Source organism: Leiobunum rupestre, chromosome 10 (genome assembly GCF_980474605.1).
Source record: "Leiobunum rupestre chromosome 10, qqLeiRupe1.1.hap1, whole genome shotgun sequence".
Classification (NCBI taxonomy): Eukaryota; Metazoa; Arthropoda; class Arachnida; order Opiliones; family Sclerosomatidae; genus Leiobunum; species Leiobunum rupestre.
Window position 1 is genome coordinate 6,469,750 of NC_143393.1, and position 133,535 is coordinate 6,603,284.

The window sequence follows — 133,535 nt, forward strand, 5'->3', positions numbered from 1 at the left end:
GCGATACGATTCACTGAAGCTCGCGATCAATTAATTTATGTAAGATCCATTTATGTTGTTATATTTTCTTACCGACTCTAAAATTGGACCAAAAACGCTTGATTTCTTTATGTATATTAAAATGTAATTTTTTTCCAATGAACTTAAAATTAAAATATCCACTTACTCATTTCCAGATCTGAGTTCCAATACCAAGTACAAAATTAAATTTGAAATATTGAAGTGTTACCATTTAAATAGAATTAAAAACGATAATTTTTATTCTACATTGGAACTATTTGGCTTACTTTGGGATAACTGTCGCAGTTTCACTCCGAAATTTTATAAATGTTCAACATAGTTACTGATCAAGATGTAGACGTGGAGATTTAAATTTGGTATCAATCGGTTAATTTGCAGTGAAGATATGCGCTAATTGATGGTTATTGTAGCAATAACTGAGTAGTTTGACCATGAATATTCAACTGGAATACCCTAGGTCACCTCCGGCGACGCGTGGGGCGGAGCCAATTTATAGGGGCGTAGTCGAAGTAGAACTCCCCTGTTATTTATAAGCAGTTAAAGCGTTAGTTCTTAAAATAACGAGTTATGGTTATAGTTTTCCTTTTTAATCTATTTAATTAAATAAATAAATTTTATTTTATTAAATATTATTATTAGAATAGTTATTGTTATAATAAATTATTATAACAGTTAATTTATTATAATAAAATTATAACAGCTACTTTATTATTATAATAAAATTAAAACCGTTACTTTATTATTATAATAAAATTATAACAGTTACTTTATTATTATAATAAAATTATAACAGTTACTTTATTATTATAATAAAATTATAACAGTTACTTTATTATTATAATAAAATTATAACAGTTACTTTATTATTATAATAAAATTTTAAAAGTTACTTTATTATTATAATAAAATTATAACAGAACATTTATTATTTAATAATAATATGGCAAACACTGCCTCAAGTTTTCTTCGAAACTATCACCGAGCTTTTCAGAGATAGTATGAAATAGTTTGTATGTTTAAATTGTTGAAAACCTCACAGGCACTCGATAGAATCGCTTTCCTAAGATCGAAGTTACATTCCTTCATTTTTTTAATTTTATTCTTCAAACTTTATTTTGAACAAAATAACGCGAACCGTCTGTGAGAAGTCATTTAGCGGTTATTTTACTTTCGTGAACTATCAAGAGCTAAAATGACATAATTTCCGAATTCGTTCTTATTGGCTAAAATAGGCTCCGCCCCACGTTCTCTGGTAGTATACCGTCGCTAATGCTAGAGGTGAATATTCGTGGGTTAAATAAATTCATGGTTTTACACAGAAGTAGAGGTCGGGGATGGTTAACTTTTATTCAATAGATAAAGCTCTCAAAATTATTCGAAAAATGTTTTGATCAAGTAATTTCTATTTCTGTATTATCCGATTAATTTTTTGATAAATTTGTCAAATTAATCGGATAAAAATTTTCCGAAAAATACATGTTTTTTCATCTATTTTCCGAAATATTAACCGGCAAATTTCTTTGTTTACATTTTTTTTCCGAAAAAAATCAATTTAAACATGGATAATGATTAACCGTCCCCGACCTCTACACAGAAGCCTTGAAATTTGCAACATAGGTTCTGAACAAAACGTACACGAGACGCTCACAACTAGTTATCAATAGCGGCAGTTCTGATGAATTTTTGGTTATTGTAGCGGTAGTTTTCATTTAAATATCCCCAATGACCTCGCGCGGCGTTATAATGGAATCGTTGAAACGTTCTTTAGAAAAACGCAAAATCGATTTATTTGATTTTCGAACTAAGGTATACAAATGTTAGTTTGTTTTCATTAGCATAAGTGCTTCATTTTATATTATATTTATTCTTATTGAATTAGAGAAGAAAAAAATGTTTCTTTGTGTTGAGTTTCTGGCGTTTTTTTATATTAAGCTAAAATATGTCTCAAACTAATTTAAATATACTTAAATAGCTCATCTATTTTCAGGTTAAAAAAACCTCTAAACTAACACGTTTTCAACACGTTCTCCGAGCCTAATAACAATTTCAAAAAAAGGAAATTATAATTGGCAATTTATATCGAGGGGCAGGTCACTTCCATTTGGGGTGCGTCTTAATCATAGTAAAATGATTAAATCAGGGTAATCGTGATTAAATCAGGGTAATCAAGATTAAAAAATCTAATCACGATTTAAACGAGATTTAATCATTATAATCATGATCTAATCTTTTTAATCAGGATTTAATCATTTAAACGAGATTTAATCATTTTAATCACAATTTAATCAATATAATCGGTCGAATCGATAATTTATCATTAAAATCAAAACTAAAGTACGATTTAATCATACTAATCACGATATAATTTTTTTAATCATGATTTAATCATTTTAAACAGATTTAATCATTTTAATCAGATTTAATCATTTAATCATGATTAAATCAGATTTAAACATTCTAATCATGATTTAACGTGATTTAATCAACTTAATCGTGATTAACTTGAATTTAATCAAAATAATCACGAATAAATCAAATTTAATCTTTTGAGGGGTGCGTCGTTAATCAAGGAAGTGACCTGCCCCTCGATTTATATGATATGTACATCTAATTTATATCCGGCAAACGCTGGTTTTGGTCAAAGTTGATAATCCAGGAAGACAACTCGAAAGAAGATTCACCGCGATTCCAAAATCGTGTGATAATTCCCAATAACATTCCGTTTTAAATTAAAAACGGGAACAAAATCAATAAAAAAAACGAAATAAAAGCGCAAAAATATTATGCAAATTAAAAAAAAGCTCAAGTCAAATAAAAATATTTTAAAATGGGTTTGTGTGAATATAATAGTCACGTTAAAATCGACCTAAAAACGAGTAAGGAAAACGGTTTGTACCCAACAGGACTACGTCTACTTTCCTACACGTTATCTCTATTCGATTTCTAGCTCGGGCTTAAACTCTAAAACGACACCTAACCAAAGTTCAATAACAATAAAATTAACCTAAAAAAAGGTAAATCTGACAAAAAGCTATTCCGGTTATTTAAGAAAATAAATTTTCTACAAAACATAAATTGTCTCATGATTTATACCCAAAAACAAAGTATAGAAAAATATGAGCAAAAAAGGGGGAGGAAGTTGTGTTGGAAATGTCGGAGAGTTTTTCTTCGAAAGTAACTAGAGCAAATCTTTGACATTGAGCGTAGTTTTGAAGATTCTCACAAATTATCTTCGAAAATTCAATCGAGATGTCGCGTAGATATATATTAGAAAAATAAAATACACGTGTAATTTATAATAATATTATTCCAAATACAAAAATACTCAAAAAAACACACACACAACTACGTATAGGAATCAAAAGTGAAATCCAATTTAAACATGTTTTGAAAATTTATTTTCAATTTCATTTTCTTGTTGATTTGGGTCACAGAGAAAATACATTATTATTATATATATTATATTATATAGTTTTAATTATATTTTCTTTTTATTATAATTTATATCACTGTACATAAATAGTAAATTTTACATACACGGTTTTCCCTTTTTTCTATAACAATATACCAAGGTATTGATAATATTAGCTTAGATATTTCTTTTGGTATTTTTCATTTTTTTTAAAAGGAGGGGTCCAAATTTTATTCGTAATTTTCGGTTTTGGATTTTTGTTGTTGGGATGGAGGAATCGTTTCGAAGAGAGGCAATGTTTGGTTGATTTCACACTTGGTGGCAGGGGCGGACCGTTAACTTTGGGGGCCCTGGACTAGCACTGTTTGGGGCCTACCCAACTTTGGGCAAGCTGTGGCGATTCATTCGACATGGTAAAAATTATTTTTATACCCCTTTTTAATTTTTTTTAATTTAAAAGACTTTTATTTAATATCTGATCACGAAGGGGGCCCTTTGATTGAACGGGGCCCTGGGCTGCAGCCCTTAAAGACCATGCCTAAGTCCGCCCCTGCTTGGTGGCTACAAATTCGGCTTCGTTCACACAATTAGAAGAATATATATTAAGTATTATGTTAATAAAGTATCGAATTTCAAAACGGGATTGTATCAGGCTTGATTTGGGATAATATTATCTCTTTTTTTGAGCAGGGTTCATTCATAGCGTTGCGATAATTTCGTCAAAGGTATTTAAAACGCGAGCTCAATTTGGGTTCAACAAGGTTTTCGAGAATAGGCAAAACATTTGGTATTAAATAAAGCTTATCGTAGTTTATTTCCTTATCAATTATTATTTTGGACAATTGAATTAATTAAAGGTAATCTCGGGATTAATTACTTATAACTAATCTTAATTAGAACGTGATTTGTAATGCCGCGTGAATCTGCCGTATCCTATGCGTGATATTTTAAACTACTAATCCCGAGATTACTAATTAACTAATTATTTCAAAAAAATAAGTATTATAGGGCTTACACAATAAATATTTCGGCCAAGGGCTATCTTTATAATCGATAATTTGGTTAATAATGGTTTTCAATTATCTACAGACAGTGTGGTTCTTTGGGTATTAACTTAGCTTCTGCCTTCTCATATCAACAATAGGGTATGTCCACCAGCGTCTCCCGTCAACTAATAGGTCTAACCAGACTCAGTTTGGCGTAGCCAGCAAATGTACGATTGTACGCACCTAATTTACTTTAATTTACTTAAAATTATAAAATTTATTTTGCGTGTTGTGTGCAACTTTTGAACCAAAATCTTAACTACCCCATTCCCTTGTCTGGCCTACTACCAAACAACGTGTCCACTGCCCAAATACCATCACATCCATCATACTCGATAAACATAACAAGACGTGCCTAGAATATCAACTGTCCCCTTTCAACTTTGCATATTTTAAGTAAATACAACGTATATAATACGACATTAAAGCTTTGGTACGATTGGGACTAAGCCCTTGTTTCGCCTCCCCAATTTTACAAGTTTGTCGACTTGTGTGTTGTCCGTAGACACGGATTCAAGGTCTATTCGCCAGAGCCAACATTTTTGCCAAACCAAGTTTATACGTTAGATGAAGATAGCATTCCACGGCCAAGTTTTGTGACCAAGGCTTAGTTTCAAATAATTAAAGCTAATAATTTTCGTATCCATATAAAATACTAATGAAAATTGAAATATTTGGTAGTACCCTCTAAAAAATAAGGTGTATTTCAACACCTTTTTAAGAAAATTTTTGGGTCCAAATTTGTTCTGTTTAATGGTGTTAACTCACCCCATTAACGGTGTTAAATTAGTTAATTTTTACACTATTACCCAAAAATTCAAGAAAAAAGGTTTCATTGAAAGTAATCTTTAATACCTTTTTTACACCTTTTTGGTATATTTATCCTTCTTAAGTAGCACCTTTTACTCCATTAAAGGTGTAAATAACAGTATTGTTTTCTTTCTTAAAGGGGTAAGTTTCACAAATTAATTTTGGCATAATATAATTTAAACAAATTGTTTTACTGTTAGACGCCATATTAACACCCTTATGAGAAAACGTTAAATTCAAAATGGTGTTTTTACATCAAATGTTTTTTCTGGAGTTAAAAAGGTGTAAGTAAGGTGCGATTGACACCTTTACAACTCCTTATTTACACCCGCGGTTACAACCCTATTTTTAAGAGTGTATAGGTAAGTTGTTTTTTAAGAACTACTAGTAATTTTCTTCGCTGATTAATTGGTGAAATCTTGATAGCCTTTAGTGGAGCGCGTGAACAAAACTGTTGGCTCCCGCGAATAATCTTTTAGGAGGGGGCATAATACTTAATTAATTCGAAAGGCCAATTAGGGAATAATTAAATGATAAACTCTCCCACTTTCGATTTCAACGCACGCGACGGTTCGTGAAAGCGAAATAGCGGCTGACTCTTACAGCTTACAAATTCGTCTGATTTTTGCATAATGTCCCCAATTAAACAGGTTCGTTGAAGCTTAAGCCTGTTGGGCTACGCTGAAATCCATTAAGAGGCAGTACTGTTTTATCTTCTATTTTAAGTGTATCGTACGTGACATCCATTTCAAGTAAACCTGCCCCTCTTGGCTTGGGTGTCGTGTATTCGCTTTAAGAGCAACGTAAGGCGGGGGAAATGATTCTAAAAACAAATAAGTGTTCTTTCAAGATTTCTCTTTGCGAAGTAACATGGGAAAATCACTTACAAAGTGATAATCAACGATTTTGTTCAAACTCGGGTATAGTGTACACCTCCATGTACCGAAAACGTTTTTGACAACATGTTTTGGAATTTTTCCATTGAAAATAACATGGGAATCTGAAGGATTTTAAGGGTCCCCCCGGGGGCCCTGTGAAACCTTTTAAAAAATGAAACATTTTGAAAATTTCAAAAACATTTAAATGGATTTTAAAATTGAAATTTAATCAAGTTTAAATGAAATTTGATCAATTGGGGGACCCTTAAAATCCTTCAGATTCTCATGTTATTTTCAACGGAAATAATTCCATGTAGTCAAAAACGTTTTCGGTTGCCATGGCAAAACGAATGCCCATCGCAAATTTCCCCTTGCAGATTTTTTAAGGTACATGGAGGTGTACACTATACCCGAGTTTGAACAAAATCGGTGATTATCACCTCGGGTCGTCTCCTTGTTAGTTCATGGTGCCTCCCGTAAAACGTCTCTCAAAATATAAAAAAGTTCATTAAAAAAAATTAAAACTGAACTCGAATTTACCTAAAATACCCTACTCGTGACTGTTATAATTGTTAAGTTTTAGAAATAATTTTCGCAGTGGGAAACCTTAAAGGGAATAAAACCTCGAAATTTTTCTTCACCATCAATTTCAGGGATTGCCTCAGCAACAAAACACTTAGCAGCGCAAAAATGTCTACAGTGATAGGAGGGAGCCGTCAATATTGGAACCTTTCGAAGGAGACATACTAGAGATTAAATTCCCTTTAAAATCATCTCAGAATAAGTTAGAATCTTTTACCACGCTTTTATCTGGTCTTTTAACACGGTAAGGAAAACTTAACAAAATAAGGGTGAGCTACAAGCTGATCGGTGTATACATCAAAACATTACTATTAGTTGAATAAATTTCAAATGAATTATCTTAATACGAAACGAATCAACTGACACGATACAATCTTAAGAATGTTCCGAAGCATAAGACATGGCAGATAGTATATCATCTTTACTCGCGCGTGTTTCTCATTGTTCACGTTCAAACAATCGCGATAGAATTTAATAGGCCTAAAATAGGTTCTCAAATTTGTAACAGTCAATAGAATACTTTCAAAAACCAACCGTCATGATAGAATTACTTTGGTTAATTCGCGTAAACACCTTCTTGGAACAATTTGTTGGGCTAAAGTTCTCTTTTGACTTTCGTCAGAAGCAACGTGGCAATTCTTGGAGTTAAAAGAGTTGAAAAGACGCGTTTTCGCAGTCTTCTTTGTGACTTTGTCTCCCAAAGGTCGTCTGTCGTGGTTTCGGTTTGGTGTACGTTGGTTTGTGTCGGGTCCTTGAAATCCACGTTGACGAACTCAAACTTGGTCTCCCTGGGACGTGGTCAGTATCGTGTCGTCATCGTCTTCGTCATCACGCCTTTGCGCCACCTATTTCGCGATTCAAGGTTCAAGGGTCGCCCTTACGTTACTGCGCAAGTTCAGCATGCGACTGTGCCAAAATCGACAACTTCCAGGGTGCAAAAATGGTGCAAGCGAGAACAACGAAATGAAATCAAAGCAAACGCAATCTGACCCCGACATTGTTCCATCATCCCAATAACCACTTTCACTCTTTTTGAAGAATTTAACATTATCATATACATACCGTATGGGTAGCTAAGAAATAATAAATATAGAAGAGAAATAGCAACTCGAACTTTGACAAAGCTTGAAACTGTATCTCGAGGTTTTAAGGATATAGATAGATACATTATACACCCCTTAAAAATAGGTAAATTTACACTCTGCATAGTGCATAATCACCACTACAAAACCGGTAGAGGTGTGCAAATACCATTTTTTGGGGATCGAATCGAATATCAAATATTTTTTTCAAGGCACGTCAAATACCAAATCGAATATTTATAACGTCAAATAATTTGGTCGAATATTTTTAGAGCAAAATTTTAAGCCAGTTAACTGATCAAATACCAAATAGTATTTCGCGAACTTTCCCAAGTGCTATTCGATTCGACGAATCGAATATTCGATTTGGTATTCGATCGAATTATTTGGTCTAACCAAATATTTTGCACACCCCTAAAAACCGGTTAATTTGATCTATAGTATTTAACACCTGTAAACTTGTAAAGATATATTGTCTATGCAAAAATCGTGTAATTGCTGAACTCAACAGGTGTATTTTAATGACCCAAATGTTGTAGTTTAAGGACGGACACAAATGCGGTTGTTCAAGGACACAAATGCGGTATTTTAGGGACACACACGTGGTAGTTTAAGGACACAAATGATGTAGTTTAAGGAAACAAATGGTGTAGATTAAGAACACAAATGGTGTAGATTAAGAACACAAATGGTGTAGTTTAAGAACACAAATAGTGTAGTTTAAGAACACAAATGGTGTAGTTTAAGAACACAAATGGTGTAGTTTCAGAACACAAATGGTGTAGTTTCAGAACACAAATGGTGTAGTTTCAGAACACAAATGGTGTAGTTTCAGAACACAAATGGTGTAGTTTCAGAACACAAATGGTGTAGTTTAAGAGCACAAATGGTGTAGTTTAAGAGCACAAATGTTGTAATTTAAGCGTCTAAAATATTTGTGGATAAGAAAGTGTTATGAAACATCTTTTCTTTAAGAATGTAAGCCTAACCTCGAGGCGGTAAATCGTCTTAGTTGCTATATCTCTTCTACATTTTTACGGATAAACCAATCTATTTTTTATAAACCTACGAGATGCAAAAAAAACGGTTGACTATAAACTAGCACATCCCCGACATTTTAACCTGACCTTGCCCCATTTAAGATAATAATTAGACAGGTTAATAAATTAAAACGTCAAGTGCAAGCCACTCAAACACGCGATAGAGGAAGAAAGTTAAAAAACAATCACATTACACTAACTATTATAAGACAAAAGATTTTTTACCTTCATGATGGTATCGGAATCAGCCAGAGCTTGTTTGGCCAAGTACCTCTCCCTCTTGATTTTGAGTTCCAGCGTCTTGGGAATGTCAGGTACAAGGACATCGATGAAACGACAGACCGAAAACACAACGTGCTGCGGAGAGACGGCGAGAGGCAAAAGGTCGAGCCATTAATAATGACCTTAATCCCTACCGAGTCTTAACGTAGGCCTTGACTTTTTTTAAAACATTTTCTGGAAGTAAAAAAAGATGAATCAAGTCTTACCTCGAAGAGAATGACGAAGCCCAGACGAACCGCCAAAAGCCTCCAGTAAAACAGGGTGTGGTTGCCTTCTCGGTCTCGGAAATCACGATATCTACACGACGGAAAATGCCATTACGTTAACTCTATGTTTAAACTTAGACCTTGTTTTCCAGCTGATAAATAATTGGACTAGGTTGGTTGTAGCGGAAAGGGGAATGAACTAAATTAAACACTAAACACGGTAAACAGGGGTTGATGCACGAGGTAACTAACGAATAATCCAGGTAATAACTATTCAATAAGTATAATTTAAGCTAGACAGGGGTAATGGCGTTGGAATTAATAATGGATAAACCTGGTAATCACTTGATTCACCAACCGGGTTGATAATGTAATATCATAAGTAACGTAATCGTTATAGGTATGACACGTCCTATTGTTCCAATTTTTGTAATGTTAGTCTGTTGCGCCAATGACCATCTATATCTGCACGTGGCTAAGGATTGATAGATCTGCGATTTTTTACCAGTGTTTGAAATTGTCAAGTCAGGATGTTTGAGAAAACTCAGCTAGCTGGCTTTTTCGCCTATGACGCAATATTTTTGTAACAGACTATCATTAACATAACACGCAACATTTTACTTAATGGTAAAAGATCCGCTATAGTATCTCACCTGCATTCTTCGGATAAGGTGCCATTCGGTGCGTAAGACAAGGTAAAATTGACGTATCCCTTCAAATCCCAATCGTACTCGTACTGATAGAGTAATTTGGGTAGAAAATCTGACGTGAAAGCAATCAGAAAAGCCTGCAACCGGAACGACCACAAAATACACAAAGCTACTTTAGTAGCTGCCTTTAAAAATGTACGGGTCTAAGATAAAAAAAGCAATAGATTGGCGGGACAACGCTCGACAGCTGACAAAACAAGGTATATAGGTCTCGCTTCTCGGTCTAACACTTTCAACGTTGAAAAGTGAACAAAACGGGACGCGGTAAGGTGTTGACATTGGGTGGAAATCTTCTCTACTATATACGAAGAACGCGTGGGCGTAAACTATTGATCATAATCCCAAATAGAAGCTTGAAGCTGGAGAATTTCTGGGAGAGCTTATATATATATTTTCGACCATAAAGAGAACCGAATTTTCTTTACTATATATTTTATCCTCGATAAGGAAGATTATTTCTGGCAAATCCTCTTAGGAAACACTGATGTGTCAATCCCAGGATCTAGGACGGATTCGGCAGGGCAGCCAAGGAAGCGCCTTTTTATTGTGTGGCTCTCTTCGGAGTTCCCTTTTGGGCAAGGACTTAAGCAGGACCCCTTTAAAGTTCACCCTTAATCTTTCCATTCTGTATGGCCTCGTATCCATCATCGCACCCGAATCCCGGAGCTTAAGGTTCTCCCACAACCGACTCAAATCTACTGGATTAGGCCATAAATACTTGGCGAGAACAGACTAACAAGGAGAGTACCCGAGGTGTTTATTGCCGATATTGTTCAAAGTCGGGCGTAATGTAGACCTACATGAGATATTAAATTTCCCGAAAGGAGACGTTGCACTACCCATTCGTTTTGCCATGGCAACCGAAAGTGTTTTTGACCACTTCCAATTTACTCCAAAAATGTTCCAATTTACTCAAACTTGACGAAATTTACCTAAATGTGGTCCAAATTACATATTTCGTGATTTTAATTTTTTTTCACAATTTTCGTAGGTTGGATCCTGTAAAACCGTGAAAATCCCATGCTTTTTTAAATGGAAAGTTTTTTGGTTTTAAGTGGTTCAAAACATTTTCGTTTTCCATGGCAAATCGAATGGGTAGTGCAACGTCTCCTTTTGTGAAATTTAATATCTCATGTAGGTCTACATTACGCCCGACTTTGAACAAAATCGGCAATAAACACCTCGGGTACTCTCCTTGTAAGTCTTGCGAAAAAGAAACATTAGTTTTACGAAGGATAAAATTCAAGGAAATAATTTACTCATAATGGAGACACTTAATTTAAAGGGTTAGTTACGGGATCAGTTGATGCCATGTCTTCTGGAATTTATATTTTCAAATAATTTTGCTTCACCCTACCTCTATATCGAGCAACTAAGACCCAAATAATCCAGCAACTAAGACCCAAATAATCAAGCAACTAAGACCCAAATAATCCAGCAACTAAGACCCAAATAATCCAGCAACTAAGACCCAAATAATCAAGCAACTAAGACCCAAATAATCAAGCAACTGAGACCTAAATAATCCAGCAACTAAGACCCAAATAATCCAGCAACTGAGACCCAAATAATCCAGCAACTAAGACCCAAATAATCCAGCAACTAAGACCCAAATAATCCAGCAACTAAGACCCAAATAATCAAGCAACTAAGACCCAAATAATCAAGCAACTGAGACCTAAATAATCCAGCAACTAAGACCCAAATAATCCAGCAACTGAGACCCAAATAATCCAGCAACTAAGACCCAAATAATCCAGCAACTAAGACCCAAATAATCCAGCAACTAAGACCCAAATAATCCAGCAACTAAGACCCAAATAATCCAGCAACTAAGACCCAAATAATCCAGCAACTGAGACCCAAATAATCCAGCAACTGAGACCCAAATAATCCAGCAACTGAGACCCAAATAATCCAGCAACTAAGACCCAAATAATCCAGCAACTGAGACCCAAATAATCCAGCAACTAAGACCCAAATAATCCAGCAACTAAGACCCAAATAATCCAGCAACTAAGACCCAAATAATCCAGCAACTAAGAGCCAAATAATCCAGCAACTAAGACCCAAATAATCCAGCAACTAAGACCCAAATAATCCAGCAACTAAGACCCAAATAATCCAGCAACTAAGACCATAAAACACCAGCGGTTAGCCTCATGGTACTCGCACTAGCGTCCACACCCAGGATGGTTGATCAGCGTAGAAAGAGGTACCAGATAGAAAGACACTTACATTGCTGACGACAGCCAGATGGGCCATGAGGTCCAGAATGCGAAACCAGACTCCGATGTTCTGGGCGCGTTCAGCCACGACCCTTCGCGTCTCGCAGATGAACTTTTGGGCGTCGAGTCGGATTTCGACCCAGTTGTTGAGCAGGGCCAGGATGGGGGCCAAGGGGAAGGCCGCCACGAAGATGGTGATGAAGCCGAATTGCAGGACCATCTCCAAGTATTCTTGGAAAAGGCCTTCATCCTCCACCAACTGGTAGTCTTCCACCCATCGCGGCTGGTTCACCGAGCGTTGCATCTTCGTGCGACGCTTGTGCCACCACGATTTTATTTTTCTAAGAGCAAAAACCCCGTCTCATTCAATATCCTCTAAATGGAGATCTAAGAAGAAATTTCACCGCTAGTGGCGTGACTGAGCTACGAGTACTAAAAGCAGGTTTAACAACCTTATAATTCGTGTCCGATTATGTATCAGAAAAACCGTAACAGTTAATCAACGATTTTTGCTTCTTCCAGTTGTGATGTCGCGATAGGTATCGGAAGGGTATCAAATGAATCTGTTCTGATACGTTTAATAAACTTATGGTTGTTTCACAGATTTTTGTCAGTCACCATTTCGATTGATTCATTTTAAACGGATTTTGAAAGTTTTGGCGTTCAACAACCAGGGCCGTCTTTACTTAATTGGAGGCCCCTGGGCAAAGTTATGGGCGATCCCCTGTAGCTTCACCTAAGTTTCTAACCTCCCGTGCGAAGTCCATCGTCACTCTAATCTACAACTATCGGTTCAAATAGTTTCACTCGTCCTACTAAAGGTTACTAAAGAAGAAGCTTATTCTGAATTTAAAAATACTAACAACCAAAAGTCTTTATTCGTTTTAGATTTACCCTGTCTATAGACGCGACTAAATACGAAGTTAGGACTTTCGAGCAATGTTAAAAACATTTTATTTATTAAAATTTCTTTTGCATTTCACAATTTGAAAAATGGGGCCCTCCAGAATCTTGGGGCCGTAGGGCAGTGCCCTTTTTGCCCAATGGGAAAGACGGCACTGTCAACAACCATTTACATAATAATCGGGATGAAGTATCGAACGAAGCACTTGACACCATTTTTTTTTATTAAATAGGTAGTTTTTAAAACGGAAAACACACGCCGTCTGCTTAGACGACCTTTAGCTCGGTCACGCCACTAGTGGCGAGATTTTCTTCTTAGATCCCTATTAGCTTTCCTTCATTAATTTATGATCCGTAATTATTGATGAAATATCGTAACTCACGGCCAAAGAATTTCTTTAATGTTATTCATGATCTGGATTCCTATCATGATAACCGCTAATTGTTGCGTTAACTCCGTCAAACAACCGCTACTGGTACATTCTTCGTTCCTAAGTCCTAATAAATGTTGATAATGTCCGGGGTATCCCGCGAACCTGAGGATTATCGCAATGCACTCTTATGAACGAATAGGACCTATTTACCTCGGGTATAGTAAACCGACTCACAATTTGCTTACAAGGAAACAAGCATTTGGAGTGAAGCCATTAGAGGTTCGATTTTAATGCTTTAATTTTAAATAGATGGCGCTAATTTCAATCTTACGGAGGTAGGTAATAAATACCGACTTATTAAATTAAACACAGTGCAACACTATATTCTAAACTATATTTTAGGTAACAACTATAAACAAAAGTCTGACTGTTGGCGCCATCTGGTAAGACTTCGGATATTTAAAAATGGACCTCTAATGGCGTTACCCCTGTTAAAGGATCTTTTCCTTTAACAATTGCGTATCGGTCTATCATGGAACAAGAATCTAGATGGTTTCGCGACTCTGGCGTTAGTAAAAGTGTTAACACATATAATTAAATTTAAGGACGGTACCGAATTTAACACGTGGTAGCAGATACGACCAATCCTATTCTGGAAACTAGCGCGTGAAACAGGTCAAATTCAAACGCCGGTGTGGCCCTTTAATCGAGGCCTATTTTAAGTTATTTCCGACAAACACGGTGTCACTGTAGTCGATTTCTAACTACCTTATTAAGCAATGGTTGAAGGGAATTCTGAGAACGCTTCGAACCGTCTAATGTACTGTTAGTACTGTACAATCTATAGCCAAGTCTTTCTAGATTCTTGGTACATGGTAAAATGCAATGATAATACAATATATTATAAATATATAAATGTAGATGGTGCGCTCACCTGCCTTTGAAGAAAGCAACGTATATAATACTGGCATAGAGGTTCAAAAACTAAACGGTACAAAGAACGTAAGACGCGCTTTAAATTAACCGTGAAATATTTTTGTACCTGAAAGACAAACACTTTAAACGTAAAGTGCGTGTCGTAATCCGTTTGCGTTCGATGCATCTCTGAAACGGAACAAAATACACTTTCCTTGTAAATATTATAAACGTCGACCGAAGTTGGAACGGACGTACAGACAATTACCACTACCGAACGTGACGCAATAAGTACCTCGACTTATTCGGACATTGTTAATTCTCTGTAGCACCGTTCCTTCTCCCCCACTGTGACGTCATTGGTAGACCAATTTAGCCTTTAACGCGTACTTGACCCGCTTTGAAACCATAGTAACGTGCCAGTTAATTTAGTGGTGGGGCGTAGTTTTGTTTACATTCTTCGTATACGCCTTAATCCGAGTAAGGTTTAATTCTCATAAATTTCGTACGTGCCACAAACAGAGCCCCCCGTCGTCATTAACTGGAAGTTCCGAAGCAACTCGCTCACCGTACTCCATCAATCCATACTGGACGGTACGGGAGTTCCCCAAACTATCCCGACAGTCGTCCACCCACCAGGGGTACGCGGAAAAGCTCAATTTATCATCCCTTACACGCGTCTTTAGGATCATCCGGGCAGACCGTTCGATAGAGTAGGTAGAAACTCGGCTTACCCCATTGCGTCAGTCGCAGAGCCAACTTCTCGTAGACTTTTCCGAGGATGAGGATGAAGATAAGATTGACGACGGCACCGGAAGTACTGGCGATGAAGGAGGCACTTCCGCGGAGGGTCTCGCTTTGGAACAAAGGGATCGAGATCAGGATGCGGTAGATGATCACCGCCAAAATAAAGATGAACACTAAAGAGATCTATACGGACGAGAGAGCGAAAGGGACTTTATGAAAATAAAGTCAAACCTCTGCCGGCGGCGCGAAAGGATAAAGAACAAGAGCCTCTTATCAACTTTACCATAAGCGCTATGGAACAAGCCCCGACGGCTATTCTCTGCACGCGGACCCTGGCTGGAAATGAAGGCTCTTTGATGCCAGTAATAGGATTCCGCTCCACGTTCGGGGCCTTGGCGGCGAAATCGGGCCTAGGAGTTTCCTGAAGAATTGGCCACAAACGAAGAAGAATATATTGATCTTTCGACGTCGTTGGTTACGGAATACCCGACTCGCTGTAGAAATAGACTTACCTCTTCTTCCTCGTAATCCATGCAATCCCAATGATGGGCTAAGCTAATGCTTTTTCTCTTCCAATATTCCAGAAATGTTACGGCTTCAATGGAATGATACTTTGTTAGACCAAGAATACATTCGGGTAACTAAGAATATGGGATTTCTTCGTAACTAACTAACTAGGAGCAACAAACACAAGGATAACGCAGCTAGCCTTTAAACACGCTAACGCAGTGTTGTGTACAAATTACGCTAAACGTTTTACGGGCGGGGTTAAGACAATTTCGGAATTTTCCCCTTCCAACGGCAGTAGGCGCTAAAGCGTCTAACCAATGAAATATGTACGCAAGAAAATGCGAGACTTTTGACGGGCTGCGTTCTCCTTGTATGGGGGTGCTGTGTTTGTTGCTCCTAGGTGGTGGCCATTGAGTTGGGAATAAATAGAGGTACAACTAAATCTGGCTGGCGCGGGACCAATTTCGTTCAATAAAGGAAACTTTATCAACTTTATCGTTCTACCGTGGCGGCATCTGTCTCTAGTGGTGGCAACTATATTGCAATTGAATTTTTTCGCGAATCTGATGCGAAAATGAAATGTATGATTACTCGTAACAAACAAACCTTTGAAGTTGTTTAAAAATAATTTTATTCTGTCATCACGATCCTTTTATTTTTTTTTTTAGAAGCTCGTTATGAGCGATTGTAACGGGTGGGACAATTCAGTCCGCTCGTCCATTTGATTAATCAGGTGCGAGATATGTGTTACGGCCACGAAAACGGGGGGATACTAAGGGATAGGGTTGGGACACCCGTGGCGGAAGTATGACAACCACCCGCTGGGGGATTAGTGGTCGTCCTCACACAAACTCTGCCTCCCGGACGCCTGGGATTACAGGAGTGAGCCAACGATCCTTTTTAACTCAAGTTACGGTGAGTTAGCTAATAATTATTTATTTTTAGCCATATAACTTTACAAAATATAGATGGCGCTACCGCCTAATTTTAAAGATGAATTTCGTACAGTCTAATCAGAACAGGTCCCGCGTAACCATGGCAACCGAAATCGTAATTGTAATTCTAGCAGTATTATTCCCAATTCAATGGTGGTGGCAACTAGAAGCAACAAACACAAGGATAACGCAGCTAGCCTTTAAACACGCTAACGCAGTGTTGTGTACGGATTTTCTTGGGGGGGGGAAGACAATTTCCGAATTTTCCCCTTCCGACGGCAGCAGGCGCTAAAGCGTCTAGCCAATGAAAACTGTAAACAAGAAAATCCACGACTTTTGACGGGTTGCGTTCTCCTTGTGTGGGGAGCTGCGTTTGTTGCTCCTAGCTAATTAAATACTCCCGTATTCTTGGGAACCCCAATGCATTCTGGGTAAGATACTTACCCCAAAAGGAAATGAAAACCGCGTAGAAAACGGTCCCGGGATGATCGACCAGGTGGGTTAGTTTGGTAAAGGCGCACATGTCGCTCAGGTACCAGTACCGACAACCGTCTTTTTCCTCGCACGAAGGACACATTCGGTATAATTTACCACTGTTGCAAATTTCTTCTCTATTGTATGGGACGCGGCACTTCAATACTCGTGATTTAATGACGGGGAAAAAAGGGATTGTACTTACGAGATGGGGTCGTGGGCCATGGTCAGGACTCCGTACAGGAAGACAACGAGTCCGACGACGGCGGCGGGGAGCAGCCATCCGGTGTAGAAGCCCAGCCAGGCAAAGTAGATGCCAATTTTCTCTCCAAAGTACTCTCGTATGTGGTCGAGCGGCTGATACTTGTACCATTTCCCCCATCGGGCCCAGTGACGATACAACGCCTGTCTTTTGTTCAGATTGTCGGGCGCTACGAAGTAGTTGGGAATTTGATACGGTCCCTAGATGACGTGGAACGTAATTGCGTTTTATTCTTCGGCATATCCATCCCAGCTCTTATTTCCAATTATACTAGTTTTTCGTTCAATCACAAAAACCCGAGGAACTAGGCTCGTTATTGAAGCGACGTTTTTCTCTTTTTTATAATAGGGTGCGGTCAACTATTAAATTGAAAACTCTACAACTATAGGCGTCTATGTCGTTTCATTTTAAACGCCAACCTCGCGTTTTCCCGCATGCGACTATGACAGGGTTGCCACATATTTTCAACTTTCATATTCCTTGACTTTTAAAGGCTTATCCCTGACCATGTAACATATTTTTTCCCATACCATGTAACATATCATTTTACCTGACCATGTAACATCATTTTCCCATACCATGTAACATATCATTTTACCTGACCATGTAACATCATTTTACCTGACCTTGTAACATCATTTTACCTGACCTTGTAACATCATTTCCCCATACCAAGTAACATCATTTTCCCATACCATGTAACATCATTTTCCCATACCATGTAACATCATTTTCCCATACCATATAACATCATTTTCCCATACCATGTAACATCATTTTCCCATACCATGTAACATCATTTTCCCTGACCATGTAATATCATTTTCCCTGACCATGTAACATCATTTTCCCTGACCATGTAACATCATTTCCCCATACCATGTAACATCATTTTCCCATACCATATAACATCATTTTCCCATACCATATAACATCATTTTCCCATACCATATAACATCATTTTCCCTGACCATGTAACATCATTTCCCCTGACCATGTAATATCATTTTCCCAGACCAATTTATTCACTTATATTAGTAAGAATATAAAAATATTTCGATTAAAAATGACTTTTATACTACTTTGAACAAGAATGTATTTATTTGAACCAATAATATGTCTTGTTCTCCTCGTCATTCCCGAACGAAACCCCACGCCTACCCACCTTTCCTTGTGTAATTCATTATCGTAAAAATATGCCTAATGAGGTAAGTCGCGGAATTTAGTTGGCGTTATGAGCAACACACAACTCCAACAGCCCAAACACCAACTAATCAGTACTCCGACAGTTGGAGTAATGAGCAGTTGGTGTTTTGGGCAGTTGGTGTAATGAGTTTAGTTGGTGAAATGAGCAGTTGGGCTTATGGAAAGTTGCCTAGGAGGCTTAGGATATTTCCACCAATGGGAAAGCGGGTGAATTGTCCTTTGCCCTTATTTTCTATTGGGCAATAAAAAATCGTGATCATTCATCTGCTTTCTCATTGGTGGAATTAGCTTAACTTCCCTAATACTTAGTGGCGCCATCTAATCGGTGGCTGTTCTTAAACCTTTCCCTTATTCATTATCAGATAATAGGGACTTGGCAGCATGACGTCACGCCGTACCTTTGGCCGTGGCCGCCATTCTGGTATACTTTTTCTCCCCAGGTTAAAAACTATTGAAAAAACTGTGACGTAGCACTTCCAAGTCCCTATTTCCAAACCAATAACCAAGTGTTATAAAGAAAATTAACTTAAATCCACTGCATTTTTTACTAGTTCTTTAAATACCCCGGCTTTTCCAGGTTTCACAGGTAATGTGGCAACCCTGTTCGATAAATCTTTTGGGAGTAGTCAAGTTCGCACTTACGTCGTGTAAGGGGAATGCCGCGTCGTACACCTTCTCTTCCAGCAATCGGGCGATTCCAATCTCCGCCCTCCTTCTCTTTCCGAACGCGGCCCTCTCCAGGATCTCGTAGACGATGCGGATTCTTTGCGTCGTCGTGAAGTACTCGTCCTGGTTGTCACTTCCCAGGAATTTGTCCAATTTACTCTTGCGGAAGGGACAAGTATAGAAATCTACGTAAAAAGTTTGATCAAAATCCCCTTGGGTGAGCAACAATTGTACGATGTCTCGTATAATTACCCAAAGGTCGATTGGGTACGTCTTCCCGCATGATGTTGGGTACTCTCATGGCTCTCAGGATCCGGTCGGACCAGTTTGTGCTGGGATTAGGGTGCGCCTGTAAGGGGGCTCGTAGCGAAAGTTCCTCCGCGTAATGGACCAAAACAGGCCATGGCGCCGAGATCTTGATAAAGTGAATGTTTTGCCTTTCGCCTTCTAATAATTCCTATAATAAAAGTAATGGGGTTTTATCGGTTACTACTGTCACTAGAAACCTAACTTAATTTTTGTTCTTTATTTTCGCTAGCACCACCTTAGGTCTAAGTCATCAAGCGACTTTTAAAGCCATTAATTCAGGTGGCCGGGTTACAACGCGTAGGAGAGTGGTGGCAAGCCCTGCATGCCACGCGAGACAACAGATCCCTACTCTAACTTTTACCGTTAACATCAAAAAGTTTTTTAGTATTAAGTCATTATATTGATGTACCTAAAGAAATCACCATCTACACTGGTATCCTGAACTACATATAAAAAATTATATAAAATAAATGATATCATGGTTTTAATTTTTTTGAATTTTTAATTATTTGTCATAATTATTTGTCAGGGGTCGGTCCGCTGTCTCCAATAAAAAAATTCGAAGAAATGTAAGTAGGTATCACTTGATTCGCGTTAAAATATTTTCCGTTGATCCACGACAGCAAAATTTTACATGTTTCTAGCATAGACATAGGAAACGTATATAAAGGTCTAGATAAAATATTTCAACGGGAGTGAATACGGAGGTGACAGCTTTCAGAAACTCGTAATTTCTGCAGGCTATCCTTATAAGGCGCTATCTATCGGTAAGAAAGCTCGTGCTAACATCGCGAGCGCCATTGTCTCCTGCTTAAAAATGATACTAAAAGTCACCAACAGATGGTGTCTAAAGACTACGGCCTGCGGAAAGGTCAAGCACTTAGTACTAAAATGCTAAGAGACCTCGCGCTCCTGGTCACGTGCCTTCCTCGGTGTCTGCTAGGTGTCAATTCCGTATTTTATGTTAGGCTTAGACGCCCCGAAGGGACAAAATGAACTCCTACTATATGATTATGATATTAATATCGAGAGTCGCTTTTACAACTTTTCACTATGCAATATTTATTCCTCATACTGTTTACTGAAATCACTGTACTAAATTACTAAATCACAATAACAAGAGCTTGTTTATAAAGCATCAAATAACCGGGGCCCGAACTGCGCAGTTGAAAAGTCGTAAATACAGACGCTCCCTTTCACAGCAGCGTCAAAATAAAACATCGAAAAGTCTTAGTAGATGGCGCTACCTATTATGCTCCAGTAAAAGCCCCGATTTTTTTCCCCTTTAACCGTCCAGTTGCTTCAAAGTTGGTTCTACACTCTACAGGGAAAAGCTAGAACTAAGCTATAGGAGAGCCGTCCCGTATTTATTCATATATGAATTATTCGTCTAAGGTCGAACTTTAAGTGTTATTAAAATTTTGATTTCACAAGATTAACGTCAGTATTTCGCACAAAATTCAAATTTACCACCATTTTTCAGGCGTACGATAATATTTTTCGGAAATCGATATTTGTTTGGCTCTGGTACGATAATTTAATTTTTAGAAACTGGCAACACTGCATTATCCCTGAGTAGAAATAAATATATTCTTGATAGAGCCAAGAATTAAACGCCAGATTAAGCATTGACCAAGAATGTAAGGGGACTCACGGCTCCCGATATTTTGACACGGTAGGCGTGGTCTAAATCAGATGGCTTATTGAGGTATATGCCATCTAGGAGCAACAAACACAAGGAGATCGCAGCTAGCCTTTAAACACGCTAACACAGAGTTGTGTACAAATTTCATTGGACGAACCTTTACACTAAACGTTTTACGGGCGGGGGGAAGACAATTTCCGAATTTTCCCCTTCCGACGGCAGTAGGCGCTAAAGCGTCTAACCAATGAAAACTGTACGCAAGAAAATTCCTGACTTTTGACGGGTTGCGTTCTCCTTGTATGGGGTTCTGTGTTTGTTGCTCCTAGATGCCAGCCACTTTGAAGCAGCACAAGATTCAATAATTCTGTTCAATACGAGAGGCTTAGTCCTGGCTTAGGCGACAGTGCGTGCGAGAATGTTAGGTTAAGCTTAGTTCATTAAATTTTATAAGTTTAGAAATGAAATGGATTCCAGTGAATTTGAATAAAAACTCTAAGCCATACGCGGCTTACTGGTTATGTTTACTTAACAGAATGGGTTAATTACTATTGCTTAAACTTTTGAAGAAACAATTGGAAAACTAAAATGTCTACAACTTACTAAGCCTAATCATTTAACCGACAACAACAGCGCCATTTTGTCAAAATTGAACCTGAACGCCCCAACTTCTCTAAGAAACTACGCCGGAAATCGACTTCAGCGACGCCAAGTTTGTCCACATTGAACTAAAATTATTTTCCTATTCCCAGTCGTGCTTTTTAAAGCCTGAAAACTGAGTCCCCTTAGATTTTTGGTCCAAGAGTTAACCATAATTTCCGCTCTAAACATTATATTAGTTCCAATGGCGGTCATTAGGTGGCGCGACTAAGAACTTGTGATATTTTTCCCTCTTATGTACTGTCTTTTCCCTCACCAGGAGCAGACAACGCTTACTAAAAGATAGATAGATCCCATTACCTGTTTTATGAGCACGCGGTACATCTCCGAATTAAGAGACATTTGAAATTTACAAGCGGTATAAAATCTCACCTCTTCCAAGTCCAATCCCGCTTTGGTCAAGCTAGCCATGAATTTCTGCCTCCAGAGTTCGTGCCTCTGTGACCTTTTCTCGCTTTTGGTCGAATGTAGGCCGTGTTGGTATTTGGCGTGTTGTTCGGCTGTCTGTTCTTCGAAGACCAGCATGAAGTCTGAAAGACTATCACGTCAAGGGACGTCAGACATCGATAAATGGGGAAAGAGTACTGACCAATCTTCTTTTTGCCATCCCGGAAATAGCAGCCCCGGTCATCCCCCGGCGTCGGTGCCATCATCAAGCCTTGGTCATTCAACGATTGGGTATCGTCGGTCTTTCAACAAAAATAAAGATCAAATCTAAATCATACTAGCTGAACCCGGCAGACGTTGTCCTCAGCACCGTAACCAGGATTGGATTTCAGGGTGGGCACGCAATGGAAACAAATAAAAAAAAATAAAAAATTGTACATACAACCATACGGTTCAGGGTGGGCACGGCCCGACCGCCCCCCCCCCCTGGTTACGGCCCTGGTTGTCCTGCCAGTGTATATTTGTGTGTTAATGTGCAAAAATGATATAAAACTCCTACTGATAAGGTTTCATTATTTTTATATGAACTATATAAATTTTTTTATAATAATTCACGTGAATTATCTATATTTTTGACTATTCTATTCGCTATGTAATTGGTATATCAAGCATACCAATTTTCATGGTGATGGAAACGGTATAGAAAATGATGCGCTGCAGCACCATCTAGTGGCGAGTTATAGCAAAATGGATGGCGCGAAAATATTATCCGTGATCAAATGTCTATGTACACCAATTTCCATCGCGATCGGCTGTACGATATAGAAGTTGATGTGCTGCAGCGCCATCTAGTGGCGAGTTAGAGTGAAATGGATAATATAAAAACCTCCTCCATGGAAAAACACTAACTTTCATGGTGATCAGTCAAACATTGTAGGAGTTTATCAATCTTATACATATAGTCGAAGAGCCCATGACAAAATAAGCATGTGATAAGGTACACGATGGGTCAAGGTATTTTTTAATTAGGTTAGTGATTTGTAACAAAGAACTGTTTGTCTTATGGGTCAAAGTGGGGGCTTTCCGGTAATACGAACCACGTGACGTCACTTCCGGTGACCTTGAAAATTGATATGACCTGATATTGGTATCATTCGATTGGTCTCAACCTGGTCTTACCAAATATCAAATCAAATCTGAACCAAACGGCGTATAAGACTAAAAAAGTAATTTTGTCTTATACATGTAAATTTGGGAGGGGCTCGAAATTAGTTTTTTAATCTTATACGCCTCTTGGTTCAGATTTGAAGGTTAATTTAGCGATATTTGGTAAGAGCACGTTGAGACCAATCGAATGATACCAATATCAGGTCATATCAATTTTTAAGGTCACCGGAAGTGACGTCACGTGGTTCGTATTACCGGAAAGCCCCCACTTTGGCCCGTAAGACCACCATCCATTTTTATATATATATAGATAAGACCTCAATTGTTTTCAAAATGGACATAGCGAAAGGTACCAGAAATTAGATGTGGGAATAATTAGATGAAACTAAAAAGGATTTAGATTTGTGGTTGTCATCAACTTGTTTTTGTCGCATTCGGTTGTAGGTAAAATTTGAAGGTCACTGATAAAATGTTAAAGCTCTGATTTATTTATTTTTCCCCCAAGCTCATTTTGTCCGTTAGAGAGCCTCGAAGTAAAGGGTAGATTTTTAATTAAGTTTTAGTTTGACAGTAATTGCAACAGATGGCGCTTCAGACATAACAATTTACACGCGATCGTCGACTAGTCTACGACGAAATGGAAATTTGATGAACTTTGCTGTATATTAAAATAACGGCCTTGGCCTGTGTATAATAGACAAAGTTACAATCTCAACGCTATGGGATTAAATTAAAAATGGCCGGTGCGCGATGTATGGGAAATTAACATTGCCTTCTAGCTACACGAAAACGACCGTGACGTCACTGTCAACGTTTATCTTGGAAACGGTTCGTTTAGTAATCTTGAAATTTTACAGGGACTTACTTTAACGAATTATCTTGATACATAATAAATTATATGCATTTCAAATAAAATTAAGGGTTAGAAAAGGAATTTTAAAGATAACTATTTCATCAAAGAAACGGCAGATGGCGACACCGCCACCGCTGAATAAATTTTAGATTGGAGAGTTAGTCTCAGAGTTGCCAGATGTACGATCAGGATCGTATTTGTACGATAATTGAACCCGCGGTACGATATACGATCCGAAGGCAAGAATACGATCTTACGAGAAAATACGATCCGTGTAAAAAATGTTTCCTTTAGAGCGGAAACCTTTAAATATCTTTAAATATTGCATCTTTAGCAAAGGTTATCTCCCCGATTCCATACTCGCACTTCCAAACACGCTCTGGCGGTTTGGTGGGGGCGTAATAATTGTCACCACGAATCGGAAACATTATCAAAATATTTTCTCACGTGTTTTTTCGAACATAAATGTGAGCTTAATTATACGACATAATAGGTTTAACAAACAGTTTTTTAATCTTTAAAGATCTTTTAGGCTTAAGTGACTTGTTTTCAGCCCTACGTTCCTACTTAAGCTAGTACCATAGAAATCTCATAGGTAACTAGAATGCTGTCGTGTAACTGGCAAATGGGCCAAACGCCGTGGCAGACGATAGCCAGATCTCAGCCAATCAGAGCTCAAAGAGTGGTTCTGCCAAGAATTTAATGTCACCAGAGAGAATGACGTCACCTATCTCCCGCTATAGTAGCGGATCCAATGAGGATTATTATCCTCTTTGGCGGAACCACTCTACGGCCTCTCATTGGCTGAAGGTTCAAGGCGAACTGGCGTCAAGCTCGGCCGTAGGCGGCAGCATTCTAGTTACCTATGAGATTTCTATGGCTAGTACGATCCAAATCGAAACTCGGTACGATAATCCAGCGCTTGGAATCTGGCAACCCTGGTTAATCTGTATATTTGCCAAGGGTACGTCAAGTTATTAAGATTTCTTGCGATCTTGCTAACTTGACAGTTTTCAAAACCGGAAACAAGAACTTCTGATCTCACAAATCTTGCGAGATTCCCAAGATCGCTTTCGAGGTAGTTTTTAACAAGATTCAAGATGGCGTCGAATGCCAATGAATTATTTGGCGTAGCTCTAAAAGATGATATGACGGGAATAAATTATAATTTTGAGGTTTCCGCCGAAGAATTCCAACGACTTGTAAATGGTAAATATATTGGTAATTGTTTTTGTCGTTTTTTTAAAAATTAAAGCAACGTTTCGAACTATTATTTCCAAAAAGGCTTAAAGTTCTATTACTTATTTTACAAATCCAGCTTATCGAAGAAAATTGATAGACAACTTGACACTTGTTTTAAATTATTTTAACTAAGAAATTGTCTTGCAAGAACAAAATCTTACGGTAAGATTTAGATCTCGATAACTTGACGCGACCCTTGGTTGCGTCCATTAGCAATAAGAAAATGGATTTGGTCGTGTCCCTAAGCCTTGGACAATCGCCAAATTATTTCATTTGAAAGTATGAGCTAAAGGCTGAGTAGCCTGTGGATTCAGTCTTTGGACCTGTGGAGGACCTGAGTTCGAGAAATAGTGACAGACTATAAAACAAATTTCATTTAGGAGACCATTATTTGTCTAAAAGGTCGTTAGAATATATTAATTACGTATGTATGAAAGTTACAAATCTTTTTAAAAATTAATATATATTCTAGACAACTAATTGGCGAATTTATTAAATTTATATGCTTATATTCTTATATGGCAGATTTTTAGCTTAAACAGAATTTCACCGTGGAATTATTTTACTGTGGCGGACGAATACAGCAATCTTGCGCGATGTATTTACGTAAATAGTCTTCGTGCGTACAGTTTAAATCGATCGAGTTTTGAATTGAATGTGTCATAGCTGTCCAGCTCATCATGTAGGTGGGGACCGTGGGGCACACTTTTTAACTACATATTTATCAAAGGTAAACTGGTGTTTCAGTTTCGTGTAAAAGTAAAATTAGATGACATTTAAAAAAAATTTAAACTGTCATAAAATGAAATACTTTTAATATTTAAAACATTATTTTTTGTGTCAAAATTTGATCACGATTACAATTCTGTACGTTAAAACGTGTTTTCAAGTTTCGATTTTCAGATTCTCAAGTTACAGATTTAGCTTTCGATAAAAATATTTCAGTCCAACCTGAGCTACTTCGGTCACTTGAATTAACACCGACTTGGTTGAAATTTATATTTTTAGTTATTGCCGATCATTTCCGAACTACGTTTAGGGTAGCATTAAAAAATTTTAAATTTAAGTGAGATTTCTGGCCAATTCGTGGGATCCTACAACCCACGTTTGCGCTATTGTGATATTTGAATTTAGTGCCCATTTAACAGGGGCGTAGGAACCGGGAGGGGCAGGGGGGGCAATGCCCCTCCCTATAATTTTGCTGGGAGGGGCAACTAATGTTATTGCCCCCTCCAACCTTTTGGTCAGTTGAAATCTTCAAAAGGCTCAAATTCTCATTTTGAAAGCATATAAAGCTTATAGAACCTCAACTGTGTTTAAATTTCAGTCTTTTCAGTCCAATTTACGTAGTGGTAAAAAGTACACATGCATTCGGAGAAGCTACACTCCATTAAAAATTTAAAACCATTCTCCAGACCCGTTTCCGTTTCTCTTTGCCCCCTCCAACTTCTAGAACATTCCTACGCCCCTGCCATTTAAAATTCAGAATACAAGTACCATCTATCTATAAATACTTGATCTTCGACCTTGTTAACCTTCTACACGAACTGTGTTCATTGTGTTCTACACGAACTGTGTTCATTGTGTTCTACACGAACTGTGTTCATTGTGTTCTACACGAGCTGTGTTCATTGCGTTCTACACGAGCTGTGTTCATTGCGTTCTACACGAACTGTGTTCATTGTGTTCTACACGGTGCTGGATACTTTCGGCGTGCTTTTTAGGGCACCGAACGTTTGTTATAAAGGGTGTTGTAATTAATTTTTTTTGGTAAAGTTACTCTTCGGTAGTTAAGAATGACTGCCCTAATTTTGTTATAGTACGTTTATTATGTTAATGTAAAAGATTTAATATTCAAAATATATTTAACACATCAGTGGGATTGTGTATTCTTAAATGTCCGCGACATCTTGTTTCTTATTAAAATTAACGGTCCCATTTACGTGGTTTTACTTTATTCGATATTCATCAAACATCTTTTTCATCGCCTGAAAACCAAATCCACGTATCTTTTTAAGATTTGTGTCAAAAGTTACAGCTTTTATTTAAAATATATCATGTATTAAAATTGTTATACACAATTTGTCAGTTTTGTAAATTTAATTAACTCACATTTAGCTTTTTTAACATTTTCCTCAAAGGCTCAATGCTTTAATTTTTCTTCATTCTATATTTTGTTTAAAAATGCTCTTGACTTGCTTTAGCGAAGGGTCGACATTCTTGAATTGGAATCCTAAGGGTTTTCGAGTAGCCTTTAAGGGTTTCCATTAGACAAATAAACCCTTTTAAAACCTTTCAATTTCTCTATAACCAACCTTAAGGGTTTTAATTTGTTGTCTTAACCGTTTTTAAAACTATAAAAACTGTCAGTGAACCTTTTTTTTAAAACTGTGAGTACTAGAAGCCCCAGAGACAAATCCAGAATGGGATTCTAAGAGACTGCGTATATCAATGACCAGAAATAAATTTCCTTGGAATAGCTAATAGGTGACCCAACCACTACTATAAATTGATAAGGTCAATAATAGATCCGAAAGTATCTGCTAGAGTGACCAAATGAAGATCCAGTTAAGTCTAGCACGTAGGGCTGTGCGAGTACTCAAACATCATCGAGTACTCGGCCTTTTTTGAGGTCGAGTACTCGAACTCGACCTCGAATAAGTAATTGGAAAATATTCGTCGATTACCGAGTACCAAAAAATTGCATATTCGGGTACCCGATTACTCGAATAAGCTGCTCTCTAAACTCGTCGAGTATTTGTTTTTTCTATCCTCGTTGCTTCAAAGTTCAAAGAGGGGTTTTTACAACTTTTGGAGGTTCATTTAAATTAAATTAATATTTTTCAGCATTGAAAGATACTTTATGCTCCTTTTAAATTTAATTTAATAATTACTTGAATAAAACCAGCACCTAATCAAGTACTCGATAACCCGACTCATTAAAAATATTACTCAGAGTTTTTTTTAAGTTACTCGACTCGAATTAGAGAAAGTTCCACTTTAATCAAGTACTCGATTACTCGACTCGACTTCAATATTACTCGACTCAAATACTCGATGAAAAAAATTTATACTCGATAATCGACTCGATTGCCTAAAACCACTAATCGCACAGCCCTACTAGCGAGTCTTTAATCCTGATAAAGGGATGCAAATGGAACGATTTGCAATAGCATTCACTGTCATCTAAAACCCTTAAGAAAGGACTCAGGCAAAAACAGCGACAATAACTCAGTCATAAAGGTCCGTTTGCTATTTGGAAGAATTATGCACAGAAAACACAAAATCGTCCCATGGATATTTCAAAGAGATTTGAATCTCTTTAGGATATTTGAGGGAGATTTGTGTTTGCTGGGTAGGATCCAAGTTAAACAAAATGAATTTTAAGCCTAAATGGCTGTTATAAGTGGACATATTAAGAACGCTGGCATTAGCTTTAAGCCCGAGGATTTGCAAAAACAATTTATTAAAAGCGCTGACAAAGTAGACCTCATTAAGAAAATTGTCATTCCATTTCTTATAAAAGTTGAGCGAGAGATGGAGAAAGGGAAATACGAATTTCTTTGTTTGGTGCACTCGAAATGGCTAAAAGCCTTAGCGTGCCATTTCCATGGCAACGGTAGTTGTCTTTTCTAACCCCCCCCCCCGTCTCCGTGATGGAGGGTGACCCCTTTTTCCACCCCCATTCACTGACATGGTTCTTGACAAGCACCAGACATAAACCGATTATTAAAAACCAAACAAATTAACGGGAATTTACATATTGCAGAAATATTCCTGTCACGTGAGATCCCACTCAAAAAGGGACGTCTGCTTCAAACTCCACGTATTTGATTTCACAATACACCCCCAAACTATTTTCCTAGTTTTAATTCCAAACATTCTTTTGATACTTAAAAATAGTTTTGGTGATTTGTAGTGAATTAAGGAGTTATCTAATGCCGTGGCTCTATACGTAATTTAAAGGGAATTTCACATTTCTGCCACCAGGTGTAACGGAAGCTTTTGATGATTAGCGCTAGTAACGTTTATAGCAGACGATTTTTAGATTTAGTTCAGACTGGAAATGTTTAGTTGATTTAAAATTTATTTATTTCGCGTGCATATTTAATAAGTTACCGTCAAGAATGTATTGAAGTTACTAAGAATATTTGAGCATAGCATTAACCCCTGGTACCATCCTCACAGCTTTTGTGGAGAAAGTTCGTCTGCATTTTAGGCGCATTCAAGGTCATACCATATAGCAAACTTGAATGGGAAAGCAGACGAATTTAAGCTGCGAGGATAAGAATCAGAATCCTGTAGTCCAATATTCTTAGTCACTTCAATACATTCTTGTTACCGTTAAGTTTCGTTTAAATTTAATTTTGTTTCGACATGTATCCTGCTTTACACAAATTTCGAAGACATTTTAATTAAGGTTAAGTTTTAATAGGGCTACTTCAGTACTACCAAAAGTGACATAATTACCAAAAGTGTGTCAATCGGACCTATTTCTTAATGAATGTTACGAGCGAAATACAAGTTGGGAGGCGAGAAGGGACAGTATGCCTTGGGGAGGAAAGGAAGTTAAAACCAACAAATAACGCCTACTAGTGAGGAACGGAGGAACTAAGTAGCGCTGGTCAAAGTTAGTGTATTTTTTGATTTTTCGTCGTTCTGTGGAGATGCTATCGCCATCTACCCGCGGTATAATACCATAGACTGAAAAAAGAGCCAGAAAGGGTGACAATAAATAGTCTTTTATGTGGTCGATCTCGAGTAGAGCATTCATTAAACCTTTAGCATACGATAGTACAAGGATTGTCACACTTTTGGTAATTATGTCACTTTTGGTACTGCCCTACACCGAAATGTAGATAAAATAACACGAAGTAGAAACTTTCGTATTCTTTGGACAATGTAGTGAAACATAAGTAAATGCCTTTGCTGTAATCTGGTTCAAACAATAAAGAACCTTCTTTATTTATCCAAATAGTAGAGCTATGTCTACGCAATAATGAAGTTTCTTCGTGTGTTTTACTTTATATCCATGACTATGGGGCGCTATATCCGTTTGTTTGAGTTACTATTTCTTTGTACATAAATTAATACTTCTCCATAGAAAACTATTTTACTTTAGTATTTGGCAGTGGCGGACTCAGAAATTAATTTAAGGGGGATTGTGGAAGGTGCAGATGAAAGGAAATAAGTAAAAAAAATATATGGTATTTGGAAAAACATCTTTTTCTCAAATATAATATAGGTTTCCAGTCTATTTTAAAAGTGTATAGTAATTAGTCAATTGATGAAAAGTAAACTATATTATATTATAAGTTATTTCGCTTATTTTTATTACACTTAAGAGGGCGTAAAATAAAATAATCGAACTGTACTCCGCTTAATCGAAAACGTAAAGCTCATATAACCGGAATTTAGATATACGACGTCAAAAAATGTTTTCGGTTGAATGGTTAAATAGTAGTGTTGTAAGTCGAAATAATTTCGGCGGAAAATGACCGAGGCCTTTTTTTCCGGATTTTTCCGAAAAAAAATAAAAAAAATATTTCATTCCATGATTATAGTCTAGTATTGTTAAATTAATGTTTTGTAGTATGTTTACTGTTATTCGACATTTTATATCGATAAAAGTTTAAAAAATTAATTACCCTTAAAAAGCAATTTATGTTTCAAGTTTTTATTCTTCCGAAAATTAACAACACTAAAACTAATCTTGGACCCCTCCACAAGGAAGATTAATTTGAATTAATTTAAATTATTCTTGGAACCCTCCACAAGGAAGATTAATTTTAATTAATTTAAATTATTCTTGGAACCCTCCACAAGGAAGATTAATTTGAATTAATTTAAATTAATCTTGGACCCCTCCCCAAGGAAGATTAATTTGAATTAATTTAAATTATTCTTGGAACCCTCCACAAGGAAGATTAATTTTAATTAATTTAAATTATTCTTGGAACCCTCCACAAGGAAGATTAATTTGAATTAATTTAAATTAATCTTGGACCCCTCCCCAAGGAAGATTAATTTGAATTAATTTAAATTATTCTTGGAACCCTCCACAAGGAAGATTAATTTTAATTAATTTAAATTATTCTTGGAACCCTCCACAAGGAAGATTAATTTTAATTAATTTAAATTAATCATGGACCCCTCCATAAGGAAGATTATTTGAATTAATTTAAATTAATCATGGACCCCTCCACAAGGAAGATTAAATTTAATGAATTTAAATTAATCATGGACCCCTCCATAAGGAAGATTAATTTTAATGAATTTAAATTAATCATGGACCTCTCCCCAAGGAAGATTAATTTTAATTAATTTAAATTAATCTTGGACCCCTCCCCAAGGAAGATTAATTTTAATTAATTTAAATTATTCTTGGAACCCTCCACAAGGAAGATTAATTTTAATTAATTTAAATTATTCTTGGAACCCTCCACAAGGAAGATTAATTTTAATTAATTTAAATTAATCATGGACCCCTCCATAAGGAAGATTATTTGAATTAATTTAAATTAATCATGGACCCCTCCACAAGGAAGATTAAATTTAATGAATTTAAATTAATCATGGACCCCTCCATAAGGAAGATTAATTTTAATGAATTTAAATTAATCATGGACCTCTCCCCAAGGAAGATTAATTTTAATTAATTTAAATTAATCATGGACCCCTCCACAAGGAAGATTAATTTTAATTAATTTAAATTAATCTTGGACCCCTCCCCAAGGAAGATTAATTTTAATTAATTTAAATTATTCTTGGAACCCTCCACAAGGAAGATTAATTTTAATTAATTTAAATTATTCTTGGAACCCTCCACAAGGAAGATTAATTTTAATTAATTTAAATTATTCTTGGAACCCTCCACAAGGAAGATTAATTTTAATTAATTTAAATTAATCATGGACCCCTCCATAAGGAAGATTATTTGAATTAATTTAAATTAATCATGGACCCCTCCACAAGGAAGATTAAATTTAATGAATTTAAATTAATCATGGACCCCTCCATAAGGAAGATTAATTTTAATGAATTTAAATTAATCATGGACCTCTCCCCAAGGAAGATTAATTTTAATTAATTTAAATTAATCATGGACCCCTCCACAAGGAAGATTAATTTTAATTAATTTAAATTAATCTTGGACCCCTCCCCAAGGAAGATTAATTTTAATTAATTTAAATTATTCTTGGAACCCTCCACAAGGAAGATTAATTTTAATTAATTTAAATTATTCTTGGAACCCTCCACAAGGAAGATTAATTTTAATTAATTTAAATTATTCTTGGAACCCTCCACAAGGAAGATTAATTTTAATTAATTTAAATTAATCATGGACCCCTCCATAAGGAAGATTATTTGAATTAATTTAAATTAATCATGGACCCCTCCACAAGGAAGATTAATTTTAATTAATTTAAATTAATCTTGGACCCCTCCCCAAGGAAGATTAATTTGAATTAATTTAAATTAATCTTGGACCCCTCCCCAAGGAAGATTAATTTTAATTAATTTAAATTATTCTTGGAACCCTCCACAAGGAAGATTAATTTTAATTAATTTAAATTAATCATGGACCCCTCCATAAGGAAGATTATTTGAATTAATTTAAATTAATCATGGACCCCTCCACAAGGAAGATTAAATTTAATGAATTTAAATTAATCATGGACCCCTCCATAAGGAAGATTAATTTTAATGAATTTAAATTAATCATGGACCTCTCCCCAAGGAAGATTAATTTTAATTAATTTAAATTAATCATGGACCCCTCCACAAGGAAGATTAATTTTAATTAATTTAAATTAATCTTGGACCCCTCCACAAGGAAGATTAATTTTAATTAATTTAAATTAATCTTGGACCCCTCCACAAGGAAGATTATTTGAATTAATTTAAATTATTCTTGGAACCCTCCACAAGGAAGATTAATTTTAATTAATTTAAATTAATCATGGACCCCTCCATAAGGAAGATTATTTGAATTAATTTAAATTAATCATGGACCCCTCCACAAGGAAGATTAATTTTAATTAATTTAAATTAATCTTGGACCCCTCCACAAGGAAGATTAATTTTAATTAATTTAAATTATTCTTGGAACCCTCCACAAGGAAGATTAATTTTAATTAATTTAAATTATTCTTGGAACCCTCCACAAGGAAGATTAATTTTAATTAATTTAAATTAATCATGGACCCCTCCATAAGGAAGATTATTTGAATTAATTTAAATTAATCATGGACCCCTCCACAAGGAAGATTAAATTTAATGAATTTAAATTAATCATGGACCCCTCCATAAGGAAGATTAATTTTAATGAATTTAAATTAATCATGGACCCCTCCCCAAGGAAGATTAATTTGAATTAATTTAAATTAATCTTGGACCCCTCCCCAAGGAAGATTAATTTTAATTAATTTAAATTATTCTTGGAACCCTCCACAAGGAAGATTAATTTTAATTAATTTAAATTAATCATGGACCCCTCCATAAGGAAGATTATTTGAATTAATTTAAATTAATCATGGACCCCTCCACAAGGAAGATTAAATTTAATGAATTTAAATTAATCATGGACCCCTCCATAAGGAAGATTAATTTTAATGAATTTAAATTAATCATGGACCTCTCCCCAAGGAAGATTAATTTTAATTAATTTAAATTAATCATGGACCCCTCCACAAGGAAGATTAATTTTAATTAATTTAAATTAATCTTGGACCCCTCCACAAGGAAGATTAATTTTAATTAATTTAAATTAATCTTGGACCCCTCCACAAGGAAGATTATTTGAATTAATTTAAATTATTCTTGGAACCCTCCACAAGGAAGATTAATTTTAATTAATTTAAATTAATCATGGACCCCTCCATAAGGAAGATTATTTGAATTAATTTAAATTAATCATGGACCCCTCCACAAGGAAGATTAATTTTAATTAATTTAAATTAATCTTGGACCCCTCCACAAGGAAGATTAATTTTAATTAATTTAAATTATTCTTGGAACCCTCCACAAGGAAGATTAATTTTAATTAATTTAAATTATTCTTGGAACCCTCCACAAGGAAGATTAATTTTAATTAATTTAAATTAATCATGGACCCCTCCATAAGGAAGATTATTTGAATTAATTTAAATTAATCATGGACCCCTCCACAAGGAAGATTAAATTTAATGAATTTAAATTAATCATGGACCCCTCCATAAGGAAGATTAATTTTAATGAATTTAAATTAATCATGGACCCCTCCCCAAGGAAGATTAATTTGAATTAATTTAAATTAATCTTGGACCCCTCCCCAAGGAAGATTAATTTTAATTAATTTAAATTATTCTTGGAACCCTCCACAAGGAAGATTAATTTTAATTAATTTAAATTAATCATGGACCCCTCCATAAGGAAGATTATTTGAATTAATTTAAATTAATCATGGACCCCTCCACAAGGAAGATTAAATTTAATGAATTTAAATTAATCATGGACCCCTCCATAAGGAAGATTAATTTTAATGAATTTAAATTAATCATGGACCCCTCCACAAGGAAGATTAAATTTAATGAATTTAAATTAATCTTGGACCCCTCCCCAAGGAAGATTAATTTGAATTAATTTAAATTAATCTTGGACCCCTCCCCAAGGAAGATTAATTTGAATTAATTTAAATTATTCTTGGAACCCTCCACAAGGAAGATTAATTTTAATTAATTTAAATTAATCATGGACCCCTCCACAAGGAAGATTAAATTTAATGAATTTAAATTAATCATGGACCCCTCCATAAGGAAGATTAATTTTAATGAATTTAAATTAATCATGGACCTCTCCCCAAGGAAGATTAATTTTAATTAATTTAAATTAATCATGGACCCCTCCACAAGGAAGATTAATTTTAATTAATTTAAATTAATCTTGGACCCCTCCACAAGGAAGATTAATTTTAATTAATTTAAATTATTCTTGGAACCCTCCACAAGGAAGATTAATTTTAATTAATTTAAATTATTCTTGGAACCCTCCACAAGGAAGATTAATTTTAATTAATTTAAATTAATCATGGACCCCTCCATAAGGAAGATTATTTGAATTAATTTAAATTAATCATGGACCCCTCCACAAGGAAGATTAAATTTAATGAATTTAAATTAATCATGGACCCCTCCATAAGGAAGATTAATTTTAATGAATTTAAATTAATCATGGACCTCTCCCCAAGGAAGATTAATTTTAATTAATTTAAATTAATCATGGACCCCTCCACAAGGAAGATTAATTTTAATTAATTTAAATTAATCTTGGACCCCTCCCCAAGGAAGATTAATTTTAATTAATTTAAATTATTCTTGGAACCCTCCACAAGGAAGATTAATTTTAATTAATTTAAATTATTCTTGGAACCCTCCACAAGGAAGATTAATTTTAATTAATTTAAATTATTCTTGGAACCCTCCACAAGGAAGATTAATTTTAATTAATTTAAATTAATCATGGACCCCTCCATAAGGAAGATTATTTGAATTAATTTAAATTAATCATGGACCCCTCCACAAGGAAGATTAAATTTAATGAATTTAAATTAATCATGGACCCCTCCATAAGGAAGATTAATTTTAATGAATTTAAATTAATCATGGACCTCTCCCCAAGGAAGATTAATTTTAATTAATTTAAATTAATCATGGACCCCTCCACAAGGAAGATTAATTTTAATTAATTTAAATTAATCTTGGACCCCTCCCCAAGGAAGATTAATTTGAATTAATTTAAATTAATCTTGGACCCCTCCCCAAGGAAGATTAATTTTAATTAATTTAAATTATTCTTGGAACCCTCCACAAGGAAGATTAATTTTAATTAATTTAAATTAATCATGGACCCCTCCATAAGGAAGATTATTTGAATTAATTTAAATTAATCATGGACCCCTCCACAAGGAAGATTAAATTTAATGAATTTAAATTAATCATGGACCCCTCCATAAGGAAGATTAATTTTAATGAATTTAAATTAATCATGGACCTCTCCCCAAGGAAGATTAATTTTAATTAATTTAAATTAATCATGGACCCCTCCACAAGGAAGATTAATTTTAATTAATTTAAATTAATCTTGGACCCCTCCACAAGGAAGATTAATTTTAATTAATTTAAATTAATCTTGGACCCCTCCACAAGGAAGATTATTTGAATTAATTTAAATTATTCTTGGAACCCTCCACAAGGAAGATTAATTTTAATTAATTTAAATTAATCATGGACCCCTCCATAAGGAAGATTATTTGAATTAATTTAAATTAATCATGGACCCCTCCACAAGGAAGATTAATTTTAATTAATTTAAATTAATCTTGGACCCCTCCACAAGGAAGATTAATTTTAATTAATTTAAATTATTCTTGGAACCCTCCACAAGGAAGATTAATTTTAATTAATTTAAATTATTCTTGGAACCCTCCACAAGGAAGATTAATTTTAATTAATTTAAATTAATCATGGACCCCTCCATAAGGAAGATTATTTGAATTAATTTAAATTAATCATGGACCCCTCCACAAGGAAGATTAAATTTAATGAATTTAAATTAATCATGGACCCCTCCATAAGGAAGATTAATTTTAATGAATTTAAATTAATCATGGACCCCTCCCCAAGGAAGATTAATTTGAATTAATTTAAATTAATCTTGGACCCCTCCCCAAGGAAGATTAATTTTAATTAATTTAAATTATTCTTGGAACCCTCCACAAGGAAGATTAATTTTAATTAATTTAAATTAATCATGGACCCCTCCATAAGGAAGATTATTTGAATTAATTTAAATTAATCATGGACCCCTCCACAAGGAAGATTAAATTTAATGAATTTAAATTAATCATGGACCCCTCCACAAGGAAGATTAAATTTAATGAATTTAAATTAATCATGGACCCCTCCATAAGGAAGATTAATTTTAATGAATTTAAATTAATCATGGACCTCTCCCCAAGGAAGATTAATTTTAATTAATTTAAATTAATCATGGACCCCTCCACAAGGAAGATTAATTTTAATTAATTTAAATTAATCTTGGACCCCTCCACAAGGAAGATTAATTTTAATTAATTTAAATTAATCATGGACCCCTCCATAAGGAAGATTATTTGAATTAATTTAAATTAATCATGGACCCCTCCACAAGGAAGATTAAATTTAATGAATTTAAATTAATCATGGACCCCTCCATAAGGAAGATTAATTTTAATGAATTTAAATTAATCTTGGACCCCTCCCCAAGGAAGATTAATTTGAATTAATTTAAATTAATCTTGGACCCCTCCCCAAGGAAGATTAATTTGAATTAATTTAAATTATTCTTGGAACCCTCCACAAGGAAGATTAATTTTAATTAATTTAAATTAATCATGGACCCCTCCACAAGGAAGATTAAATTTAATGAATTTAAATTAATCATGGACCCCTCCATAAGGAAGATTAATTTTAATGAATTTAAATTAATCATGGACCTCTCCCCAAGGAAGATTAATTTTAATTAATTTAAATTAATCATGGACCCCTCCACAAGGAAGATTAATTTTAATTAATTTAAATTAATCTTGGACCCCTCCACAAGGAAGATTAATTTTAATTAATTTAAATTATTCTTGGAACCCTCCACAAGGAAGATTAATTTTAATTAATTTAAATTATTCTTGGAACCCTCCACAAGGAAGATTAATTTTAATTAATTTAAATTAATCATGGACCCCTCCATAAGGAAGATTATTTGAATTAATTTAAATTAATCATGGACCCCTCCACAAGGAAGATTAAATTTAATGAATTTAAATTAATCATGGACCCCTCCATAAGGAAGATTAATTTTAATGAATTTAAATTAATCATGGACCTCTCCCCAAGGAAGATTAATTTTAATTAATTTAAATTAATCATGGACCCCTCCACAAGGAAGATTAATTTTAATTAATTTAAATTAATCTTGGACCCCTCCCCAAGGAAGATTAATTTTAATTAATTTAAATTATTCTTGGAACCCTCCACAAGGAAGATTAATTTTAATTAATTTAAATTATTCTTGGAACCCTCCACAAGGAAGATTAATTTTAATTAATTTAAATTATTCTTGGAACCCTCCACAAGGAAGATTAATTTTAATTAATTTAAATTAATCATGGACCCCTCCATAAGGAAGATTATTTGAATTAATTTAAATTAATCATGGACCCCTCCACAAGGAAGATTAAATTTAATGAATTTAAATTAATCATGGACCCCTCCATAAGGAAGATTAATTTTAATGAATTTAAATTAATCATGGACCTCTCCCCAAGGAAGATTAATTTTAATTAATTTAAATTAATCATGGACCCCTCCACAAGGAAGATTAATTTTAATTAATTTAAATTAATCTTGGACCCCTCCCCAAGGAAGATTAATTTGAATTAATTTAAATTAATCTTGGACCCCTCCCCAAGGAAGATTAATTTTAATTAATTTAAATTATTCTTGGAACCCTCCACAAGGAAGATTAATTTTAATTAATTTAAATTAATCATGGACCCCTCCATAAGGAAGATTATTTGAATTAATTTAAATTAATCATGGACCCCTCCACAAGGAAGATTAAATTTAATGAATTTAAATTAATCATGGACCCCTCCATAAGGAAGATTAATTTTAATGAATTTAAATTAATCATGGACCTCTCCCCAAGGAAGATTAATTTTAATTAATTTAAATTAATCATGGACCCCTCCACAAGGAAGATTAATTTTAATTAATTTAAATTAATCTTGGACCCCTCCACAAGGAAGATTAATTTTAATTAATTTAAATTAATCTTGGACCCCTCCACAAGGAAGATTATTTGAATTAATTTAAATTATTCTTGGAACCCTCCACAAGGAAGATTAATTTTAATTAATTTAAATTAATCATGGACCCCTCCATAAGGAAGATTATTTGAATTAATTTAAATTAATCATGGACCCCTCCACAAGGAAGATTAATTTTAATTAATTTAAATTAATCTTGGACCCCTCCACAAGGAAGATTAATTTTAATTAATTTAAATTATTCTTGGAACCCTCCACAAGGAAGATTAATTTTAATTAATTTAAATTATTCTTGGAACCCTCCACAAGGAAGATTAATTTTAATTAATTTAAATTAATCATGGACCCCTCCATAAGGAAGATTATTTGAATTAATTTAAATTAATCATGGACCCCTCCACAAGGAAGATTAAATTTAATGAATTTAAATTAATCATGGACCCCTCCATAAGGAAGATTAATTTTAATGAATTTAAATTAATCATGGACCCCTCCCCAAGGAAGATTAATTTGAATTAATTTAAATTAATCTTGGACCCCTCCCCAAGGAAGATTAATTTTAATTAATTTAAATTATTCTTGGAACCCTCCACAAGGAAGATTAATTTTAATTAATTTAAATTAATCATGGACCCCTCCATAAGGAAGATTATTTGAATTAATTTAAATTAATCATGGACCCCTCCACAAGGAAGATTAAATTTAATGAATTTAAATTAATCATGGACCCCTCCACAAGGAAGATTAAATTTAATGAATTTAAATTAATCATGGACCCCTCCATAAGGAAGATTAATTTTAATGAATTTAAATTAATCATGGACCTCTCCCCAAGGAAGATTAATTTTAATTAATTTAAATTAATCATGGACCCCTCCACAAGGAAGATTAATTTTAATTAATTTAAATTAATCTTGGACCCCTCCACAAGGAAGATTAATTTTAATTAATTTAAATTAATCTTGGACCCCTCCACAAGGAAGATTATTTGAATTAATTTAAATTATTCTTGGAACCCTCCACAAGGAAGATTAATTTTAATTAATTTAAATTAATCATGGACCCCTCCATAAGGAAGATTATTTGAATTAATTTAAATTAATCATGGACCCCTCCACAAGGAAGATTAATTTTAATTAATTTAAATTAATCTTGGACCCCTCCACAAGGAAGATTAATTTTAATTAATTTAAATTATTCTTGGAACCCTCCACAAGGAAGATTAATTTTAATTAATTTAAATTATTCTTGGAACCCTCCACAAGGAAGATTAATTTTAATTAATTTAAATTAATCATGGACCCCTCCATAAGGAAGATTATTTGAATTAATTTAAATTAATCATGGACCCCTCCACAAGGAAGATTAAATTTAATGAATTTAAATTAATCATGGACCCCTCCATAAGGAAGATTAATTTTAATGAATTTAAATTAATCATGGACCCCTCCCCAAGGAAGATTAATTTGAATTAATTTAAATTAATCTTGGACCCCTCCCCAAGGAAGATTAATTTTAATTAATTTAAATTATTCTTGGAACCCTCCACAAGGAAGATTAATTTTAATTAATTTAAATTAATCATGGACCCCTCCATAAGGAAGATTATTTGAATTAATTTAAATTAATCATGGACCCCTCCACAAGGAAGATTAAATTTAATGAATTTAAATTAATCATGGACCCCTCCATAAGGAAGATTAATTTTAATGAATTTAAATTAATCATGGACCTCTCCCCAAGGAAGATTAATTTTAATTAATTTAAATTAATCATGGACCCCTCCACAAGGAAGATTAATTTTAATTAATTTAAATTAATCTTGGACCCCTCCACAAGGAAGATTAATTTTAATTAATTTAAATTAATCTTGGACCCCTCCACAAGGAAGATTATTTGAATTAATTTAAATTATTCTTGGAACCCTCCACAAGGAAGATTAATTTTAATTAATTTAAATTAATCATGGACCCCTCCATAAGGAAGATTATTTGAATTAATTTAAATTAATCATGGACCCCTCCACAAGGAAGATTAATTTTAATTAATTTAAATTAATCTTGGACCCCTCCCCAAGGAAGATTATTTGAATTAATTTAAATTAATCATGGACCCCTCCCCAAGGAAGATTAATTTTAATTAATTTAAATTAATCTTGGACCCCTCCACAAGGAAGATTATTTGAATTAATTTAAATTATTCTTGGAACCCTCCACAAGGAAGATTAATTTTAATTAATTTAAATTAATCATGGACCCCTCCATAAGGAAGATTATTTGAATTAATTTAAATTAATCATGGACCCCTCCACAAGGAAGATTAATTTTAATTAATTTAAATTAATCTTGGACCCCTCCACAAGGAAGATTAATTTTAATTAATTTAAATTATTCTTGGAACCCTCCACAAGGAAGATTAATTTTAATTAATTTAAATTATTCTTGGAACCCTCCACAAGGAAGATTAATTTTAATTAATTTAAATTAATCATGGACCCCTCCATAAGGAAGATTATTTGAATTAATTTAAATTAATCATGGACCCCTCCACAAGGAAGATTAAATTTAATGAATTTAAATTAATCATGGACCCCTCCATAAGGAAGATTAATTTTAATGAATTTAAATTAATCATGGACCCCTCCCCAAGGAAGATTAATTTGAATTAATTTAAATTAATCTTGGACCCCTCCCCAAGGAAGATTAATTTTAATTAATTTAAATTATTCTTGGAACCCTCCACAAGGAAGATTAATTTTAATTAATTTAAATTAATCATGGACCCCTCCATAAGGAAGATTATTTGAATTAATTTAAATTAATCATGGACCCCTCCACAAGGAAGATTAAATTTAATGAATTTAAATTAATCATGGACCCCTCCACAAGGAAGATTAAATTTAATGAATTTAAATTAATCATGGACCCCTCCATAAGGAAGATTAATTTTAATGAATTTAAATTAATCATGGACCTCTCCCCAAGGAAGATTAATTTTAATTAATTTAAATTAATCATGGACCCCTCCACAAGGAAGATTAATTTTAATTAATTTAAATTAATCTTGGACCCCTCCACAAGGAAGATTAATTTTAATTAATTTAAATTAATCTTGGACCCCTCCACAAGGAAGATTATTTGAATTAATTTAAATTATTCTTGGAACCCTCCACAAGGAAGATTAATTTTAATTAATTTAAATTAATCATGGACCCCTCCATAAGGAAGATTATTTGAATTAATTTAAATTAATCATGGACCCCTCCACAAGGAAGATTAATTTTAATTAATTTAAATTAATCTTGGACCCCTCCACAAGGAAGATTAATTTTAATTAATTTAAATTATTCTTGGAACCCTCCACAAGGAAGATTAATTTTAATTAATTTAAATTATTCTTGGAACCCTCCACAAGGAAGATTAATTTTAATTAATTTAAATTAATCATGGACCCCTCCATAAGGAAGATTATTTGAATTAATTTAAATTAATCATGGACCCCTCCACAAGGAAGATTAAATTTAATGAATTTAAATTAATCATGGACCCCTCCATAAGGAAGATTAATTTTAATGAATTTAAATTAATCATGGACCCCTCCCCAAGGAAGATTAATTTGAATTAATTTAAATTAATCTTGGACCCCTCCCCAAGGAAGATTAATTTTAATTAATTTAAATTATTCTTGGAACCCTCCACAAGGAAGATTAATTTTAATTAATTTAAATTAATCATGGACCCCTCCATAAGGAAGATTATTTGAATTAATTTAAATTAATCATGGACCCCTCCACAAGGAAGATTAAATTTAATGAATTTAAATTAATCATGGACCCCTCCATAAGGAAGATTAATTTTAATGAATTTAAATTAATCATGGACCTCTCCCCAAGGAAGATTAATTTTAATTAATTTAAATTAATCATGGACCCCTCCACAAGGAAGATTAATTTTAATTAATTTAAATTAATCTTGGACCCCTCCACAAGGAAGATTAATTTTAATTAATTTAAATTAATCTTGGACCCCTCCACAAGGAAGATTATTTGAATTAATTTAAATTATTCTTGGAACCCTCCACAAGGAAGATTAATTTTAATTAATTTAAATTAATCATGGACCCCTCCATAAGGAAGATTATTTGAATTAATTTAAATTAATCATGGACCCCTCCACAAGGAAGATTAATTTTAATTAATTTAAATTAATCTTGGACCCCTCCCCAAGGAAGATTATTTGAATTAATTTAAATTAATCATGGACCCCTCCACAAGGAAGATTAATTTTAATTAATTTAAATTAATAATAATCAGCTAGGCTAATACCCAAGGCACCACCTTAGGCCTAAGTCATCATGCGACTTTTGAAGCCCTTAATTCAGGTGGCCGGGTTACAATGCGTAGGAGGGTGGTGGCAAGCCCTGCATGCCACGAGATCGAGCCAACAGCTCCCTACACTAACTATTACCGTTAACCTAGACAAGTTTTTATGGAAGGGGAAACTGAAGAACTCGGGGGAAAACCCCTTAAACCAGTGGGGAGAGATTTTGCAAACTCAACGCAGAAGGAGTTGTTCCGAGTTTTCACCCAGTGCCACAAGCTGAGATCGAACCCGGCTCCTCTTGCTGCGAGGCGAAAGTGCTAACCACTCCGCCACCCCACATTGGAAGATTATTTGAATTAATTTAAATTATTCTTGGAACCCTCCACAAGGAAGATTAATTTTAATTAATTTAAATTAATCATGGACCCCTCCATAAGGAAGATTATTTGAATTAATTTAAATTAATCATGGACCCCTCCACAAGGAAGATTAATTTTAATTAATTTAAATTAATCTTGGACCCCTCCACAAGGAAGATTAATTTTAATTAATTTAAATTATTCTTGGAACCCTCCACAAGGAAGATTAATTTTAATTAATTTAAATTATTCTTGGAACCCTCCACAAGGAAGATTAATTTTAATTAATTTAAATTAATCATGGACCCCTCCATAAGGAAGATTATTTGAATTAATTTAAATTAATCATGGACCCCTCCACAAGGAAGATTAAATTTAATGAATTTAAATTAATCATGGACCCCTCCATAAGGAAGATTAATTTTAATGAATTTAAATTAATCATGGACCCCTCCCCAAGGAAGATTAATTTGAATTAATTTAAATTAATCTTGGACCCCTCCCCAAGGAAGATTAATTTTAATTAATTTAAATTATTCTTGGAACCCTCCACAAGGAAGATTAATTTTAATTAATTTAAATTAATCATGGACCCCTCCATAAGGAAGATTATTTGAATTAATTTAAATTAATCATGGACCCCTCCACAAGGAAGATTAAATTTAATGAATTTAAATTAATCATGGACCCCTCCATAAGGAAGATTAATTTTAATGAATTTAAATTAATCATGGACCTCTCCCCAAGGAAGATTAATTTTAATAAATTTAAATTAATCATGGACCCCTCCACAAGGAAGATTAATTTTAATTAATTTAAATTAATCTTGGACCCCTCCACAAGGAAGATTAATTTTAATTAATTTAAATTAATCTTGGACCCCTCCACAAGGAAGATTATTTGAATTAATTTAAATTATTCTTGGAACCCTCCACAAGGAAGATTAATTTTAATTAATTTAAATTAATCATGGACCCCTCCATAAGGAAGATTATTTGAATTAATTTAAATTAATCATGGACCCCTCCACAAGGAAGATTAATTTTAATTAATTTAAATTAATCTTGGACCCCTCCACAAGGAAGATTAATTTTAATTAATTTAAATTATTCTTGGAACCCTCCACAAGGAAGATTAATTTTAATTAATTTAAATTATTCTTGGAACCCTCCACAAGGAAGATTAATTTTAATTAATTTAAATTAATCATGGACCCCTCCATAAGGAAGATTATTTGAATTAATTTAAATTAATCATGGACCCCTCCACAAGGAAGATTAAATTTAATGAATTTAAATTAATCATGGACCCCTCCATAAGGAAGATTAATTTTAATGAATTTAAATTAATCATGGACCCCTCCCCAAGGAAGATTAATTTGAATTAATTTAAATTAATCTTGGACCCCTCCCCAAGGAAGATTAATTTTAATTAATTTAAATTATTCTTGGAACCCTCCACAAGGAAGATTAATTTTAATTAATTTAAATTAATCATGGACCCCTCCATAAGGAAGATTATTTGAATTAATTTAAATTAATCATGGACCCCTCCACAAGGAAGATTAAATTTAATGAATTTAAATTAATCATGGACCCCTCCATAAGGAAGATTAATTTTAATGAATTTAAATTAATCATGGACCTCTCCCCAAGGAAGATTAATTTTAATTAATTTAAATTAATCATGGACCCCTCCACAAGGAAGATTAATTTTAATTAATTTAAATTAATCTTGGACCCCTCCACAAGGAAGATTAATTTTAATTAATTTAAATTAATCTTGGACCCCTCCACAAGGAAGATTATTTGAATTAATTTAAATTATTCTTGGAACCCTCCACAAGGAAGATTAATTTTAATTAATTTAAATTAATCATGGACCCCTCCCCAAGGAAGATTAATTTTAATTAATTTAAATTATTCTTGGAACCCTCCACAAGGAAGATTAATTTTAATTAATTTAAATTAATCATGGACCCCTCCATAAGGAAGATTAATTTTAATGAATTTAAATTAATCATGGACCCCTCCCCAAGGAAGATTAATTTGAATTAATTTAAATTAATCTTGGACCCCTCCCCAAGGAAGATTAATTTTAATTAATTTAAATTATTCTTGGAACCCTCCACAAGGAAGATTAATTTTAATTAATTTAAATTAATCATGGACCCCTCCATAAGGAAGATTATTTGAATTAATTTAAATTCATCATGGACCCCTCCACAAGGAAGATTAAATTTAATGAATTTAAATTAATCATGGACCCCTCCATAAGGAAGATTAATTTTAATGAATTTAAATTAATCATGGACCTCTCCCCAAGGAAGATTAATTTTAATAAATTTAAATTAATCATGGACCCCTCCACAAGGAAGATTAATTTTAATTAATTTAAATTAATCTTGGACCCCTCCACAAGGAAGATTAATTTTAATTAATTTAAATTAATCTTGGACCCCTCCACAAGGAAGATTATTTGAATTAATTTAAATTATTCTTGGAACCCTCCACAAGGAAGATTAATTTTAATTAATTTAAATTAATCATGGACCCCTCCATAAGGAAGATTATTTGAATTAATTTAAATTAATCATGGACCCCTCCACAAGGAAGATTAATTTTAATTAATTTAAATTAATCTTGGACCCCTCCACAAGGAAGATTAATTTTAATTAATTTAAATTATTCTTGGAACCCTCCACAAGGAAGATTAATTTTAATTAATTTAAATTATTCTTGGAACCCTCCACAAGGAAGATTAATTTTAATTAATTTAAATTAATCATGGACCCCTCCATAAGGAAGATTATTTGAATTAATTTAAATTAATCATGGACCCCTCCACAAGGAAGATTAATTTTAATTAATTTAAATTAATCTTGGACCCCTCCATAAGGAAGATTAATTTTAATGAATTTTAATTAATCTTCAACAACTCTATAAGGAAGATAAAATTTTCTGGAAATTTTTCCGCATTTTATTTTTCCGGAAAATTAACAACACTATTAAATAGTATATAACCAGATAAAAGTTCCCTGAACTATATTAATTAGTAGACAAGATGAGATCTCTCATTATCCTAGATGAGCCAACATCTCACCTCGGGAAAGATGACCATAATAAGTTTCCGATTGCTGGAGAAGCTGCCATAAGTAGAAAACATCATCGATTATTTCTCCACGCGAGACCCGTGTACAACTTCAGTTACAATTTTGGCTGCAAAATTTGAAGAAGGAACTGTTGGGATTGGGAAATCTGACGAGGTTGGTTACGGCGGCTGTACAATGTGAAGAAGGAAATCCAGTCACGTTTTCACAATGCATTGGAAAGCTGAGCTCGTAGGCCTGCTATAGTGGCCATATTTGACGCGCTCTCCCGCGATCGATATATGGATTCGAAGAGAAGACCTCCCCCAAAAGAGAAAACGTACAATCTGCTTTTTCCCCGGGAACCAGAGCCCTCTGCCGTTTTCCCCTGAATTCGTAACGACCGCGTAATATTTTCTTAAAGAAAGGTTTATTAAAGTTTCAACAGTTTCGTTGAATTTAATTTGCGAATCTTTTGTATAAACTCTGCTAAGATCCTGGGTATAAAATAATTTTCAAAAGTTAAAGGCCTAGGTTTTTTCTGCCTGTCCCCCTTTAAATTAACTTAGTGGAGCGCAAATACCCTGGTGGTAGGCCAACCGCTGAACATGTTGGCCTAATTTAAAGGGGGACAGGCGGAAGAAAACCTAGGCCTTTAAGTTAAAACGTATTTTAGTTTCCCGCTTTAACCTTTGACTTTTATCGCGTTCATTTTGCTTTTAGCAATCATTCTTTTGTTTGTCTTTTTTTATCCAACTTTACTTCGATTTATGAAAATAAATGTATTCTGAGCAAGTGAGCAATATAATTTCATAGTAGGTGAGTTTTTTTCGCCTGTTCGGGGTTTTTTGAGCAGGTTGAAAAGTGTAGAAATAAGACGTCATTTTACTTCAATTCTGTCTTGACGAAAAAAACGAGTTGGAGTAAGAAGGGAGTAGTTAAAGGTTAAAGGTTATTTACAAAAAGCTTGCCTCGTGTGAAGAGGTCTAAACCCGTCATGTTTTCGTTTAAGCAGACGACAAAGCTAGATTTCTCCCTCTACACCTCCTTTCGAGGAGGAGTAAAAAGTGTAACCTTCGAGCTCTGGAACAAGCGAACAAAATTCGGGACAGGGTAAATATTACCCCGAGAACAGGCGAATAAAACGTTTATGGTAAAAAATTTACACTTTTTGTCCTCGGACAAGCGAAAAAAACCACCTATTATATTCTATGCTAATGTTATTCGGGCAAAATTTGGGCATATAATTATTTCGTAAAATGATTACGATGGCAAAATGAAGTTACAAAAAATAAATATCTAAGCAGCGTGAAGGAACGTACAAGTAAATATCACCTCATCAGTCTAAGGATATGGATACTTAACTCGGAAAGATATGTTATATACTTCTGGTTCTACAGTCATAAGTGTACTTTAAATTTGGGAAGAAGATAGTACAGATATACAGGGTGTTTCAAAAGGTTACGCAAAAATTTGAAGGAGTTGTAGAGGGTGAGTTGAGAATTATGCCTGTTTTTACCCATTTTCCTACGATGAGTTAAAAGAGCGCCAGAGAGCTTCAAAGTGTGGCCTACTAGCTCCTGGAAGTAGGCTGCAACAAGCGAAAAACCAAGCAGCAGGGAAACGCGAACATTAAGGTTTGGGTAAAAAAGGACTTAGTAAACAAATCAAGGTAACCAGCGTAATAACTAAACTTAAACAGTATTTAAAGACCCTGCTGCTTGGTTTTGCGCTTGTTGCAGCCTACTTCCAGGGGCTAGTAGGCCACACTTTGAAGCTCCCTGGCGCTCTTTTAACTCATCGTAGGAAAATGGGAAAAACAACTTCTTAAATTTTGTGCATAACCATTTGAAACAACCTGTAAAAGATCGAAAATGAACCGTGATTCCCGGTAGACCCGTCTTCGGGTAATTGTTGATAATATTAATTTTTAAGTTATTATTTAAAATTTAATTTGCGGAAATATTTAAACAAATATTTATTTTGGCCGATATAACCGTTTTAAAAGCTAGTTCGCACTAGCGTAAAGCCCCATTTTCATGCTCGCTGGTAGCGGGTAGAAATCGACAAAATCCGCTTCAGCTATACACTTTTTCACTTTCCGCGTCGATCTGTTTCAAACAGATATTTTAGCTTTATTTTCACGCTTGCGAGTGGCGGAAGCGAATTTTGACGATTTTTATCCGCTACCAGCGAGCATGAAAATGGGGCTTAAGTCTTGATTTATGACTGTTTGTGTTTCGCAGCGAGAGACCTGGTAAATATGTCCACGCCGTAAGCGGAGACGATAGACGAATCTTCGCAATAATTTTGAAATACGCAAAGTAGGGGTCTTTAATATGGTCATCGCGGTGAAGCCTTCTAGTTAAATTAGAAGCTTTAGTTTCGGGCAGAATGTAGTGGCGGCCTAGTTAGCGGTCGGATTGCAATTCTCTTTCGGCGCGTCCCTCATCCCCGCTATCTCAATTAAGCGAAACTCCGAGGCGTCCAAATTGAAACTGGGCCCTTTCATTCCCCTCTCGACGCGCGATTGAAATTTGGAGGCGCTGCGGAGAGGATCCGGAAGAGACCAATATGCGCGGAAGGAAATTAGGGACTCTCATCTACTTCCCGCTTCCGAAGCGGGCCACAGCCTGGGCCAGCTGCGATGAAAAGGTGCCTCCCTGAAGACCCTGAGGGTCTCTCTCTATCTCTTTCAATCCCTTACAAAATTACCGATTGCATACAGCGAGTAACGCCAAGAAATTCACTTCCTTCTTTAGAGGTTTGTAACCAAAACAGATTGAAACGCGCGTTTCCATGAAAACTTGTGGAGGTTAACGGTAATAGTGAGTGTAGGAAAGTGTTGGCTCGCGTGGCTTGAAGGGCTTGCCACCACCTAGGAGAAAGAAACACAACACCCCACATAAGGAGAACGCAGCCCCTTCAAAAGTTGTGCATTTTCTCGCGTACAGTTTTCATTGGCTAGACGCTTTAGCGCCTGCTGCCGTCGGAAGGGGAAAATTTGGAAATTGTCTTCCCCCCCCGCCCGTAAAACGTTCAGCGTAAAGGCCAGTCCAATGAAATTTGTACACAACACTGCCTTAGCGTTTTTATAGGCTAGCTGCGTTCTTCTTGTGTTTGTTGCTCCTAGGCTCCTAGCCACCACCCTCCTACGCAATGTAACCCGGCCACCTGTTTAAAGGCATCCAAAGTCGCTAGATGACTTGGGCTTAAGGTTGTGTCTTAGGTATTAGCCTAGCTGATTATCTAATTTAGAACGAACCACTTAAGAAAAATCATTTATTAAACATTTATTTCAATCAAAGTCCTATTTTTCAAAATTGGCGAAAAATATATAATATTTAGAAAATATAGTCGTAAAATATAGAGGTTGTTAATTTTCCGGACAAATAAAATGCGGAAACATTTCCAAAAAATTTCCAGAAAATTTTCCGCAAATCGCAAAAATTAAAAATTGAAACATAAATTACTTTTTAAGTGTTTTTAATGTTTTTACCTTTTTATCGATATAAAATGTCTAATAACGGTAAACATACTACAAAACATTAATAGTGTTACATTGTTAATCAGTTTAAAGCTAGTCTAGAGGTTTAGTTTTACTTTTAGATTCGAAAAAATTATGCGAAAATGCCGCTTTATTTAAATTTGAAATTAATAAATTAGACTAATCATGGAATGAAAAATTGTTTTTATTTTTTTCGGGAAAATACGAAAACATTTTCGAGAAAAAATGCCTCGATCATTTTCCGGAAAATTTTCCGGCTTACAACACTAGTAAAATATAATTAAACGAATTTTGAAAATATAATATTTTTAAAAAACGCTCTTAAAAGTACCTTATTTATTACGAAACCGCTATTAAAAGTACCATATTTATTAAGAAACCGCTCTTAAAATTACCATATTTATTAAAAAAAACGCTCTTAAAATTACCATATTCATTTGAAAAATATCTAAAAATAGGATCTTGATTATAGTTAGTATCATTAAATTTAATTTTCCATATTTATCCTTCTCCTAATTTAATTTTTTGAAGAGGAAAGAAGCAATCTTAACAGCCCGCGCTTATAAAATAGCAACCTTATTTGAAATACCCCTGAATGGTCTCTGTACATATTAGCCGCGGCGCGTTGCAAGTGCGTCTGCCTCTCTAAAAAGAACCAATCGACCCAGAAAGCTTCCGCTACTGCTAAAAGGGGGGTGTTCAGGTGAAAAGGGGGGGGGCGGACTGTAAGTAATAGCTCTGTAGAGAAGAAAGGCTAGATTCCCTTTTGCTAGACGCGTTTTCCGGAGGCGAAACGAGCAAAACGCAACCCCAAATTGGAAGATTTTTTCGCGTATTCAAAAGCCCCGTTTTAGCGTTAAAGCGAAATAGAACGCTTTTTAATGGAAAAGGTCTTAAGCGCCATTTTCATGCTCGCTGGTAGCGGGTAAAAATCGAAAAAATCCGCTTCATCTATACACTTTTTCACTTTCCGCGTCGATCTGTTTCAAACAGATATATTAGCTTTATTTTCACGCTTGCGAGTGGCGGATACGAATTTTGATGATTTTTATCCGCTACCAGCGAGCATGAAAATGGGGCTTTAACGTTGGAATTTTCCAGACATCGAAATGGGAAGAAATTTAAGATAACATCAAAGAGCGAGATGAAGGAAAAATAGCGGTTAATTTCTAAAAAGGTTACCGTGTAGTTTATGCAAAGGCGGGGAAAATATGAGTACTCGCAGTAAACGATTACACGCGCTATCAGATTAGCGTAGCCTTTTAGAAAATACAGATTAAGCGCGCGATAGAAAACGCGTAGACATATTGCGCTCCTACTGTTTTCTCTACACGTTTGACCCGGACATTTTTATCCACGAACTTAATCTGTCTATTAAGGAGCGAAGGGCAAAATTGTAAAGCGGGCTTTTCTATGTACACCGGAGTGCCGCGGTTGGAACACTTCTACAGGCGTTTTTAGGCCCAAAATAGACCAGATCATTTCGCATCCGTAGCTAATAACGGGGAGTTTAAACATACCAAAACTATAAAAAAAAACATTCAGATTAATTGCAACGTGTTTAAACAATACAAATCCCGCAACCCATTGACGTAGAGGTAGATTTTCCAGGTATATAATCACAATAAAAGAACGCGATAAAGTAAAAACTTACAATATCTCCCTTGATGATGAGTTCGGCGTCATCGTCGTCATCGTCGTCGGCATTTATCCCGGAAGTACTGGTACCAGCGGCGGTGGCTCCTTGCAGCCGAGATCCCGCTTTCCCGAAAGAGCCGTAAGTGTCTCTGTTTTGGTCCGAGGGCCCGTTCAACTCGTACTTCTCGGTGTAGCGGCCGAGCCTCGGCATATTCGATCGCTTGTTGGGCGGCGCGCCGAGGGCCAGATTGGAAGTGGCCGGGTGGCCTTTGCCGCGGACGGGCGAAGAGGCGGCGGACGGCGCGGCGGAAGACGAGTCGTCGTCTGTGCTCGAGATCGGAGGAGAGCCGCTCTCCAGCAAAGTCGGCGCGCTCCGCCGGGGAGACGACCTATCGAGAAAAGAGGAAAAAGGAAACTCAAATAGAAGGCGCACTTGGCGCGCAACTGGTCGTTCGAATCGAAACCGGACTATCTCGGAACCGGACTCTTCCTGGCCAGCTTAGATTAAACGCGGGAAATGTACATTGAGGTTTTTTTTTTACTTTCACTAGGTTGTTAATAGAGTTGTAAGTCGGAAAAAATTATCCGGAAAATACCGAGGCCTTTTGTTCGGGAAATTTTTCGGAAAATAAACGAGGCATTTTTTTTAATTATCCGTAAAATTAATTTGGCCTTTTTTCGGAAAATGTTCCGGAAAATTACTAAGGCCTTTTTTCGGGAAATTATCCGGAAAATTACCGAGACCTTTTTTCGGGAAATGTTCCGGAAAATTACCGAGACCTTTTTTCGGGAAATGTTCCGGAAAATTACCGATGCCTTTTTTTTCAGAACTTTATCCGTAAACTTATTCAGGCCTTTTTTTGGAATATTTTCCGTAAAATTACCGAGGCCTTTTTTCGGAACAACATCCGTAAAATTACCCAGGCCTTTTTGGTCGGAACATTATTCGTAAAATTACCGAGGCCATTTTTCCGGAACATTTTCCGTAAAATTACCGATGCCTTTTTTTTCGGAAAATTATCCGGAAAATTACCCAGGCCTTTTTTGTCGGAATATTTGCCGTAAAATTACCGATGCCTTTTTTTTCGGAAAATTATCCGGAAAATTACCCAGGCCTTTTTTGTCGGAATATTTGCCGTAAAATTACCGATGCCTTTTTTTTCGGAAAATTATCCGGAAAATTCCCCAGGCCTTTTTTGTCGGAATATTTGCCGTAAAATTACCGAGGCCTTTTTTTTCGGAAAATTATCCGGAAAATTACCCAGGCCTTTTTTGTCGGAATATTTGCCGTAAAATTACCGAGGCCTTTTTTTTCGGAAAATTACCCAGGCCTTTTTTGTCGGAATATTTGCCGTAAAATTACCGAGGCCTTCTTTTTCGGAAAATTATCCGGAAAATTACCCAGGCCTTTTTTGTCGGAATATTTGCCGTAAAATTACCGATGCCTTTTTTTTCGGAAAATTATCCGGAAAATTACCCAGGCCTTTTTTGTCGGAATATTTGCCGTAAAATTACCGATGCCTTTTTTTTCGGAAAATTATCCGGAAAATTACCCAGGCCTTTTTTGTCGGAATATTTGCCGTAAAATTACCGAGGCCTTTTTTCGGAAAAAAAAATAAAAAAGTTTTAATTCCATGATTAGCCTAATATTATTCGCAAATTTAAATTCCGCGGCATTTTCGCCTCATTTTGTCGAATCCAAAAGTAAAACTAAATCTCTAGACTAGGCTAGAATAAAAACCCTTCAAAAGTAATATGTTTCAATTTTTTATTTTTCCGATTAGCTAAAAATTTCCCGGAAACTTTCCGCATTTAGTTTTTCCGGAAAATTAACAACTCTTGTGGTAAATAATGCGAAATATAGTTATCGATCCATGGATGTTGTGGGAACTACGGTTTGTATTGTCTAGGTTTGTGGGTCGGACCATCAAACAGGCGCAGTTTCTAAAGATACTCGTAAACCCCGTCAACATAGAATAGCTAAAAGATAACGATGGACTTATTTTACCGGTGTTTCATTTTTTGTCTGCAGCTGGTCAGTTCTACCAAATAGAAAGGTTAAGAACAGCTCTCTCTGTTTTAACGGATGATGCTTAACCACACTACTATAGCTTAAAGATTTGTACAGGGCTTTTGTTGGTTATATCATAAGTAACATAATACCCCTAAGTATGACATTGGGAAAATATTTTACTACATCCTTTCTTCACAGTGACGCAAAAAAATTTCGACGCCTTGAACTTATCTAACCCAACTTCCGGTAACGTGATATTCTAAGAATTTGTCACGCGATTTTGAAAACCGCGATTTTTAGGTTTAATACGTATTTAGCAAAATGAGTTGGGAATACTATATTTCCAACTGGAGTACTATATGATTGTCTGAATTTGAACTCTGACTCGAGGGGCTAACCACTTCCTCCAATTCTGTACGCAGATTACAGCGAATACAGCCTTTGATAAAATCTGTAATCGATTAAGTAATCACTTTAGTACAGTCAAAGCTACAGGCTTGTACACCGATTACGGATAGTGGTCAGCCCCTCGCTCTGACTTTCTTTGGATGACCAATAGAAAAATTCAAATCACAAAAAGGGTTAAACTTCCGGGTAACCGAGTTGCTAGTCGTTTTACTAAGCCTAGCTGATTATTATTTATCTTTGGTCATACTTTGTGGTATTTTGTTACTTATGGTTATATAAAAAAATATTTAATAATAATAATAATAATTGTGTGAATTAATATGTTGAGACCAAGATAGTCGAATTTTTGTTGAAGATAAACCAAGAAAATATTTCTTTAACACAGCGGGAAAGAAAAACTACTGAGAGATGTTTTATAATTTAATCTCTCCACTATATTTGTATATTTCTTTTTTATGATTATTCCGCTGGGGTTTTACTATAAATACCTTTTACATGGCGTATCAGTATGTTAATAAATAATCAGTTTTCAATCATGTAACTTAATTGCTATTTAATAAATTAAACCAGTTTATCGTTTTTACGAGTTCTTGTTCATCTCTGATGCTATAAAACTTCAACAATTTTCCCCTAGCTCGATGTGGCTGACGGTTTTTTAGACGTCACTATGTGAACTTAACAAACAACAATGTTAGAAGGGAGCGCGCGCAGAGGGGATATTTTCTCTAGTAGGCGGGGCTAAAGCCGTCAGAGTGATCTTACCATACGCGATACGCCAGGATAAGCAATCCAAGTAGAGGTATGGATTCTTATCTCAACACATATTTCTACTTCGAAAAAATAAATGCAGTCTTAATCATGAGATTTTAATATCTTAAGATGAAACATGTCACTTCGCAGGCTATTCGCCAGCGATAACTATCGCTACGCCCTCTTTGGTTCGCCATTGAAACGTTTATTAGGTAGCGGCTAAAACAGACTAGAGGTCGGGGATGGTTAACTTTTATTCAATAGATAAAGCTCTCAAAATTTTTCGTAAGACGTTTTGATCAAGTAATTTATATTTCTGTATTATCCGATTAATTTTTTTATAAATTTGAAAAATTATTCAGAAAAACGACGTTTTTTCGATAAAAAGCCCAAATTTTACGAATAATATGTTTTTTAATCATTTTCCGAAATTTTAACCGGTAAATTTCTTTGTTTACATTTTTTCCCGAAAAAAATCAATTTAAACATGGATAATGATTAACCGTTACCCACCTCTAAAACAGACGTTATTATTTTTTCTTCCTCGTTACTCGTAAATTTGACTTTATAAATAATGATATAATGATATAATATTTAAATATAATTTTTCCATCGTTTGCTTATTCGTGGCCTATTTTCGTTGCCATGGTAACGAGTTTTGGTTGTTCATGGTAGTCACGTGATTATTTTATCGCGGTTAATATGGTCACGTGGTGTTTGTCTCGTGATTTGTGACGTAGTGAAATGTCATGGCGAAGCTTAGCTATGACGTACGCCAATGACGCGACGAGCAAGGAGCTAATATTTTGTTAAGTTTATTTAAGGAAAAACATTCTTATGACTTTTAATTTGTCTGTAGCAGACGCTAGATCATAAGCGCCACATCGGAGAAGTTAGCGCCGTTACGCCATCTTGACTCGTTTCGGTCGCGAATACACCGAAATAGCGCTCAAAAGTTACCATCTATATTACACCATTATTTAATTACACTGAATAGGGATATTTAGTTATATAAAAATCATAATATTCTGATGTAATATATTATAAAAGAAACTATAATTATATAAATATTTCTTCACGCGAAACAGTATTTTGTAAAATCCAGCGAGTAACATTAGTAGTGTAGGAAATCGATACTTCTCTAGTGAGAGGTATACTTTATACTGTTCTCGAGGCCACTGCCAGATTTAATTTTCAACGTTTCATAAGTAATATAATCAGTGTAAGTATGCAAAGCGACTGCGTAATTGTGAGTTTCATAAAACTCATCACTCTTCGTTGGCAAGAATACTGCCAAGTTAGTTTCATCACAGACTATCTATTACAAAGAAGGACTAGCATCAACCTCGAAAAAAAGTGTCTCAAAAGTGATGCTGTTTTTTTTTTCACAGCAAACCCAAAATAGCGCGTGAAAATTCTTTATTTTACGAAATTAAAAATTCGAGAGTGAGCGAGCTTCTACAATACATGTTTTTATTGTCGTGCTTGCTCATCTTTGTACCTTCAAAACTGCACTGCCGTGCAAAGCACAAAAGCGTTAACGCCCAAATTTTCGATTTACAGCTTTTGGTTTTATTTATCCTTATGTTATACGTTAAATTCAATTTTGAACTAATTTTCGAATTTAAAATTTTTGTTCTTAGAGAAATGACTTGTTTCAAAACGCATTATTTTAGGTTTTTGCATTATTTTCAAACCAAAAACGCATTAATGTATTTATTTTCTTTAAAAGTCAAATCAAAACGGTTTTTTCCGCGTTTTAAGATCATGGATTTAATCCATGTTAACTTGTTAAGATATGGTTTTAATGAGATTTCTGAAATATCGTTTGGACTGTAAATTGTTTAGTACCAGAATGTAATTTGAGTTGAAAAATCCAAGTCTACTATATAAACTTGAAAGAAGTAAGTTGGGGTATCTTAAGGCAAAGAAAGTTTGAATTTCGCGGGTTTTCTCCATATTTTGGTTTTGGTCGTTAATGCTTTTGTTTTTTGCACGGCAGTGCATTCGACACTTAAAACAATTCATTTTTTATCTCAGGATTGAAAATAACTATCTTTTCAAACGAAGCTAGTGTTAATAATAGGCAATTTTCCAATAATTCTTCATTCTTTTTACTTTTGAAAGCATTTTAAATTTCACTAAGCCTTGGTCAATCTGTTCCAACGGTCTGGCGTCGCAAACCCAAGACTAATAACAAATAGCAAAGAATTGTCAGTTCTTAGATAGGTTATGATTTAAGCTGTCACTGACCGAAGCTGATTATCAATTAAAAATGAGAGTTGGGAGAATAGGAATTGCCATACTTATGACAATTACCTTACTTACGCTGCTATATTTATGGAGTCAACGGAATAGAGCGCTTTCGTCCGCCGTAAAAAGGAAATAGTTCGATTTAAACAGGCGCAGAATGACAAAGTGTGGTTTTCTTCGCTTTGTATACTAGAATACTAATGGATCCTTACAGCGACACGAACCTGCCATTTCTAGGAGGGAAAGGGTTTGAGCAGCGCTGCGGGGAAGAAGACGGTCGCTGTCTAGTACACGCAATCTTGAACGCGTCCCGGATGCGCCAAAGCGAATCCTTCGAACGACTCGCGTCCCTTTTACGAGCCTGCGTTGCTGCGGACCCACACTGAAATGTTTCTGGCTTACAATCGTAATACGGACTCGCTTAAAGGCTTTGATATATCACTAACAAGTTGACCGAAGGCAATATATAGTCCGGCGATTCAGTCGCCATCTACATCCGTTGAACCGAACACTGGTGAAAAAGCCCGGTAATCATATTTTATTACATTAATTTAATTACTTTACTATATTAATTTAATTACTTTACTATATTAATTTAATTACATTACTATATTAATTTAATTACTTTACTATATTAATTTAATTACTTTACTATATTAATTTAATTACTTTACTATATTAATTTAATTACTTTACTATATTAATTTAATTACTTTACTATATTAATTTAATTACTTTACTAAGTTAATTTAATTATTTTACTAAGTTAATTTAATTATTTTACTAAGTTAATTTAATTACTTTACTATATTAATTTAATTACTTTACTCAGTTAATTTAATTACTTGATATATTAATTTAATTACTTTACTAAGTTAATTTAATTATTTTACTAAGTTAATTTAATTACTTTACTATATTAATTTAATTACTTTACTCAGTTAATTTAATTACTTGATATATTAATTTAATTACTTTACTAAGTTAATTTAATTACTTTAATAAGTTAATTTAATTACTTTACTAAGTTAATTTAATTACTTGATATATTAATTTAATTATTTTACTATATTAATTTAATTACTTTACTAAGTTAATTTAATTACTTTACTAAGTTAATTTAATTACTTTACTAAGTTAATTTAATTACTTTACTAAGTTAATTTAATTACTTTACTATATTAATTTAATTACTTTACTATATTAATTTTATTACTTTACTATATTAATTTCATTACTTTACTATATTAATTTCATTACTTTAATCTATTAATTTCATTACTTTAATCTATTAATTTCATTACTTTAATCTATTAATTTCATTACTTTAATCTATTAATTTCATTACTTTAATCTATTAATTTCATTACTTTAATCTATTAATTTCATTACTTTAATCTATTAATTTCATTACTTTACTATATTAATTTAATTATCTAAATGTATTAATTTTATTACTTTACAATATTAATTGTATTATTTAAATGTATTAATTTTATTACTTAAATGTATTTATTTCATTACTTAAATGTATTTATTTCATTACTTAAATGTATTTATTTCATTACTTTAATCTATTAATTTCAGTACTTTAATCTATTAATTTCATTACTTTAATCTATTAATTTCATTGCTTAAATCTATTAATTTCATTGCGGTAATCTATTAATTTCATTGCTTTAATATATTAATTTATATATATTAATTTCTTCTTATTATACGGTCAGACTTGTAAAAATCCCTGAAGAAGGAGGAACAACAGTTCCTCCAAAACGTTGGATTTTTTAAATAAATAAATTGTGAATTTTAAAACCGTTTTAAGTCTCTTTTCATTTATTAATTTCTTTACTTTAATCTATTAATTTTATATATATGTAATCTCCATCTATAGTTCAGGGACCCTCTTAATTTTAATTTAGTAATAATTTAATTCTTAATATTAATTCATTACTTATGACATTAAAAAATTACGCTTTAAAGGTTAACCTCCAGCCCTACAAGAGAGACATATTCCTAGAACAGACAGCGACGAAGTGAAGCGAAAAGCCCTGTATGTATTATCCCTCTATGGCTTTGGAGCCAGATAACGGATATCCACTTTTAATGTCAACCAAAGTGAAATGAATAAAATTTGCCTCTTTATCAGGGTATAATTCCGGCGCCATCTTTGAGGCGCCGGACTAAACGGAGACCCAAATATTAAAATCTTTACCGCTTCCTCTGGCAGCCCCTAATGAAACGAATGGACGAATTTGAGAGATTGAAAGAACTTAATTTAGTTAAAGTTTATTTTATTTTTCCTGAAAAAATTAGTTTAGATGACGGCTATTGGAATGGTCCTAGTCTATCACTATAGAGACGATGACGTCACGCGATAGCTACCTTTACATTACCAGTGGATTATTTTACTAGAAATTTCACCTGAAATTAAAAATTTGGACAGGTGCGGCCGTTAGTCCAAGCAGTGGCGTAGCTAAAAATTCGCCATACTATCGTAAAAGTTTAGAGAGGGTCGAACAGGGGTGAAAATTAGTACAGTCAAAGCAGTAAAGAGTTAAAATTATTTCTAGTACTAGTACTATTTCTAGTACTATAGTATTATAGTATTTCAAGTTAATCATAGCGTTATGGAAATGACGTACAGACATTGCAATAAATTCATAAGACCGACTTCGCTTTTCATCTTCGTTACTACGAAGAGAAAATAGTGAAGTTAAAGCGGAATTCCGAGAAGCTGCCGCCATCTATCTTTATTATAATACACTTACGAATGATATAGATTATTCGCTTTATTACGTACTAAGAAACTCTCGTCTTTGGGGAAATCATATATTTGATAGTTTAAAAATAAGTGACGATTATTGATGGAACTTTAACTAATTCAGTTAGCGTATTTGATTTTTAAAACGGGGATAAAATTGACGTGCCGTAATAAATAAACAATATCTTTGCCAATCTGAATTTCTATTTTCCTCGCAATGTTGTCTATATTTTAGTTGGTACGAAGCAAAACGAATATAAAGTCGTTCTCAGGGGAAATTTCAAATTCGAAATAATTCATTCTAAAGAGTAAAATAGGCTGGGCCTCAAAGTTTCTCCCGAAAAAGTCTATACGTAAATGAAAGTAAAAAGTTTTCTTTAAGAACAGAAGAGATTATTAAACTTTAAAACTATTAACTCAATCTTTAATTTAAAATCCGTGCCGTAGTGTTTAAATCAAGTCCAACGATTTCGGTTGCACTAGGAATCAAAACGGCCTTTGCCCTAGAGAGTCGCCCAACAATTATCGCAATAAACGTTTGGAATGTAGTTTATTTATCAAATTGAACGAAAAACACGAGTGATATTAGAGAAGGCGAATTTTGATTGTTAGCCCTAAAAACAGCGTACCGCACCAAGGATAAATTTTTAAGTGACGTCAATATGAATTATTTTAACTTGACCGTGTTAAAAATACTGGCAACAGAAAAGAAATAAATAATAATCAGCTAGGCTAATACCCAAGGCACAACCTTAGGCCTAAGTCATCAAGCGACTTTTGAAGCCATTAATTCAGATGGCCGGGTTACAATGCGTAGGAGGGTGGTGGCAAGCCCTTCATGCCACCTGAGTCAACAGCTCCCTACACTCACTATTTCCGTTAACCTCAACAAGGTAAGCCCGCTTAATTCCGTCTAATCCAATTGCAAATCCACGTCGACTTTTTCTATGGCGACAAAAGGTACCTTGTAAACTTACAAGGAGACATCCCGAGGTGTTTCTCGCCGATTTTTAAATAGACCTTCGTGTACCTTGAAAACTCCTAAAAGGAAAAAGTTTCAATGGCCATTTGTTTTGCGATGGTGACCAAAAATGTTTTTAAAACTTTGCCATTTCAAAAAATTAAAAAATTAAAATTTTGGCAAAACCATTGGGTAAAATTGATAAAATTTGGATAAAATCGATAAAAATGGGTAAAATCAATGAAATTTCAGTACAATAGTAAGGGTTTACAATCCGTGATTTTCCCATGCTATTTTAAGTAGCATAAGTTTAAACTTGAGTTGTGAAAAACATTTTTGGTTGCCATGGAAAAACGAATGGCCATTGAAACAAATTAGCGCCATTGTTGTCGGTTAAATGATTAGGCTTAGTAAGTTTTAGTCATTTTAGTTTTGAATTTGGTTCTTTAAAAGTTTAAGTAATGGTAATTAAAAAATTGTAGAGGTTAACGGTAATCGTTAGTTTAGGGAGCTGTTGGCTTAAAAGGCTTGCCACCACCCTCCTACGCTTTGTAACCCGGCCACCTGAATAAATGGCTTTAAAAGTCGCTGGATGACTCGATGCCAAGGGTATTAGCCTAGCTGATTATTATTATTATAATTAACCATAGGGTTAAGTAAAAATAACAAGTAAGCCGCATATGGCTGAGGTTTTTTTTATCAAATGCACTTTCTGAATTAAAGGCTTCAAAAGTCGTTTGATGACTTAGGCCTTAGGTGGTGCCTTGGGTATTAGCCTAGCCTAGCTGATTATTAAAAAAAATTCATGAACTAAGCCTAACCTAACTTTCTCACACGTACTAAGCACCGACTAAACCTCTCGTAGTGATAGTTGAACAGAATTTTTGAGGCGCTTCAAAACGGCTGCCAATCTCAGTAAGTCTTCTGATTTAGGCCCCGCCTACCGTGTCAAAATATCGGGACCAGTGAGTCCCTTAGATTCTTGGTTCATGGTCGTAGCTAAGCCCCGCCTTGAAACGGCCGCCATGACATAATTTGACGTCACAAATCACGAATATTAAAAGAATAATCGGGAAAAAATAGTCGATATTTTGCATTTGCTTTAGAAATTAATAAAAATCAACCACACGTGGGGTGGCGGAGTGGTTAACACTTTTGCCTCGCAGCCAGAGGAGCAGGAATCGATCCCAGCTTGTGGCACTTGGTGAAAACTCGGAACAACTCCTTCTGCGTTGAGTTTGCAAGTTTTCTCCCCACTGGTGAAAGGGAATTTCCATAAAAACTTGTTGAGGTTAACGGTAATAGTTAGTGTAGGGAGCTGTTGGCTCGATCGCGTGGCATGCAGGGCTTGCCACCAGCCCACCACCCTCCTACGCAGTGTAACCCGGCCACCTGAATTAAAAGGCTTCAAAAGTCGCTTGATGACTTAGGCCTAAGGTGGTGCCTTGGGTATTAGCCTAGCTGGGGTGGTAGAGTGGTTAGCACTTTCGCCTCGCAGCAAGAGGAGCCGGGTTCGATCCCAGCTTGTGGCACTGGGTGAAAACTCGGAACAACTCCTTCTGCGTAGAGTTTGCAAGTTCTCTCCCCACTGGTTTAAGGGGTTTTCCCTCGAGATCTTCGGTTTCCCCTTCCACAAAAACTTGTTGAGGTAGGGATCTGTTGGCTCGATCGCGTGGCATGCAGGGCTTGCCACCACCCTCCTACGCATTGTAACCCGGCCACCTGAATTAATGGCTTCAAAAGTCGCATGATGACTTAGGCCTAAGGTGGTGCCTTGGGTATTAGCCTAGCTGATTATTAGCCTAGCTGATTATATTATTATATATTATTTCATGGAAACATTTGTTCTATAATGGTATTTTATCAGATAAGAGAACGCTGCCAAGTAAATGTTTATCAGCTGGTTAAAAAAAAAGTAGTGTTGCCAGATTGGTTATTAAAATACACTGAAAATGGCCGATTTGCATTTTCCCGCCCAAAAACTATTTTTCGCCAAACGAAAAACATTTGTACGTTTAAAATATGTCATTAAATAGGCCTTTCTATAAAGTAACATTGGCCTTCTTGTTTCGATAAGTTAAGTTAGAAGAAACCACCTATGGACTGTGAGAAGGATGATAAAATACGCGAAAAAGTAGATTAGTCCATAATTAAAAGGGATAATAAAGCTAAAACCTAAACAAATTTGAAGAAATTAAAAAACTTACTAATAACTCGTTCCGATAGGTCTTCGAGCAACAAAAAAACGGGAAACTCGGATCAAATAGATCTTCGAGTAATAAACTAAATTAAAAATAAATAAAATAGCCAGAAATTTGTTTAGGATTTAGCTTTATTATCCCTTTTAATTATGGACTAATCTACTTTTTCGCGTATTTTATCATCCTTCTTGTTTCGATGTTGCTGCTGCATCAGGGGTGATGTATCGATGACGTTTTACTAAGAAAAACCCTGGACATAAGAGTAGATTCGACGAGGCACCCTGTTTTTAAGCATAAACGTAACTGAACTTCTACGTATTTCGTGACGAATGAGCAGCGTAGCTTATTTTATTGAAAGGCCTATTAAAATGAATCTATTTAGATTACTGAAAACGTGCGAGTCAATTTAAATTGAAACAGAAACGCCATCTGTTTTAAAATAGCTTTTTCCTCGCGTAATAGTTGTTAATAAGAACTATTTTGATATTTATGATGATTTATGAAAAAAATTATATTAAGTTTTAATTAAAGTTACAACTGACTTTTTCGTACCTAATTATAGACGTTAGTTGAAAAAGAAAAGAAAAAGTTCTTACAACAGGTACTAGATGGCGTTTTGCAATTTGCAAAATGAAAAAAAAAATGTTAAATAAAGTGATGTTTAAAAAAATCGCAGATTTAAATCACCTAGCTATTATACAAAGTATGTACTTTAGCTAAGTCAATTCAGTGCAAACTAAATTAAATTTAGATTTTAATGAAGATTAAACTTAATGAAGGTTAAACTTAATGAAGGTTAAATTTAATGAAGATTAAATTTAATGAAGGTTAGATTTAATGAAGGTTAGATTTAATTACGATTAAATTTAATTTAGATTAAATTTAATTTTAATTTTACACTTTATTAATGAATTTTTAAAGAAAAAATCTATTAAATTAAAATAAAATTAATATCGATAAAATCAAATAAAAAATAAAAAACGATTAAATAAAAACAATTAAAATCCATAAAAATCCGATTTAAAATAAATTGAGGTATTCGATTTTTAAAAAACCCAAAAAAAAACGAAAAACGCTGGTAACAGATAAAATTTAGGTTAGTAGAGCAAGCTGGAAGGTAGACTCGTACGTTCTTTGTTTCATTAATACGTTCTTCCTATCTGTATGCGTTGCTATAGACGCGCCACTGAAAAAATGTTTAAAAAAAACAAATATTGCAAACTTATCTGTAATATAGATTGTCTCACTTATGATAATTAATAGCCATAGAAATTCCCAAAGAAATCTCTAATGGTTTTTTCACGAAAAATAGGAGCGTTGTAACATTGTAACGACCATAAAAAAGACCCAATTTATCAATATATTCCAATTCAGAAAAAAGGATTATTTATAACTAATCGAAACACAAAAAACCTTCGACATTTTTAGACTATATTATAAGCTTTGTTTTGGCATTTTAATAATGCAGAAAAATTTCGCTTGTAACCTTTCACACAAAAAACAAAATCCATTTTTTACACGCGTTGTTTCTACATGAATATTTTAACCATTATCTGGACAAGGCTTAATCCGATAAATTATGCCTTGGCCGTCATTTATCGAGACAACAAAGACAGTTTTTCGTCATTATAAACCTGTATTTGATTAGAACACACCAAGTTACTGAAAATTGTACACTAAATAGACATAAGCCCAGTCTTAATAATCAATTAAATCCAGTTATTTTGAACGTATTACCAATAATGTATACAGGTAATAATTATAACAATCAGCTATTAATAATACCATAAGTAACATTCTTATAGTGATTAACGCTAAGATTTTTAATGACCCAATAAAACATTATGCGGCTAAATAATTGACTATTGAATTTATGATAATATTATTTAGATGTTTTCAAATCACTCTACGGCAGAAATTGTTCAGCGTGATATAATGTGATATTATGTTACTTATGGTTAAATGTATTTAAATTTTACCTTCAACGTTCAAGAGTCTAGCGCATAAATTAAACTTTATTTTCACAGAATCTGAAGAGTTGAATTGACGTTTTTTCGTTAAATTTAGAGATTTTATTTCACGTTTTGGTCAGTCGGTGACCATGTTAGTGCAATTCTCTGGCCGAACCGAGGGGCAGGTCACTTCCTTGATTAACTAAGCACCCCTCGAAAGATTAATTCCGATTTAATCGTGATTAATTTGATTAAATTCAATCAGAAGTGAATTAACCGAAGTTATCGAAATAGCGCTCAGAATCGGATTGCGTTTTCCTGATGAAAATGATGAGAAAATCGAGTCAAATAAAAGATAATTTCCATCCCCGTCTTTTGATGTGATAAATTGCACTTGGGAATTGTGGGTATAGCTATATCTATGTATTAAAAATGCTTTCATAAAAACCAAAACGTTTTTTTTTCGGCTTAGCAGCGCGCAAAATTTCAAATTCTAGGTCCAATTGTAACTTTATAAGGAAAACGCCTCCAACATGAGGAGTATAGCAGTCTGATAATTTCACTTCATATACTTTTGATTCAATTTAATCACGATTATGTTGATTACATCACGTTTAATCATGATTAGAATGTTTAAATATGATTTAATCATGATTAGAATGTTTAAATCTAATTTAATCATGATTAGAATGTTTAAATCTGATTTAATCATGATTAAATGATTAAATCTGATTAAAATGATTAAATCGCGATTAGAAATTAGAACGACAGTCAAACACCATTGCGATAGAACCATCAATATTAATAATTAATATTAAATTATCGTACTTTCGTTTTGATTTTAATTATAAAGTCTCGATTCGACAGATTATATTGATTAAATCTGATTAAAATGATTAGATTATGATTCGAATGATTAAATCTCGCTTAAATCGTGATTAGATTTTGCATCGTCCGAGTCGAGCTAACCATTTCGTATTTAACTAGATTTTTTCGTCGATAAAACTGCTAATTTTGCAATTTGTTTTTCGATTTTAGATTATCAGTCCTTTTACTTTCGCATCCGGAATCTAAGTTGCTTTCGTGATAAAATTTGTCACTTCTTCGTAGTAAGATAATCCATTATTGGTAAAGATTTTTTACATCACAGCCTTGTTTAAACTCTTAACATGTCACTGAACTAACTTCGAAAGCGAACTGGATTGAATAGCGGATTTTGGTCAAATTGGTTCCGAATTGGTTCGTTTAATTTCGTTTCGCTATAACTCAAGGCGCATATACTTCGTGACTAAAGTTTTTATTAATTAGAACAATTTCGTATTTACAAGTAAATATTAGATTGTTTTAATTTATACATAAAACTAGTGTTGTTAATTTTCCGGAAAAATAAAATGCGGAAAATTTTCCGCAAATCGGAAAATAAAAATTTGAAACATAAATTACCTTTTAAGGGTTTTTAATGTTTTTAACTTTTTATCGATATAAAATGTCTAATATCAGTAAACATACTACAAAACATTAATAGCGTTACATTGTTAATCAGTTTAAACTAGTCTAGAGGTTTAGTTTTACTTTCAGATTCGAAAAAATGAGGCGAAAATACCGCTTTATTTCAATTTGCAAACAATATATTAGACTAATCATGAAATGAAAACTTTTTTTTATTTTTTTCGGAAAAATACGGAAAATTTCCGGAAAAAAGGCCTCGGTCATTTGCCGGAAACTTTTCCGACTTACAACACTACATAAAACTGTATTCGTGAGAATCGGGATATGATGACTTTCAAAATTTTCGCTTTGAGATGGCATTTGGGATAATGACTATCTCGTGAACCTAATTTGGGAAGGCTTATTAAAATAATTTACTTTACTCAGTAGGGGTCTTATCTGCGCGTTAGGCTTACGATAAAATTATCGTGAGATATCAGATTATTTATGTTCAGATATTATTAGATTAGTTGATACGAGTGAAAATGCAAAATAGATAGTTTAAACCCGAAACTAATCAAAATTCATTGAAAGGCAACATGACGGAAAATGAGCAGATTTCAGATTACATATTTCCATAATAAATTATTTTCGAAATTTAAATGACGGTTTATTTTGATTTGCTTCCCCAAGATTATATATCTATTAAACGTATCTACCGCGTTAATTCAAGATGTGATATTTTCAATACCAGGCCAATTTGTAATGGTAAAATTAACAAAATACTCACTTAATTTTGATAATTAACTGCGAATATCTCGATGTACTAAATTTTTGTAAAAGTAAATTTTAGCATGTATGAATACAAATACTTAATTGAATTTTAAACTTTAATACATATTTTATAATTTAATCATATTAATATTATTTTGCCATACGAGTTCAGAGTTAAAATTATTTTTAATGACACTTTTCGTTATCTCATTTCTGTTTATTTGATACGTTTAATTAAAACTTAGGTTGATCAAATTAAAACTTCGGTGGATAAATTTAAAACTAGTTTGAGAGAATTAAAACTAGTTTGATATAATTAAAACTAGTTTGATATAATTAAATCTAGTATGATAAAACTAAAACTAGTATGATAAAACTAAAACTAGTTTGATAAAATTAAAACTTATAGGTTTGATAAAATTAAAAAATATAGGTTTGATAAAATTAAAACTTATAGGTTTGATAAAATTAAAACTTATAGGTTTGATAAAATTAAAAATTATAGGTTTGATAAAGTTAAAACATAGGTTTGATAAAATTAAAACTTATAGGTTTGATAAAATTAAAACTTATAGGTTTGATAAAATTAAAACTTATAGGTTTGATAAAATTAAAACTTATAGGTTTGATAAAATTAAAACTTATAGGTTTGATAAAATTAAAACTTATAGGTTTGATAAAATTAAAACTTATAGGTTTGATAAAATTAAAACTTATAGGTTTGATAAAATTAAAAATTATAGGTTTGATTAAATTAAAACTTATAGGTTTGATAAAATTAAAACATGCAAGTTGAAAACATCTCAAAGGAGTCATTGGCATAGCTACTACGAAAGAAAGAGTAAAATCAGAGATAAATTTTTCTCACCTGCCAAGCTTTTTCCAAAAACGTGTCAGCTTTTTGCGACCACCCATTTCAACCAAAATTGAACGCTCTTATATTTGCTACAGTTCCCCTTCGAGCGGGGGGTTTGTAGGAGGAGGGGGGGGCGGGCCAGGGGTGTATAAGGGTACCACCTCTTTCTAAATTAAATCTAGAAGTACGAGTGGAAATTCACCACCCGCAGAACTAGGCTCCGTAGCGAAGGCAATATCCACATTGGAGGACAAAATTTGGACGCGCACTTTCTTCAATTTTCACAACCGTTTTCGCGAATAAAAATCGCCTTTTTATCGGGTGCAGTTCCCGACGAGAGTCAATTCAATTTGAGGATTCGTAAAATTCCCGACCAGAGCGATCATCTGAAGAAATCGGCGAGGGAAAGCGCGCTTTACGGGACCTTGAATCGGCTCCGAACTCGCGAACGCTTACGTTTCATCTAGTTCGCTGTCTAACTAAACTCTCTGGATGAGACGAGTCAGAGGGGGAAGTCCACCCTACGTTTGTCATGCGCTCTTCCACGAATTTCCTGTTTGTATTTCGTTATTAGTTTTTGCTTAAATGGCGCGGGGACTCTATACAGCGTGTCTTCATTTGACGGCCCAGGCATTTTTCTCAAAAAATAGACTTTCTAGAAATTTGAGATTTTCAGTATGTACTCTCTCGGGGGAGATCGTTGTTATTTGTTAATTTCAGAAAAATCGTGAAATTGTTCACGGTTTTAGAAGTGTTAGGTTTTAAACGCTACGTGGTAGTACCAGCTTGTTTGTTTTTCATGACCAATTATTTCCGTGGCGAAATGTCCGATTTCCACCATACTAATTCCATTAAAGATTTTAGAGTCTGCTGTACAACTTACTCTTTGAAACTTTTCGTCTACCACGTAGCGTTCAAAAACTACAAATTCTAAAACCGTGAAAAATTTCACGAATTTTCTGACATTTTCAAATAACAACTATTTCCCCCGAGAGAGTATATACTGAAAATTTCACATTTCTAGAAAGTCTATTTTTTGTGAAAAATGCCTGGGCCGATCAAATGCAGACACCCTGTATAGCGTACCGTTTCTCAAATGGGAAACTTTTATGGCAATGTTATATTTATTCTGTTCGGAACGTTTATATGGCGCTATTAAAGCGATACATTACTGCGTTTAAAAGCCTCCTTTTATAAGCAGACCTTTCATGTTGGAGAATTGTTGTTCCTGTTTCTACGCTTGGTACGGCTATTTAGCGCGAAGGTTTCATTAGTGAGAACGTAGGAATACTCTACTATCTAGACGCCTTCTCAAACCACGTCTCCAGAATCTAAGTAAATTTATACGGTACCCGGTTTTTAGGAAAGGTATGCGTGAACTATATAACTACATTTGAAGCTTAAACTTTATAATTCTCGCTCATTTATTTTCAAAAATGTTATATTCCCATTCCATTTGACGTAGTTTAGTCAATCCCGCCCATTCCCATTCCATTTGACGTAGTTTAGTCAATCCCGCCCATTCCCATTCCATTTAACTTAGTTTAGTCAATCCCACCCATTCCCATTCCATTTGACCTTATCTTAGTCCATCCCGCCCATTCCCATTCCATTTGACAAAGTTTTCTCATTCCCGCCCATTCCCATTCCATTTTACGTAGTTTAGTCAATCCCGCCCATTCCCATTCCATATTTTAGTCGATCCCGCCCATTCCCATTCCATTTGACGTAGTTTAATCAATCCCGCCCATTCCAATTCCATTTAACGTAGTTTAGTCAATCCCGCCCATTCCAATTCCATTTAACGTAGTTTAGTCAATCCCGCCCATTCCAATTCCATTTAACGTAGTTTAGTCAATCCCGCCCATTCCAATTCCATTTAACGTAGTTTAGTCAATCCCGCCCATTCCAATTCCATTTAACGTAGTTTAGTCAATCCCGCCCATTCCCATTCCATTTGACAAAGTTTTCTCATTCCCGCCCATTCCCATTCCATTTGACGTAGTTTAGTCGATCCCGCCCATTCCCATCGCATTCCATAGTTTAGTCAATCCCGCCCATTCCCATTCCATTTGACAAAGTTTTCTCATTCCCGCCCATTCCCATTCCATTTTACGTAGTTTACTCAATCCCGCCCATTCACATTCCATAGTTTAATCAATCCCGCCCATTCCCATTCCATTTGACGTAGTTTAGTCAATCCCGCCCATTCCCATTCCATTTGACATAGTTTAGTCGATCCCGACCATTCCCATTAACATTCCATAGTTTAGTCAATCCCGCCCATTCCCATTCCATTTGACAAAGTTTCTCATTCCCGCCCATTCCCATTCCATTTGACGTAGTTTAGTCGATCCCGCCCATTCCCATTCACATTCCATAGTTTAGTCAATCCCGCCCATTCCCATTCCATTTGACAAAGTTTTCTCATTCCCGCCCATTCCCATTCCATTTTACGTAGTTTAGTCAATCCCGCCCATTCCCATTCCATTTGACGTAGTTTAGTCAATCCCGCCCATTCCCATTCCATTTGACGTAGTTTAGTCGATCCCGCCCATTCCCATTCACATTCCATAGTTTAGTCAATCCCGCCCATTCCCATTCCATTTGACAAAGTTTTCTCATTCCCGCCCATTCCCATTCCATTTGACGTAGTTTATTCGATCCCGCCCATTCCCATTCACATTCCATAGTTTAGTCAATCCCGCCCATTCCCATTCCATTTGACAAAGTTTTCTCATTCCCGCCCATTCCCATTCCATTTTACGTAGTTTAGTCAATCCCGCCCATTCACATTCCATAGTTTAGTCGATCCCGCCCATTCCCATTCCATTTGACGTAGTTTAGTCAATCCCACCCATTCCCATTCCATTTTACATTGTTTAGTCAATCCCGCCCATTCCAATTCCATTTAACGTAGTTTAGTCAATCCCGCCCATTCCAATTCCATTTAACGTAGTTTAGTCAATCCCGCCCATTCCAATTCCATTTAACGTAGTTTAGTCAATCCCGCCCATTCCAATTCCATTTAACGTAGTTTAGTCAATCCCGCCCATTCCAATTCCATTTAATGTAGTTTAGTCAATCCCGCCCATTCACATTCCATTTCACATAGTTTAGGCCGCTTTGAATATGGCGAAATATCGTTGAGTGCCGTGTCCAGTGTAGTTCTACGCCCAAGGGCAAATTCTTCCGAGGAGAGGTATATTTGGCAAGTTTGCCAATTTGTTGTATTCTTCCTTAATGACCAAAATAATATACGTAAGCATTGTTAACATCTTATCAAAATTCCATCATTAATAACTACAAAGGCATCCAATGGTGTGCGTTTATTATTGGCAATCAAATAAAAATACAAAAAAAAACCATAGTAACAAGAAAAAGGAATTAAGTTCAAAAACAACGATAACAAAGCGAAGTGATGAGGAATGTTATGGTTCCAAGCTGGCAATTTGCACAGCGGCCGCTTTTCTTAGTTGTTTGGCGCCGTGTTGGATGGCGAATATCAGGAGGTGTAGGGCGTTGTCGTCGTTCAGTTGACCAATCAAGCTTTGCTCGCTGATTTGCTTCAGGCCTTGGATCCCTTGCATTCTCTGAGGTCCACCACGCCCTCCTGATTCTCCTTCATGGAGTGTTGGAACATGGCCTTGAAGTAGGGGGATCTGACGGACAGAATGCACTTGTGGGCGTCGAATACGCAACCATCCGAGGCCTTCAACTTGACGTCGGTACAGATCTTCTCCTTGTAGAATATCTTTAATATTTCCGCTTCCGAAACCGAAGGAATTATTTCGCCAGTTTTCGACTGAATTTTAACTGTTGAGACAACGTCTCTAAATTCGAAGTAAGCAACGACGTTGCATTCCAATGTGATATGTCCGTCTGGCAACCATTCTTTCGCATTTTTTCGGAGGTCTTCAAGACTAATAAATTTATCCAATTGACATGAAACCAAATCCTTCATTTCTATCACTTTCTTATGCGAGTTAAGCAGGGATATCTTCGTACTAAGCTTTTCAGACTTTAGGTTTTGCGGTAACGTACCTCTAGTGAGGTATGCACTGACAAATTCTTGGCTTTGGTAATTGCGACCTTGTGGATAGATTATCAAGTTAAACTTCACCCCGTAATCTGTTCCCTTGGTGCAAATAAATTTTGGACTACTTAGAGAATTTCTTTGCGTCACTGGATAATCGAGAAAATTCTCAATTGTCCAAACTAATCTGAAATGATTCGGTCGATTCTTTCATTGTTCGAAGCCATATTGTTTCTTTTCGCCGAGCGACTAACGCCGACTATTATAACAAGCAGATAAATCGCCGAACGTTATTCACGATGGCGTTTAAAGCACGGCCAACTTTGATCTCTCGCGCTACAGCGGCCATCTCATTCGTTGACGTTTCTGTGTTAACCTATGAGCAAAAGATGTGTATGACGTGAGCGCCCCTAGCGGATTATTATTTTTAGAATAGTTTTTACATTGAAGTCAATATAGTACAGTTCATAGGGGGAAAATCCTTGCTCGCGGAATTTCTACGAATGTTTTGGCCGCTGTAGCGCGAACAGCGCGTGATCAAAGTTGGCCGTGATTAAAGATACGAGACGGCTAGCAAATCAAAATAGTGAGACAAACTTATCGTCGTCTGCAGCTGTGTTTTTTATATGTCTGAATTTTTGCCTGATACCAGTAATTTGAAAGAGTAAGTTATTAAAAAGATATTGTAGTGATTTCTTAAATTTGGTAGTTCTATTTAAAAATATATAAAATATTAGTGCTCGTGAAATTAAAATCGCAAAGGTTTATTTCCAAAGTAAAACCATTGAATTGGGAAGATTATATTCTAAACTCACTGAGATCCCCTTCCCTGGTAATCCATTTGTCAACTCAACAAAAAGTCTGTTTATTGTTATAACTTCTACGAATTTGTGTTAAGAATTTAGCATTTTTAAAAGTTATTTAAAAAAATTTATTTTCAAAGATTTAAATCTTATTTTATACTTCTAATGCAAATTTAAATATAAAAGTTACCGAAAATTGCCAAGATGGAATTCTCTTCCCTTAAAATATAAGTTAAAAATTTGGTTTATAAGACTGCATGTTTGGTTTGATCGTATTTGATAGAAGGGGATTTTTATTTGTGGAACCTTTAACTGGAACTTGTCATTTTTAAATACAAAACTAGAACTTGTCTAATTGAAAAATGTTTAGCCTTAAGTTACAGTGAAACTGTTTGGTTAAGAATTTCATTTTAATAAACCTAAAAGGGTATTCATAAGTATGAAATTTATCATATTTCAGCTTGGCTAATACCCAAGGCACCAACCACCTTAGGCCTAAGTCATCATGCGACTTTTGAAGCCCTTAATTCAGGTGGCCGGGTTACAATACGTAGGAGGGTGGTGATGCAGGGGCGCCGATCCGGGGGCTGTCACCCCTCGGAAAAAATAGACTGGGGTAGATCCCCCCTGAGAAAATCACCAATATTTAGGGGCGTCAATTTTCGGGTAGGTCGAGCGGGGCAGCGGCTTTGGGCTCCAAAATATTATTATTAAATTAGATATTGAAAAATTAAAGATTTTATTAAAAATGTATTGAAAATATTTCACTAAAACTAGAAAATAATAAAACATAAACATAAATAAATCTGTATTAGTATTATCCAAATACGAATTTTGCTTTCCTGAGTCCGGCGGCTACTAATGTAGTAATAACCGTGAGTTAGAAGTCCGTCGAAGTTTTAGCCGATCGTGATAACCATGTTCAGTCTTTGGATTACTCCTAACGAAACGTATTAACGGATTATACGACCTAGGAGGATTCAAGTGTACCTGGAGAAGAAATTTGTATTCCCCTGACCAATGCCCCGCGGCTCGGCTACAGCTGTCGCCTGGTGTGTCAAATACTTGGACATAACGTTTTTAGCGCCACCTACAAAGCTTCAAAGTAACCTAGGAGTTACCAAAACATTCGTCTGCTAGACAGTATTTCGAACTTTAACGGTTTTTAGCCTAGGCCACGTCGAAGAAATTTGCCCGAAAACTATATAATTTCAATGAAAGTTGCAATGAATGTTAAGTTTTAAATTTAATTATGGGGAAATAAAAAAAAGGAAAAGTTGCAATGGGCTTTAGTTTTCCCATGGCAACCGAAAATGTTTTTGATCTCTCAAAACAAAAAAACTGCATTTAAAATAGCATGGGATTTTCTCGGTTTCACAGGATACTTACTTAAAAAAATTTGAAAAAATTAAATTTTCAAAACTTACCCAAAAAGATGAATTTGACCTATTTTGGGTAAAATTGATCAATGATTTTGGCTCAAATTGATCAATTTTGGTTAGATTTTAACAAAATTTGGGTAAACGAGAAAATCCCATGCTTTTTTAAATAGAGAGTTCAAGAACATTTTCGGTTGCCATAGGAAAACTAAAGCCCATTGCAACTTTTCCCTTTGGCAATTTTCATACTACCATAACGTCTACCTAACCCTCGAGTTTCAACAAAATCGGTGATAACCACCTCGGGTAGTTTCCTTGTAAGTGACGACCGACGTCAATCTGCCAGAATTCTAAAAGTGGAAAATATAATATTTACGGTGCGGTGGAGTACCCGACGTAACAGAATTAACCTATGGTTGTAACTACGGCGTAAAACATTAGAAACTGCTTTTAAACTTAAATAATATTACGGAAAAATTACCTAACCCACTAACAACTTTGTTTACTATTAATAATAACCAAAAAAAGCCAAAGTTATCTAAAAATATGGAGAAAAACATAAATTACAAAGAAAACTAAAACAGATGGCGATACCAGTGTCTTATATTTTTCGACCGCGTTTTTTGAAGTTTACATTAATTTACTAAAATGTGACGTACGAAATGTGATTGACATATTATTATTTTAATGAAATTAACGTCGATGACACTACAATACGTGTTTAATCAAATATGAATAGGAAACGTGATTGAAATTAATATTATTTTAATATTATAAGGGTAATGATCAATTTATTTGGGTGGGGGTAATAATAGCAAACCGAATATTATCGTTTACCAAATTAAAAGATAGGTAGATAAATACTAAATATATTTAATCTATTGGCCGGAATTTATAATGACAGTCAAATTTTACAAATGTAAAAATGCAACTCCTATATAAACGAAACATTGAAGGCGTTTAAAGCGACATTTTAATTTGGATTAATTAAATTATGACGCGGTCAATCTGATTCAAATTTTCGTCAATGATACAACAATATGTGTTTCATCGATTGCTGTAAAATTTAGAAATGCACCTTCTACAGCAGAAGGATTATTAAGGTTCAAACCAAGTACCAACGCTAAAATATAGGGATAACGGCGTTTAAGGCGGACCGCATCCGAGATTTTAATTTGGGTTAATTAAATTATGACGCGGTCAATCTGATTCAAATTTAGAATCGGGTCTTTAAACCACCATTATCTTGGGCTCTGGTTAATTTAAATAGAGGTGACGCCTGTGTTGATGAATCTTTAGTTTCAGCTACTTCACTAGGATTATTCGATGTTACTGTATCACTACTGGTAGAGATTTGAGTTGTCTTGTTGCATTGTATTTCAATAAGAGCTTCTTTAGAATTTTTAAGATTTTCAACACCAGGAATGTTTTTAGAAATTTCAACACTAGGAGCTTCTTTAGGAACTTCAACACCAGGAAGGTTTCTAGGAATTTCAACGCGAGAAGCTTCTTTAGGAACTTCAACACCAGGGCGGTTTCTAGAAATTTCAACGCGAGAAGCTTCTTTAGGAACTTCAACACCAGGGCGGCTTCTAGGAATTTCAACGCGAGAAGCTTCTTTAGGAACTTCAACACCAGGGCGGTTTCTAGGAATTTCAACGCGAGAAGCTTCTTTAGGAACTTCAACACCAGGGCGGCTTCTAGGAATTTCAACGCGAGAAGCTTCTTTAGGAGCTTCAACACCAGGGCGGTTTCTAGGAATTTCAACGCGAGAAGCTTCTTTAGGAACTTCAACACCAGGGCGGTTTCTAGGAATTTCAACGCGAGAAGCTTCTTTAGGAACTTCAACACCAGGGCGGCTTCTAGGAATTTCAACGCGAGAAGCTTCTTTAGGAGCTTCAACACCAGGGCGGCTTCTAGGAATTTCAACGCGAGAAGCTTCTTTAGGAGCTTCAACACCAGGGCGGCTTCTAGGAATTTCAACGCGAGAAGCTTCTTTAGGAACTTCAACACCAGGGCGGTTTCTAGGAATTTCAACGCGAGAAGCTTCTTTAGGAACTTCAACACCAGGGCGGCTTCTAGGAATTTCAACGCGAGAAGCTTCTTTAGGAGCTTCAACACCAGGGCGGTTTCTAGGAATTTCAACGCGAGAAGCTTCTTTAGGAACTTCAACACCAGGGCGGTTTCTAGGAATTTCAACGCGAGAAGCTTCTTTAGGAACTTCAACACCAGGGCGGTTTCTAGGAATTTCCACGCGAGAAGCTTATTTAGGAACTTCAACACCAGGGCGGTTTCTAGAAATTTCAACGCGAGAAGCTTCTTTAGGAACTTCAACACCAGGGCGGTTTCTAGGAATTTCAACGTGAGAAGCTTCTTTAGGAACTTCAACACCAGGGCGGTTTCTAGGAATTTCAACGTGAGAAGCTTCTTTAGGAACTTCAACACCAGGGCGGTTTCTAGGAATTTCAACACCAGCCCTGGTGGTTTTTGCGAATTTCAACACCAAGAGCTTCTTCAGGAACTTTGATACTAGGAACTCCTATGGTTACATTTGTAAATAAACGTTTCTTTACGACGAGTTCCACAGCATCATCACGAAGCGCATTCTTTAATAGTCTCAAGCTGTATCTTGCAATGTTAGATTTCATCTGTATGGTGCTAATTGGAGATAGCATTATTGCACTTTCTATGAACTTGCATTGCTGGTAATGAAAGTATTAAATAGCAGAATTAAAGGCATCGTAAATCACAGTTTGTTTTTAATGACTAATACTGTTAACTCCTGAATTTGACTGGAGTACGTTACTCTCGTGTAATTTACTATAAGAATTATCACGGCAAATATTTGTGGTTTTGGCTGATGTGTGCACCTTTTTAGGATTATCACAGTTTTCTACAATTTGTGAATCACAGTTTATCACGAGAGGTATATCACAGTTTGTCAGGTTTGGTGTATCAAAATTTGTACAGGGTACACTCTTAATTTAAATAAAGGCGTTATAATGGTTTGAAAGGGGTGTGAAAATGGTGTAAAGCCTCTTGTTAAGGAATGAAAAAGTCTCCAAAGGGTGTTATAAAGGAGTGAGATAGGTTTAAACACCATTATTACACCTTTTGTGGGAGTTACACTACACCCTTTAGGGCAAAAGTAAGGTGTTAAAAGATAATATAATAAAGATGTTTTATCTTACAAAAAAGGTGTATAGGGACACCTTTAAAAGCGCCCTTGTAAATAATTACCTCTACACCCTATACTACGAATATTGAAACATAAATGGTATTAAAAGCACCTTTTAGGAAGGTGTGGTTACTCTTTTTATACTGTTAAAAGCACCCTTTTGAAGATCGAAGTGACACCCATAAATGATTAGATTACACCGTTTTGTTCTAATTAACACCTTTTAAGATCTGAATTAACACCTCTCGATATCCAAATTAACACCGATTTGCCAAAGTGTTAATACGCCTTTTTAAGAGTTAAATCACACCTTTAAGAGTGTAAAAAAGCCCTTTTGTTAGAGTAAAATCACACGTTTAAAAGTGTCAATACGGCTTTTTTAAGAGTTAAAACACATCTTTAAAAGTGTTAATACGCCTTTTTAAGAGTTAATTCACACCTTTAAGAGTGTAAAAAAGCCCTTTTGTTAGAGTAAAATCACACGTTTATAAGTGTTAATACGCCTTTTTTAAGAGTTAAAACACATCTTTAAAAGTGTTAATAAGCCCTTTTTAAGAGTTAAATAACAACTTTGAAAGTGTGAATACGCCCTTTTCAAGAGTCAAACAGCATCATTAAAGGTGTTAATTTGCCCTTTTGTTAGAGTTAAATAATATCTTTGAAAGTGTTAATACGCCCTATTTAAGAGTTAAATAGCATCTTTAAAGGTGTTAATAGGCCCTTTTGTTAGAGTTAAATAACACCTTTAAAAGTGTCAATACGCCTTTTTAAGAGTTAAAACACATCTTTAAAAGTGTTAATACGCCCTTTTGTTAGAGTTAAATAACACCTTTAAAAGTGTTAATAAGCCCTTTTTAAGAGTTAAATAACACCTTTAAAAGTGTTAATAAGCCCTTTTTAATAGATAAATAACACTTTCAAAAGTGTTAATCCACCCTTTTTAAGAATTAAATCACACATTTAATACTACACGTTTAAGCACATCGTTAACTAGGGATTTTTCATATTTCTTTATTAACTAAAACATGGTGCAATTGTTTACCATTTTACACGGTTAGGTGTAGTTAATCCCAATAAGGGTGTTCATAGAAAGATGCCGTTTCTGCCAAAAATGGATTAAATGAAAATCAAAAATCGAATAATTGCAATATAACTATCTAGTTTTATAATGTGCATATTCATTAACGCGTAACGTGCCAAATGTTTAATTGCGTGTTTAAAATATATGTATTTTAATGAAATATATATAGTTTGTAAATATTTGTGAATAATTATCTGTTTTTAAATGTTATTGTAATTTCAATCAATCTTATTGTTTAATTTGCTTATTGGTTAAAGCAAAAAGTGTTAAGATTTCTATAAAATGCAAATTAAAGAAGAAATAATGGCCACTAAATATCATATATTTGATTGATAGCGACACCTATTATCACGTTAAGTCGAAAGTTTCAGTCCAACCTGGGGTTTAGTGTCAATTTTTGAGTTTTTGCGTGGGCCAATGAAATGATCCACAATCCCAAATGTCCCCATTGCGCAAAGCGTATCAACATCTGTGAATTCGATGTAACAGAGCTGGTCCGAAATGATCAGCTATTACGCCTCAAGTAATATCTTCATCGAGGGTGATTAGTTAAATAAAATACGATAAAGATATTTTTTCGTGCTTAAGCTATCAATAAGTTTTTTATACATATTTTATCTCTTCGTCATACGGTTTTTTAACAGATAAGAATACTTTTTTTACACGTTTGGTTTTCGGTATAAAACACCCTGGCATTATTGTTCTTTGTCGCAGTGTTATTTACGTCTTAGGTGTCGCTGGTTCGTTGTTTTAGTAATACTTAAATTTTTTAAATTGTTTCGATCACGGCAAGTGTTGTAAACTTTTAACACTTTCTTCATTGAAAATAACTTCTTCGAATTAGTTTAATTGAAACCATGTGAAATGAAAACAAGTTGGCAAGCCGAAATATACCTCTCCTCGGAAGAATTGTCCCTAGTGGTATTAATCTCTCGAGATAACCCTTAAAGATATATCTCCACAAGTCAGAGTTATTTACTAAAAACGTGATCCCGGTTCAATCCCGCACGGTATACAATTTAATTATAATTTAAATAATTGAGACGAAACAACCGAGTTTAATTTATTCAGAATATTATAAATTAAGTAGTTACAACAGTGAGGTAGACGTACTAAAACAATGCACAATAATATTGAATATAACCCTATTTACAGAACAAGTTTATCAGTAAAATTTCGTACTCTATTAAATACACTTCCGATAAAGCTGAAGGTCTAATTTTCAAAGAAGTGTAACAAGTGTCGGTGGTTCTGTGGTAGAACGTCAGCCTGTCAAGCAGGAGGTCTCGGGTTCAAACCCCCGCTCGATACGATCGCAAGTTGACACTAAGACGAATATCGTGAACAATTGGTGGAAACCCTGCCATTGGATGTTGAGAGGTTGCCATAACACTCAGCACTCGATCCGTCCCAAAAGTCAAGAAACACAACCGTCATAACACAAACTCAACATTCCCACCCAACACATAAACATTACAAAAAATATACAATCAAACTGAGTTAAAACTGCCGCGGCGGTGAACGTTAACGAAAAGCAACAACCAAACCCAACCCAACCGCAAATGTACCCGTTAACGCTCACCGTCACACGGTGGTTTTGCCAATCTTTCGACTTCGATCCCTAATTCCAAGCAATTGCGAACGCGGATTTCGAGATAATGCGTACGCAATGATTACACTTTGCTACACAAATGCGAACGCGTTCGCAGGCCTGACAGACAGACAGACGGTGATTGTATAACCCCTCATAGGGGACTTTGTCCCCTTGGAGAGGTAAAAATTTATATTAATTAAAAATAAATATCAAATTGTATTCAACTACACTATTTTTTTGTGTTTTCACTGTTTCTATTGGTAAAATAGTATTTATTAGAAACACAATTCCTTTAACAATCTTTCAAAGGTGTTTTTCAAACAAACAAAAGGTGTTATTGAACACTTTAATATGGCATACTAAAAACATTACAATTGTTAGTGAGCTATTAGGTGTAATGTACCTTCCAAAGGTCATTCAAACAGATTTATAGGTTAATTTATTTATTAAAGGTGTGCTTTTACTCTGTAAGGGGCATATTTACACCTTTAAACAGTGATTTTACTCCTTAAATAGGCATATTTATAAATCTAAAGGTGTGACTGAAGTCTTACCAGGTGCAACTAAACTGTTTTAAAGTGTGCATGTACACCATTGAAAGTGTGATTTTACTCTTAAAAAAGGCGTATTTACACCTCTGTAGGTTTTATTTATCTCTTACCAAGTGCAATTTCTCTGTTTTAAAGTGAGCATTTACACCTTTAAAAGAGTGATATTACTTTTTAAAAGAACCTAATTACCTCGAGCTTCGGGGGGGGGGGGGGGGCGCTAACCATAAAAATTAAAAAGGGGGGCCTTATAGAGATTTTTGCGGGGGGGGGGCTCTGAGTTCTCAGCTACGCCACTGCTTTATCGTACGAAAACAGACTAGAAAATGAAGATATATGAAAATGGAAAGGGATTTTTGAAATAGGCTCTACAATAAGGAAATTAAGATTAATATATGTGATTCGAACTTGACTGACCATTACCCTATTATTGCTGGTATATCTTCCTTGGGCATGTACAATACAGAGATGCCGAAGAATGGATAACAAAGGGTCTAATTACTGCTATACACAACAGAGATACTATGGCCGAAAAACTTAAAAACGAACCATTCAATGTTGATTTAAAAAATAAATTTCGTGTACATCGGAATAAAATAAATACACTCATTAAAACAGTTAAATATAATTATTTTAAAAATAAAATTAAAGATAGTAAAAATGATCCGAAACTCATTTGGCAGACAATAAATATGGCCACAACAAGCAGAAACGAAAAAAAATCTATTGATACCATAAAGAATGATGATAGATTAATTTCGACCAAAGAAAAATGTAAAGAGGTTGCAAATATATTTAATAAATATTTTTCTTCAGTCTTGCTAAGAAAATTTTAGATAAGAGTTATAATAATAACACTCATATGAACGAAAACTCTATAATTGAAAATAAATCTAGTATTTTTAAAATGCCCTGTATTCCCAGTGATGTTGAATCTATTATAAATACTCTAAAAAATACCAATTCTAATGGTTTAGATGATATAAGTATAAAAAGCTTAAAAATATGTAAAAAAGTGATTGCAAATCCGATTTCTTACCTTATTAATTTATCAATCACAACGGGAATATTTCCGGATTGCCTTAAAAAAGCGATAATTATTTCCATCCATAAGACTGGTAAAAAAGACATGCTTGAAAATTACAGACTAATCTCGTTAATTAGTAATATCGCTAAATTTTTTGAAAAATTCATACAAAACCAATTAACTACATTTCTTGAGACTCAAAATATTTTATCTAAAAATCAGTTTGGTTTTCGTAAAGGCTTAAGCACGTGTGATGCATTATTAGAAGTGGTTAAAGACTTATTTAATTCTGTAGATAATAATAAAAAAATAATCGGTATGTTTTTAGACCTCAAAAAAGCATTTGACACGGTCTCGTGTTAAATTGGTTTAAAAGTTACTTAGATAAACGTTCTACTATAGTTAAAATAAATAAGACTTATAGGGACCCATGCACATTGACCTTTGGTATTCCTCAGGGAACCATATTAAGTCCAATTTTATTCTTAATTTATGTTAATGAATTATGCAATCTCAATATAGAAGGACGCCTCGTGTCATTTGCTGATGATACACTTATTTTATGTTGCGCGGAAACTTGGGATGAAGTCTTTAGTTTGGCTCAGAGGGCAATTAATAAAATTCATACTGCTTTAAATAATCGATTATTGACCCTTAATGCTGAAAAAACCAAATTTATATGCTTCTCAAGCAGGATTTTTGAGAATCAGAATAACTATAAAATTAAAATAGACGATCATTTAGAGGATGAAATTATTTGTAATGTTAACTATATGGAAATTGAGGGAGTAGAGTCAATTAAATATCTTGGTATTACTATGGATTGTAAACTAAAATGGAAGTATCATATAGATACTATGCTAAAAAAATTACGTTCATGTATTTATAAATTCATTTTGATTCGCAACTTTCTCGCTTTGCAGTGACTTAGAATTGTTTATTTCGCGTTAGTTCAATCTATTCTTGATTATGGTATTATCGCCGGGGGCGGAACTAACAAGATTAATATAGAACCATTGGAAATTATCCAGAGGAAAATAATAAGACTTTGCTTAAAGTCTAACTATTGTGAACATCGGGTTAATTTATATCGTAACATGAACGTATTTTCGGTTAGACGATTATATGCTAAACGTATTCTACTGTACACCTATATAAATAGGGATAAATTAATTATTGTAAATCCTTATACAACTCGAGCCATGACTAACAAAAATGTCATGGTTTCTAGAATGTATAGGGATATTGGACAAAGACACTTTAATTACTTAGGTCCTAGATAATAATTTGAATAAAAACTCTATGAATATATATATATATATATATATATATATATATATATATATATATATATATATATATATATATTTAAGAAACAAATATGCCACTGGATTTCAGATTATGAATATCTAAATTTGTGTAACTTTTTCTCCCTTATGTAAATTTTTTGTTATATTTTTTTCTCTTTGTTTTATTTGTGATCTCATAAATTGTATCCATTAATATTCCCCTAAACGTAGTAAGTGAGAGTCCCCTGCCACGCACAAGCCAATGGGCTTATGTGGCATATAGGGGCGATGCAATATTTTTTTTCTTGATTTTCTTGTATTTAAACTCTCTGCATCAATAAATTAATAAACCTAAAAACAGACTGTTACCAAAAACGAGAAAGTGAGTCACCCTTTTTTTAATGGAAATAATACACTACAAGTCTACATCTTTGCCACTGACGGTCATTTCAAAATAGTCGTCAAAATATAGCGAAGAGAACTATATACAAGCCTTAAATCTAGTCACAAGATAGCTTGTTGTTTGTTTATTTTTATCTCTGTCGCACCTGTGCGATTTCGTGTTTCGTCTAGCCACGCGTGTAACTCCCCCTCATCGGGAGGAGAATTGATGGCCGCGTAAGGCACCCGTTGCGTTTTTGCATACGCGCTTACCCCCTGGTATTATACAATGGGTATTATCCTTTTTAAATGGAGTAAATATAAACCCATAAAATATGTGCATTAGTTGATAGTCACAAGATTTAGTCTACTACAGAGCCCCTTATTGCGCAATCTAGATTTAGTCTACTACAGAGCCCCTTATTGCGCAATCTAGATTTAGTCTACTACAGAGCCCCTTATTGCGCAATCTAGATTTAGTCTACTACAGAGCCCCTTATTGCGCATTCTAGATTTAGTCTACTACAGAGCCCCTTATTGCGCATTCTAGATTTAGTCTACTACAGAGCCTCTTATTGCGCAATCTAGATTTAGTCTACTACAGAGCCCCTTATTGCGCAATCTAGATTTAGTATACTACAGAGCCCCTTATTGCGCAATCTAGATTTAGTATACTACAGAGCCCCTTATTGCGCAATCTAGATTTAGTCTACTACAGAGCCCCTTATTGCGCAATCTAGATTTAGTCTACTACAGATCCCCTTATTGCGCAATCTAGATTTAGTATACTACAGAGCCCCTTATTGCGCAATCTAGATTTAGTATACTACAGAGCCCCTTATTGCGTAATCTAGATTTAGTATACTACAGAGCCCCTTATTGCGCAATCTAGATTTAGTCTACTACAGAGCCCCTTATTGCGCAATCTAGATTTAGTATACTACAGAGCCCCTTATTGCGCAATCTAGATTTAGTCTACTACAGAGCCCCTTATTGCGCAATCTAGATTTAGTATACTACAGAGCCCCTTATTGCGCAATCTAGATTTAGTATACTACAGAGCTCCTTATTGCGCAATCTAGATTTAGTCTACTACAGAGCCCCTTATTGCGCAATCTAGATTTAGTCTACTACAGAGCCCCTTATTGCGCAATCTAGATTTAGTCTACTACAGAGCCCCTTATTGCGCAATCTAGATTTAGTCTACTACAGATCCCCTTATTGCGCAATCTAGATTTAGTATACTACAGAGCCCCTTATTGCGCAATCTAGATTTAGTCTACTACAGAGCCCCTTATTGCGCAATCTAGATTTAGTCTACTACAGAGCACCTTATTGCGCAATCTAGATTTAGTATACTACAGAGCCCTTTATTGCGCAATCTAGATTTAGTATACTACAGAGCCCCTTATTGCGCAATCTAGATTTAGTCTACTACAGAGCCCCTTTTTGCGCAATCTAGATTTAGTATACTACAGAGCCCCTTATTGCGCAATCTATATTTAGTCTACTACAAAGCCCCTTATTGCGCAATCTAGATTTAGTATACTACAGAGCCCCTTATTGCGCAATCTAGATTTAGTATACTACAGAGCCCCTTATTGCGCAATCTATATTTAGTCTACTACAGAGCCCCTTATTGCGCAATCTAGATTTAGTCTACTACAGAGCCCCTTATTGCGCAATCTAGATTTAGTATACTACAGAGCCCCTTATTGCGCAATCTAGATTTAGTATACTACAGAGCCCCTTATTGCGCAATCTAGATTTAGTCTACTACAGAGCCCCGTATTGCGCAATCTAGATTTAGTATACTACAGAGCCCCTTATTACGCAATCTAGATTTAGTCTACTACAGAGCCCCTTATTGCGCAATCTAGATTTAGTCTACTACAGAGCCCCTTATTGCGCAATCTAGATTTAGTCTACCATAGAGCCCCTTATTGCGCAATTTAGATTTAGTCTACTACAGAGCCCCTTATTGCGCAATCTATATTTAGTCTACTACAAAGCCCCTTATTGCGCAATCTAGATTTAGTCTACTACAGAGCCCCTTATTGCGCAATCTAGATTTAGTATACTACAGAGCCCCTTATTGCGCAATCTAGATTTAGTATACTACAGAGCCCCTTATTGCGCAATCTAGATTTAGTATACTGCAGAGCCCCTTATTGCGCAATCTAGATTTAGTCTACTACAGAGCCCCTTATTGCGCAATCTAGATTTAGTATATTACAGAGCCCCTTATTGCGCAATCTAGATTTAGTCTACTACAGAGCACCTTATTGCGCAATCTAGATTTAGTATACTACAGAGCCCTTTATTGCGCAATCTAGATTTAGTATACTACAGAGCCCCTTATTGCGCAATCTAGATTTAGTATACTACAGAGCCCCTTATTGCGCAATCTAGATTTAGTCTACTACAGAGCCCCTTATTGCGCAATCTATATTTAGTCTACTACAAAGCCCCTTATTGCGCAATCTAGATTTAGTATACTACAGAGCCCCTTATTGCGCAATCTAGATTTAGTATACTACAGAGCCCCTTATTGCGCAATCTATATTTAGTCTACTACAGAGCCCCTTATTGCGCAATCTAGATTTAGTCTACTACAGAGCCCCTTATTGCGCAATCTAGATTTAGTATACTACAGAGCCCCTTATTGCGCAATCTAGATTTAGTATACTACAGAGCCCCTTATTGCGCAATCTAGATTTAGTCTACTACAGAGCCCCTTATTGCGCAATCTAGATTTAGTCTACCACAGAGCCCCTTATTGCGCAATCTAGATTTAGTATACTACATAGCCCCTTATTGCGCAATCTAGATTTAGTATTCTACAGAGCCCCTTATTGCGCAATCTATATTTAGTCTACTACAGAGCCCCTTATTGCGCAATCTAGATTTAGTCTACTACAGAGCCCCTTATTGCGCAATCTAGATTTAGTATACTACAGAGCCCCTTATTGCGCAATCTAGATTTAGTATACTACAGAGCCCCTTATTGCGCAATCTAGATTTAGTCTACTACAGAGCCCCTTATTGCGCAATCTAGATTTAGTATACTACAGAGCCCCTTATTGCGCAATCTAGATTTAGTCTACTACAGAGCCCCTTATTGCGCAATCTAGATTTAGTATACTACAGAGCCCCTTATTGCGCAATCTAGATTTAGTATACTACAGAGCCCCTTATTGCGCAATCTAGATTTAGTATACTACAGAGCCCCTTATTGCGCAATCTAGATTTAGTCTACTACAGAGCCCCTTATTGCGCAATATAGATTTAGTCTACTACAGAGCCCCTTATTGCGCAATCTAGATTTAGTATACTACAGAGCCCCTTATTACGCAATCTAGATTTAGTCTACTACAGAGCCCCTTATTGCGCAATCTAGATTTAGTATACTACAGAGCCCCTTATTGCGCAATCTAGATTTAGTCTATTACAGAGCACCTTATTGCGCAATCTAGATTTAGTATACTACAGAGCCCTTTATTGCGCAATCTAGATTTAGTATACTACAGAGCCCCTTATTGCGCAATCTAGATTTAGTCTACTACAGAGCCCCTTATTGCGCAATCTAGATTTAGTCTACTACAGAGCCCCTTATTGCGCAATCTAGATTTAGTCTACTACAGAGCCCCTTATTGCGCAATCTAGATTTAGTCTACTACAGAGCCCCTTATTGCGCAATCTAGATTTAGTATACTACAGAGCCCCTTATTGCGCAATCTAGATTTAGTATACTACAGAGCCCCTTATTGCGCAATCTAGATTTAGTATACTACAGAGCCCCTTATTGCGCAATCTAGATTTAGTCTACTACAGAGCCCCTTATTGCGCAATATAGATTTAGTCTACTACAGAGCCTATTATTGTGCAATCTAGATTTAGTATACTACAGAGCCCCTTATTACGCAATCTAGATTTAGTCTACTACAGAGCCCCTTATTGCGCAATCTAGATTTAGTATACTACAGAGCCCCTTATTGCGCAATCTAGATTTAGTCTATTACAGAGCACCTTATTGCGCAATCTAGATTTAGTATACTACAGAGCCCTTTATTGCGCAATCTAGATTTAGTATACTACAGAGCCCCTTATTGCGCAATCTAGATTTAGTCTACTACAGAGCCCCTTATTGCGCAATCTAGATTTAGTCTACTACAGAGCCCCTTATTGCGCAATCTAGATTTAGTCTACTACAGAGCCCCTTATTGCGCAATATAGATTTAGTCTACTACAGAGCCCCTTATTGTGCAATCTAGATTTAGTCTACTACAGAGCCCCTTATTGTGCAATCTAGATTTAGTCTACTACAGAGCCCCTTATTACGCAATCTAGATTTAGTCTACTACAGAGCCCCTTATTGCGCAATCTAGATTTAGTATACTACAGAGCCCCTTATTGCGCAATCTAGATTTAGTCTATTACAGAGCACCTTATTGCGCAATCTAGATTTAGTATACTACAGAGCCCTTTATTGCGCAATCTAGATTTAGTCTACTACAGAGCCCCTTATTGCGCAATCTAGATTTAGTCTACTACAGAGCCCCTTATTGCGCAATCTAGATTTAGTCTACTACAGAGCCCCTTATTGCGCAATCTAGATTTAGTCCCCTAATGTCTAAATATGCCCAAATCGAAATATATTACTCAATTCATTCAAATCGGAGCTGGGTGAGAGTGTCAATGTCGAAAAAGGTTCGGTAAGAAATTTATTTTTAAAACAAAAGGAACTGTCATACTTATTTGTTATTACGTTACTTACGCGCTAACTTATTTAGAAACCCTTCCGGTTTTAGCGTAAACCTACTTTTGCGAGTACATTTTACGACTAAACCCCTTTCCAAAACGATCGTAGGGGTGTCATTCACCTCCTTAATCAAATATATCGCGGGGCCGCAAAGCCCCTTAAGAGTGACAAAGTAATTGGTCGTATTGAAGCGGAAGCCACGAAACTCAATTTGGCCACACAAGCGTCTGTTTCTCTTCATTCCAGAGTGACGGCGAAGAAGTTTTTATTTTCTTTTGGCTCTGCTCAGCCAAAATTGTCATTTCGCGAGCCCCTTCAAATAAACTAAATAATCCCTGGAGAGGAATTTTCCCCGGATGAGGTAAAAAAATATACGACCACGGAGGAAGAGAGTCACAAATTTCACTTGGGAAATTTGGTCGCCTTATTTCTAGCCCTCACCTTGTCGTTTTTCGTCCAGCGCCATCTAGGATGGCGCAGGAATTATACTCTGATGAAAGGAACATTTTCATAAATTTAGTTTTGGTTGACAATATTTGTTTTTTTTTCGCCTGTCCGAGTACAAAAAGTGTAAACTTTTTACCCTAAAACGTTTTATTCGCCTGTTCTCGGGGTAAGATTTACCCTATCCCGAATTTTGTTTGCTTGTTCCAGAGCTCTAAGCAGGCCCGGATTGGCGCCTTTGGGGGCCCTCGGCTAGAGACTGAATATGGGACCCCTTACCAGCCGGTGGGGGGACTGAAAAAAATCTGAATGATTATTTATAGGACAACAAATAACGTTTAAAGTGTACTAGATTCTACGTGCACATTAATTAATAACGTCAAACGCGTCTAAAGGACCTTTACGAAAAAATTATTATATGCAATTTGGGGCCCTCTTAAGCCGGGGGCCCTCGGCGATCGCCGACCAGCCGACCTGGTCAGTCCGGGCCTGGCTCTAAGGTTACACCATGGGCCAAGTAATGATAAATCCAGGACATGTCGTTTCTCCGTGCTAACACGTGACTACTATCGCCACCTATCGCAATAATGTTTATATTACGGAAATACGTCATTTTCGGAACAAAATTTTAAAAAACCACGTGACTAGATGGCACCCAAGAAACCGGAAATTACTTCTGGAATTTGTCCCCAATTTTTTTTTCATCCACTTCTACTCCCCACCTCTAAAATGGCCGCTTTTTATTTCTAGTAGATGTCGTATTTAGTACGCGCGAAGGTACGGCAGTCAATTCCTGGATTTATCATTACTTGGCCCATGGTTACACTTTTTACTCCTCATCGAAAGGAGGTGTAGAGGGAGTAATCTGGCTTTGTCCTCTGCTTATATAGAAAATTCGTCCGCTAAAATTTCGTTTCACGAAAACATGACGGGTTTTGAACCTCTTCACACGTGGCAAGCTTTTATTAACGAAAATCCAATTGTTAAATGCTATTTAATGACTTTAAAAGTCGCTTGATGACTTAGGCCTAAGGTGGTGCCTTGGGTATAAGCCTAGCTGATTATTATTATTATTAAATAAATAAGAAAAATGAGCCACATATTGATGACCTCACCACTGGCCGCCATCTTAAAACAAAACTACGGCTGCTACGGCTAATAAATAACCTTTAACCTTTAACTACTCCCTTCTTACTCCAACTCGTTTTTTTCGTCTAGACAAAATTGGAGTAAAATGACGTCATAGGGCTACACTTTTTAACCTGCTCAAAAAAACGAATTTTTCGGAAAAAAACCAATTGGGCTAGTTTAATTTCGGATTGGGCTGCGGGACGTCAATTATACCTGGCAACTCTGGGCGGGGCTTAGGCGACAATACGTGCGAGAAGGTTAGGTTAGGCTTAGTTAATTAATTTTTTTAAAGTTTAGAAATGAAATGGATTCCAGTAAATTTGAATAATTAACCTCAGCCATACGCGGCTTACTGGTTATTTTTTATTTAACCCAATGGTTACTTACCATTACTTAAACTTTTAAAGAAACAATTTAAAAAATAAAAGGTTGAAAACTTACTAATCCTCATCATTTAACCGACAACAACAGCGCCATTTTGTCAAAATTGAAGTATTGAACTTGAACGCTCCAGCTTTTCAACGAAACTAAACCGGAAAACGACTTCCGCGACGCCAAATTTGTTCACAATTGAACTAAAATTACCTATTTCCTATTCCCTGGATTAACGCGTTCTTTTTAAAGCCTAAACAGTGAGTCCCTTTAGATTCTTGGTCCAGGCTTTGTCGCTGTCTGTTTAGGAATATGGAGCCCTCTATCTAAAGAGATTGGAAGTTACACTTAAAAGCGTAACTTAATTAATAATAAATAAAAATTAAGAACTACACTAAAAATAAATAAAAATTAAAAGCTACATTAAAAATAAATAAAAATTAAGAACTACATTGAAAATAAATAAAAATTAAGAGCTACATTAAAAATAAATAAAAATTAAGAACTACATTAAAAATAAATAAAAATTAAGAACTACATTAAAAATAAATAAAAATTAAGAACTACATTAAAAATAAATAAAAATTAAGAGCTACATTAAAAATAAATAAAAATAAAAATTTAAATTAAATAATAAATAAAAATTAAGGAAAATTAAATAATAAATAAAAATTAAGAAAAATTAAAAATTAAATAATAAATAAAAATTAAGAAAAATTAAAAATTAAATAATAAATAAAAATTACGAATTAAATTAATAATAAATAAAAATTACGAATTAAATTAATAATAAATAAAAATTACGAATTAAATTAATAATAAATTAAAACGAAGAATTAAATTAATAATAAATTAAAATGAAGAATTAAATTAATAATAAATTAAAATGAAGAATTAAATTAATAATAAATTAAGAATCGATAATGAAATTAATATTAAATTAAGAATCGAGAATGGAATTAATATTAAATTAAGAATGAAATTAATATTAAATTAAGGATGAAATGAATATTAAATTAAAATTGAGGATTAACTATAATATAATAATATTATTACAGTTATTTTCTTGCAAAATTTCGATTTAATGTAGAGGGCGACTTAAGCGCCGAACTATATTTCGCCTTGTAGCAACTTGTTTCCTTTTGAATTTTTGTTGCCCAATGGCTACGGGCTGCAGAAAGGGGGGAAATTAGGGGGGATGGGTAAAGCAAACAATTTTGGACAGCAAAGTCTTATCTAATCTAAAGTGCAATTACAGCGGAGTCCTCTTTGATAGTGAGAATTGCTTCTAATGTATAATCTAGACCGATTTCCTAGTGGCTTCTAAGGCCACCGCCATTCTTGATTGGACCAAAAGTAACATAATAAAATTAGTATGACACTTCCTATTCTCCCACAGAAAATTTTTGAATGTTTTAGTTTCGCCAATGACCATATAAATCATTACCTGGTTCAGGACAGAGAACTTACCCTGAGAATTGTTACTAGTATTTTAAAGTGTCTGGTGAGACTTATTCAAGGCTTATTCAAAATTGGAACGTCTTCAATAACCAAAATTACGTTTACTTTGGCAAAATTACGATAAATTATCGAATCGGATTATAAAATTAACTATTTTAAATATTCCCTTAGTTTGTAAATTTAGATATTTTCGTATTGTTCGCCATCAAACTAACCTGGCAGTAATTTAGCCAATGAAGAGAGTGCATGGTGTGTAGGGCTCGGTGATCGGATAAAAAAATTCCGTTTATTTCTTTTATATCCATATCCGAGAATTATCCGAATAAAAACTTATTTGTTGCATATTAAATCGTCGTTAATAAACACAAAAGTGACATAATTACCAAAAGTGTGACAATCCCTGTACTTTCGTATGTTAAAGGTTTAATGAATGCTCGACTCGAGATCGACCACGTAAAAGACTATTTATTGTCGCCTTTCTGGATCATTTTTGGTCTATGGTATGATATCGTAGGTAGATGGCGATAGCATCTCCACAGAACGACGAAAAATAAAAAATACATTAATTTTGATCAGCGCTACTTAGTTCCTCCGTTCCTCACTACGAGGCGTTATTTGTTGGTTTTAACTTCCTTTCCTCCCCAAGGCATACTTTCCCTTCTCGCCTCCCAACTTGTATTTCGCTCGTAACATTCATTAAGAAAAAGGTCCGATTGACACACTTTTGGTAATTATGTCACTTTTGATAAACAGTTAATCGAATTTTTTGTGTTAATGGAAATTTTGACGGTTAATTTTTCCGTTTCCTCTTCCGGAAATTCCGATTACGTAATCACTCGGCCACAGACTATCATTCACATTCATTGTCTCACTTATTTTGTTATGTTACTTATGTTTGGGTAAGGTAAGCGTCCAATTTTGACTTCGCGAAAATGCTTAGAGAGTTGGACATTGTGGTCAATAGAGGGGGCGAAGAACCTTATCTAAAGCCTAGTTCCCACTTAGCGAAAAAAACAATTTTCGCGCTGAAAATTGACGCTCGCGAATAAAATTTGCGATTTTTTTTAAATTCGCCGCTAAAATCGCGTCTCCGCGGTATCTAGAGAATGTTCTATTTTTTGACGTCCACACCTTGGCGATAAAAAGCTTCAGCCAATCAGAAAACGCGTTCCCTCGATCTATTCCGCTCCCGTCCGTCACTTATTAAGCCTAGGTCTTTAGAAAAGCGGCTCAGCCAACTTGACCAAGATACTGAAGTAAAGGTAATTATCTCACGAATAGAATCGTCTATTTATTGAAATTATCAACAGGAACATCCATTTGGTTCATTTTGAACTGATGTTTTATGTTAGGCCTAAAACATAACTAAAAACCCGCACGAGTTGTTTTCAGCGTTTTTAAATTTTCGCGCTAAAGTGAGAACCGCTTCCCCAGCGACCGAAAAAACGCGTTCTTTTTCATTGCGCGAAAATTTTATTCGTCTCGAAAATTCGCCAAGTGGGAACTAGCCTTTAGGTAGTCCTAGAGAAAATATGCGATGGTGAAGATTACATTGCGACTGTTATTTGGTAGCGGTCATTTATAAGGCAGAAACCTTTAAGAAGAAAAATAAACCGGAAATCGTTTTGTTTGTATAGTCCAGGTATTAAGACCTATCTCGACGTCCAAAAAATCGATTATCTTTGCCTCTCTAGGAGTGGAAACCATTCTTTAGCAATGTACACGCCTGTAGCTTTAACTATACAGCGATGCCAGATCGCGATAATGAAATTTCCCTTTTTCTTTGAGGCAATTATTTTCCTTTTCCTACCCAAATTTTCCACGTTTGTCCAAAGACCTAAAAACACTAGGTGGTTTGTTTTCGCTCGTTCCGGGATTTCGGAGTAGGGTAAGAAGAGTAATTCTGTGACATCATTTTACTCTGATTCTGTGGTGGCGAATAGTTTGAGTAGGAGTAAAAACGTTTTTCAAAAATGGCTGCATGTGGTCTTTTTAGCAGATAAATTCTGGCCAGCGGACAACAAAATTCTCCTTTTCGGAAGGAGTAAAAATAGTCGCCCTAATACTCCGTAGCAAGCGAATAGTTTATGGGCCGGAGTAATTCTAATCCCCGGAAACGGGCGGATAAAACGTGTTATTTTAAAAATAGTACAATTTAGAAAACATCTATACCACGAATGTATTGAAGCTACTAAGAATATTTGAGCGTAGCATTAACTCCTGGTACCATCCCCACAGCTTTTGTGGAGAAAGTTCGTCTGCATTTAAGGCGTATTCAAGGTTATACCATATAGCAAACTTGAATGGGAAAGCAGACGAATTTAAGCTGCGAGGATGCGAATCAGAATCCTGTAGTCCAATATTCTTAGTAATCTTGAATTTTAAAGTTCCGTTCCATGGTAAATTAATGATATTGTTAAAAATATTTATGAAAAAAGACCTGATGCTTCATGGAATTTAATTTTTTTTTATATTTTGATTAAAATATTTCGGAAGCTTTCGGGCCGTAGTCCTTCATCAGCCGCTACGTACATTAATGATTATAATTTTACATATTCTTAGTGACTTCAATACATTCTTGTCTATACATATTTACGTTACCATTTACTTTAGACGCTCTATTAAATTTGGTATTTATTATTTTAAAATATTAACCGGTTTTTGGAAGTCAAAATTTTCCTAGATGTGAAGCATTTCCCTCGATCTGACATCACCGTCTGTACTAAAGTGATATGATTAAGTAATAGGCGCTTAACTAAAACAACTTCAAGGAAATCGCCATGAAATTAAATATCCGAGAGCCAGGACCTGCAAGTCACTGTTTATATAGTGCTTGTTAAAATAATGGAAAGTTTTCACCTCTACGGCAGCAACAAGCGTTCCCTTTTAAACAGGTAGCTTTTTTGACACGTTCTGTTTACATTGTACAGGTGAAAAGTTTCCATTATTTCAACAAGCACTATATACAGTGGCGGCGCTAGGGGGTAGGCCAGGTAGGCCACTGCCTACCTTAAAATTTTGAGGGGCCGCAAAATCACCCTATAAGGGGCCCCAAATTGATCTAGAAAGGGTCTCAAAATTGTCCCAAGAGATAAAATTATTTATAAATAAAAATTAAACAATTGTATCTCCTAGTTAACACTGTTGTTAGAACTTTTTTATTCGTCATGTACATCACTACTTTATTTTATTGAAGCATTTCGTTGAGAAAAGGGGGGTCCCGGGTCGGGGGCCTAATTATTTGGTTTGCCTACCCTAGCGAAAATTCCTGGCGCCGCCACTGACTATATAAACAATACCTTGTTCTCGGAAATATTACTCCTTGGCGATTTCCTGATTTATTGAAGCGCCTATTGGTGTACAAATTTTCCGGATCTCGGGTAATAAAATTGTAAGAATCCACCCGGGGATTAATTTATTATTTATATGCCTTTGATTCGGCCTAAGCGCGTATCACAACGGTTTTCTACCTGAAATCGACCCTTGTGCCATCTGTAACAAAAGCACTTAAAGGGGAACGGCCAAGCTTTTCCAAATATGGCCTTATTTCCGTATCAAAAGATTAATAATAATAATAATAATAAGGCTTTATTTGAGATATTCAACTCAGTAATGATTACTGATTTCCAGCGGAGTCCACGATACAAAACATTTACAAATTTGAATTAAATTAAAGTAAAATTGGATTAAAATGTTAGAACAAAATCTTTAATATTTGACTTAAAAATTGAGAGCTTAGGGTTGCGTGATAAGAATTTTTAAGGAAGAGCATTCCACAATGAAATTCCCCTGTATCTGGGACTGACTTTGCGAAGTTTATGAGGAAGGTTTTCAAGGTAAAACGTAGTCGCACTATTGGTGGTGCTATAATTGTGCGCGGAAGAAGTTTGCGTGAAACGTTGTGTCACATATTCTGGTACTTGATGATAGTAAATTTTATATATGAATATTAGAAGGTGAAAGACATAGCGTTGTTTATTTGTCATCCACTGAACTGTCGAACGAGCCTCAGTGGCCAAAGAGCGATGTTTAGCGCCAATAATTGTTTTCGCAGCCCTATTTTGCAAAATCTGAAGCGGCTTCAAACGGCTTTCGGAGGCGGCATGATAAAATACGTCGCCGTAATCAAACAAAGGCTGCACTAGGGCTTTATAAAGAGTATTCAAGAGCTTGACATCGAGTACAAGCTTAAGTGAGCGAATACACCACAGTCGCTGGTTCAGTTTTTTTGATAAATATTCAGTATGCGGGGCAAATGTTAGTTCTTCGTCAATGTACACACCAAGGTACTTAACCGAGGTAACTCGAGTTACACCGCTTATAGGCAGCTCCTTTACATGTTGAAACTGATAGTTTATTAGGTGTTCCAAAAACCATAAATGTTGATTTGCTTTTTTGGAGGGAGAAGTGTAGTTCTTCATACCCCCGTTCGATGTTCTGAACGTCCACATCCATTAACTCAATTAAGGTTACAGGAGATAGCGATTTACAAACTGAAGCAGCGAAAAGATGGGCCGTACTATATTTAAGCGATTTGGCAATCTCGTTGACATACAGAGAAAACAGCGATGGACCCAGGACACTTCCTTGAGGGACACCAATGTGTGAATTACTGCGCTCGGAAGAGACACCTTCTATCATGACAAATTGCGTACGTCCGGTCCAGGGGCGTAGAAACGTTCTTGAAGTTGGAGGGGGGCAAAGAGAAACGGAAAGGTGTCTGGAGAATGGTTTTGAATTTTTAATGGAGTTTAGCTTCTCCGAATGCGTGTGTACTTTGTACTACTATGCAAATTGGCGGGAAAAGACTGAAATTTAAAAACTGTTGAGGTTCTATAAGATTTATATGCTTTTAAAATGAGAATTTGAGCCTTTTGACGATTGCAACTGACCAAAAAGTTGGAGGGGGCAATAACATTAGTTGCCCCTCCCAGCAAAATTCTAGGGAGGGGCATTGCCCCCCTGCCCCTCCCGGTTCCTACGCCCCTGGTCCGGTCAGATACGACTCAAACCAAGCGAGAGTGTCACGAGCAAAGCCAATTCTCTCAAGATGGTGCAACAAAATCTTGTGATCAACGGAATCGAACGCTTTCGCAACATCTAGGAGCACAACCCCAACGTAATATCCCCGAGAAAGAGCATCAACTACTTCCTCAAGTAGATGGAAAATACACGTTACGGTGTTATGTCGAGGACGGAACCCAGATTGTAAGGCATATAAAATGTTTTGATTCGTTAAATATTGGAGCATTTGTCCTTGCGCTAACCGTTCCGGAACTTTAGTGACCGATTGTAAAACGGATCATCTTTGTCACCTTTGCCTTTTTATACCGGAGAGATGCACGCGATCTTCCAATCAGATGGAAAGTGCCCATTGCCATTAACAATAACAAGACGTTCAATATACTAACACGTACCGTTTTTTGTCTTGAAAAAATATCTTTTAATTAAATATAAGATTAATATAATTTATAAATATTTAATTAATATAACTTATAAATATTTAATTAAATATAAGATTAATATAATTTATAAATATTTAATTAATATAACTTATAAATATTTAATTAAATATAAGATTAATATAATTTATAAATATTTAATTAATATAACTTATAAATATTTAATAAATATAAGATTAATATAATTTATAAATATTTAATTAATATAACTTATAAATATTTAATTAAATATAAGATTAATATAATTTATAAATATTTAATTAATATAACTTATAAATATTTAATTAAATATAAGATTAATATAATTTATAAATATTTAATTAAATATAAGATTAATATAATTTATAAATATTTAATTAAATATAAGATTAATATAATTTATAAATATTTAATTAATATAACTTATAAATATTTAATTAAATATAAGACTAATATAATTTATAAATATTTAATTAAATATAAGACTAATATAATTTATAAATATTTAATTAATATAACTTATAAATATTTAATTAAATATAAGATTAATATAATTTATAAATATTTAATTAATATAACTTATAAATATTTAATTAAATATAAGATTAATATAATTTATAAATATTTAATTAAATATAAGATTAATATAATTTATAAATATTTAATTAAATATAGGATTAATATAATTTATAAATATTTAATTAAATATAAGATTAATATAATTTATAAATATTTAATTAAATATAAGATTAATATAATTTATAAATATTTAATTAAATATAAGATTAATATAATTTATAAATATTTAATTAAATATAAGATTAATATAATTTATAAATATTTAATTAAATATAAGATTAATATAATTTATAAATATTTAATTAAATATAAGATTAATATAATTTATAAATATTTAATTAAATATAAGATTAATATAATTTATAAATATTTAATTAAATATAAGATTAATATAATTTATAAATATTTAATTAAATATAAGATTAATATAATTTAGAAATATTTAAAATGATGTGACGTTATAACTTTGTAAAGGACATTCGCCAAAGCTGTTTTTTAGAAAAACACCGCAACTTAACAAGCGTTGGTGGCTGAGTGGTTAGAGTAAATATCTTACACGAGGCAGACCCGGGTTCGGTTCCCGGCCGGCGCTAATAAATCACAAATTGATTAAAACAAATACCGTGTACAATTGGTGGAAACCCTGCCATTGGACGTTGAGAGGTTGCATAACACTCAGCACTCGGTCCGTCCCAAAGTCATTATTTATTCTTTGGTTTTAAAAGTAATGTTTATGCTTATTCCTATTTAATTGGAATTTTCAGAAGCGTCTATGGTCTCCCATAAAGTCGATTTTCAAAATATAGCTCAGGTAACCTACGTGAAGATAGTATATTTCAAAATATAGTAAGTCCATAACCGAACTATTACAAAATCAATGAGATATAGTTAGTTAACTATTTACAATGCTTTGTATAAAATTATAACCGTTAAATAAGTAGGATTTCGATAAAAAAAACACTATTTATCCAGACAACTAGGTTGGCAGGTTTGCCAGATAATACTTTTTTGAGCATCCCTGGTTCATGAAAAATTGGGCTAAGCCTTCTGACTCTCTATACACAAAAGTAAATAAACACATCAGTAGTATTTTATAGAATGGTCTATTGAACGCTTTTCCTTATTTCATTGGAAAAACTATAAAAACACGTGGTGTGCCAACCACTAGCAGGCGAAAATATTTTCTTAAGTTCCAACTATTTCCGCTAGATGTCTAGAAACTCTAGATTGTATTAAGTTCAAAGGTTTAACGTTGCCAAGCCTACCTACCCAGTCTACCCCATAATTTCCATCCTCCTAGATTAAATAGCTTTCCCTTAATCATTTAACGTAATTGTGGGTTTTTCAAGGTGATAAGTTCATAAATTGCTAACCAATAAAAAAGAAACGTTTTTAGTGGCACCTATTGGCATTCTGTGGATTTAAATTTCTTGGCAATTTAATTAAAGAGCCTCTCAATATATTTTTTTAATAAGCTAGGCTAATACCCAAGGCACCACCTTAGGCCTAAGTCATCCAGCGACTTTTAAAGCCGTTAATTCAGGTGGCCGGGTTACAATGCGTAGGAGGGTGGTGGCCAGCCCTGCATGCCACACGAGCCAACAGCTCCCTACACTTACTATTACCGTTGACCTCTACAAGTTTTTATGGGAAGGGGAAATCGAAGAACTCGGGGGAAACCCCTTTAAACCAGTAGGGAGAGAACTTGCAAACTCAACGCGGAAGGAGTTGTTCCGAGTTTTCTCCCAGTGCCACAAGCTGGGATCGAACCCGGCTCCTCTTGATGCGAGGCGAATGTGCTAACCCCATTACATTCTTATAATGATCTATTGCTACACTTTCTATACTCTCCGCCTCTTGTTTACGCTAGACTAAACCGAGACTTTAAATTTAAATCCCCAAAGAAAAGTTACTGAAAGTTTTCAGGGATTTGGAAAGGGTACGCTTTGCTAATACCCCTAAATCCTCTTTTAGCCACGCTTCTATTGACAGAAAAGAAAATCCATCCGCCTTACAGAGGGCCCCAATTATAGGCAATACCAAGAATGAATTCAGGTACTACAAGAATTTGGGACTTAAGAAACTCTAAACTCTACCTTCGCGTACTTTGTAACAAAGTTCATTCGCTTTTCAATTTTGTGTAACTCATTCTATGGTTACGTTTAGTGATTGAAAATCAAGCACTAGTAATTTATATACCCCCGTACCGTAAATTAATACAAACCGGGGAGTGATTAAAGGGGAACGGCCCAGCTTTTCCAAATATGGCCAGCGGCGGCGATCGGAAAATATTTCTGTGGGGGCCCGGGCCATTTTTTTTTCATCCAAAAATGCATATACTTAAAACTGAAGCAAGAAAATGTATAGCTCTAAATTTCTATACAGGGTCTTTTTTTTTTGCTCGGAAAAGTGTTTTTTTTCAAAAACTATTTATAGTACCGATTTCAAATTTGGAAGGTCAATTCTCTATAACGGGGGACATCAGTTTGAGAAATTTGAGCGTTTTCGGTAATGTTTTTCACCAATTTTGAAAAATTATTTTTCGACCACTAGGTGCGAGATAAAAAATTTCTATTATAAAGTTGTAGGCCGTCATCGAAAACCCTTAAAAATTGTTCACTCGACGAAAAACAACTTATTTATCATTGAAAATTCGAGCTTGAAAAATTTACAAGTTGGTGAAGCCAAATTACGATTGTTTGAAACGATAATTGAAAAGGGAACAAGTCTAATACAAACGTAGTAGAGTTTTCACACTTGAAAAAATGTACACGTTTGGTTTTTAAATGCAGATATTTTATTCACATAAATTTTTACAAAACATTTTCAATAATATCACCATTGGCTGCAACACAGGTTTGTGCGCGGACAATTAAGTTCTCAAACGCTTTCTCTACCATTTCTGGTGTGACGTCTCGGCAAGCACTGATTATTCGTCTAATGAGTTCCTCCCTAGTTTCAATGGGCGCGGCGTATACCTTTGCTTTAACGAATCCCCAGAGAAAATAATCCAGCGGTGTTAGGTCAGGTGACCTTGCTGGCCAATGCACTGGACCATTTCTCCCTATCCACCTTTCAGGAAACTCGTTGTTGAGGTGCTCAGTTACTTGCCGGGAAAAATGCGGAGGGGCGCCATCTTGCTGAAACCACAACTGACGTCTTTCAGCCAATGGAAGGTCGTCGATTGCGTCACTCAGTTCGTTCTGTAGAAAATGTAAATACCTTTGGCCGTTGAGGTTCGTCGGCAGGAGAAAGGGACCAATCAAACGGTTTCCAACAAGTCCAACCCAAACATTGACCCGTTCAAATTGAACCTGGTGATGATATTCAAAACCCCAATGTGGGTTGATGTCAGACCAAAGATGGCTGTTTTGATGATTAAAGGGCCCATCTCTAGAAAATGACGCTTCGTCGGAGAACAAAACATGGCGCAAAAATTGTCTATCTTCTTGGACAGCATTTAGTAACCAGTTGCTAAATTCATAACGTCTTTGATGGTCTCCGTCAATTAGTCCTTGGTGGAGCGTAGCTCTGTATGGGTGATAGCGATTCTTACGAAGAATTTTCCACACACGATTTGCAGAACAACCCAAATCAGCAGCGGCGTTAGCGCAACTGCGACGAGGATATGCCACAAAGTACGCGAGTACATTGTTCTCGAAGTCTAAATCCGGTTGACCCAATCCGCGAAACCTAGGTTGCAAGTTACCAAATTGATTGAAATCGTGAATTGCTCGTCTTACTGTATTTACAGATGGTGCTCCATTTGGATGTCTTACTGCGAAGATTTCAGTCACTCTTTTAAGGTTTTGCGCTGCTTCTCCATAGTAAATGGCAACTATCTCGGTACGCTCAGCTACTGAATAACGAGGCATTGTTCGAAATATTATCAAACACTGATAATAATCTCCCAAAGTTTTCCTTTAAATACCCAATGCATGTTTAGGATTGACCTATAGCCTCGTGTTTTTTAAATCCGGTCGTTTTTTTAACCAAAGTTTCAACTGGATTAGGTAATTCGGTTTCAATTATCGTTTCAAACAATCGTAATTTGGCTTCACCAACTTGTAAATTTTTCAAGCTCGAATTTTCACTGATAAATAAATTGTTTTTCGTCGAGTGAACAATTTTTAAGGGTTTTCGATGACGGCCTACAACTTTATAATAGAAATTTTTTATCTCGCACCTAGTGGTCGAAAAATAATTTTTCAAAATTGGTGAAAAACATTACCGAAAACGCTCAAATTTCTCAAACTGATGTCCCCCGGTATAGAGAATTGACCTTCCAAATTTGAAATCGGTACTATAAATAGTTTTTGAAAAAAAACACTTTTCCGAGCAAAAAAAAAGACCCTGTATATTTTTAAAAGTGTTCTTTCTAATATCTCATCCTGCATAAAAGTTAATAAAAAATATCTGTATACATGGCTAGATAATTAAGCCCTTCTTGGCCACATACTTAACGAAGCTATTTTAGGTAACATAGGGTACACGACGGGGCGATTTTCTGTTTGGACAAATCTATCGAAATCAATTTTACGGTTATATCATCTTAATGCTACTCGCATCTGCAATCTCAAAATAACTTCTATCAAAAAAACTGAATTCGGACCCAAATAAAGGCAGTGAGATTATAAATTTTACCCTGGTTGCTATTTTTCCTCAATTTAATTTCTGTGGGGGCTCTGCCCTCGTTTGGATTTCCCTGTGGGGGCTCGAGCCCCAGAGCCCACACGGGATCGCCGTCACTGAATATGGCCTTATTTCCGTATCAAAAGATTAACAAGACGTTCAATATACTAACACCATATGCAACATAATTACTCATAAGTATGCCTCTGTAAAACATTTCCATTGAAAAAAATTCAATGAGACCTTGTTTCACGCGGAACATACATTGAGCGGACCCCAAAATGCAAAAATGCTTATAATCCTTGCGCTATGGAAAAGGTTACCATGGAAATGAAAACATGCGATCGCGAGGCACGAACTAAACTTGACATGGGCAAAGCCAGAAACGCGCGAGGAATTCTCACTAACTTCCGTGTCCCATCAGTAAAGTCAGTAGCGGCGCTAAGGGTGGGCTGAAGTGGGCTTTAGCCCCCCTGCATTTCTGAGAGAGGCCACATATTTATATTAAAGGGGCCACAAATTTATAATTAAGAGGCCACATATTTTAATTTATGAATTTTCTTTATCTCTAGAAATTTGTTTTATTGCCTTTCAAAATCCATTTGTTTACTCAATAAGATAGTAGACCATAAACAGATAGATTCGGGAGCGGAAATTGAGAGAAAGTTGAATGGACAATAGAAAGAAAAGAAAGGAAATTTATGGAAATACCCCGGGCATGTACGTGTCCCCTCCAGGTCGGATACAAGGTTATATAGGGGTCCAGTAAACCCGACGAGAGCCGCAACAAGAAAATGACCTTGCTCTTCTTGCTTCCTGAAAAATGTATAAGGGGTCACTAAATTTATAAAATGGAGTGAAGCTACACTCCATGGTTGTAAGGGCCACAAAATTCTTAGGGGCCACAAAATAATTAGCCCACCTGTGAAAAAACCTTAGCGCCGCTACTGAGTAAAGTTGATGACGCGTATTTCGTCACGGAGTTGTAAGTGACGTAATTTACGTCATATCCCGTGAACAAGGTTTCATTAACGAAAATGCTTTTATGGCATACTTATGAGGGATTATGTTACATATGCTAACACGTACCTTTTTTGTCTGGAAAAAATAGCTTTTGGCCCAAAAAGTTGAAACGAAAAATAACGCCAGGTGTTTGGGTTTGAATTTTCACCGCCATCTTAGGAGCTGCCGCCAGCGCCCCTAACCCCGTATGAGCGATTTGCGAACTATCCTAACTTTTAAAATCGCGCAATTTAGGCTTAGGTCTCTTAGAACTGGAACGCGCCGCGCGTGCAAAACATATTTTTTGCGTCTTCAGCAGAGCGCGCTTTTACGTTGTTTTTCTGTGTCACCGACTTCTCACCAGGTGTCGCGGCGGACGCGCGCTTTTCGATTTCCCGAAATTTCTTTATTTTATTAAAAATTAACCACTCAATATTTTTTGATGCGGTTTTCGCCATAAATTTTAGTTTTTAATGGGCTATAGGGCTACCTAACTGGTTAAAGCTTGACCGTTCCCCTTTAAGAAGCAGACGAACTTTCGCTTCAAAGTAAATGTATCAATAAAATGCCATACTATTCGCGAGCGAAAACTATCGCTACGCCCCCTTTGGTTTTTTATTAGGTTTTCCTCAACCTTAATGGTAAATTTGACTATATAAATAATGATACTTGCATTTTAATATAATTTTTGCACCGTTTGCTTATATTTTAATAAGTTTATTTAAGAAAAAAACGTTCTTATGACTTTTTAATTTGATAAAAAACGGTTTCGGGAAATATCTAAGTGGACCCAAACTTTGTAGTGCCAAAAGTGACATAATTACAAAAAGTGTGACAATCACTGTCCTTTCGTATGCTAAAAGTTTAATGAATGCTCGACTGACCACATAAAAGACTATTTATTGTCGCCTCTATGGATCTTTTTTTAGTTTATGGTATTATATCGTAGGTAGATGGCGATAGCATCTCCACAGAACGACGAAGAAAAAAAAATAAACTAATACTTTGACCAGTGCTACTTAGTTCCTCACTACGAGCGTTATTTGTTGGTTTTAACTTCCTTCCCTCCCCAAGGCATACTTTCCCTTCTCCCCTCAAAACTTGTATTTCGCTCGTAACATTCATTACGAAATAGGTCCGATTGACACACTTTTGGTAATTATGTCACTTTTGGTTGTGCCTATTTTTCCCCATAAAGCGCCATTTACAAACTTTTCCACCTAGCCACGAAAATTCTACAGGTATGTTAATAGGCGCTTCAATAATACATCTTCAAGGAAATCACCAAGAAGTAATATATCCAAGAGCCAGGACCTGCAAGTTACTGTTTATATAGTTGGTGAAATAATGGAATATTTTAACTGTAAACAGAACGTCATGTTTTTTCACAGCCTTAATATGTCAAAAAAGATACCTGGTTAAAAGGAAACACTTGTTGCACACCGTACAAGTTAAAAGTTTCCATTACTTCAACAAGCACTATATAAACACTATCTTGAGGGTCCTGGCTCTAGGAAACATTATTTCTTTACGATTTCTTTGAACATGTTTTATTGAAGGGCCTTTTAATCCATTGTGAAACCATAGTTATGGTGTCCTAATGAATTCTTGGTAATACTAAGAGTCTAAGATTAGCTTTTTCATTAACTCGGTCAATCATATTCAGGGATTTTTCCAGCCCATTTCTGGAACGAGTCACCCCGAAACTAGTGAAATTCAAACGAAGATGTAGGTCTTTAAGTCATACCAAGCTATGAAAGACTTAAATTTTGGCGCCATGAAGTTATACTTGGCCGATGGCTTAAGCCTAATTTGGGCTTTGGTGTAATGGATTTTTACATAGAGAGAGAGCCGTCGACTGCTTAGACTGCTTCTGAAAGTATAACAACAAGGCAGCATGGGCGAATGTTAAGGTTCATAGTTCTTACATTGTTAGTACCTCTATGCGTTCTTGGTCATACATGCTAGGATGCGCTTCTGACAACTTGTAAGCATTGCTACCAATTCAATTTCGACCGATTAACGGATCGAGATCGAGATCAGAGCAAATTTTTGCGTGTTTCTTTTAGATTTTTTGGCAAAATGGCAGATGAAGACGCGAAAATTCAAATTACTAGCAGACGAAACCAACAAAGCGCGGGAATATGCTAATGGGATGTTCCATTTGCGGTTTTACTCTAGTCGATTGGAGCGAGATCTATGACGTCAGAGACAGATTCGGAGCGAATCTCAAGCAATACTAGGGCGTCTCAAAACCCTTTTTGTGAAAGCTATTTTTACAGCTAGCTACCAGCTTACATAATTGTCCTAAATGCAAAACGTTTCTTTGCTCCCCTCCATTTACGCGCTCCCCTAACGATGAACAGCCGAACGACAGCACGACAGCATCTTTTTCATTGAAGTCGCTGTAGCTCCCCTCCATTTACGCGCCCCCTAAAACTCTACAGCGATGCGACGGACAGACAGCACGACAGGCATCTTTTCCATTGAAGTCGCTGCAGTGAGAGCTAAACTCGCTTCGCTCAAAAATTCAGTTGGTCAAAAAATTAATTGAAATTAAATTATTCGCCTTTCGCTACCGTATTTCCAAAACCATGTAACTCAAAAAATTCGATTTGTCTAAAAATTAAATGAAATTAAATTATTCGCGTTTCGCTACCATATTTCCAAAACCAGGTAACTCGAAAAATTCATTTTCGATCAAATTCATCTTGGGTTCATTAAGATAATGTACGAGATGGTGGAAAATTTGTTCAAATTTAAATTTAAAATTTAAAATGTTGCTAATACTTAAATGTCCGTGACATCTTGTTTACTTTGATGTTGTGTTGATTCCTTTTTATTCCTAGTTGATTCTCGAAATTTATAGTTGTATCTCGAAATTTATAGTTTTATCTCGAAATTTATAGTTGTATCTCGAAATTTATAGTTGATTCTCGAAATTTATAGTTGAATTTCTAGTTGATTCTCGAAAATTATAGTTTAATTTCAAGTTAATTCTCGAAATTTTCAGTTGATTCTCGCAATTTCCATTTCATTCTAGAAATTTCTGGTTGATTCTCGAAATTTATAATTGAATTTTCAGTTGATTCTCGAAATTCCCAGTTATTCGCTCCGAATCTGTCTCTGACGTCATAGATCTCGCCCCAATCGACTAGAGTAAAACCGCAAATGGAACATTTCATAAGCATATTCCCGCGCTTTGTGGTTTGCGTCTGTTAGTAATTAGAATTTTTGCGTCTTGGTCTGACATTTTGCCAAAAAATTTAAAACGAACATGCGAAAATTTGCTCCGATCTCGATCCGTTGATCTGTCGAAATCGGCAGATCGGTTTTGGGCGATCTCGGAGCACCCGAGAGCGGGAAATGGAACACGTTAATCTTGATCGGAGCAGATCCGAGCACGCTAATGGAACATAAAATGCTTATCAGAGCGCTCGAGAGCAGTCAAATGGAAAACGCTATACACCAATTCGCATATTACATACAGGGAAACAAACCTTTAGAAACCGCCATCGAGTATAAAATTTTAATTTCGTATTTCTACACTAGATGACACCAGCGTGTATATTTTGGCGCAAAATTTGAAAAAATAAAATAAAATTTTTAAATTTATTATATAATTTAAGTGCTATTTCAAGCTGAAAGTTTATATAAAATATTTTAGAAAATGTAGTTATACAAAATTTCAGCTTTTAAATAACCACAATTTAAATTAGACTTTCGCGGATATTATCATTTTTGTTATTTTGGATTGTAAACTGATGACGCCATCTAGTAACAAGTAGATTATGAAAAATGTACACACAATGGCGGTACCCCTGTAAAAGGGTCTTCTCCCTTATTATATGCGTATTAGTGTATTATAAAATTAAATTTGATAAAAAATTATTTAAAATTAAAAAAAGTTTTACGCGATTCTTCCTACAACTTTTAAAAACTGTATCGGCACTATTTTAAATATTTCTTATAGAAATGTAGGTTGAGATAATCTTCCGAAAATCGCAAAAAAAAATCAAATTCGCTTAAGTTAAGTAAGTTATTGTTTCGCACAGTCATGGCGGTGGTGTCTACGACGTTACGAGCTAGCACCGAAATTACATAAGAAAAAAGGATAATAGTTACATTGATGAACAAAATAGGTAACCTCAAAAGTGACATAATTACTAAAAGTGTGATAGTTCCTATACTTTCCAATGCTAAAGATTTACTGACGACGTGAGTGCTACTATCGAGATAGACTAGGCGGAGATGGACGTCACGATGCACCCTTTTTCTGGTTTGTTCTTTCGTGTTTGAAATTAAAACGCAGATAGATGGCGGTAGCATTTCCGTAGAGTGGAAAAAAAATCTATAAGCCTGCTAGCCTCGTCCGGCGCTTCTTTAGTTCTTGAAGCTCTCACCAGGCGTCACTTTTTCTACTTTTGAACTTCATTCTATCCCTCCTCGATTCATTTCAAGAACGATTACATTGACCTACTTTTGGTAACCTAGCTTGTACATAATGGTTTTAACCACCATTTTCCAAGATGGCGTATACCACGAGGATGACTGAACATTTACCGCGACCAACGATGTAAAATGTTCGAGGAATGTAGGGATAAATCTTTAATAGTTTTAGTAAATAACTATGACGCATTTTGCCACGCACTATTTTGAAAAATCAGAGGGAGCCTGCGAAGTCACATGCTTCAAGTGAATAGTATATAGAGATGAAAACTTATCTCGTATCATATTATATACTTCTGGTTTTACTATTTGGTTTATCTTTCAATCACTTTGCGGCCACGATAGTTATTTTTCCAAATACGACTCAAATCGATTCTCCATACTATAATTCGGCGCTTTTCACCTGGCAGTTCTGCCCCTTGCATTCGGTATTTCGGTAAATCAATACAACACCTGTTATGTACACACATACTCCTGTAGGGCGCACTCTACTATTATTATAAATTTTTCGAAAAAGCTCTAATGTTAAAAAATATATAGGCCTACCCTTAATTAATAAATACCCTTTTTGCAGACCCGTTCAAGTTGGCCCAAAAAGACGCGTTTTTTCATGATGTACGTTTTTGGGATCGATGTTAATATATTAAATAAATGACGTAGAAAGGCCTACCTCAAAAATTCTAAATGCGACTTCTTGCTATTTTCTTTCCGTTGACGAAATTTTCTTAAGAAGTTTATTTACTAAATCCACAAAATATTTAAATCAGTTTATAATATATCACAAATTTTTTGCATTAAACTTGAAATAGCAATAATAATTTTTATGAACGCGAATGATAAAGACTCCAAAATTGCGTTTTTCTTAAGGACTTGTTTCGCCGCCCTCTCCAAACAAACGAATCGAGCACCCCTTTGACTTGTGACGTCATTTAGACTCCCCCTTTCAAGGCGGTAACCATAGAAATGCCAGATGAAAGTTTGGAATACAGGTCGATCTCATTAACTGAAAACTATTTGCCTTCCCTAGGCTGTCAGGACCCACTACAGTCACAAACACTTTTCGTTTAAAGGTAGCAACTTTAAAAGTTGGTTGTAGCAAAGTGTAGATTTAGTGCTCTGCTGCCAAATAATAGCAATTTACACTGACAACTCGCTGTCAAGTCCCAAGGATCAACATATCTCAAGAGTTTCCATGTGTGGGGATTCTACTGGGAAACTTTATACCAGGCAGCTTTCGGGCACTATCAAAATATTATTTTATTTCACTGGGAAACTAACTCAGTCGTTAGAAATCTCTCCAGCCAGCATTAATTTGCAAGTGATTTCAGCTAACTCTTGGAGATTCTCAGTGGAACAGTATTTGCCTAATAACCGAGAATTATGGAAAACTGGTTAAGCCTAGTACATACAATTAAGTTTTAAAATAAATTCCACAATTGCAGTTTGAAATATTAAATTTGCGCGCTACGCAAATATTTATATTTCAAACTGTGCAATAGTGGATTTTATTGTAAAACTTAACTGAGGATTAGTAATATATGAACTTATTGTCACGGAAATTTACGATGATTATTTAAATATTCTTTTACAAAAAAGAATAAAATCTTTGATTAAACCTAAAGTATATACAGATGAATTTTAAGTACAGTTTACAAAATAAAATTCATGTTAGTGTATCTTCACTCCTGACATATTCACCAATGTCTGCTTGATGGAAAGCTACAAGTGTCATTGGATCAGCTCTCCTACAGTCTGTCGTTGATTTGGCTGCTACTCCAAACCCCTAAAACGGTTTTTAATCAGTCAAAACTACTTTTATGGTTATTTTCAAATGCTTTACCAGGGGTAAGTCATTCATGGAATAAACAATGACTCCTTGATATTGGTTAGTGTTTTCTGTGATTCTTCCAAGCCCTGATTTCATAACATGATGTCCGTATAGAAATTGTTGCTCTGCTGAGGGTTTTAACCAGATCTTGTGCTGAAACATTTATCATTAAAACACCGTTCTAAAAACAGTATAGTTGTGGTTATAGCGGCTTACCTTTGCATAAGGGGCCAAAAAATCCAAAGCTGTGATGTGTAGCCTAAATTTTTGCGTTTTTGTGAACTTTCCAAAGCATGTTCCAAAACAGATAAGATTGTCTTTAGATACAGTGCAGGCTAACTTCATAATACGTTCACTAGGATGGGGCATCGTCATTTATACACACCTACAAAATACTACATTGAATGTATAACATACCTGACATAATAAACTCTATTGTTGTGTAGTCTAAAGCAATATTGTCCATCCGGTCTGTCTATTAGCATTTTAATGTTTTCTCCAATGCTAAAAACAATTGAACATAAGTATAACAAAGGCTTATAAGTTATACCTTTTATACACGCAACTTTCACTTACTATTTTGACAATTTATCGAAAAATAACTTTGTTTCTTCGTCAGTTAAGGGCCTCATGTTGATATTTATTTATAATAACTATCACGAAAACAGTTAAAACGTAAGTTTGCACAACCAACACACGTGGACCGTGGCTACTTTTATGGAATTTTTCGTCTGCTAGCTCACGGCCAACTTTGATAGTTATACCTATAACTGTCATTTCTCCCACTAGAGGGCGTTAGATACGTCACTTGCGAGCGGAATATTGAAATTCATATTTTACTTTTATTTCCATTTTTAAGATTTACATCAAATTTAAAAAAAGTTTCGAAAATAATAATCCCAAATAACCATTTTATAATTATTTATCTTAGGTGTAAATCTATTTTCTTGTTAGCAGCAGAACACGTGGAGGTAATATTTTAGCTAATATGTCTTTCTATTTTCTAAAAATACCCTCCTCCAAAACAAATGCCAGGAACTCACAAGTTCCTGTTTTACTATGAAAAATGTAAAAGGGGCAGTGTCCGTTTTATTAAAAAATAACGAGAAAATAATTAAATAAATTCGGTCCTAGAGGCTAATACCAAAATTAACAGTAAAAGTTACATCTTAAAAATGATAGAAACAAAGAGCTGATAAAGTTTCTCAATTTATAACAGAATTTTTTTTTTACTAATTAGCCATTTTTGCTTTTTTTTTAAATTTTTGTTACAAAATTTACCTAATTATGGGGAAGGCATACATTTTAAACGTTCAAAAGCTGCCTTTTCAAGTGTTTCTCTATGATCCGGGTGAGCAATTTGGATGATAGCGTGAGCTCGTTGGCGAATGCTTCTTCCAAACAAATGAGCGATACCAAATTCAGTTACCAAATAATGAATATGACCACGAGTTGTGACAACACCTCCGCCTATTAAGAAAGACTTACATTATTAAAAGTATTGGCTCATAGATTGTACATTGAACCTTTGAAAAACTAAATCTTTATCTAAGTGTTAAAAAAATAAGTAGTCCTGACAGACTTAACAAACCTTGTTTTAAGAATGGAACAATTTTAGATTCTCCTTTTCTTGTAGTTGATGGCATAGCTAAAATAGGTTTTCCTTTGCCATCATAGCCTTGAGCTGCCCCTCTTAAGAAATCTACTTGACCTCCGATACCGGAATATATGCGTGGTCCAATAGAATCAGCCACAACCTGACCAGTTAAGTCGACTTCGATGCAGGAGTTGATAGCTGTGACTTTAGGGTTGGAAGCGATTACTTCGGTGTTGTTGACGTAATCAACAACCAACATCACTGCGTACAAAATTAGATGCTAATTAGAATCAACCGAAACAAGGTGAAACAAGAAAAATTTACCAAACACAAACCAATAAAAGGATTGTGATCCATGAAGTCATACAATTCCCGAGTTCCCACTGTAAAACTTCCCACCATTTTGCCAACGTGACAGTTTTTCTTCGCATTTGTGATGCAACCCTTCTTGACCAAGTCAATGATACCATTACTGAACATTTCTGAATGAATTCCCAAATCCTTATGGTTGCCCAATTGAGCCAAAACCGCATCGGGAATAGACCCAATTCCTAAAAAAGAATGCAGAGGTTAATTGTTTTTCCATATTATTGGAAATTATCTAAAAAAATATTTACCCATTTGTAAAGTAGCTCCATCTTCAACCAAATTATCAGCAATAAGTTTGCCAATACTTTTTTCAACATCAGTAAGCGCTTCAGTTGCGTGTTCCGGCAATTCCATTTCTCCTTCAACTAAAGTATCAAAGTGGGACATGTGGACTAATCCATCCCCAATAGTTCGAGGTAAACGGGGGTTTACTTGTCCTGTAATTATTACAAATAAATAAGCATAAAGTTTTTAATAAAAATAAACGCAGTTACACTTTACCAATTATGTGCTTTGTATTTTGTAAGGCAGCTCTGACACAATCAACACTTGTGCCCAAACTGCAAAAGCCGTGCTTATCTGGTGGTGTAACTTGAACTAAGGCTACATCAGGTTTAACAATTCCTCTGTAGAACAGGAGAGGAATTTCACTAAGGAAGATGGGTACAAAATCACCACGCCCTTCAGCAATTGCTTGTCTGCAATTTGCTCCAGTGAAAAAGGACATGCTTCTGAAAGCATCTAAGATTGTTATCGTTTATTAATAAAATGTGTACGTCAAAATATCAGCGTTATGTTATTCAAAATGTACCCTTCAAATCAGGGTGATTATATTCAGCAGCTCCCTCCGTGTGTATATGACAAACGGTAACCCCTTTAATTCCACTTTTTCTTCCATGTTCCGCCATAGCTGGAACCAGCTTCCTAGGGGTAGCGGCGGCTCCATGTACAAACACAGTATCACCTAAAAACAAAATGTTAAAATTCCAGTTTTCATTAAAGAATGAGTTGGAAAAATTATTGGGTCATAAGATATGGAGCCAAAACAAAAATAGATTCTAAAAATATAGTTCAAAGTGTCTGAGGTTGCTCGCTTGTCAAGTGCTTAAAAATCAGGGACACAAAGTTATAAATGGAAGGAGAGGAGATTATGTCTATAGTTCAAAAAGTGTTGTTGGTGGAAAATTTTGTTTACTTGTAAATAGATTTTTTAAAAATAAGGAGTATGTATTTTTTTTTTATTCTTTATCAAATTGGTATAATATTATGTCAGATAATTTATCCCTCTTTGAGAGTTCAGAAATAAATGCTAGCATAAAATATTGAAATTTAGCTATTTGGTTTGAGGGGGAAATCAAATCTAATCAGAAGATTCTGTGTTCCAAGTTACGTTCTTTGCACTTGTATTATCAAGGTTTTACTACCAATCAAAGGAACAAATCATATGACCTAATGTAAGAAGTATTATTATACAGATACCAGATGGTTTTGTTAGTCTATTAATGGGTGACAGGTGGACTAAATTCAGCGGTAAATGTTAACTAGGATAGAACTATGAAACTACAAGATAAACTTGAAGGGCACTAAATAAATTGAACCTATGACGTGGATATGAAAAAATTTTAGTTAAGAGAATTTAGACATGTTACAGCATAAAAAAAAAGTTTAAAAATTTATAATGTAACCATGTTTAAAGAAAAGGATACATTGTTTCATGCCTATTAATTAAAATAATGTTAACTTTGAACTTTTAACAAATTATTTCACTAGGCTAATGGACCAAAGCCAGCTATTTTCATTAGGAGTCAAAAAAATGTATAAATCAATGCTATTTTGGAATATTGCCAAGACATATGTATACGTTTATCATATTCCTAATAAGAGACGGAAATTATTCTTTCATCATTTTCATGAAAGTTAGAAAGCAATCTTTTCACCCATAAATCAATGTTTTTTCCATCGAACTCATAATCTACTCTTTTGATCAATCTGGGGTTAAGTCTCTCTGAAACCTGTACCTAGGTGGTAAAGGTACCTGGCTACCCTGCCTGTAACCTATTTTTTTTTGAGCAGCAACTGTCCTTGCTGTTCAAAATGCAGACTTTCCTCTTTTCATGATAATACAGTTGAAGACAAATTAGCATGATTTTACACTACATATTTTGCGAGTGAAAGAATAACGCGTGGCTCATCACATTGCGACAAGGGACAAGGGCAGGATGCAGTAAAGGAAAGCTTAGAATGTACCTGATTTTATAACCTTGACTGCTTCTTCGGCGGATAACCATTTCGGCTCTCGGTTCAGCGGTTGAAACGGCTCATTCGAATACGTATAGTAGGTTCTACCGTTTTTAGATGATTGAGACCCTAAAACAATTTTTTTTTGAGTCTGAATACATTGGCAAAATAGTTTGTTTCGGAAAAGCGTGGACGAAGCCATGTTGCACTTTTCGCCAACAGAATTCGACTGGAAAAGTTAAAGGAGGGAAAGTAGCCGGGTTGGTGGATGCCGAGGGGCTCGATTTTCACTCCCTCCCTCTCATATTATCCTTTTCAATAGCGATTGGCTAGAAAACGTGACGCAAAGAAACGCCTGCAAATAGGCTTCCCATTGATTAATATTACCGGAAGTCGATTTTCATTTTAACGAAGTTGCCGGAAATGCACCTGGAAGTTGGCTTAGTTCACGCTTGCGTAACAGGAAAATGTACATCTACGTTAATAACAATATATTTATTAATTATCGCTAGAGGGCGCCACACTCTAAGTTTAAACGGAATGTCACAGCCCAAATTGTTTGTCTGTCCTTATGTTTTTCCTCAAAATTAAGTCAATTTTTATGGTTTCTTGTTACTAGAATAGACAGAAACTCCCATTGGGGTTGAATATCGTGAGTAAATGTACAAAGATAATCGTAAAAATGTGTTATAGAATAAATATTTTTGACCTTACAGCTAACCTAAATACAGTAATGTATTATTTCACGGGTAATCCTCCTCCCACACTATATTACATTATGAGTTAAATGAGAAAGTGACGATAGAGAGTTCAATATGGCAAGTTCGTGCCCAGATGATTCAGTATACGATTCTGAAAGCGACTGCAGCAGCGTTATAACAGCGTATAATGGTTCTTCAAAGCTTGAATTAACCCCTGATAGATATGGGTTCATTGGTGGAGCCCAGTACACTGAACCAGGACTGTTAGTATATTAATACAAGTTGGTAAAAAAAATTAAGCTTTTATTAATCAAAAATCTAATTATAGCGTTAAAGAAGTACCTGTTGAAGTATTACGTAGAAGAGAGCTTAAATGGCTTGATATGCTTGCAAATTGGGATAGATTTATGCTGAAGAAATATAAAAAGGCAAATCTTAATAATGCTAACACCTAATCTGTAGTTTGCTAAAAGCTTTATCTATCCATACTAAACAGGTTCGTGATAGATGCAGAAAAGGAATACCACCTTCATTAAGAGCGCGTGCTTGGCAGTATTTGTGTGGTGCAAAGTTTTTTACCGCTACTTATCGACACAAATTCTTGGTAGAAAAACTTAAAATTAACATAAATCTGGTAATAAGCTTTATAACTATTTTTTTTATAAAAATTAGGAATTTGATTCTCAACCTGGAGACCCTAAAGTTATCGATGACATCAAAAAAGACTTGCACCGACAATTTCCCTTACACGAAATGTTTGCCAATCAAGAGGGGCATGGGTAAATAACAGTTTTCTGCAATATTTTACAGAGAAAGGCAAATTTATTCCCATTTGGTTTCAGACAAGCTGATCTATACCGCATTCTTAAGGCCTTTTCGATATTTAATCCTGCTGTGGGCTATTGCCAAGCTCAAGCTCCGATTGCTGCCGTTCTCCTTATGCACATGCCAGCGGAACAGGCATTTTGGTGCTTAGTAGCTATCTGTGAAAAGTATCTTCCCGGTTATTACAGTCCTGGCTTGGTAATTCTCTATTTAAACCATTTAAATCTTTCCCAAACATTAATTCCCTTTAATTCTACAATAGGAGGCAGTCCAAATGGATGGAGACATTTTATTTGGTCTACTTAGAAGCGTTTCATATCTTACTTATAAACATTTTGTCAGTATTTCTTTATTTTATTCGTAAGGGAGCTATAACATATTTAATAAAATTAATTTTCAGAAAAAACAAAAGATTGAACCAATTTTGTACATGACTGAATGGTTTTTATGCGTATTTTCTCGCACCTTGCCTTGGAGCACTGTTTTAAGAGTTTGGGATATGTTTCTATGTGAAGGCGTTAAAGTGCTCTTTCGCGTTGGTCTAGTCCTAATCAAGCAACTTCTGGGGCGACCTGAAGTGCTAAAGAAATGTCCTAGCATTTATGAAACCCTCGAAACTTTGAAACATATTCCACCCGAAGTATGCCAAGAAGACTTCATCGTTGTGCAGGTACTTTCACCTTAAAAATATTGCTCAAATATATTTAAAAATAAATTTCATTTCAGAGTTTGAGATTGCCATTAACCGATGGTGACATGGAGAAAGAACATCAGAAACAAATATCAAAACGTAGACAGCTCAGGGAACAAAAAGAACGAAATCAAAGTTCCAATCGATAAAGAATTTTGGTATAAAATGCGGCCTAAAAACATGTGTTTCTTAACAAAACCTTGATTGTGCCTTGAAGAGTCAAAAACGTTTTGGGGCATGATGGCAAATAAGGGACGCAAATTAAAGAAATTCCGCAAAATGTCCCGCAAAATAAAGCTGTGTATATTTAATTTTTTTTGGGCAATATTTTGAATGTTCAAAAACTTTACATTTTGTTGCAAATTGTAAAGAGCTTTAAGAAGGGTAGTTTTAACTTATTTTTCTTCTAAATTTTTTTTAACTCTTTTAACGTTTAGTTTATATTGTCGCTCTAGTTAATTTGGCAGCTATAATTATAAATATGCCAAAATAAGGTTAATTACAAATGTATAAAAATATACATATAATTTTTACAATCCATATAGGGTAAGTTGACAGAAGTTGAAGGGAAGGATTGGATGGGAATCCCCAAACTTGACCATCTCCTTGTCTTATAATTTACTATCCTCTAACCTATGGCTAGTAATAATATGCCATAAATTATCATTGTATCTATGTAAAAAATTTATCAGGAATTTTTGAAAGATCTGCAAGCTACTTTTAACGTTTAATTCTAAAGCTACAAATTCAATTGCAGTGCTGATACTCAGTAGCGGCCCCAGCAAGTTTTTTCTGGTGGTGCGAGATCTCATTGCGAGGTCAGGCGTTTTGGTCTTGCGGTCAAAAGTTATTGGTTCCGATCCTGTTTCGGCGCCCCCACCAAGGGCCAGTGCTGCTGATACTCAGAGTTAGCCTAAATTTTAGTGTAAATAGTGACTAGCCACTTTGAAAATAGTGATCAAAACGTTACTAAAAATTTAAGTAAAAATCACAGCATTTGTAATAGTTATTTTCTATTTCTTATAAGTAGTGTTTTCTTATATTTTCTTAAACATATTAGCATAAGTGTATAATATTGTTAGAATAATATACACTTATGATATTAGTAATTAAATTAGGTAGAAATAAGATAATTGACCTGGAAGGGAAAATAACCTATTTAAAAATAGTTATGATATATTTGTTAAATTAAAAATTTTTGCTAGATTATTAGTAATGTTCCATATGAAATTTCACTCTGAAAAATATTTTGATTGAAAAAAAGTGAATTTTAGTGACCAAATTTGAAAAAAAGTGGCTTTTAGTGACTAAGTATCAGCCGTGCAATTGACATGGGTATTGGTAAATAATTTTGAGGGGTTTATTCCAGTGTTTTGTATTAGCTTACAAACTACCATCCTAGTAAATATTCTTATTTTGTTGTTCCAAGTTTTTGTAATTGTAACCTTTCAAAATTAACTACCGATACCTTTAAGGAGGTTATCATTCCTCACTAAATCTCTTTAAGGTCCTCATAAACGTTAATTTCTGCTGTATTTTATACTAATACTAATGCAAAAAAGCCTCAAATGTTACTTTAAGAAGAAAAATATTCCAAAGTAACGAACAAGTATGGTTAACCCTCCATTTTTGCATGTTAAAATAGGTACCTTTGTAATTTGTATGCACAAATATCAGGCTGTGTGCAAGAAGAAAACAGAATTGTAAATGGTTTACTTTTGTACCAAAGTGTTTAGAGCTTAATTTGCCTAGTTTTGATATAACAGATTGACCCCTTTTCTCCGGTCTTAAATACACTTAACATATTTTTCCATATTTTCAATCATGTTACGAAGTCATGTACATAATTGACTTTTAGTTTCTTTTGTAATTAGCTAGTCGTTGGTTTATTTAAGAGAAATTATCAACCAACATTCCTTCGAATTTCTTTTTATTAAAAATCCACATAAGGTTTTTAACACACTTATAATGTAATCTTTTCTTTTATATAATACCAATCTGAAAAATAAACACTTTGTTAAATTATATCTGTATCAATTTTTAATATGTTTCTAACGGTTTTACCTTATTGGCTACATCCAAAGCATCGTAATCAGGTGCTAGTCGAACGTAGGCCTTCTTTTGACCGTCAGGTCTAATTAAAGTGTTCACTTTGTGCACATCAATATCGTACAGTTTCTTGACTGCATTCCTGATTTGAGGCTTGTTGGCTTTCAAATGAACAATGAAAACTAAAGTGTTGTTATCTTCAATTTTCTTCATAGCCGATTCAGTTGTCAACGGGTGTTTGATGATAGCATAGTGATCCAGCCTAAATATTAACAATAATGATTATAGTAATGGAGTTACTTATTTTAAACTGTGTGTAATTATAACCTTGGCCTCTTTGGAACACTCTTCCTTGGGTATTTTGGATGCCTCGGAAGCTTCAGTGTAATTGGTCTCCTAAACTGAACAGCAGTTCTGATCTTCCTCCTTCTAGTTCCATGAGCTCCTTTCGTAATCTTTTTCTTGGCAACCAGAGCTTTAGCCTTAGCTTTTAAGGCAGAGTCTGACTTTTTCGTTAGTTTTGTCTTCTCTCCAACCGGTGGTTTTTGGGGTGGAACGTCTTTCTTGGTTTTTGCTGCTGGCTTTTCTGCCTCTGGCTTGGCCGCAGCTTTTTCAGCCTTGGGAGCAGGTGCTCCTAAAAGTAATTTTTAATAGTTTAGGTAAGAGCGAAAAGGTTTACCATATTATAAACATAGTATGTGCATATAAGCCTTTGCCATTAAAGACAACGTGGCCAAAGATGTAGAGTAAGCCGCATGGCGTGGTTAGGCTTAAAGTAGTTTATGTTTTACTGTTAATTTAAACGCGTATCTATTAGTCTTCTAATTCTAAAAAGTCGAGAATAGACATAAATATTTAAATAACAAAGATAGAATACCTTTAGCTGGCTTTTTCGTTTTAGGAGGCATTTTCCTTGGTGATGAATTTCGCTACCCTCTCGGCGCGAAGTTGGAAAAGAAGATGGCCGAAAATTTATTATTTTCGACGAAACTTTCCCCACTGAGCGGCGCTGCGGGTACTTTTAGATGCAGAAAATCGGAATGTTTTTCCGTTTACGTGGGGAAATTTTGGGAAAAATTTAAATGAAATAAATTTAATAAGCTTAATTAATTATTATTCAAATTGTTTTATTTTTCGGCCAACAAATTAAAATTTACATTGTGAATTGATATTGAACATTATTTCTCAAGGAAAATCAAATTTCGCGCCTAACGTTGGCTTTCCTTTCTTACATTTCTGCCTTGCTGCTAGAACACTTGTACAGGGATTTTTGGCCTACTTTCTGATAACGCTTGCGCAGATCCAATTTTCAATGGAGAGCTTTATTGCTATCTCAACTTCTCTGGTCGCAGTTTCGAGAAAATAAATGATTTTTCCCCCCAGCATTTACACTCTGCAATCAATAGTGTCTTTTAGCCAAAAACAATCGAAAAAATAGGCGAGTTTTAGCTGTTCCAGCTTTCTTCAGCAGCATCCCCGTAATTTGTGAACATTAACCATAGGCCATCTTTATTTTACGGATAGGGAGGCATAGGCTTGACAGATCAAATTCCTAGGGTATAAAATGTTAATTTTTAATAACATAATCAATTAATTTTGGTAACGTAGCTTGGAAAATCGTCTAAATGTGGAATTATAGAGATTAATAATTTGACAAACACGATGTCTTTGAGGTTTTATCGTGTTATCTGTAGCTAAGTGATGAACCGACGGGGCTGTAGCAGCAATGTATTGTCATCATACTTAAAGCCCAAATGTTAGATATTCAGAATATAAACAACATTAAATCTCACAAAAACTGAAAACACTTTCTTCCAACTTTATCAAAAACTGAAATTTTTATCCAAAATGATCTACTTTTACGTATCCCTTTTCACGGTTCTTGGTAAGTGTATAAATTTTCAGTTATTTAATATTTTGTAGAGTATTACGGAAATTAATTGGTTGAAATTCTAGGTTTAACCTTGTCCGTAGATGTTACATTAGATCAGAGAGATGCGGGTTTCTTTTTAAGATTTCCTCCTACTTCTGAAAATCGTAATCCAGCTTTTGACTCGAGTACAAGCGAAAAATTTACACTTTTATACCCTTCTTCATCCGTAACTGTGAAAGCATCTTATGGACCATTTTCTGTCAAACAAACTGTTCTTCCCGCTTTATTAACTCCATCATCATCTACATTCACTACAAACATAACAGATGATGCAGATCAGTGGCAAACCAGTGGGGTATTAACAAGTGGATCTCAGTCCCCATCTCCCATCAGTACTGATCTAGAAATTAGCGCTCATCTCGTAACTCATGAAATTCAAAGGGACAGACCAGTTCTAAGAGTATTATTTCATAGGTCAGTGTTGTTTTTGATTAACGAACTCTACCACAGTTTATAAAATCTAAATCTTTTTACTTTTCAGCAACAGGGTAGCTGACCCTAAACCACATCAACATGTTGAAGACAAGGGTGCCTTTTGCGTGGCTCTGTACGTACACTATAGAAGCGAACATCTGATGTCGGTTTGCAGTTTGAGTGCTAGTAGAGATGGTGTATGTCTGGGAGAAGTGGTGTTGCCTGCGACATGGTGGCCCCCTTTAGAATCTAGTGTCTGGAAGTCTTCCAAACAGCAGAAGTCAATGGTTCGAGTGGAGTATGCTCTGCTTCAAAGCCCTTCTTTGGAATGCTCGGATACGTCACTCCCAGTCACGGCTCCTCCAAATGTACAAAGCATTTACATTGCCAATGTTTCCCTCTCAAGCGTGCATGGCAGTTACGAGGAAATTAAAAGCGATGACGTTATCAGAATTTTGGTTCCACAAGGACCAGTTTATCCAAGATCTAAAGTTTATGTACCTGTTTATTTGATGCCAAACCCCGCATATCCTGTTAACCTTTATGTTTTCACTATAAGGTACGCCCAATTTTTTTTAAATTATATACTGAGATCCCCTTTGCATTGTTCTTACATTTCATATACAGAGCTAGAGTGAAGAACGGATTGAGAATACTAGGTGCTCAAGTAGCTCAGCCTTCAAAATGGAGAATCTCTCTAGATTTCAAGTCCAAAGAGACTATAGCGACTGTGACTGCATTTGTTAAAGATGTTAAAGAAAGCAGGGAATTTCCACCTCAGAATATTAACTTCTCGTAAGACATAAGTAATTTAATACTTCTATAAATAAGCAATTAATAACTTTTTCTTTGACAGTCAAGCTCAAGAAGTATTTTCATGGCTATTTGAAGTTGACGAAGATGCCGGTTACCATGACAGTGGAAGAATTGTTTGGCAGCTTCGCTACGCTTTAGATTCTAGTATGACGGAACAACACGATTTTGACGATTCCAACACCAAAATGACATCTCGTCTAGATATACAGAAAGACGACGTTCAAGCTGTGTTACCAATTGCAAAAGTAGAGTTATAATCCAGCTACATTGTGAAATCTATTTTGTATATTCAACCATCTTGTTTCATTTTTCAGTCCACTCAATTATTGAATACTGCCGTTTTGACTGGAAAGCAAGTTTCTCAACCCATGAAGGTCTTTGTTGTCAGTCAAGCGGGGAAAGTGGGTGACGTAACGTTACAGTCTTCGTGTCATGCTGCTGATGAATCTATACTTAAAGTGTGTAAAATTTTAAGTATTTTGCGTAAAAATATAATTATTAAACGCATCATTCTTACCCAACTTAGGTTTCTCCATCTTGTACATCTGTGTATTTGGATGGATCAGAAATTCGTGGCTCCCAGAACGCGTCAGTTCTCGTAAAATATGGAACGTACACTGGGCAAGCTCATTTCTTGGTGTGGATGCCCGAATTGCCATTGGAAATTAGGCTCTCTGACAATAGACTCAGCCAAATTAAAGGGTGGAAAACGCCGAGAATTCAAAGAAGGTTTGGCGTAATCTGTATTATAAGTTGTGTTAAACTTAAACTACAAAAAATTCTTTATGATGTAGAAAGTATCGAGCCAGTCCCAGTAGCAGTTCTAATTCTGTGGGAACTCCTTCTGATTCAAGTGGAACCAAAAATGTTGTGCGTTGGGATGATTCGGATGTCAGTTTTTATCTTAAAAGGATCATCTATAGGAATCTTAACCTGTATTTTCATTTTGTGTTTGAAAAGGATTTGGACGTTGTATGCCGTCTTCGGTATCAACAAGCTGAAGTCTATGTTTTTACAAGGTTTTTCAGCGTTGATCACAATTCGGGGCGCGAGGCTTACCTGTTGAATCGCCGGGTTGCAGTTAGAGTCACTGAACTCGTGTCCCCTTTTCTAAGAGTGGCGGATCCCAGGATAGCGTCGCTCAAGGGGAATATTGTTCAAGGTCAAGATAATGGAAGAACTGAAGTTCAAGTAATTAACTTCACATTACTTCTGTCTTGTAATTGTGTGTTTAAAAAAGTCTCAAGTGTTTTTAATGTGTCACCTGATTCAATGATTTTATATTCAAATGAAGATCAGTATATATCAAAAATTATCCCTAAATGGGAATTATGCTATCCAAAACATGTTAATGGATGACCACTAGTCTTCTGATCAGTACCAAAGAGCTTTTATTTTAATAAAATTTTGTTACATTTTTTTGTTATTTATAAATTTGAATTGTTAATAATTTAGTATCGAAAGTTCTTATTGCAATTTCTGAGTTTTATCTTTGTCTACTGAAGAATTTAAAAAAAAATCTATGATGGACATAAAAGCACCTTCCCATTGGCCATAGAGACGCCTTAATGGTTGCTTACCGTTGCTATTGTCTTGTCCATTATGTTAATAAAGCCGAGGAAAGTTGGGATTTCATGGTGCCACTGTCTTGTTTTGAAGGTGCTGTCTCCTATCACTGGAAGAGTTATAGGTGCTCGAGAATTCAGAGTTGGTTCAGACAAAGAAACCGTGACCCACCTAGAAGTAACTGTCGTAACGGGGCTGCATCTAGCAGTGTTTCCGGATGACTCTATTCCCAACGTTTTTACGGCCCAAACAGCCATTACTCGCAGATTAACTTCTCAATATCAGGTAATCTTTATGCCTTTTCTGGGTTAACTAGAGCGACTCAGCCGCGAAATAGCAAGACGATGGGGTTAAACACCGCGGTCGTGTCTTTTCTCACAGGAAGGACTTCTGGATGTCCGCTTACACTTTTCCGACGGTACAATCACTCCTCTGGCTGATATATCTGAGTCTGATTATCATCTTTCGGTGGATTCTTTCGACACGGGTATCGTGGCATTCGCCCCTGTAACAAACACGCACCATCCTCGCGTGATTGCTATTGGGCAGGGAAAAGGAGAACTATTGCACATCTCTCTGGAACTCGCTGAAAGGTGTCAAAAAAGACGCAGTCAGCCCTTGGCCATGGCGTACGCTTACATAGAAGTCGATTACAGCACGACGGCGCGCACCAACTTACAAAATGACGCTCACTTCAAACTCATGAAAGCCGGTTTAGATCCCAACGGCAAATTTGCCGGCGGACGACAAAAGGTTCTCATCAACCAGAACGTGGATTCCATTTTATACCGCGACGCAATCAACTCGGGTAACGGGCGCTACCACGAGCCGACGGTTCAGGCCAGGCAGAATTTAGTTCATGGTGCAAACTTAACGCCTCTCGAAATCGGCATGTACTCGCTGCTGGGAGTCTTCTGTATTGCCATTTTCGTCTTCGTCATTACTTGCACGGTATTTGCAGTCCGATACCAGAACAAACGCAAGCAAGTTCCGACCGTTGAAAATGGAGAATCAGTGGCCCACGCCCACGACTGGGTGTGGCTGGGCCGAGCCACTCTCGAGAGGAACTCCGTCAATACACGATGTTCGCAAACATTGATGCCTATGTCTGACTTCAACGGCAACGGACCCGCCGCGCCCCCTACTTCGTCGTCTACCCTTCATTCGAAAGCGGGGTCTCGGGCCACCACGCTGCCCGAGAAGAAAAAGGCCGTTTCGAGAATGCACCGAAGTAGCAACATATCTTTCCCCGGTTCAGAAATAAGTATCAGGATCACCACCAACCCGCACCAACTGACCCGCGACGAAGACGACGATGACGAGGGAATCTACGACCAGGAGGAGAAGGAAACCACGCTGATCGAAGGAGGCGCCATCACCAGCCTCACCAACCACAACGCCTTCAACCTGCCCTCGGAATCGGACCTGAAAACGAAGAACCGATCGGCCGGATCGACCGTCTCCAAACTGGGCAAAAGCGTCCGCATCCACCCCAACCCGCTCAACAAGGAATTAGAAGCCAAAGAGCCCAAACGAGTCGGCCCGTTCTCTACCTTCACCAAGTCCACTTCGACGCGGGTGACGCCGCCTCCCGTGCCGCCGCACCGCAACTCGGCCATCTATTCGGCCCACCCCAACCTGCCCCCTCCAGTACCTCCTCACGCCCAGAGTCCGGCGAACCCTGGGACATCCGGCGCTGCGCCGCCTCAACCGAGCATGGAAAACGAAAATGCCAAACAAATGAGAGAAATTCTTCGCAACGTCAATCTGACTGATAATCCTTTGCTCGCCAGCGGAGAGATGGACTGGGAAAGCGTCTCCAAAGGAATGAATTACGAACAACTGATGGAGTATTTCGTTAACTTGAAAGAATCAAACGCTTGAACACGATAGACTATAAACTGAACGATAGCGTACGCTCCGCGGAAGAGTGTATCTTGTATCCTTCTATGTTACGGTCACTTAAAAACAAGAGCTTTTTCTTTACAAAAAAAAAGCTTCATTTTGATATTTTCGAGACAAGTGCAATATGCCATGTAATTGGTGCCCAAATCTATCTCTTTTTTAAAGTATCCAGGGTGCTATAATAATATTTTCGAATGGGCTATTCAACAATCGAGCCTGAAAATTACCAATTTCTTATTTTTATATTCTAATTTTTGCATACCAGTACGCAGCTTGCTTTTACCAAAATCATCACATAAATATGGTCTTTGTTGCGAATCTAGTTCCTACACAGTGCGACGCTTTAGAAACGTTTGACTCAAATCCCGTGTTTAAAATTGACGTTAAAATAAATACGTTCCAATTTATGCTAATTCTAGTCATAAAACTAGCTACTATTTGTTTTACGATCTCCCATTTCTCAAATTTTAAAAACTACTGTCTGCGCTTATTTAAAAAGACCCAATTATTATTTCGGTACAATCCGTAACTTACCGAAGTTATTGAAATGGATCGGAGATTGTCTAATGTACTGTTGAATGAAGTATTTAAAGTAAAATTTAAATATACTTAGAAAGTTAAGATAAGAAAATGTACATAAATATGTACTTATGTACAAAACGGGTATAAAGAAGAGAAAAGAAAGAGCTAGAGCTTAATTTTACTCATTATAAATCTTAATTTTTTTCTACCACACCTATAAAGCCATTGAACTTTTAACAATAATTTCTATAACCTTTAACCTATAGTAGCGTTTGTTGTAGTCATTCCTTCCTAACCTCAAATCTTCTAAAATAATACTCAATTTTTACCAAATGCCATATTTACCCTAGTATTTAAATGATAAATCCCCAAAAATTAAAATATTATATAGTATTAATACAATCTTTACAAAAACAAAGAACACTAATTTCAACGTTTAGTTTTTCACATAATCATTATATGCAAAATTTTTTAATCATTAGTTTTTGAGAGAATGTGCCTATATTTAACATATTCATGGTTTTTTTAAACCCGAAACAATCCAAAAGTAGCAATTTTTAACAATATTTTTAGTTTTTTACAAAACGATCTCGATTTTTTTACTTTGAGTACTTTTTTAATAATACCTATAAAATTATACGATTACTTTGCAATTTTTAATTTTATTTTAAAATACTTTTTAACTGATTTTACAAATACTAATTGTTTAATTTAGTATAATTTTTACATTGTACATAAATTTCAAAGAGTGGTAACCAAGAGTTCAATGTAAATATGTGTATCTACTGTTTATTTTTATTTTTACTTTTTAATTTTTTGCAAGAAAAATAGTATATATATATTATATCCTCAGAATCTCGAATATGTGCGCCAATGTAAACAACCCTTTAACGTGAAAGTCTGAAACATTTTGCATTTAAGCGCAAATAGAAAAAACAAGTTTACTACAAAAAATAATACAAAGTACTTAGTCTAAATAATTGTGTAGCAATTACGTAGTTAGTTTACAAAAATGTAGATTGTATTTAGAAAGAGCTATTAATATACTTTATTATTACAAATTTGTGAAATTTAGAGGACAAAATGTGTGTACAAAAATTAATATAATTTTTAGCATAGTCGATAAAAAATTGTGTACATTTTTACGTTAATTATAAATTTAATGCAAAAACAAAATTATGGAAAAATGACATTTTTTCATTAAAAGTTTTGTTATGACCAAAAAAACTAAATGTTCATCCTAAAAAATAAACTAGTCGTAAAAAAAACGTAATACAATTCACATTGTTGTCATGTGCTTTGTAAGTGTTGGAAATTATAAAATTAAAGTGTCATGTCTTTGAAGACTTAGCTTTTCTTTGTGAGGAGGTAATTAGTTAATTACAGGGTCACCACACCACCTATATTTTAAATTTTTTCCCTAAACTTCCTTTAATTACATTATTTTCCTATTTTTGGAAATTAAAGCTTTCGCACTTTAAGTGTGTTATTAGGTGGTTTCTTTTCTACACTAAATGTGTACTCTTTTTACCCTAAAACGTTTTATTCGCCTGTTCCAAGGATGATAATTACTCCAGCTTGTTCCGGAGTATTAGGGCTGAAAAGGAGGTGTAACTAGAGTAAATCGGATTTTGTCGTCTGCTAGCCAGAATTTATTTGCTAAAAAGGCCTAGGCAGCCATTTAGGAAAAATGTTTTTATTCCGCCTATAACTATTCGCCACCACAGAATCGGAATAAAATGATGTCATAGCATTACTCCGAAATCCCGGAACAAGCGTAAAGAAACCACCTAATATAGATGGCAATCAAAACATGCAAAGTTACATCAGTTATCACGTCACGCCAAAATATTTTTAACCCTATTAAAAATCGTCCCTTTCTCAGATAATTATTAAACCAAATTCATTTTGAAAGCAATATTTGAAAACTATATTATCTGTAATTCTGAACAGAAGATATGCTATATCTAAAAATATCTAATATAAAATGCTTTAAATCAACTACTATAAACATTCGGAGCTTTCGGTGTTCACCCGGTACTTAACGGTCTTAACCAACTTGTTTTTGATCCGCCGCCCAGAAAAGCGCGTCTGCTTTTGGGAGCAGTTTCCCTTCTGAAAGTCAGCTTCGGGCAACGCGTGAAAGTGGCTTATTAACGGTTTCTCCTCGCTATTTACCAGATGAGACGCAAATTAATTTAAATTATTCTTAAATTAAATTAAAATCTCCTAGCCGTTGGAGCTTTGGAAAAGTTTAAAATTTAGACGAGACTGCGTCCAAAGAAAGACAATTTCTGCTCGTGACTAAGCCTATATTTAGAGCCGGCCCCGATGCAGTTACATTGAAGAAATTGGGGTTTTTCGAGCGCAGAGAGAGGATGAAAAGAATTTCGAAGATCATTATCCAAGGATAACGAAAACACGCGGATCATCTCGTTGCTTTTGTGATATGACTAAGGTTAAAGTTGGTGTACGAGCCAGGCCTCTCACGCAGGGGTAAGTTTAATTATTCACCATTATTAAGTTTAATCGATATTTGTAAATTTCGTATTTCCTCTTTTACGTTTAAATTATAAATCGAAAAATTATTTCAACCTAAATTTATTTTATAAATGTTTTCTTTGTTTAAATATAATTAAATTTGATTTAGTTATAACCGATATTTGTAGATATTTTTATTTCATCTTTTATTTGTTAATTATATATCGAAAAATCATTTCAATCTAAATAGATTTAACGAAAAATAAAACTATGAAGTAAAATTATTAGAGTTAATCAAATTTGAAATACATTAAGTTAATTGATTATAATTTTTACCGAGGACGTTTAAATGGTACTTGATTTGGAATTTAGGCTTATTATAACCGATTTTTCGATTCACCCATTCGAATCTATCAATGATTTCAATCTTAAAACAATGAAAATGTAATCACTTAATTATATTTATCAACCGTACATTATCGACTGTTAGAGATTATCGGTTGCTTGTTTCCGCGCAAATTTCATTGTTAAGGAAACGCGCTTACAGAGTCGTTTTTTCTGTCGTCACATCCGGCGAAATCGCTCCCTTAAACGTTAAATTTGTATTTATAGTGAAAAACAATCAGGAGACCAGATTGCGGTTGAAGTATCGGGAAATCGTTTGATCTTAACGAATCAGGCAAGTTCTTCCGTTTTTCTACTCGGTAATATATTATTAATCATCAAAAGGCGAGACCGGGTACGGTACAGTTTTAGTTCCTCTCAGACTCTCTCTAATTTAATACGCTTTTAATGTACGTGTGGGATACTCTTAACAATTTTATGAAAGGGCACAAAGAAAGGGTTTTGTGTAACACGACCTTGTTTACTGGAATTTCCATCGCTTTCTTGATAAAAAATAAAATCTAAACAAAAAACTGCTGTTTCAGCAACATCTTGAGGAAGGATGTTTAGGGCTGGTTTACACTAGAGCGAAGACGCCACGGCGGCTAGCGTCGCGTCAACGCAAAACTAAACCGTTTAGGTCTAGTATAAATTTTTACCGTCGACGAAAACCGTTAGGTCTAGTACAAATTTTTGTGTCGACGCTAAAATATCCCCTTTGGGCCCAGTACAAATTTTGGCGTCGACGATAAAAAAAAACGTTAGGTCTAGTACAAGTTTTGGCGTCGACGCTAAAATAAAACCATTAGGTCTAGTACAAATTTTGGCGTCAACGCTAAAAATACCCGTTAGGTCTAGTACAAATTTTGGCGTCTACGCAAAAAATCCCGTTAGGTATAGTACAAATTTTTACGTCGACGCAAAAAAATCCCCTTTAAGCCTAGTACAAATTTTGGCGTCAACGCTAAAAATACCCGTTAGGTCTAGTACAAATTTTTACGTCGACGCAAAAAAATCCCCTTTAAGCCTAGTACAAATTTTGGCGTCAACGCTAAAAATACCCGTTAGGTCTAGTACAAATTTTGGCGTCTACGCAAAAAAAACCCTTATGTGTAGTACAATTTTTTGCGTCGACGCTAAAAAATCGCGTTAGGTCAAGTACAAATTTTTGCGTCGACGCCAAAAATCCCCTTTAGGCCTAGAACAAATTTTTGCGTCAACGCTAAAAATAGAAGTTAGGTCAACGCTAAAATAAACAGTTAGGCCTAATACAAATTTTTGCGTCGCGGCATTTAAAGCCCTAGTGAAAACCAGCCTTAAGAAATAAACAAAACTACGCCGACGGGTTTCTCCATCCCCCTGGAGGTAACTTTCCAAACTAACATTTTCTCTGGAGCTTCTTTGGCTCCGATATCTCATTGCGCAAAACTCTTATGTAAACGTAATTATGAAGGTCCTTTTTAGAAATTATGAAACTAAGCCTCGTAAAAGTTGTTATTTTCAAAAACGAGCTTTATTTTTGTAAGTCTAAACGCAATATACCGTACCTTAATATCATCATAAGTAACATAACAATCGTAAGTATGACAGTTACAGCGTTGTCGATTTCAAATTCAAAGTTATTAGTACAGTTAGAGATTTGTACATTACTCCACCGTTCATTGTCACTATCAAATTCGTAGAAGGATTAGCAAATATATAAAGCGGTTTTATTTTTCCTATTAAGTTGTCAAATTAATGAATCATAAAATGTTTATTATAGGCATTTCTATAAAATAACGTGCCTTCTTGTTTACTATTTTCCCCCGCTTCTACAATGCTTTCTCAGCTCTCCCACTAAATAGAGCTACTGAATTCGTTCATATGCTTGACTGCACTATCTTAAGAACAAGCTGGACAGTCGTAGCGAATTTATGGAAAGGTTAAATTTTTGGATTTTTTTAGTGTTGTAAGTCGGAAAATTTTCCGTATTTTTCCAAAAATAAAATAAAAAAAGTTTTATTTCCATGATTAGTCTAATATTGTTTGCAAATTGCAATAAAGCGGCATTTTCGCCTAATTTTTTCGAATCTAATAGTAAAACTAGTTTAAACTGGTTAACAATGTAACACTATTAATGTTTTGTAGTATGTTTACTGTTATTAGACATTTTATATCGATAAAAAGTAAAAAAAAATTAAAAAGCCTTAAAAAGTAATTTATGTTTAAATTTTTTATTTTTCCGATTGGCGGAAAAGCTTCTGGAAATTTTTCCGCATTTTATTTTTCCGGAAAATTTACAACACTCTTTTGAATACCTAACTGTCTTCATTTTCAATAAAAATTATGGTTTCCGATCAAATGTTGGGTGGCAGAGTGGTTAGCACTTTCGCCTCGCAGCAAGAGGAGCCGGGTTCGATCCCAGCTTGTGGCACTATGTAAAAACTCGGAACAACTCCTTCCGCGTAGAGTTTGCAAGTTCTCTCCCCACTGGTTTAAGGGGTTTTCCCCCGAGCTCTTCGGTTTCCCCTTCCATAAAAACGACACTCCTACGCTTTGTAACCCAGCCACAGTCCTGAATTAATGGCTTCAAAAGTCGCTTGATGACTTAGGCCTAAGGTGGTGCCTTGGGTATTAGCCTAGCTGATTATTATTTATTACTATTATTATTTAATCATGTTCTTGTATTCATTTACACTTGAATACTATGGAAATTTTTGCGCATTTTATTTTTCCGGAAAATTAACAACCCTAAATTTTTTTAATAAAGGACTAGAAATTAACGAAATAAAATCCATGGGGGGAGGGGGTTACGATGGAAACCCCCTTAATCTACGTTATTTCTATGAATTGTCTTTGTAATATAAATATTAAATGTATGTCATCATCCCTTTAAGCCCTAATTTTGATGGAATTTAAAAAGCGTAAAAGATGCTTGTCTCAATTGAGTCCGATTTAGTAATGGTAATATGAAATGAAAGAAGGAGCTTTTGTGTGAATCGGCGCGAATGGTGAGTCAGCATACGCGTCCGCAGCTGTTGACAACGGAGGAGAGGCCCTCAAGAAGAGTGTGGGAAATGTCTGCGAAGGGACCTAGACTCTGAGGATGTCTTTTATAAAGCGGACTGGCGCGGGGGGTTTCCCTCCTTGACCTCCTCAGTATCCCGGAAAGAACGTCATTCGAGAGGGATATGACACGTGTTCAGACTTTCAGTATGCCCCTCTAACCAACGACCTTTGAAAAAGGTCATCTACACCACACACAGAGACACACGCCAAATACAATTAAGTATTCAGCCGTTTGAAATGAAAATGATTACCGTTATATTTTTACCCTAAAAAGACACAGCGAAGTTTTAATTTTATCAGAAGTAAATAATATGTATCTTACAGTGGAATATACTACTCATGATATTATCTTGAAACGTTTACCTTCGCAGACAACCCCTAATTTTTCTTAATGGGTTTTGTAAGTGAAAATATGACAGGACTGAAAACGACATGTATTGATTTTCTAAAACCATTACAACAAAATATCATCATATTATTTATTAATAAGTAAATATCCTTACACAGTTAGGGAGCCCACCAGGCAGGGTTTACTGGTTCAAATCATGGTTTAAATCAAGTTTTATTTTTATAATTTGTTTTTTTTTAATTAACCAAAAATTATTCCAAAATGTTTGTACATTTTCTTACCGAAATGATTACATTTCTAAAACATTTACAATGTGACCACATTTCTTATATTTTCAATACCTTCCTATAAATTCCTTGGGTTTTCTCATGTAGTATAATCCGAAAACATTCCGTCGTCGTGTACCCTTCTTCATCCCATATTTATCTTTATTTTATCTACTGTTTTTCGATAAGAATCCTTCTTTTTGCTTATGACTTCTCCTATATTTTCCTTTAATTAACTTAGGCTTAGGAGGTTTGCAAGTTCAATATGCGTAGTTGATGATTAATGAAATTAAAAACGACTTCGTTATATTTGAATATTTATATTTATTTTATTAAATATGCAAATATAACGAAGTCGTTTTTAATTTCATTAATCATCTTTAATTAACTTATAAATTTCCTATTTTTTCTATAAAATTTTCGAGGCATTAGTAATGATTAAAAAATTAATGTGCAAGCCCTTTAAGTACAAAGAAAATAAAAGAGATTAATTGTGCATGGTTTAATCAGGGCATAATTTTTATTACTCACATTAATTGAAAAAAAGCCAGAGCGGATCACGTGATACGGAAGAGGAGAAGTTTCTCAATTTTTACTCATATATATTTACTCATATACGGGCCCCTTTAAAAACCATTTTCTCACCTTCCAAATATGTCAACACGACAAACGTGATTTCATAACCTTCCGATCCGTAAAAAATGGAAAGCGTAACTATAAAACTCGGCTAAACCAAGATCAATACGCGCCTAAAAAGCCAGGGAACCAATCTGAACTAGTTGGAAAATGTCAATATTTTGGAGTAAAAGTGTTTACGGTTTATTTTGGGATTATGCGCCGCGGCGCCATATAGACAAAGGCTCCAGAAAATATAATTTACACTATAATAAATTGGGGTGTAAAACTATTACGGAGGCGACGACAAATTAAATTGATAAAAAATAAGCCTACACATAAGTAACCTAATAAATATAAGTATGACTAACAAATTGATATCGCAAAACCCGTTTATGTAATCGAATCTGATTACCGTCAAAACTGTTTATAATCTGGGACTAATTAGCTTTTTCAGTTAACGACAGTCTAGAAAGTATTAGTAATTAATTAATTATTAATTAATAGGCTAAATAGACACTAAATATCCCTAGCAACAGACAATGCGCATGCGTGAATGTTTCAACAGATTGTTGTTGAGTTTCCCCTTCCATTAAAACTTGTTGAGGTTAACGGTAATAGTTAGTGTAGGGAGCTGTTGGCTCGCGTGGCGTGAAGGTCTGGCCACCACCTTCCTACGCATTG

The 133,535-nt window shown here is 35.0% G+C and overlaps 7 protein-coding genes across 10 annotated transcripts in view; 3 read left to right on the forward strand and 4 right to left on the reverse strand.

The window, feature by feature from the left end:
* Nucleotides 1-3,533: 3,533 nt before the first annotated feature.
* On the reverse strand, nucleotides 3,534-68,724 carry LOC149923456 (anoctamin-7-like). The gene is made up of 19 exons (XM_090161624.1): nucleotides 68,678-68,724; nucleotides 52,324-52,696; nucleotides 22,490-22,589; nucleotides 22,273-22,430; nucleotides 19,542-19,746; nucleotides 19,266-19,474; nucleotides 17,361-17,617; nucleotides 17,126-17,292; nucleotides 15,749-15,831; nucleotides 15,520-15,657; nucleotides 15,224-15,419; nucleotides 14,617-14,678; nucleotides 14,509-14,558; nucleotides 13,584-13,736; nucleotides 12,308-12,638; nucleotides 10,013-10,146; nucleotides 9,360-9,450; nucleotides 9,097-9,228; nucleotides 3,534-7,594 (listed from the first exon to the last, which is right to left on the reverse strand). Exons 1-19 carry the CDS (start codon nucleotides 68,722-68,724, stop codon nucleotides 7,523-7,525), a joined length of 2,958 nt encoding a protein of 985 aa, XP_090017750.1. The 3' UTR covers nucleotides 3,534-7,522.
* A 41,085-nt stretch (nucleotides 68,725-109,809) lies between these two features.
* On the reverse strand, nucleotides 109,810-110,844 carry LOC149923457 (60S ribosome subunit biogenesis protein NIP7 homolog). The gene is made up of 5 exons (XM_090160430.1): nucleotides 110,659-110,844; nucleotides 110,500-110,586; nucleotides 110,299-110,437; nucleotides 110,095-110,235; nucleotides 109,810-110,037 (listed from the first exon to the last, which is right to left on the reverse strand). Exons 1-5 carry the CDS (start codon nucleotides 110,712-110,714, stop codon nucleotides 109,918-109,920), a joined length of 543 nt encoding a protein of 180 aa, XP_090016556.1. The 5' UTR covers nucleotides 110,715-110,844; the 3' UTR covers nucleotides 109,810-109,917.
* A 60-nt stretch (nucleotides 110,845-110,904) lies between these two features.
* Nucleotides 110,905-114,531, reverse strand: LOC149923458 (succinyl-CoA:acetate/propanoyl-CoA:succinate CoA transferase). Its single transcript, XM_090160573.1, has 7 exons — nucleotides 114,296-114,531; nucleotides 112,860-113,012; nucleotides 112,550-112,789; nucleotides 112,297-112,485; nucleotides 112,015-112,230; nucleotides 111,674-111,940; nucleotides 110,905-111,552 (listed from the first exon to the last, which is right to left on the reverse strand). Exons 1-7 carry the CDS (start codon nucleotides 114,486-114,488, stop codon nucleotides 111,368-111,370), a joined length of 1,443 nt encoding a protein of 480 aa, XP_090016699.1. The 5' UTR covers nucleotides 114,489-114,531; the 3' UTR covers nucleotides 110,905-111,367.
* Nucleotides 114,532-114,799: 268 nt separating this feature from the next.
* wkd (TBC1 domain family member whacked) lies at nucleotides 114,800-116,817 on the forward strand. The gene is made up of 9 exons (XM_090161314.1): nucleotides 114,800-114,938; nucleotides 115,003-115,250; nucleotides 115,316-115,415; nucleotides 115,484-115,591; nucleotides 115,660-115,766; nucleotides 115,830-116,010; nucleotides 116,075-116,149; nucleotides 116,213-116,482; nucleotides 116,539-116,817. The coding sequence occupies exons 2-9, from the start codon at nucleotides 115,102-115,104 to the stop codon at nucleotides 116,650-116,652; spliced, it is 1,104 nt and encodes a 367-aa protein (XP_090017440.1). The 5' UTR covers nucleotides 114,800-114,938; nucleotides 115,003-115,101; the 3' UTR covers nucleotides 116,653-116,817.
* A 1,599-nt stretch (nucleotides 116,818-118,416) lies between these two features.
* Nucleotides 118,417-119,549, reverse strand: RpL23A (ribosomal protein L23A). The gene is made up of 4 exons (XM_090161315.1): nucleotides 119,430-119,549; nucleotides 118,880-119,186; nucleotides 118,568-118,814; nucleotides 118,417-118,501 (listed from the first exon to the last, which is right to left on the reverse strand). The coding sequence occupies exons 1-4, from the start codon at nucleotides 119,458-119,460 to the stop codon at nucleotides 118,487-118,489; spliced, it is 600 nt and encodes a 199-aa protein (XP_090017441.1). The 5' UTR covers nucleotides 119,461-119,549; the 3' UTR covers nucleotides 118,417-118,486.
* Nucleotides 119,550-119,872: 323 nt separating this feature from the next.
* Nucleotides 119,873-126,071, forward strand: dtn (transmembrane protein 132C dtn). 4 transcript variants are annotated; one of them, XM_090161311.1, is made up of 12 exons: nucleotides 119,873-120,109; nucleotides 120,161-120,437; nucleotides 120,509-120,899; nucleotides 120,967-121,458; nucleotides 121,527-121,694; nucleotides 121,756-121,960; nucleotides 122,030-122,173; nucleotides 122,242-122,444; nucleotides 122,510-122,606; nucleotides 122,676-122,906; nucleotides 123,375-123,566; nucleotides 123,663-126,071. In XM_090161311.1, the coding sequence occupies exons 2-12, from the start codon at nucleotides 120,401-120,403 to the stop codon at nucleotides 125,163-125,165; spliced, it is 3,663 nt and encodes a 1,220-aa protein (XP_090017437.1). In that variant the 5' UTR covers nucleotides 119,873-120,109; nucleotides 120,161-120,400; the 3' UTR covers nucleotides 125,166-126,071. The 4 variants fall into 4 exon arrangements, with proteins under 4 accessions (XP_090017437.1, XP_090017436.1, XP_090017439.1 ...); XM_090161310.1 differs by having other exon boundaries at nucleotides 119,873-120,437; XM_090161313.1 differs by having other exon boundaries at nucleotides 119,873-120,437; nucleotides 122,510-122,585.
* Nucleotides 126,072-127,853: 1,782 nt separating this feature from the next.
* The window catches only part of LOC149923462 (uncharacterized), a 20,549-nt gene continuing 14,867 nt past the window's right edge, over nucleotides 127,854-133,535 (forward strand). Inside the window, exons 1-2 of the mRNA XM_090160228.1 lie at nucleotides 127,854-128,204; nucleotides 128,802-128,868. Coding sequence (XP_090016354.1) covers nucleotides 128,158-128,204; nucleotides 128,802-128,868 — 114 coding nt within the window. The 5' untranslated portion in view covers nucleotides 127,854-128,157. The remainder of the gene's footprint in view (nucleotides 128,205-128,801; nucleotides 128,869-133,535) is intronic.

Bases quoted from the DNA above. Each gene is read 5' to 3' on its own strand.
- LOC149923456 (XM_090161624.1), bottom strand. From the start codon at position 68,724: ATGGGTGGTCGCAAAAAGCTGACACGTTTTTGGAAAAAGCTTGGCAG. The intron at 15,658-15,748 runs GTAAGTCTATTT...CCAATTCTTCAG, and splicing joins TGGATTACGAGGAAGAAGAG to GAAACTCCTAGGCCCGATTT. The intron at 13,737-14,508 runs GTGAGCGCACCA...GATAATCCTCAG, and splicing joins GTTGCTTTCTTCAAAGGCAG to GTTCGCGGGATACCCCGGAC.
- LOC149923457 (XM_090160430.1), bottom strand. From the start codon at position 110,714: ATGAGGCCCTTAACTGACGAAGAAACAAAGTTATTTTTCGATAAATTG. The intron at 110,587-110,658 runs GTAAGTGAAAGT...AATTGTTTTTAG, and splicing joins TTCGATAAATTGTCAAAATA to CATTGGAGAAAACATTAAAA. The intron at 110,236-110,298 runs GTAAGCCGCTAT...TAAATGTTTCAG, and splicing joins TTTTGGCCCCTTATGCAAAG to CACAAGATCTGGTTAAAACC.
- LOC149923458 (XM_090160573.1), bottom strand. From the start codon at position 114,488: ATGGCTTCGTCCACGCTTTTCCGAAACAAACTATTTTGCCAATGTATT. The intron at 112,790-112,859 runs GTACATTTTGAA...TAACAATCTTAG, and splicing joins TAATCACCCTGATTTGAAGG to ATGCTTTCAGAAGCATGTCC. The intron at 111,941-112,014 runs GTTTGTGTTTGG...TTTTGTACGCAG, and splicing joins GGATCACAATCCTTTTATTG to TGATGTTGGTTGTTGATTAC.
- wkd (XM_090161314.1), top strand. From the start codon at position 115,102: ATGGCAAGTTCGTGCCCAGATGATTCAGTATACGATTCTGAAAGCGAC. The intron at 115,767-115,829 runs GTAAATAACAGT...ATTTGGTTTCAG, and splicing joins GCCAATCAAGAGGGGCATGG to ACAAGCTGATCTATACCGCA. The intron at 116,483-116,538 runs GTACTTTCACCT...ATTTCATTTCAG, and splicing joins AAGACTTCATCGTTGTGCAG to AGTTTGAGATTGCCATTAAC.
- RpL23A (XM_090161315.1), bottom strand. From the start codon at position 119,460: ATGCCTCCTAAAACGAAAAAGCCAGCTAAAG. The intron at 119,187-119,429 runs GTATTCTATCTT...AATTACTTTTAG, and splicing joins AACGAAAAAGCCAGCTAAAG to GAGCACCTGCTCCCAAGGCT. The intron at 118,815-118,879 runs GTTATAATTACA...GTTAATATTTAG, and splicing joins AGTGTTCCAAAGAGGCCAAG to GCTGGATCACTATGCTATCA.
- dtn (XM_090161310.1), top strand. From the start codon at position 120,401: ATGATCTACTTTTACGTATCCCTTTTCACGGTTCTTG. The intron at 120,438-120,508 runs GTAAGTGTATAA...TTGAAATTCTAG, and splicing joins ATCCCTTTTCACGGTTCTTG to GTTTAACCTTGTCCGTAGAT. The intron at 122,607-122,675 runs GTCAGTTTTTAT...GTGTTTGAAAAG, and splicing joins TGCGTTGGGATGATTCGGAT to GATTTGGACGTTGTATGCCG.